The sequence below is a fragment of the Rhinolophus ferrumequinum genome, chromosome 14 (assembly GCF_004115265.2).
Source record: "Rhinolophus ferrumequinum isolate MPI-CBG mRhiFer1 chromosome 14, mRhiFer1_v1.p, whole genome shotgun sequence".
NCBI lineage: Eukaryota > Metazoa > Chordata > Mammalia > Chiroptera > Rhinolophidae > Rhinolophus > Rhinolophus ferrumequinum.
In genome coordinates, this window is record NC_046297.1 from 55,588,444 (window position 1) to 55,732,622 (window position 144,179).

Below are 144,179 nucleotides of genomic sequence, written 5' to 3' on the forward strand. Positions count from 1 at the left end.
AATTTGGCGATACAGGTAAAAAGCCTCAGAATTCTATATACTCTTTGACCAGTAAGTCCACTTCTAGGAATTTATTCTAGAAAAATAATTACATGCATGAACAAGTGCGTGGATTCTAGAATGATCAAGAACCTGAGCTTTTTAAAAGCAGAAACCTAACAACCCAATATCCTGAATGGATAGCCTGGAATGTCCACCTCATCGTAACACCCGAATGCCTGCTACTCACCAACCACTGCTGGGGGGTGCTTTAGCCCACCCCCCAAGGAACTTCCCTAACACTCACACCCACCTTACAGGGTCAACACACTCTACCCCTTTTCTCATCTCATCCGCTGGCGGAAAGTGGGGCTCAGGGAGGATAAACAACTAGCCTGAGGACACACCAACGGGAGAAGAGCCAGGTTTCAAACTAGCTGCCTGATCCCAGGGCCCCGGGGGTGTCTCCGAAACTTTGTCGTTGGGAAAAACGACTTCTCAACTCTCCTTACCCCTTGTCCATTTCTTCTGATTATCCTCCCGGAGCTAAGTCTTCAAGGTGAAAATCACCCTGTGAGTGTGGCAGGCACACCTCCACCAGCAGGTAGACCTCACTGGCTCTGAGGTTGCACAAACTGGATCTGGGATAATCTTTGGATAATCAAATACAAATGATTAAGATAGTTAACCGCCCCCCGCCCCGTGTACTATCCTCTTCCTAATTCTTTCCTCACCCAAAATACTTGCTGTTAGCAGAATTTTACTTCATGGTATGGAGAAGATAAACATGAAATCCTAAATGTAAAAATATACACAGAATGAATTTCATTTTCATACAAAATAGTTCTTTGGTGAGATGATTTTTTTTTGCTCTTAATTCCTGTGCCCAGTGCCCTATGAGGATGAGGACTGGTCAACCATGACCTCCGGAAGTGACAAGGCAGACCTCTGGGAAGTACTCCAGGCAATTCCAGACCTGGGCTGGGGTGCCTGGGCGTGGACACGAAAGCTGGGCTTCCAGGAGCGCTGAGCGAGGAAGTACCCGAATTCCCAGTGGATGCCAGGGCCTCTGGGTCAGAGGTCGAGACAGGCAGGCCTGAACAGTGTGGTTGAAATGTGGCACCTCAGAGGTAGCAACGGTGATGAGCTCTGAGGGTCTGAGCCTGCTGAAGTCTGTTTTAGCTTTTGGAAATTAAGAGACATGAGGAAAACAAAAATAAGAAGCTAGCTAAAACACATCTAAAACCAAATGAGCAAGCAGACAAGATTGTTTTCTATATATTTTATTATTGGCTAGAAAGACATTTCACTATGCAAATGTATTTCTTCCAAGAGTAGCCCCAAAGGGATCTCAAGAGTCCAAGTGAATTCCTTTTCCGGAAACTTCTTTTTCTTAGTTGTTGTATTCTTGAAGAGCCTGGGCCATGAAGAGTTTGCCTAAGTTTTGGGCAGTGAACTCCTTGATGTTCTGGCAGTAAGTATTAATCTGGCCTGTGCATTTGAGAAAGTGAGAGAGAGAGAGAGTCATAATGTTCTACAAATTATAAATGGCCTAGAACACTGGTCAAACAAGAAAATCAGCCTAATACAGAATTTTGTTTTGGTTTGAGTCAAGTAGTTTAAAGAATCAATACTATTTTTCCATAGGGATAATAGAGAATGTTAAGTTCTTAAGCTATCTTCCACTCTCCTGGTTAAATGGAGAAAGGAAAAAAAACGACAATTAAAAAGGTTATCATCAGTTAAGTATATATATTAGCTGTCAACCAAAATGAGCTGACTATGCAGAACAGACCAACACGGTACTGTGACAAATGAGAAAATGGCACTGGCTCTCCTTAACTAGGTCGAGAGAACTACAAACTAACCGACCCACCTGACCCACACATGAACAAGTACAGTAGTGCGACGTCTGTGCTCTGGAAATATTAAGGACTCTTCCTCCCTCCCTCGGGTCACGACAGAGCAGGAGCAGAAAGCTCGTGTGAAGAAAGGACTCTAGCACTGCTTTTAAGTCTTAAAATTAATGATCTAATCTGCTGCAATGGTACATATTTTTTTAAGGTATTAGAAATACAATTCTGCTTACACTGGACCTTAAATAAGGAAACATGTCTCAGTTTCCCAAATTGAATTTATACAAGATGGGAATCACAAAATACAGTGACTGTTTAAATAAAAAAAATTTTTATTACAGTCAAAGACACACTGACATTGATCCTTCTCAAACCGCGCCCCCTTGCTTCAAACGCACGTATCCCATCGTTCCTGCCACTTTCTGAAGCAGGTCTGGAAGTCCTCTTTCGTGAGTGTCTTTAGTTGATCTGTCATGGCTGCCTCGATGTCCTGAATCGATTCAAACCATTTAACTTTCATGGTCATTTTGACTTTGGGAAGAGCCAGAGGTCGCATGGTGCCAGATCTGATGAATGAGGTGGATGAGGACACACCATATTGCTTTTGACAGAAACTGCCTTATATCAGAAGTGATGTGTGACAGGGAGTGTTGCCATGATGGAAGATGAAGTAAAGACACTCACGAAAGAGGACTTCCAGAACTGCTTCAGAAAGTGGCGAGAACGACGGGATAAGTGTGCTTGAAGTGGGGGGGAGTATTTTGAGGGGGATTAATGGCAATGCTTCTTTTACTGTAATATATTTTTTTAATTTAAACATTCACCGTATTTTTTTTATCATACCTCATATGTGTACTAGAAAGTTTTATGGAATTTCGATTCCTCCCCCCTACCCCAAAAATATATCAATAGAATTGAGAAATTGTGGAAGATAAGCTTTTCTTTGAGTAGGATGTTCACTCTAGTAAATGTCTTACAATTGGCTGAATCAAACAGTATTTAACAACATGTATACAGAAATAAGGTATTTCTAGCTAAATAAGAGCATGCATGTCATATATTCAAATCAAGTCCTAATGTAGGACATAAAATCTCCACCACTTATAGGAGTTCTTAAATGTGAAGTATCCCCAGAGAAAGTCCATCCAAAATTATATTCACGTTGCTACAATTTAAGTCAAAATAAGGGAAATACTCTTCTTGAAGTCTGAGAACTCAATCTGGTTCAAACACCCACACACAGACTTGGGCTCAGTGTGAAGCAACACCGTGAAAAGTGAATTGCTTCAGCTAAATGATCTTTTGCATTATGAGACTGTAAATTTTTTTTAGTTTCCATGAAAAATAACTCAAATAAAACCTTTCCATTTCAGAAAAGTTATAATGCCACCTCAAAAATGTTTAGATAAACACAGAGTGAAGCCCTGAAAGGACCTTAAAAGTAGCAAAGACTAACAAATTCTTAAATTTCAGAAATTATAGGTGCTAGATTCAAATTCGTCATTCAACCACTTTAAATGCACTAGCTTTTATGATGTATTTTTTTTGTTTTTTTTCTTGTTGTTGTTTCTTTAATCTCTCATGGTCGTCCGCTTTCTGAAGAACAGAGAACAGCCATGCTTTGCCCTGGCTGACAGTACCTGCAATGAGCAGAGACTCCATCCTGGCTGGGGGCTGGTGTGGTTTGAAAAGTTTGGACAGATCCTCCTCGGGAAGTGGGGGTTCTCCTCGACTCTGGCGCTGCATGTTCTCCTGCTGGCGACGCTGTTGATACTAAAATGCAAAAAGAAAATGACCTGGTTGTATTTCTCCATCTGAGGAGAAAAATGACCTCCCTCACTTCTGCAACCAGTAAAACCCCATTGCTCTGAATTCCAATCTCAGTGTTATAAATGGCAAACCTTGGTAACTCTTGCTTCCAAAAGGCTAAATACGGCAACGGTAGAAGAGAATTCCTTTGTTGTAAACTCTAGTGTCACCCTGAGCTCTAAAAGTCTATTAACTAATGATTCAGAAAAACAAACTGGTTATGTGAGAAACAGGAGGCTTAACAGGCAAAGAAGCCTATGGTGAGGGGGTGAAAAGGAGTAACTTTACCATTTTGACAATGGGGTACATGACAGCATTACAAGTACGATTCATCTTAACTTTAATAACTAAGTAATGAAATACATATGGGGGAGTCTTTCAAATTTATCCCTGTTGACCAAAATAACAATAATACTGATGGCGTTATTATTATATTATTAGAGTATCATCATAACTATTATAATAGTAAACACTATTACTATTCTTAACATCTGTGCTTTAGTTCTATAGCTAAGAATGAATACTAGCTCAGGTAATGCTTCCAGGTAATGCTTCCAAAGATTCTTGTGGTTCTCTGAAGTGAAGGTGGGAATGTATACAAAGGTATAGATCACCTACAAACCTACAAGTCAAATTACAATCAAGAACTAATAGTTGGATGGTTTACAATAGTAGAGGAAATAATATCTGTCACACAGCCTTAAAAGGTCAGGTAATGAGAAACCAAAGTGGGCTAGTAAAAATTTTAAGTCCATGGAGTCCTATGAAAAAAGCAAGGGAAATGATGGTTCTTCCTGAAGTAAGGGAGTAACTTGCTTTGCAGATTCCTACATTTATTATGAGGTTTGAGAATAGAAGTGAGACGAATCTAAAAAGGGTTATGAATAGTAAGTAAGAATAAATGTCAAATGCAAAATTTTAAGACATATTAGAATTCTGAAAAAATATCTGTAAGACTGGTTTCCGGAATCAACTGTCTCATAGATGACGGATTTTCAATTCAATACCTCAGGGTTAGTCCTTTAACTAAAGGAAGAACCAGCAGGAGAACAAAATTAAGCTGGATTTTCTTTTTTTTCCCTCTAACAGAGATTTTCACCATCACCATTTTCACCACCATCTTTTCAGTTAAAAAAAATATATTTTATAGATTTATATGTGTTTTACAATTCTAAGTATGGTAGAAACAAAGTATTTTAAATTTCATTAAATATATGAACACTGATATTTAAAATAATTTTAATACAGTATTTTCAGAACCAAGTTGTGCTTCGAATTCTGTTAACACCACCTAGTTTAAAGTACATTTTAATGGACACAGAGAAAGTGCAATCCCTTTCACGGATAAACATTCTGGAATCCATTTATCTGTGAATCAAATGTTAACATTTCAGAGCAATATAACCCCAATACAATAGTCCAGGAACTGTGAATTGAAAATCATGTGGACTTCAGGCAACACCAATAAAGAAAAGGTTAAGTGGTCATAGCAATCTGTATGTGCATATGAGAATATTCAGGTAATTCTAGGGTTTTTATCCGCATTATACGATCTATTTCACAGCAGTTGGTCTATTACTTCCTATCAAAATTGCTTGCTCTTAATCACAATTGCTCAGTTTTTTAAATGAACTGAAGATTGCTAACTATGTTGCAATGAGCCACTACCAAACCAATTATAGTTAGTAAAGAAATGAGCTGTGACACGCTGGAATCTGTGCCTCTGATTTTCTCAATACATGTGACTCTTATTTGCGTAACCTTGGCATTACAACCTGAGCTTAATATACTGGCTCTCTTTAAGACAGGTATTTTTAAGTACAACTTGTAAATAATATATTAGGAACATACTACACAAAGAACGATTTTTTTTACGTATGATATCGAGTTACTAGCTAACAGTCAATGCTTTAACAGAGATAATTTAGATCATTCCGAAGATGACTCTTGAAGCCTCGTACTTAGAAATGAATTGTTTGTTGAATTTTTCTGTCATACCAACCTGGTGTTTCTGCTGCTGCTGTTTACTCATGTTCCTCATATATGTGTTGTATTTAACTATATCTTGGCTCATTTCATCCACTCTGTCCATCAGCAACTGTAGATTCTTTCCCAAATGATTGCTGAAACGTAAACATGAAACGTAAATATACTGACATACTATATTTTAAAGTTATAGCTCTGCCACTGCTCTGAAGAGTTCTGAAGGATTCAGCGACTCTGCCACTTGCTAAAAGTGTAAGAGCGCACACACACACACACACAAAAGCAAGGGTGGAGGAAAGAATCTGAGTCAGCTTGTTATTCAGCTTTCCTTCCTGAACCCACAACTGGGACAAGAATATCTGAAGTGGCTCCATTTCTTATTGTCTGAACACACGTCAGGGTAGGGCAAGAATATCTATAATGGATATTTTCTTTTCAACCAAGTTTAGCCTGAACCCTTTTCCTTAGCAACCCCTCCCCCAAACCGTACTCCAGAACATTGAAATCGGTAGCTAGAACCGATTTAAGAGGGAGAACCACGCAAACATAATTTCTCTATCTAGCAGGCTTTGGAAGAGCAACAATAGCATTTCTTCTATATAGCAACATCTTCGTATAATGTGGGCTAATGCACACCGCTTTCTGTACGTCACTAATGTACGTGCTAGTACACTGACCATCACGGTCACTGATTTCTGCCTGCAACTATCTGCTACCATGGGAAAGCCTGATACTACATACATTTACTTTAAAATTAACTAGCTGACAAGTAGTACTCATTCATTTATACCAAACAGGTATTTACTAAAGACCATTATGTTCCAGCTTCAGTGTCAGCAAATACGGAGACGACAGTGCATGAGACATTCCATCTTCATGGAGCTTACAATTCACTGGGGGTGGGAAGGAAGGAAGAGGGAGATGGAGAGACACGTTAAACAGTATGTGGTTGGAAAGAGATTTAAAGAGACGACATGCGGAAAGCAAAGGCTGAGAAGGAATCAACCATACAAGAAATAATCTAGGTGGAAAAAAGCACAAGTGGTGAAGGCCTGAGATGGGCGAAAACGCGACAGATAAAAAGAAGCCGCCTGGCCTGGCTGGAGCACAGTGACAGGATAAGGAGGTTAGACAAGCACATGCAGGAAGTCATCAGAGGAGTCACACAACGCCCAACACAGTGAATGAGACCCCTCAACGTCACCGCGAATGGTACCCTGGAGTTGTGAGCGTTTGTGACAAGTTCTGCCTTAAATTTTAAAATGACCACTCTGGTTGCTATGCAGAGAACACACTGGAGAGTTGAAATCAGGAATTCAGTGAAGAGTCTACTGTGGAGTGTTGGCAAGGTTGTAGAGAAACTGGAACACTCGTACATCGTGGTGGGAATTAAAAAATGGTGTAGCTGCTGTGGAAAACAGTTTGGTGGTTCCTCAGAAAGTTAAACATAAAGTGACTATATGACCCAGCAATTCCACTCCTAGGTATATACTCCAGAGAACTGAAAACAAGCTCACACAAAAACCTGTACACGTATGTTAATAGCTGCATAGCCAAAAAGCGGTAAAGCCCCAAATGTCTATCAAAGGGTGAATGGATAAATTATGGTATAGCCATACAAATACTACTGAGTCATACAAAGAATGAAGTACTGATACAAAAAGAATGAAGCGTGACACTTAAAAACATTACACTACGTGAAAGAAGCCAGATCCAAAAGGCCACCTACGGTATGGTTCCATTAACATGAAATGTCCAGAATAGGAAAGCCATACAGACAAAATAATGTGTGCCTACTAGGACATGGGGGAAAAGGGGTGACTACTTATTGGGCATGGGGCTTCTGGCGTGATGAAAATGTTCTGGAATTAGCGGTAATGGTTGCGTAACATTGTGAATACATTAAAAACCAATGAATTGTACACTTCTTAAGATGGTTACAGTGGTGGATTTTGTGTTACGTGAATTTTATCTCTACTTTTAAAACTACACATACACACACACACACAAAACTAACATGGTATTACAGAGAGACAGTGGTAGTTTGGACTAGGACAGTGGCTGTAAGCACGGAGAAAAGCACGCAGAACTGAGAGAGGAATCAAGGTGATTCCCAGTTTCCAGCCTTGAGCAGCTGAATGGCTGGTTTCAGCATTCACAGAGAAAGGGAAGGCTGAGGAAGAAAAAAATTGGCCATACTGGGAATGAATGAAAATAAATCCAGTTAAAATATGGATTCAATATGGATTCCATCTATAACTTGAAGAAAATTAGGTTTCGGCTCTTTCTGAAATAGCAGAAAGAGCACAGAACTGGTACGTGTGAGTGTGTGTGTGTAAATTTACCTTTAATCCCAGATCTAGCACTACTACCTAACCTTGGCAAAATGACTTAACGTATCTAGGAATCGAGGGCTTTTTTCAAATTAAATTTTATTTCTTATTTATCTTATTCCACTGTAATTTAGTGAATCACTCCTAACACTAAAATATTTCTTCCTCTTTGGAAACCAGATTAAGTATTAACTTCTATTTTCTTCTAATTTCTTAATAGTCTGACTTTAATTCACCCATAATTAAGTGTTTGGGCCCATGGTACAAGGTGAGGAATTAAAATTATTTTTTTCCCTGTAGCTAATCCAATGTCTAGATCCATTGATTACACAGTCACATCGCTTTCCAAATAACTTTAGGATTAAAACTGAACAGTACTGTGTCATCTCCCATGTACTCTTTCAACACACATTATCCAGTGCATCCTTCCTTGGCCAGCACTGTTAGATACAGAGGATTAACACTGCTGCACTCAACACATTCCAGTAAGGAGAGGAAGGCGAGCAGATAAATACAACACAGTGGTGGTAACTGCTATAATAGAACAGGATAGAAGAGAGTGTGGTAGATCAGATGCGACGTTCTGGGTTAGGTGACAGCTGAATCTTGAGGTTTGGAAGAGGAGCTGGAGATAGGAGTCAGAGACAAGGAAGGAGGGGGTTCACTGCTGACACTGGGTGCAAGCAGCATGCTCAGAGACGGGCATGAAACGCGTAAGGCAAGACAATCGTACACCGGAGCACAGGAGAAGGGCAAGACTGGGGGTGGAAAAGAGCCATGAAACAAAAGAATGAGACAACAGTCAGAGCACAGAGACTCTTGGAAGCTAAGACTGCGAGTCTGGATTCTATTCTAAGCACAATGGGTAACCAGCCAAAGATTTTAAGCAAAGGAGTAATATGATCATATAATTTGCATTTAGCAAGATCACTGCCATGAAAGAGGAAAAAGGTTAAAAGCAGGAAGTTAGGAGACTGTGAAAGTAATGAGGCGCAGAAATAATGAGGCCCTGGCCTAAGGCTGCAAAAGACAAGGAAGTCTGATGACGTCACTCCAGGAAGGCACACTTCCCGGGAACACTGATGAGCAGACGGGGGCTCGCTGGAGAATGAGAAGCCAGCCAGAGAGCTGTAGTTTCAGAAACTCCAAAGAAAATATTTCAGGACGAAAGGGTTATCAACATAGTCAATGTTTAGAGTCTACATCCAGTAATACAGCAATAAAGTCGCCTTCTGTGACTTTAGTGAGACTTCTAACAACACAGAATCGATGGAACTCTACGTGTTGAGGGTAAGTGGGAAATGAGGAAACACACAGTGACACATAGAAAGTTCTATTAAGAATTTTAACTACAAAAACGGAAGAAAAATGAAGCAAACGGTGAAAGATGGATAATACTGTCATGAGGTTAAAAGATGTTCTTTTTGTAACTTTGTTTTTTAAGATGATGGAGATTTAAACTAGTTTATATGTCCTTAATCTTAGGAAATACACGTTCAAGTAGTTAGGGGTTTAAGAGTCACGTCTGCAATTTACTTTCAAATGGTTCAAGGGAAAGAGTACACATTTTTTATGTCTACAGATAGAGAGCAGGTACTAATGTGGCAAGATACATAACTGGTGAAGCTAGGTAAAAGGTTTGTGGGTGTTCACTGTATTATTCTTTCAATTTTTCTGAAGAGTTGAACGCTTTCAAATTGCCTGAAAGTCGAAAAAACACGTCAATAAACATTAGTAGAAAAGAACAAGTACAGGGCGAAACTGAAAATATGCAGAAGGAGCGCATAGAAACAGAGTGAGATCCTGAGAAGGCAGGAGGGACAGGATGGGACTGGCCTAAGGGGAGACACTGACCCTTTCAATGGAAGAACTGAGGCCCAAAGAGCTATATTAAATACAAGAATTAACTACGGGAGTCATAATTAACTACACAATTGTTAAATATTTCATTTGTGCCCTTACATGCAACAGGAATTCAGAGAAGGGAAAGATCCCTATCAATCCTATGACCAGGCAATTGTGGGGGCTAGGGTGGGAGAGGAAGTGTGCAGTGACCGTGGAGGAAACCATGCAGATGAAGAAGGCAAGTTGCTGTTGTACACAGAAAAAGATCTGGTATTTGTTTCCACAGCTTAAATCTTGGAGGCCAACTACACTTATTTCAGCAATGAGAAAGGTACGACTAGAATAGATCCTCCCTCTCCACCTAAAAATGCCTTTAGTGTAAAGCATTAATATTACGTGTTGTAGGTATATGCAATTATGGTGAAAAAACACAAGCATAGACATGTGGACTTTAAACATTTTATAACATTTAGATAACTATAATGCTCTTCAGAAATATATCCAATAAGAAATACTTAAAAATTTGCACAACAGGCCTTGTAAGGCAAAAGGAACTAACAGTAACACAGAACTATTTCACAGAAACCAGGAAATCACGTGTCCATCACCAAAGGCAATTTTATGGGGATCTTTTCAGTACCAGTTCAACTAGAATACTGAAACAGGGAGCTATTGTTAGGAGTTTCAATAAAATCGCCTTTTCTTTTATTGTCAAGGAAACAAAGAACTAAAACCAGATAAACAGATGTCAGCCAAGACGTGCAGTGATAAGTCAGCTCTGTCTAAGATATCAATTATCCGTATTATCCTTATGTATGATACCCACCCTTGCTTCACCTTTTTAAAGAGAAAATAAAAACAATTTTTTTTTCATGTGTGAAAAGCTGAAGGCTTGTGTGTAACACATTTTTAAACAATTAATAAAGGCTGTAATGAAATAATCATTACTAAAACTTTCATCGAATAAAATTAAATATAGGAAGTTTTTTAAATGAAAGGGAATATAGTATGTTTTATTCACAGCATAAAACAAATTTATCAGGTAAATCAAAGAACTGGTCTCCACATATGGGTTGTGAAAAGCAAGACCAAGCAAAATGTTGAAGGAGGTGCTTAAGAATAATTTCTGATGCAGTTTCTTACAAAAAATTTTATGGCAACTGGCCTGATTACCATCATCATGCTATTAGAGTTATAAATTAAAATCTGAAATGAACAAAGCTTTTAAAATATTATTATCAATTTGGGTCAATGAGATAATAGTCCATTAGTATAAGCATTACTTCAAGGTTGTTTCATGTTTTTTCTCCCAACAGAACACCAATTTACCCCTTAAATAACTTAACATGGAAAGCAAAGGGCCTCTCTTCCTATTTTACATAAAACACAGAGGATAAAAACTGTAATAAAATATTTGTCTAGATCTTAGTAGCTATGGCGAACTGGGAATGTTTTCTTGCTTATTATAACAAATGCTTTGGACAAACAGACGTTGTAGGCTAGCTCACTGGTAATGCTAAAGCACAGAAGGGCTATATGTGTTTTGTATGCTCAATAAAGGAAGCTTGGGAAAAGCTGAAGACATAAATTATATAAGCAAAAGCTTTCGCATAGTAAATTTAAAATTAGTATATAACAACATACTTAATTCATCAAATTGTAACCTTGCATGCTGAAAAGGTTCTCAGCTCAAAGCTTTAAATACAGGTGTGCCGAGTGTGTTTGTAAAAGCAATAAAGAAAAATATGACCTTCTAAAAGAGACAAATTAAAGGACTATTATGAATATATGTTTTTAGTCAAACAGTACACTCTTTGATGCCAAATCAGCCTCGCAACCTAGCTGTCTCACTTAGCACTGTTTACTATCCAGTTTCCATCTTCTGCCCCTTTACAGACTTTCTAGTAGCCTCTGGTGGATTCCTGCAATGAAAGGTGGCACTTCAAACACAAGTTCTTCTCCATCCAAGAGCATGGAGAAGAACACGGGGCTCTCTGGTCCTTCTGAGTTTATCCCACTTGTCTTACAGCGAAGCATCTTATATTTTTCTGTGGTACAAGCTTCTATCTGGGATAACTGGAAATTTGACAAGTAACTGAGCTTCTGTTCCAAACTGGTGGCTGAAGAAAACACACTTTGTTTCTTTTAGCCATTCAACAAATGCCCATTGATTGACTACCTATTCTGTCCATTCTACAGGTCTGCTGTTAGCCTTTTCCCACCACAGAACAATCATGAATACCAAGCTTAAAGGGCACTGAAGAGGAGCTATATACACAACTCTGTTAATATTTCTGTGAAGAGAAATAAATGAGGAGAAAAGAAACATTAATTCTATAAAAGAAACAATCTGTTTTGGAACATTTTAGTCAGCATTTTACAAATATAATAAATAATATCTTAGCAACTAGATAGCCAAAGCAGTCACAGTGGAGGAAATTACGTCACCACTGTCTCAGATAGCAAAAGCCAGTGCCAGGTCCAGAAAATTCTAATTTTAGTTGAAAATTCAAACTGGAAGCTTTCTACTAATAAAGTCTGCATCTGAACAAGGGCAAATGTCTCCGGTAAAACAAAAAAAAGTACTTTTGGTTTTCTCCCGAGCATTATTAAATATCCAGACACAATACTACAAGCCTCCAAGGATAGTGCCCAATAAATAAAGAGCCAAATAAAAACCCCTCCCACATGGGCATTTACCTTATCAGAACAAAAATGATGCAGCAAAGGCAGCAGAGGGTTCTTAGATTAGGAGCTAATTAGGATTCAAACACTGTTTCACTTTATCAGGTTGGCGTTTTTCCTGGGACCTGAGCAAGGCGGGACAAGTACTACATGTTGTTACATATGTCTGGGTAACCTCAAAATGTGCTTAAGTAATTTTCTTCTTGTTTCATAGGTTAAAGTCTAAGTAAAGGAATCTTTTGCAGAAAGAGATAAAAAGGGACTTTTCATTAGGCAGGGCCACTTACCTGCTGGCAAGACTCAGCAACTCATGTTTATCTGCTACAGCTGACTTCTTCTCGAGCTCCCACATTAGGACATTGATCAGATGGGAATTTTTAATTACAATCGGCACTTCTTCAAACATGTGCTCAAAGGTGATACTTCCCTTTTTCAATCTGTGAAGCATGTTAAAAATACTTCAGTCTGGTGGTCAGAAGTAAATGTTAAATTGACTATTTCATACATTTTCCCTAATTACAGGCCCTCTCTCGGATATTTGTTTGTTTCATTAGCACTCTCTAAAAAAGGGAGAGAATGAGTTTTACAATCAAGCATAAGTCAAATGATTTGAATAACTTTGAAAATGATCCAAGTTTGAGCTAGAAGCCTAAAAAATAAGATTCTTGGCAAAAGAAACTATTCTTTCCTTGTGATCAGGTATCTTAAAAATTTCAGTGATACTAAAATGTAAGTATCACAGGAAGTTATGCTATATAATCTGTATCTAAAACCTTTAAAATAAATAGCTAGAAAAAGTAAATACTGAAGTTCTTGGAAAGTTCATTTAAAAAGCCCACTGAACTGAAGAGATTATCAACTAGTAGACTACCACTCACAGAATATTCCTTTGGTTCCAAACACAGCAAGAATGTAACTTCTCTGTAGTTTAGTTATACACCATACCCAGAAATTCATCAGTTAGCTTTTCTTTTTAAATTCCTTGCACCTTAATTGCTTTAGGAGCCAAAAAGGAAACTAGCAATGAACTGTATGTCTGTCCTACAATAAGTCAAAAACACCACCTTTAAATAAGAAATAAAAATTCCTACAATGAATAGAAAATGAAAGAATTCTGAATATTTCTTTAAAATTTTAAAGTAAGTATTCCAATGCCATTGTGTAGGATCACAAAACAGCTTTATTGATTAATTCTCTGCATACTTGTTACCCATAAAATTTCCAGTGAACCACATCCCCTATGGAATCCTTAAAATGCTTCTTTCCCAGCCCCCTCCCCACGAAATAGGAGCTCAGAAAGTCAGACACACAGCTCACAGAAGTACTGACACAGAGCTTACAATGTGAGAGCCCATGATCACTTGTTCCATGTTATTTAATCACGAATTTCTTCAAATCCAGTAGCTGACTAATTCCCACTCTCCCTGAATTCACCCTTGGTGAGAACAGATGAGACGTTCCATAACGAATAGCTTAAATGGAAAGGGAGGGATCCAGTGGTACTTGGCCACGCAGAAAACTCCTACCGTCCACATGGCAAAAGCATTACCACACCACCACCGAGTATTCAATAAACGTGGCAAGCTAAAATCTTAAAAGAAAAACACCCAGTCCTTTACCACATGCCTTACAGGCCCCCAAACACTTACGCTTCAGGAGAAAAATCCTTCTCTTTACAAACTTCCATCAGTTTAGGAGTCAGTCTGTATGCCTTCAGTGAGAGAGACCCTTGGGCAGTTTTTATGGGATCTCAAATAAGGAAAAGAGAAAGAAATTACTAAGAATTTTGTCACTGCCAGTGCTTAAATGGCACTGGTTCTAGGCACATGCTGTCACTTAGCATACAACCTTGGCAAAATGCAGATCAAAATAAATAACCGGAACACAGTTTGAAGCAGATTCAAGCCAGTACAGCAAACAGTAACTGAAAATGGAGGAACCTATCATCCTACGTATAATAGGTAGAATAACTTCCTCCCTAAAGTAAAAACAGAAGATTCAAAGTACAGTTATTTTCAAATCAATTCCTCAGCCAGAATCAGTAATCTTGATTAAAATGAAATATATCATATGTTCTATACATCTTACATACATCTGGTATAACTAGAAGGAAAATACTGACGAATATTATTAAATATGAAAACTCACTGCATGCACTTGTGTAGCTCTTCAGTCGGCTAATGTAAATGAACAGCCCTGCAAACAAAATTTATCTATCCTAATAATCACTGTTCAAATTTCTTAGTTAAAATAAATTTAAAAACAAAACCATTAAAGTCAAAGTGCTATCACAAAAGTGTCTTTTTAGTTTCAGAGAAACTCATTTTGTCAAAACTAACTACTTAAACACTCCCCGCTAAGGGAGCTTAGCACTTGCTGCATGATAACGGCTCCGGCATGCCAATATTCACCTAAAACCTGTGTTAACATTCATGTTGTCTGAAACTTAACACAGTGAAACTTTTCGCAATAGGTGATAAAATGAAAACCAAAATAGATTGAAACAAGTGGAAAATTCATCAAGGTCTGATGATGCAATGTTTCCAGCCAATATAAGTACACTTTAACAACTTGTTCTTTACTGTAATCCAATTGTTAACATACTGAAACAATTTTGGGGCAGCTCATAAGATTGATCGTATTCATTAGTATTTTTTCTGACAGATACTCAGGACGTTACATTTACTTCTCAGCTGGAAACTATATGCAAGTCTGCCAGATATGGCAAACTGTGAGTGTTTGGGGAGGGGGAAGGCTATAAAGCTGTTAAATTGCCTACAGTTCTGATACAGCACAGAACATCTGGTCTGGAGAGCTTGAGGAAACACCATTAAATAGGCCGAAAAGAAAAAAATCTTTGTGCTAAGAAACAGTCCAGGTTTTGTACGCTGCTGTCAGAGGTATAAAAAAAAAAAACTTGGCCCACTGTGTTATGATTGGTCAGTCACGTACAGAGCCAGACACTCGAGCAATCCGGGTTTGTTAGACATCTGGTCTAGTTCCACCAGCCCCTTCAAATGAGGGAGGGGAGCTGGAGGAATAAAAACGAAGCAGCTACTCCAGCATTCCAAAATGTACACATCAGGGCTCTGATAGCAAGAAAAATAAACAGAAAGAAGGAAACCCTGTCTAGACTTAGCTGCTGCTGAGGCTGCTGCAGAAACAGGGTTGGTATTTACATGAGAAGGCCTGCCAGGCTGCTCTTAAGAGGCAAAAAGACAGAAAGCAAAAATAGTAGGAATAATATTAAGGGAAGAAAAGAATAATAAAGGAAACTCCTACAAACCGTAAATGAGAACGACAGATTCTTCAATGGCATGCTGGTAACTGAACTGAGAATCGAGGAGCGCCCGGGTGACGAACGAGCCATAGTACGTGGACTGGTACCAGCCCACGTGGAGATGGTCGATGTTTACATGGCGAAGGCTTCGCATCATTTCCATCTGATACTGGACTAGATGATGCGGAGGAGGGGATACAACAGAAATTAATGATGCCACCAACAGTAAACAATCTTTCTGGAAACACACTTCTGCACAACTATTTATTAGCTAAAGGGAACAGGTTTCCGGATTTAAAATTCATTCCGCTCCCATACAAAGAAAATAACATTAAGTTTTCAAGTCATTTCAAATTGCTAGGGCTTTCCTTTGTTTCATTAGCGAAAAAATATTTTGTAAAGAAAGTATTAAAAACACAATAATAATACCTCGTTCTAAACCAGGAATTATTTATTAAATGTAGTTTCCACTCCCCTTCTTAAGACCCTAAAAATAGTAAATATTTAAGAAAAAAAGGTGTGTAATTACTAAACTGATAGTTAAGAAGTTTCATTTGAATTAATACGTGAGAACTGTTATCAGTGTCTTCTTCAACACTCTTTAGAGCTGAGAAGTTAAAACCATCAAAAAAACTAACGGGGAAACAATTAACTACCACATTATTTAAATATGAACAGAATACAAGCTGTAGCTGATTTAAAATATAAGAATTCATTTTTGCCTTCATCTGGTGCCCCCTGCTGCATATGCTAAATTTAAAAAAGAATTATTTTTTCTTGTCTCTGTGTTGCTTTGTGTTAAGTAATACGTAATATTTTTTTCATTAGAACAGAGTTTTATTTTAATCTCCATATATGGAATAAAAACGTTAAGTGACTTTTACTTTTGTCAAATTAATGACTATAATGTGCATTATTAACTTAAAGCAGCATCTCTAGAAAAATAGGTGCAAACTGACAATAAATAAAACATTTAAAAAAGCAATATAGCCCGATAATGAGTAGCAATTATGTGATACAGGAGAAAATTTTATAGTCAAAATAATATCCAAGCCATTTCTATTATAATGAATGCTAACTATGTTGAGTAAACATATTTTCTTAACTTGGAATCTAACCACTTCATTTTTAAAACTCAATCAGGTTTTAACAAAAGTAGTTACATGTCTGTCACTTCCTTGGTTATAGCACCACAGTTTTACAAAGCAAGACAAGATTCAGGAACATTAAGTAAAAAAGAACCTTCCTCAGATGGACAAGGTCTTATTTTACAACACTCTTACCAGGCAAAGAAATTACAAATCGGCTTATTCCAAGGAAGGTTCTATTTCTCACGATAAAAAATGGCAGCCAACTCATCAACTACTCAAAAATTATGTGTTTTTTTTTTTTAATTTTTCCTTTTATACACAATATGATGGCCCCAAGAAGCAGCAGCATAGAATTAACATGATAATCTTCTGTCAATTATCTTTTATCTTAAATTTGTGTCTCTTCAGCACATGAAATCCCAGCTAGCTGTAAGGTTCATAGACACTGCATAAATTTGGGACAAAACCAGTGACGCAGTTTCTTACTGCTTTAAAATTCCATAACCCTCTAAAATAAAATCACTGATTTGGCTAATGAAGTTTAATCAAATTTAACCTACAAATGAAAAGTTTCAATATTACAAGAGTCAGACTAAAATGCTCATTTATTTTAAAGGGATAAGGAAGAAGTGATGGGGAGAGATGACCGAGCAACTGACAGCACAAATACCGTTTTATAGAACAAGTTTTGAACACTCCATACTACCAAAACATCTGTTTAGCTATAACATAAGCAGGGGTGAGATTCTATCAACTTGCAGGAATAGGAAAGAAGAAAAGACTTGGAATCTAGAGGTCTAGGTTCTCATGCCAGCTCTGAGGTTTCTCCCGGGGGGAATCTTGCTGTCCAGTTAATGAGCCTGCCCTGACACTCAGCTTGCCCATCTCCTAAAAGATCTGAGAACTCATCCCAGACAAAATGCTCTGACTGCACATTGTTCATCAGATATGCTAATTATAAGTAATGATTTTTCTATAAACTAAAGCAGGGCCTCCAGCATGCATTAATACTGAACAAAACAATGTATTTGTCTGAAAATATTCTGTAAGCTTATTAAGTCTCCCTTTAAATAGCCTGAAAATAGCAAATTTTATGAGAGCATTTTCAGGATGCAGGCGGTAAAAACAACAACTCGATAATCGATAGCAAACCTCCAAATTCCTTCTTCATCCAGAGTCTCACCTACCTTACAGCCCCCTGGATAAGGACAAGAATTAAAATGAAGTGTTTCGATTAGGGAAGAGACTGAGGGATCTGAGGCCTGCTGTCCTGTGGAGTTAGCACTGCTCCAACTTACTGATCTCTGGGCATAAGGACACAGAAGTGTAGAGATGAGCTGCTACATTATTGGGGACTGAGGGGGCCACTTGCATTTTCCTCATCTACAACTTAGAAAATCGTGACACCCATCTTTTGCAAGACTGTAATAAAAACTTTGTTTTTAAGGTCATAAGAGTTTTCACAAGATCTAAATACTATAGATGAGTATAGTATAAAAATGTAACTGCTGAGGGGTGGCCGGTTAGCTCCATTGGTTAGAGCGTGGTACTACTCCTAGCACCAAGGTTACCGGTTCAATCCCCACATGGGCCACAGTGAGCTGCGCCCTCCTTAAAAAAAAAAAAAAAAGAAAAAAAAAAGAATTTTAACTGTTAAGATCAATGACAGGTAAGTTGATAAAATTGCTTTTTCAAATCTACAGCACACTGGAATTTCACTATTACACAAAAAATTATGTGCTGGGCCTATTTTATGTGAAATTTCCAGATATTCTCTATCCTGGTTTGGATTTACCACCTCAATTTAAAAAATTAAAAAACAAACAAAAAAACGCACAACTTAACAAAAAAAGAAAGTCCTCTTGGAGACATCACACACGGAAAGAAAGGATCTATAAGGACTGATCTGTGAGAAGATAAAGATGGGGTCCTCACCAGGACGACTCTCATATGAAGCTCCAATAAACACATGGCTTGAGAGGTCACTTTGATTTAATAAAATTTTCTTACAAGTGATATTTTTTCTATTATATACAAGCCGAGCTACAAGAAACAACTCACAAACAGCTAGTGAACTGCTTTATCTCTGCAGACTTTTAGGTCTGAGTCCTCTTCCTAATGTTGACACAGACGTGTGACCCTTGTCTCCCTGCACCCACGCCGGTTTTCCTCCTCCTCCAACACACGTTTTCAAAAAGCACAAAACCAAAACCCTGCAAAAGATATGTAGAGATAAGAAATGCAGAGCAAAACCTGCTCCCGGAAGCCACCAGCCACCGTTAATCAATAGATCTGAGCCGTCACACCAGCTGACACCTATTTACCCCTCTGGCTTACGAAAGAGACAGGGAAAAAATCATGAAATGGTGACATGCCAATAAATTTTACACAGGAAATAAGGAACCGTCATTCCAGATTCTAATCACCAGGGCAAATGCCACTGCTTTTGTGGCTATGCTAGTCTCCTTCAGGAGTTACATTGTGGGAGGTAGGGAAGGAAGGAGGGGAAGAGGCTCCCGCTGACAAGAGGCAGTGAGGATGCTGTGTCCGGCCCAGCCCAGAGGCTCTGCCCCATGGGGAGATACAGCTCTGCCTTCTCACGCCCAGGTCCTGCCCGCCTCACTTCCCTGGGTCGGATTTTTAACTGGAGGATATAAAGGATGGGGCTAGACGGAGATAGGGTTCACTCCTATCTAGGGAGTGCCTCACACTTCAGAACAAAGAGAATCACTTCAAAAGAAATAAAAGGAAACAAAAAAGGAAAAGAGAAAATGAGGCTCCTTGCTACAAAGTACCTTTTCGTATTGCTGAGTTAATGCTGATCAATGAAGAAATCCCACTTACAGGCAACTTTGTAGAGTTGGTCCAGGGTTAGATACACTTTGAATTTTGTTCTAAAGTTATACTTAACAGAAGCCCAAGCAGCAACTGAACCAGTCGTATTCAGTTAATGGCTAAATAATCCTGGGGAATTTCCCAAAGATGACTAGCAAAGGGAAAAAATATTTGGAGAGGGGACTATTTTAAAATGTATGATAATATCCACCAGAAGAGCTCAGAATTGTGCAGTGAAAAGTTTAGGGCCTTTTAAACATTCTTAGTTTAAAAAGCCAATACCCTATCAACTGAGAAAACAGTGAACAGCAAATGAGTTTCAAAGACAAATTAGAAGTTACAACTAAGCTGACTCAAATTTCTAATACAAAAGCTACACTTAGATGCAACTGAGATGGTGCTACAAAATTTGGAAGAATTATAAAAATAAGCTGAAGTTTTATAAATCTCTTTCACCTCTAGGATTGTCTTCATTGGCTAAGCCCCTCCCAAGCAAAGGAGAGCCTGGTTTACAACACTAAATAACTGCGGGAAGTCTGGCATCGGTATATTCATATTCACTTTTTCCAGATACCCTCTTTGCAAAACAGCCAACTGTAAATTGCCTAGAGCTAAAACTGTCTTAACTAAGGCAGGCTGTCCAGTGACAATTCCTTTCAAAACATCCGCCACATTTGTTGGGCTTTCTCTTGTTTTATCTTCAAATATGAAAACACTGAGAAGAATATGTTGTCTTATATCTAAATGTGACACCTGGAGTTGCACTGCCAAGCAGCCACACTGGCGTCGGAGATGGGAGCTCTGAAGACCACTGGGCAGGGCAATGGGGGAAGCAGCTCTTGTTCAGCAGTCATTAACCAGCATTCTTTTCATTTTCGCCTTCAATTCCTCACCCTCGTTTTAAAAATTATCTTTTCCATTTTATTATTTTAAGTGAGCCCTCATGAAATACAATTTCTCACTAAAAAACAGGAACAAAGAATCGCCACAGTTAGCTAGGCTGGGATGAGCAGAAAGTAGAAAGTTAAAGCCGTAGCACACTCTTAAGACTCAACCTCTGTTGGTCAGATTAAGAGGGAACACGTGGTTTATAAATGTCAAACTAGGGAACTCTTAAAGGACAAAGTAACCTAATTTAAAATTTAAAAATTAAAAACACATTTAATGGGCCTAGTGTCTTATTTAATGACTTAATATTGTATCAAATAAACCCAAATTATTTAAAAATATTTATAAAATTGTATTAAAATATACATAGCTAGTATAGCCTGCGGGGGAGGGTAGAGCTGAGCCCCAGGAAAGAAAGAGCACTTAGTAAGCACTTAGTATGTCAGATTTCCTGCTAAGTGGGCTTCATATGTTACCTGACTTAATTCCTCACGATAACTCTAACGAGCTAATCGCGATTACTGAAATCCTTTTAGAAAAGCTGTTCACCACAGCTTGTAAAGTGACAGGACTCAATTTGACTTCAGACTCTCTGACTCCAAAACCCACGCAACTACCCATTTATAGAATTTCGTCTCTTCAGATTGGTAAAATGTAAATTATTTCTGAATCAATAAAGCATAACACAGAGATACAACAGAAATATACAATTTCTAGGTTTTCAGAAACCACAGCCTGCGCATGTCTGATCACTAGATTAACCAATAATTTAACTCTACCAGTAGATTTCATGTGATAAAACTACCTTCAAAGATTTTAAAATGTCAAAGTCGATGATTATCACAAATATGTAATCAAACTCCTAAAACACTGCATTCTATCTTACTATTTGAAACTCATGCCAAGACTACTTTGTAACTAAGAACTGGCTCAGATCAAAGATGACTTGTGCAAACACATCAAATAAGCGAACAGAGACCAGATCTAGTACATGTTCTTTGCAGCAAAGAAACAAATTAGGCCCCATCTAGAGATGGCTTTAAAAGCAAACACACAAACAAAACGCCACAGCTCTGAAACAAATCAATGATTTCAACAAACAGGACAGGGAAGTGAAACACATCAGACTCTCCTGTCTGTTGCAGCACCAGGGCTAACCTAAGCAAGGCTGTTAAGAAAAGAATGACAAGTGTCTCCCAGCAGCGGTGGGATACCAGTAAGCTAGGGAAAGCAAGAGACTGTGAAGGCAACGCCCCGTTACTGAACAAGACAAACTACTCTGCTTTCCTGTTCGTATCAGATTTTCTGCCAAGCTACACATACGTTTCAGGCAATGTTCAAAGCTGGTAACAGATGTAGATTTAAGCAAACAGAATGTGCATTTGGGGGAAAAAAATTAAATAAGAGTCTTCTTTGGGCGGAGTGCACATTTCTTAAAACTTCCATATTCTCTTCGCCCAGTCTGTATTACATATGCATTCTTTTTTTCAATTAATACATCTGTTATTAAGGCCACCCTGGTGTCTGCCTGAGAATTGTGGTAGCAGTTCAATTTTTCACAATAAAGTGCCCAATATAAAATTCTACTCTAGAAATTAACCTGTTCCATTTAAGTAAGAGTAACAAAAATACTGCCTTTCTTAATAATCTTACAGAAATTTTTTTTTAAATAGTTCATTTGTCCTGAGTGGTTTAATTTCTTCTTTAAAATGTTTATGAATTCTGATAAATAATCTCTGCTGAATACCAACTGGGAATAAGGGATTTGGGGATGAGGGTGTCACTCCATCCTCTAAAACTAGTAAGACTTTTGAAAATTATTGGAAATCAGGTTTTTTGAAAAGTTTTAATGTATCTCAAGAAGTCTTCTATGAAATAAACTGGACTCTTCAGAAATTATTATATACAAACTGTAACAAATTCATATTGTTATCTTCTTACCCAAATCATGAAACACAGCCAAGAGACCCTGTTTCTTTGAGGTTATGAGAATTTGAAATATATATACATGTATGGCCTTGGTCATGAAAACACTTAAGAGCATGATAGAGAACAGCTACTAAGTTAACTGTACAATGCCATTTGAGATGTTTATACAAAGGAAATGAATTCACCTTAACAGGACCAAGGGTTTTAGGCCCCTTACCTTTCACCACAAAGAATTCTCACTTAAAAAATAACCTACTGACCACTGCTATCTCTTGCAACAATTAAGAGCATGGTATGTTAGAAGACCAAATGAGAATTTCTGGATTTGGAAACATATATATTTCATGCTGTGTAATAAACAGGCTCTTTCATAGGGCAGGTAACAGTCCTGTGATATTTACAGCTACATATCAGGTACTAGATTAATGCTGGCAGGTAGGTGCTTAAAATACTTTAAAAGAACTGAATGTTTCAAAAAACGTGGCAGTTGTTAAAGCTCTAGAGAAATGTTAAAATTATCAGGAAATTATATATCTCCATCTTACCATCCATCTTATCATATTCACAAAGGATGTGAAGTAACCTGCGTTAAAACATAAAATAGTAAAATTAGGACTAGAAAAAATATAAATTAGAATATAGGAAGTGAAACTGAAGGTGAGGCCGAAACCTGAACAAAGTGGAACAAGCCGTAGATATTTTGAGTAAAATATACACATTTAGCTCTGAAAAGCCTGGCAATCAAAGCAAAAAGAGAAACATGGTCATTTATATTATCCAAAGTAGACAAGATTTTTCTCCAGTTCTTAACCTTAAAATAAAATTTCCATGTGGGGTTTCAGGGGAAAACTACTGCATAACTTTTTGAGAAGCAGACTTTTCTATAATAGAAAAATCAATCATACTTGATTGATCTTTCCTGTAAATCTGGGTAAAACAAAAAGAGAATGGCCATATGAGTGCTTTTCATTACATGGAAAACAGTTCGGATAAGTTATCCTCACCCCCAAAAAGAATAAAGGGCTGCCAAAATGAATTGTTTTATCCTGTAAAAAACTACCTATTGATTCAAATTCCAGTTATTAAAAAACAAACAATCAAACAAAGAAACAAAAAAACACAGAATGGGATGCATCAGTGGTGAACACTAAATAGTCAAAATAGAGAAGAAATGATGACGTTTTAGAAACAGTATTTGCAGTAAGCAAACAAAACTATCTCAAAAATAAATGGTCTGCAACCATGTACTGAGCATCACCTGTACAGGGAACCGGATAAAATCACAGTGACCTCATCTTCTAAAAGGTGCGCCCTCTTCAATATGGCTGCCCAACGAGCGGCTGGTGGTGAACGAAAAAATGATGGTTTCAACTTCCAACCACATGACGATAATTTAGAAAAACTTCCCTCCAGTCCAGATGGCTCTTGGCTTAATGAACATTTTCAGGGGGCCAAACCCATAGGTGCTACACTCTGTAAAAGCACACACTGACTTTATCAATCACACCCTCCACGCCTACGACTTCTGTTTTCTCCCTTGGTGAGGAGCATTCTGAGTCATCAATCTGACTACCTCTCCCACACTCAGCTCAAACAGTCATCTCCCTTCTTCAGCAGCTCTCAAATTTGTTTTCTCCAAGGCAAAAATCATTTATAGTGTTGCTAAAAAAAATTAACTGGCATGGATTGAAAATGCTCATGTGATGCTAAGAGAAAAAGCAGAATATAAAACTATAAACCATATAATGTCAATAAGTAAACAACCTGGGTTGTGCCTTCTTCCTAAAGAGAAAGACTGCAAAGAAATGTGCTAAAATGGTAATGGCAATAGTTCTCCAGGGAGTGAGATCAGAGATGATTTTTGTTTTCTTACTGATGTGGCACATATAATAGGAGTACGGACGGACAGGATTCTCTATTGCTGGCCGACTTGCTACATTTAACATAGTCGCCAAATAATCTTTGTACCAGTGCATCTGAAGTGTTGAAACAGGGAACAGGATAGAGTACCAGACTACTTAGAATCTGAAGTAGCCAATCTGGTCTGAATACCATCTGCTATGCACTGAACGGTGACCCAGCCCAAATTCGTATGTTCAAGGCCTAGCCCCCAAGATTACAGTATTTAGAGATGGGGCCTTTGGAAATCATTAGGTTTAGCTGAGGTCATGAGGGTGGGGCCCTCACTAGGGGATTAGTGTCCTCGTAAGTAGAGGCAACACAGAGCATGCTTCCTCTCTCCATCTGCAGGCTGTACTGGGTCCTCATGTGAAAATACAGTAAGGAGGAGGCTACGACCCAAGGATACAGCCCTCACTAGACACCAAGCCTGCTGGCGCCTTGATCTTGGGCTTCCATTCTCCAGAACTGTGAGAAATAAATTCCTGTTGGTTAAATTACCCAGTCTATGGTATTTTGTTATTGCAGTCCAAGCTAACGAGATACCATCTTCATTACACATTAGTTGTGTAACCTACTACAAATTATCTCAGCCTAGGGCTCCTCTGTTGTAAAATGGGGAGGAAAACAGTACCTACTTCATAAGGCAGTTAAGAAGATTAAATGAAATCTTTCACAACTACAGCTTAGTGTACTGAATTACCTCAAGAAGAGCAATGGGTTTTCACCATCACCTATTATTTAAAAATGCTATTTACAATCCAGAGGTTATGACACTTATCTGGCTCAAAGGAAAAGGTTTTGGAGTTTGGGTTGACTAAATTGGTCCCCAAGTGTGTAAACTCCCCTTTTTTCCATCACCATATTGGGAGTAGGGGGAAGTCAGGAAAATGGATGAGGAGATTAGAGGTTGTGTGTGTGGCTACCAAAAGAGGTCTATGAATTTGTAACATCCACTTCATGAAACAGAATTCTTATGTACAAATATGAATATAATCAAAAAACAATCTATCATGAAAAGGGATTACAAAAAGAAAAAAATAATTCCTTAGATTTTTAAAACTAAGCTAATTATATTCAATACAATAAAGAACAGATTCAATAAAGAGACAGCTACAGAAATTAGATTTCAAGAAAAGGTAATCGTAGGTGTTCTACTATTACTGTGTATATAACAATACAATTGCTTGTACTATGTAAGTTTCTATCTCCTGATTCCATTTATAACTATTCCAAAGAAAGGAAATAAGCTCCTGCTCTCTCCCCAACGGGTGACTTTAAAAACAACACTGCGAATGGGGGTGAGGGTGGGGGTGGGAAGGAGGAGTGAGCAGCAGGGTCAGCGTACCTGAGGGGCTGAGTAAAGGTTAGTGGAAATACAGCTTGCCCAAGTGAAGTAGCTGAACTCAATTAGATACAGCAAACAGCTTTCCCCCGTGCCATCTATTGCTTAGTGGGATGATCCACTATGGCACTCTCAATTGTCCAAAGGTAGTTTCCATTACCTTCAAATACCAGGACAGGCTGGATAGAAAATCAGTATTAAAGATGCCATAAGAAGAAAGCCTGAAAGACACGATCTTTTAGGAGTATCCTTAACTGCAACCTAAAGAAAGAAAAGTTAGCAAGAATTAAAAGTGACAAGTTATAAAAAGAAAAGGTTAGGATGGACAAATAATTTCCTGTGGATTATTTAATCAGAGAAACAGAGGTATGTGCGTAACCACAATCTCAATCCACCCTGTCTAATCCCTACCTCTTTCCTTACACGCTCTGCCTTCATCTAAACTTCTTTTTATAGAATATGGAATACAGGTACCATGCTGAGAAAACGATCAAGCAGAAATCCTCACAGCAGCCACACTAAATCTGAGGTTGGAAAACCTGAGGCTTGTTTTTAATGAGGCCATGCTACCTTTCCTGTTGCAATCTCCTTTTCCCCAGACCAAATGCACAGGCACTTGTGTGGAGAGAGGGTCCAAAGCTTTCACCAAATTCTCAAAGGGCGTCCAGAGCCAAGAGAGTATCAAGCACTGAGCTGCAGTGAGGAACAGGCCAACGTGGTCCTGGTGGTCTGGAACGCCTCTGTGCGCCTGTGAGGGGAAGGCGGGAGAGAGGCGAGGTGCGAGGCACCATCGGTCAGTGCAGACAGCCCAGCTGCACACAGCGCTCAGATCACCGAAGATACCCCGTCAGGAAGAGCAAGAACGACAGGCCAAAGGTCCAGAGAAAACCCCGGTTCTCAACGGGAGACCCAAGAGAATGTCTGCACTCCTACCCCGTCCTACCAAGACCAGAAAGTCCGCCCTGGGGAAAGCTGGATGGCCGCTTCACCTAAACTACTCTGTGATCAAAACTAGTAATTCCCAAGGCACACAAGAGAAAATACATGCCCTTACCCACAAGGTGGTATGACTGGGGCTAGTAAGCCAAGACTGCTGCAAAGGAAGGGCATGGTAATCCTAACAGAGAGAGAGAACCCTTCTCTATTTGAAAAGAACACAGATTTTGTGGAAAAGTTGGTCTCTAGCAAAAATGTTGCATTACAAATATACGCTTAGCACAAATCATACTCTGCTATGTCACAAATTTACCTTGGAGGTATACAGCTCTAGTCACACTAAAAACCGACCTCAAGAAACTGAGTAATCCTGTTCTCCTTTGAGGTTTTTACACAGAGATCTCTAGAAGCCATGCCTGAGACCTGTCTACTCAGTTCTCATTACGCTGTGTAATCTGAAGCTCCTGAACGTACTTTTCTATGGAGACCTCTTGGATTAGCGAGGAAGATGAAATACCAGTACGGGGGGGGCGAGGGGTTTCAACCACTGAAAGGCAAGAAAAGTACTACAGAAAGATGTTGGAAAGCTACAAAACAGACCAAATAATTCCCTCCACAATTGGCAGGCAGGATCCTGCTGCCAGATGTTTGAAATAGAATTCACCTCTATGGATAACACTGATAAAAATAAACTGTTATTTATTCTACATGAATAAGTATCTAGGAAAGCCTAAATAACTATCTAGGGAAGGGCTATCTCTGTTTAACTTTCCTGCAACACCTCTTTCAGACTGTCGCCCCCACCCCACCAAAAAAAGTGTCCCTTACTGCAATGTCCACAGATGCTGAGTCAGCAGCGTACGCCGAGGCTTTTGAAAATGTGTCAAAGGCAGATTAAACAACACCTACTTACAAAGCTAAGTTTAATCAGGATATTCGCAATATTTCAAAGCATTTTCAAACCAGGTAACACCACCTTAACAACAACAAAACCCTCCTCGATCCTCAAAGGATATATAACTATTCCTCGCAGAAAAGATTATAATTGCGTTAGATAAAGGCATTACAAATGGCTTACAGATGCTTGTTCTTTATATTTTGGGGAAGAACACTCTTAAACAGCAAATTCATATGTTCACCCCTTCATAGAGTCACGTGAGAAATAGTTTTTACGAGCTACAGTGCGCCAGACCTTCTGGTGCTGTCCAGCACAGGGCAGTGGAGACAGGAAAGGTTCCTGCGGCTGCCATTCCCGTGGAGACAGGCACACAGGACACACAGGGTGATGGCCAGAATTCCCACCCAGATGCTTCGTGTTCCCCAAAGAACATACATACCTGGGCAATTCCATAGCATTGTCTGGGCCTTTAAAGTGAGCCAACTATCTCTGTTAGTAACAGCCAGGAAATTCAAGTTGGAAGTCAAAGGCCTTGTTCTTATCTTACAAAATAATAATACAGGGCAAAATAGCCGCAGGTTGAGAAAACAGGAGACCAATTTTGGCTTTGCAGAGGAAACCCTCCAAACTGCCCTGAAAAACACAGTTTTAAGATCACCTAATTTTTAATTGATCTCAAGTGAAAAAATGATTTGGTTTCATGCTTATCACATGGTAATGGTGCTAATAGTAAATGACAGTAAAATAGAAACGACTACCCTCGAGAGAAATCTGATAGTGTAAGAGTTAGAGCAGGGAACAGATTAAAAAAAAAAAAAAAAACTTCCAAGAATAAAATTTCATGTGTTTCTTGGCTAAGTTTTGACATTCGAATCAATTATCTCTATTGTGCCTTCAGGTACTAATATTCTACCTGGATAAATGAAAACGGTCAGTTTCACTAGAAATATGGTCCCGAAACCCTAACAAGAGTGGTGAGAAGAGGGGGAGCAGTAACAAGGATCACGCTCTAAGAAGTGACGAGAGTTCTAGACTAACAGGCTTCTGTGGGTTCCTCAAACATAAAACAGGCCTCAGGCTAATCCTGGAGAAGCAGGAGGAAGAAGACGAGGAGAAGGTTCAGAGGAGGTCAGTAGGTTTTCCTCCCAACACATAAATGTTACGTCAGACAAGCACTGGAACAGTGTCTCTCAAACTTTTATGATCTGTACACCATTTAATGGATATTTGGTACTCAGGAAAACCACCGATTGCAAGTTTTGAAAAGTTATCCTCTTTTAATTATATAAATAAACAGTTTAGTAAATTAAAAACAAGAACAAAATTGCTGTATATCTGTAACAGAGATCATTTACATCCACCTCTAGGTTTTTGCTACAGCCTGGAGGTGAACGACTTGGATCATATACTGTGTATCTAAGAGACTTCTTTTCTTATTCTATTTCTACTAAATTAGAAGCTTCTTACTTATAGATCACAAACAAAGGCGGATGATCCTACACATATACAGATGAAAGAGACTCCAAAATGATGGTGATACATCATTACATCTCTGTCCAAGGAACACATTCTATCTAAAAATTAGTATTTCATTCAGGGAAATTCTGGGGACGAGATTCTTACCTTTGACTTCATTAGTCTCTGAAGCCACTCACATCCTACTGCAGTATTTAGGTGTAATGGGAACACTTCGCTCTTCCCAGTATCATAGCCTGAATGTTAAAAACTGTGATATGTTGTTCACAGTACTGTGGAGCTCCTCAGGATACTACATGTTTAGCTAAAACATGCCACTGTAGCAAACCGTTTGAAGGAATGGAAATAGCGTGTATTGGCACCAACTGTCTCATACGTGAGGTAGATAAAAATGTCACCTCTTCTCTCATGTCAAAGACTCTTGCAGGCATCTTTCTCCTCGTAGGCAGCATGAAATAGCAGGGTCGGCCAATCTCCTGCCACTCACACAGTTTTCACTCAGCATATTCTAAAGAGATAGAATTTTTCATTTTATGATTTTCACTATTTCCTTCCATACCAAATTAAGATTTGAAAGCATAATAACATTATTTCATCAAGTCTAAAAGAAGAGGGCTGGCAATTTAAATGATAAGGTCATGAATTAAAAAATGTATCCCAACTTCATAGCTGTTCAGGGACACAGAGAAGGAAGGGCGTGGAGAATTCTGGGGCCAATGAAGCCCTTCCCCAGAAATAAAGCACTGTGGTAGCAATGCCCTTTTCTTGTTAAAAATACAACTGCACTCTACCCACACTGATCTTGACACTTTCTCCTGTGAACATCATGGCTCACAGAATTATTTTGTGAGCTGTGATATAGATAGATAGATAGATAGATAGATAGATAGATAGATAGATAGATAGATAGATAGATAGATAGAGATAGATAGATAGACAGACAGACAGATAGATACAGATAGATAGACATTCTCTTGAATCACAGATTTTCCATGATGAACAACAATAAAAATCACCCGGCACTTTTCCTTCTTCATACAAGAACATACATGGTACGAATGACTACTTCTGTGTGTATCAACTGGGACGCTGAATATAGAGGAAAGTGCAGTTCTTTTGCACACTCTATGTGACTGATACCAGGCAATATTATCCAGCAGTCATTTTGTAAAGGTAACAATATAGCGACTCTGCTTTCTCTCCAAACAGAGTTTGTGTCATTAATTTGGAAGCTGGTTTCACAAGGTTCTCTGCAACAGTGTAACTTCTGCTTGTTTGTGGTTAAAAAAAAAAAAGTTCTACTTTGAATGATGCTCTGGTAGTTGGGACTCTTGACCATCTTTAACAACAAGATTCATTATTTTTGGAAATAATTCTTTGGAAAGTATTATTCTAGATTTGTCCTGGGAAAACTTTATTGATTTTCCCCCCCCCCCCCCCAAAAAAATGCCATTGCAGTTTATTTTTAAATCACACAAATGTTTGGATGGCATTATGTCACCACTTGACGAAGTTTCATAAATAACTAAAAACTTTGTCAATAAAACCTGTTTTCAAGCAGGTATCATAGTGATTCTGATTCACACTATTTTCCCCCCAGTTGCTTGTGTAAATCATCCCATTCCTAGATTCTCATTCCCAGCATGTGATCCACAACCCGCTTAGGCCTGGGTTTCTCAGCCTGAGCAGCACTAACATTTTGGGCCCGACAAATCTTTGCTGTGGGCACTGTCCTGGGTACTCCACAATGTCTCCCAGCAGCCCTGGCCTCTACCCACCAGATGCCAGGAGCACACCCCCAAGTGGGGACAACCAAAAGTGTCTCCAAACACTGCCCAGAGCAAACCCCAACGTTCCTCGGAACACTGACTTAGGCACTAGAGTCCTGTTCAGTTGTCGAATTTATATTATTCTGAGACATGGTGATGGGTTACCACTTTTATGAATGAATTAACCACCGCCACCACCCCGTTTCTGAGACGGGATTACAACACGGTAAGAGTTTAAAAATCCAAATTCAACACACAAAAATATGCATTTGGTGTAAAAATGGCAACCAAAACAAACTATTAAACTATTACCAGAAACACAGTGACCAACTCATTATCCTTTACGGTATACATACAAACCTCTAAGAACCTAACAATCATTAAGAATCTAGGAAAGTTATAATCAATCTTACACCTCACTGCCTTTTTTCTGATAATATCAAAATTCAGGGTAGAAAGTGAAGATTAATGTTTTATAAATGTTCCTCTGCTATTTTATGTATTTAACTTATAAAATTCAGTAACATACGCTACGAACATGCAGGACTTTTACAAGGTTTAGAAAACCATGAACAGATACACGTGCAGCTGAGATCCTGAAGTTGGGGAGCAGGTATAGCAGTCATACCTGCTCATACACTTTCTCTCGGTACAATACAATCCAGTAATACTAATCAGGGAAAGAACCGGAGGGGGTAGACCACACACCTGAATTAATACAGCAGGACTAATACACGTGGCAGGCCAGAGAAAGGCTGGACATGCATTACTTATCTTCCAGGTCTTAGCTCAGAAGTCCCTTCTTTCTGGCAACTTTCCAGGTTCCCCACGTTCAGGTTCCGTGCCCCTACTGTGTGCACCACATTTCTGCTTTCGTAAGATTATCCCACTATGCTATAATTACCTTGTTAGGTCTACATTTTCCCAATAAAACCATTATGTCCCCAGCACCAGGTAGGTTGCCTGGCACAAGTGGGTGCTTTAGCAAGTCCTTGTTCAAAAAGATTCGGATGAATTCTATGATAGCTCTCCTTATGTATGCAAAGGGAATAACAACATACGCAAACTTATCCAGAATAATTAATATCAAGGAAAGAGGAAAAAAAATCTTAAAACCAATCTGGAATACTGCAAACATTCTGGGTTATTAGAAATCTCAATGAGCACTGTACAAGACTGTCTCTATATTTAGAAGGATAAATCGACATTCATAGATAATTTTTACTGATGTCTTTTTCAGAAAAACATACTATAGAAAAATAAAGATAATATTTACAATTATTTTTAAGTATTTTACTCCATTGGGCAAATAAGCAGCTGCTAATTCAACAGTGTTTGTAATCAAATGAATTTGAATGAAAATATGTGCTTTTCACCTGAAAACTGCGTAACTTAAAAAAAAAAAAGCCCACTGATAGTTAAGATGTGGTTTAATTGTAGGATGGCATATGTTCCAGTGTGGCTGGGTCCCAGTTTATACTTGTCCGGATGGCCCACATGATCTGGCACTGGTTTGGGACTACAGTGTCACAGTGTATTATAACGTACACAGTCACAGTTAAATGGTATGGCACTCTTGTGTACTACTAAGACAACCTTTAAGGAAAAATGCTGGGACTAAGAATAGTTTCCACTTACTGAGCACCTACTATCTGTCAATCAATATGTCAGATACTCCCCGTATTTCATATATAAGGCAGGTATTAGTTTTTCCAGTTGTCACATGAGCAATATGCCCATACAATAGGTAAGTAACCACCATAACTCAAAGCTAGACTTTCCCTGCTACCAAGCCAACAGTCTCTGCAATATAACAGAAAAATATTTGTGTCCTGTGACTCTGATTTGCCTGCTGGAAATCAGCAGGAAGGCTGTAATTCAAAATTGGGGGGGGAAAAGTTTTTTCAAGTGGTCATCAAAAGTTGTTTAAAATTAGAAACTACCTAAACATACCTGATGATAGGTGTTAAGTGATCATTCATACCTTCATGTTACAGAACCACTTTAACAATGACGAGATCCTTCAGTAACACAATATAATGTGAAAGATACAAAAAGAACACTCTAAAACTAAAATTTTTAAAGCATACTTTGAAAACTTAAAATTAAAAACACTGAATTATTCACTATCACTGCGGTAAAGATACAAGATAGATAATTGCTCCTCTTTTCCAAATTCTCTGAAATATTGTTCTATTAATTTTTTATAATTAAAGTAAAGCAGCAAGGGTTAAAAGTTCAAATACAGTACATGCTGTTCTCTAATTCCTTACAAAATTCCCAGGCTCACAAAAATGATAGTTAAAAGATACAGATAAGATAGGGAGGCAAAAAAGCAAAAGAGAGATGCAAGAAATTGAGTTCAGTAACAGAAGCATTTCAAGAGGTAAACCAGACGTTCCTATGGAACAGAAGCAGAGTCCAGGAGAGAGAAATTCATGTCAAGGCTATATTCAGATCAAAGAACATAAAAGTAGGGTCCATTTGCTGCAGAATTGTCCATTACACTGAAGGCATCAAGCCACACTGAGCTCTCAGCAAAATTCATAATTAAAATCAGTTAAAGGCTGTTGAGTCAGAAAGTACAGAAAAGATGAGAAGAAGGCTTCCTCAAGCATTTCACTAGGAAAAGGAAGCTTGGCAATCAGGTCAAAAGACAGAGGTCAAAAGCATAATTTAAGTGAGCAGTGTCTTATTTGAGGCCATAAAAAGTCAAGTGACTAACAGTAATTAGTAAATATCCATTTTATTTGATGTCGCTGCCACCATGTCTTTCTCTGAGCATCTCTCCTGTTTTACTTTTATACAAATTAGGCCATGTTATAGACACATCCTCCAAGCACTACGCAAAACCAGAAGAAAAATTCTCTAAAAATATTCCTGTCTCCAGAGGCAGCACGGTTCAAATGCCCTCACAAAACACTTTATAGGCCACATTTCAAGAAAGTAGGAGATGCCTGCTCTGGTTAAATTACTCATAATAGGTAAAAAGTAAAAATTACTCTAAGTGCTTGGTCTGTACCTAATAAATTTACCTTCCCTACAAAATTAAAATGCAATTTTGTTAAAGATATACAGAGTGGTACAAAGCCACTTGAGCAGGAAATGTTTGATTTGATGGGGGTGGGAGGCGAAAGTCTCACCTTCCAATTGCTTGTTACTTCTACTATACAACCACATAACCAAGAGGATACATAAAAATGGAATGTTGTGATATGTTGTTTGTTATGGTTGTGATGCATGAACTTTTCCACAGAGACCCCTGCTTAGAAGATAATCATCTGACACTGAATTATGACTAGCACATTAAGTGCCTGTCTAGAGAAAATCAACTAAACTTGCATAAATGTTTAAGGTCAAAACATCTCAAAGTACCTACCATCTAGTAGTAAATAATAACATTTTACAGATGGCATCATAAAACGAAAATTACAATAGACATCTGCGCTCCTATCAGGAATAAAAGCAGACAGAGCCATACCCCACATATTAAGCGGAAAGCTCTTTCACTGTTGCAGTGCCCATATAATGAATTTATCCGCTTCGTATGAGAGAGATCAACCTACTTCATACCTGAATATTTATTCCAATTTTGAGCTTCCCTTGTGTATTAGTCTGCTTGGGCTGCTGTAACAAAATACCGTAGACTAGGTGGCTTCAACACCAGAAATTTATTTTTTTCCCAGTTCTAGAGGCTGGGACATCCAAGATCAAAGTGCCAGCTCATCTGCTTCCTGGTGAGAGCTCTCCTGGCTCACCTGCCTTCGTCCTGTGTCCTCACAGGGCAAGAGAAAGAGGGAGCAAGCTCTCTGGTATCTCTTCTTTTAGGACACTAATCTTATCAGACCAGGGTCCCACCCTCATGATTTCATCAAAACCCAGTCACCTCCTAAAGGCCCGAAGTATCATCACATTGGGAGTTAGGGCTTCAACACATGAACTTTGGGGACGGGGGCACAAGGGAGAGGGGGAAGAACACAGACATTCAGTTCATAACAACTTCTATTTAACTTTCTGGCAATGGTGTGTGTACACAAAGATAGATGACAAAAGTTAAATTTTTTTTATATAAATTACAAAACTTTCTGAATACAAAAATGGTTGATATCAGTACTCATAGAAAGGACTATAAGAAAACAATACCAAATTTGGGCAAATGCAGAAAAATGTAATCTCTGGTTATCATGAAGGTGTTGTTTTTTAAATGCTAAGGTCATAACAGCACTGAGTGATTTATAAAACTGATGCAGGTTACACATGGTGAATTCTTCTTAATTTTAGCTATCTTCATTTTTTCTTTTAAGCCACAAGATGACTCATAATAGACTACATTTATTGTTAGCTTATACACTTCACTACATGTATTTATGATAATCGTCCCAATGTGGGTACTGTTATTATCTCCATTTTACAGACAGGGAAAGTGTAAGAATTGCCCGTACTAGTACAATTGTAAAACACAGAATTTAAAAGGAGAAAATAAACTCTGTCTCTAACAATTCCCTATCTGGAAAAAGGACTAATCACAAATCTGTAGCCTTTCATTTGATTACTAATAAAAAGAGCCTGTCTTTGTTCCGTGTTTTAATCTCAAGAGAACCTATTATGCTTCTCTTTGAGAGTTAAGATGAAACTAGACGGAAAGTATCAAGTTCTCACCAGATGGAAGTCCTGCAGACATGAGGGCTTTTTCCAAAATATTTAATTCGAAATAGGAAGAACACAGAGTGTATCTTCTGAAATACAGCCACTATAAAACTGTTCTTGCTGGACCCCCCCAAGGTGAAGATGCAGAACAAACATGAATAAAGCAGTTTCCAAAAGACATCGTGTAATTCTTCCCTTTCTTCAATTAAGATACATTTTTAAATTACCTTGTGGGGTTAATTCTGTTCCTATCATTCCAAAGGAACAAGATAATGCATTTCTGCTTAGGTACTACTGCAATTTTTTCAAAGTAACACTCAACATTACATAAAACTGCTAGACCATTATTGATGGGAAGGAAAAACACAGAGATTTGGAATATCGTGAAATCTTTTCCAGACTCAAAATTATGACTAGTGCTAAAAATCAAAGATTGAAGGAAACAGATAAGAAAATAATTCTTTTGAACTGTAGGCATACACTACGGGAACTATGCATAGCATGAAAACAACACAGCATTTTACAGTGTTTATAAATCAACATCCTGCAGATGTTATGATTAAGAATATCTACAATTTGTTCAATTATAAAATGTTTTAAATCATCAAATTAGCAAGAAACTCATAGCTGCTTCAAACGTTTTTTTGGAAGGAGCACGTAAATCATAAATATTTGTTGTACAATCAACAAAGAATATGCCTTTACTGTTTATTTCCTAAGAGGTACTTCTTGAAATATGTATATTTTCCAAGCTTTTCCACACAGAATGTAGACACAATATCAACTAGAAAAAGATTTATAAAACGTAGCTGCAGTACAACTTACTTGATATTATGCAAATCACCCACTCTTTCAGGTTATAAAAGACCGTGCCTTTTCTCTCTCTTGTTTATAAACAACCATACTATGCCTAAAATAAAACTTCAAATTCTGATTTCTTATAGTGTTTGATAGAAGAAACTAACCAGGAGTTTGCCCTAAAGAGAAATGGAACATCTGGTAAAATGTGTAACGTGCTGCAGGATCACAGCTGCTGCGAAGGTTCCTATTAGTATTCCACTGTGATAGCTGTAATCTCCGTGCTAAGTGGTAAAAAGCATAACGGAGAATAAAAAGGAACTAAAGAAGCATCTTCTTGAGCTATGGAGTGCTTTCTTTTTTCTCAGCAATGTGCTAACAACTGGGCCTCACAGCAGCGTACTTGGCGAAATATTTCTGTAGTTAAGTACACACTTCAGCTTAAAACACATACCTATTCAATAGACTCCTGCTAGCACGTGACCGCTGATTACGTCCCTCCCCAAGTATATTAACCTAGGCCGTAATCAGGACAGGATGTGTGCTATTTCTTGTCTGTGACTCATCAATCTACTCTGCTTTTATTTTTCAACCCCCCAAAAGACAATTTGGAGTAGAAGAAATAGGAAAGGAAAACTGAGCAAGTGCAGATGACCAGAAGAGAGGGCATTATTAACTCAAAATAGCCTGCTTTCACAGGCACACCACGCTCAGCAGTCTTTCTCCTCCATTTACTTCCAACTTTCAATTTTCTGCCATAAACAGCAACAAAATTCCATGCTTACTGCAGTATAAATTGCCTTACATTTGTGACACTTTTAAAAGCCCCTACTGTGCCATGAAAGGTTCCCAAACAAGGAAAGATGTGCACAGCGGGAGAGGAACCCACTTACACGTTCTCACAGCTGTGAGGGATCAGTCCCCTCGGGGAACAGAAATCAACTGCAAACTGAAAAGTGTTTAGAAATAAAATGTTTCCATCACCTCACACTATCAGCTACTTCCATTAGTACCCATGAGAGAGACCCTGGATTTTACCCAGCATTTTCATACAATAAACTTTACTGACAGTAGAAAAGAGAATACATTTACGGACTAATCCGACTATTAAACACAGGAAGTTATCAATGAAGAGAATGGATCTTTGACTTCCCATTTCTGACTCTTCACTACTGGACTAAACAACTAATCACTAAAGCCTTAGGAAATAGTTTACAAGTGTTATTTATGGAAGCTTATTTTGGGTTCCACATTCTGAATTAAAGCCGTATTACTTAAAATACAAAACATTCAGCATCACATCAGGAATTGATTTTACACCAAGTTCAAAGTCAATGATAAGCCCTATGGAGTGAGTTCTGTGTGCCTCTGGTGCTTCTGTGAATATCTTGACTACCTACTAATCAGAAAGGGTAATACAGTCTACATCTCCTGAAAAATAAAAGATGAGTGGCCAAATGGGCTCAAATCATCCGTGTTACATGGAGAATAGGAAGATGTGAAAAGATATTCAAAGTCATTACCAAGTGCACTGTAAGCCCAGTTCCAGATGATTTCTGCCAGTGTTTCCTAAGCACCTATCTCTATTTCTAGGCACTTCAGAAAGAGCTGACAGCCAGCCCTGAATCAACCAAGACTCAGTCTTTGCCTTCAAGCAGTTCACAGTAGGTAAGAAAGCCACATGTACAATACTGTTTGATGAATTCAGTAGATATAGAGGGTGCAGAATTAATGCAAAGGGGACAAAGGGGACAGGGCATTAGAAAAGGCTTTACAAAGGTTCAAAACCTGTGCTAGGTTTTGAAGGATGGGTAAGAACTTGCCAGGCAGAAAAAGTGAGAGTGGTATTCTGGCCTGAGGAAACCACTATGCAAAGGCATAGAAGGGAGAAAGGGTTTTTAGGGAACTCTATACTCTCATACTATATAACATGCACAGCAGCAAGAACAAGAAATAAGGCAGAAACACAGGCCTGAACCAGATCTCAAAGGGCCACAGGGACTTGACTGCACAGGCCAGGAGGTACCAGAGAAGGGTTTTCAGTAGGGGAGTGACGTGCTCAGACTTCTGATTTAAGGCAAAAACTCCGGAATGAAGAATGAACTGAAAAAGGAAAAGACTCGGGCAAAGAAACGTATTAAGAGGCTACCACAGTAATTCACGCAAGAGATGACAATGACAGCCTGAAGTTAAATAATGTGAACAGGTTGAGCAGTTAACATGAAACATGGAATACACTCAACAACTGTACATGTTACCTTTAAAAGGGATTCGTGCAAAAAGTGTGCCATCCAGAAAACCCCAAAGTTCCAAAAGGCATTTTAAGTTGTATATTGTATTAAAGGAATACTACAAAACAATTTCTATTAGTAAGAATCAGCAAAGTTTATACATTCAAGGAAAGGATTAGAAATCACATCCTGCCTGCCCCAACCTTGAAGCTCCAGCAAGAGGGGCACAAAAATCACAAAATGATCTCATAAAATTCACAAATCAACAGTGTAACCTACAAGTTTTAAAGTAAACAACTGCTACAATTTATAATTACATTATTTTGTTACTATGTCATCTAAAGACAAATAAATGTAGGAATTCAAGAGAAATTGATTCAGCCATTTGATAGGCTTTATAAAGTGTTTTGTACTTAGTTCTAATTTTTTTAAGTTAGAAAAAAATATTAAAGTTAGAGCCAAGAGACATTAGTTTAATCTGGGACATTTTTAGAGGGTTTTAAAACTGCGTTGTTTCCAAACTTTTTACCATGGCTACTTTCATTTCTGAAAATTTTTCAAATCTATTGAATACCGCCCAAATTGGGAAAAAAAAAAAAAATACCTAACGATGAGGGTTGTTATTTATGTACTTCATGATTCTTTTTGAAGATAGTTTTAATAGAAACTCAGTCACAAAAGCAATCATTCATTCAAATAAGAAACCTAAAATGCCCAAGACACTAATCTGGAATGGATCAGGTCTGACTACTGCCTGCATATACTTATAATACAAGCTAAGGTGGTTAAAAATAAGTACTTCAGAATTCCGAAGGTCAGGAGACACATTCTAACCACAGCTTAAATGAAACACAACAAAATGTTACTGTCAATGCAAAGCAATAAAATATAAAGATAAATACCATATTTAGTTGGCCCAATTTAACTCACAATTTCCCTTACTTTTATCTATAGGATATTCACATTACTGGGAAAAACTTAAAGAAACATTCGAATACCTAAGGAAAAGATCCAAAAACACTGCAACAAGCAGCTACTGTCAAACTCACCACAAACATATTGGGTAGTAGTGCAATCCCTTCTGAATATGCTCAAGTACTGGCTCTAAACACAGAATGGCATCTATCTCTCTGGTATTCAGACCTTAAATAAGGGTTGTAAATGGCCAACTTTAGCATACAAAATGTTTCGACATGTACAGTGCTTTTAAAAACCTAGAAATTTCACATAAAAACTGGAAACAATGCAAATGCCCACTGAGGATAGGATGAATAAATAAAATGTGATATATTCACACAATAGAATACAGCAATGAAAAATGAATGAACTACAGAGGATGAACCTTACAAATACAATGCTGAGTAGAGAGGAAGCAAGACATAAAGAAAGCATATACTGTCATTATATTTATAAAGTTCAAAAACAAACTAAATTTATACTGCATATAAACATAGCTGGTAAAACTATAAAAGATTAAGCTTCAAAAAAATCAGAACACTAGTTACTTCCAGGGGGAACACAAGGAGTTATGATCAGGCAGAACGCTGGGCGGGGGGTGGGAGGGGGGTGCTCCCATGTTCTATTTTTTGACCAAGTACTGGTTATGTAGCTGTTCACTTTAGAATTAGTCATCAAACTGCATTTGTTTTATGTACTTCTCCTGTAAATATATTTTGTAACAAAATGTTTTTAAATGGGACATGGAAAGTAGTATTTTCTAAAATGAGGCAAAAATCTTAAAATTAATATCTTGATTTAAAACAATAATAATGTATAAATAGCTCAGTCGCTTTGAAAAAGTCAGGCAGTTCCTCAAATGATTAGAGTTCCCATCTGACCCAGCGATTCCCTCCTAACTATATACCCAAGATAAATGAAAACGTAATGCCCACATGGAAACTTGTACACAAATGTTTATAGCAGCATTTCTTATAATAGCCAAATGCCTATCAATTGATAAATGGAAAAACAAAATGTGTAATATTACTCAGCCGTAACAAGGGATGAAGTTCTATCTAATAACATGTGCTAGAATATGGATGAATTCTGAAAACATGCTAAAGGAACTAAGGCAGACACAAACGGTTCTGCATATAGGAGGTACCTAGAAAAATCCTATCCATTGAGACAGAAAGTAGTTTAAAGATCACCAGGCGCTGAGGGGAGAAGCAATGAGTAGTTACTGTAATAGGTACAGAGTTTCTGTCTGTACAGAGTGGTAAGGAGACTTCAGAAATTAGTGGTAATGGTTGGACAACATGAGAGTAATTAATGCCACTTAATTGTACACTTAAAAATTGTTAAAATAACAAATTTTGTTTTATGTATTTTACCACAACAAACAAATAAGTATACCAAATAAAAAAAAAAGAATGAAGTACTGATACATGCTACAATATAGATGAAACTTGAAAACATTATGCTAAGTGAAAGAAGTCAATCACCAAAAGCTACACAATATATGATTTCACTCAGATGTAATGTACAGAACAGGAAAATCTATATAAACGGAAAGTAGATTGCTGGTTGCTTAAGGCTAGAGGTAGAGGCTGAGAGACAGGGAGGTGACAGCTAAAGGGTAGAGGGTTTTTTTATGAAGTGATGAAAATGTTCTAAAATTGACTGCATGTATCTGTGAACATACTAAAAACCACTGAACAGTACACTTTGAATTAGTAAATTACATGGCATAAGAATTATAATTCGGGGGCCGGCCCCGTGGCTCAGGTGGTTGGAGCGCCGTGCTCCTAATGCCAAGGTCGCCAGTTCGATTCCCACATGGGCTCTCTACATGTAAGCTGCGCCCTCTACAGCTAAGATTGTGAACAACGGTTCCAGGCTGCCATGGGATGCTCAGAGTGCTGCCAGGAGCAGCCGGGGGCCAGCGTGAGCGGCCAGCAGCTGGCGAGAGCTGTGAGCTGCTGTGAGTGGCCGACCAATGAATGGTGACCGGCTGCCTCAGCCAGGGGCAGCGCAAGTCTCCTAATACCAGCATGGGCCAGGGAGCTGTGTCCTACACAACTAGACTGAGAAACAACGGCTTGAACCCGGGGGGGGGGGGGGGGAGGCTGAAGAAGGAGAGAAAACTGTATTTCAATAAAGTTGTTAAAAAATAGTAACTGTAGAATTCATTAATACACGTGAGAACAATTTTTCTAGACTCATCTGTTTAGAAGTAATAATGTAGAAGGTGGAACAATACAAACTATATTTTTAAATGACTATACATTTCTGAATTAAGTAAATATGTCCATCAACAGAAGCAGGAACAGGTTTCATTCTTTCATCCAACAATTAATTACAATGAATATGTTTTTAGAACAAAGAACTGGGGCTCAGAAAAATAAGCATAATATAAAAGAGCTCAGTAATATACACTGTATGTGAGATCATCAATGACACACAGTCCAAAACCAAGTATTCCTATTACAAAAATCAAAAACTCTGAAAACTATATATTTGTTAAAAACTCAAATGTAGTCAGAGGCCCTATCACACTGAAAAGTCAGATTTTCTATATTTTAATTAAACTATTATGGGGAAAATTAAAGGCACCAATAAAAAAAAAGTATATATGACATGAACATATCCCAGAAAATCTAAGGGCTCTGACATCTGGTGATAATGCCGTATCTATCCATTCCTCCCACACATGACAATACATTCCTGTCTAGTATAATAATCACTATCATTTTAATATCTGTTTAAAATTGGGTCCGCTTTCGCAAGTATTATTAAGTCAGTCATACCTGTTCTTAGAAGATACTAACGCCCCAGACCCTTCTCCACACTGGCCCCCCACTTCTTATTTTGTTTCCTGCCATTTGGCCTTAAGCACAAGCAAAGAGCTGGCCTAGGACTGAGAGGTGACAAACCTCTGATGGACCACTAAAGTAACTACTAAAGTCACTTATTCTATTACTGAAAATACACAGCAATCACAAAATACACAAAAAACAACCAGATTGGGGACTAATAAATTAAAAAGAAAAACAGCTCTTCACATCCTTTATCCCACACCCCCACCAAAAGCACTTGGTGTAAATACATTACATCACACACAATAAGTTTGAAAAGAAGTTCTAACTGAAATGAGGCAACTTATTGAAAAGTTGCTACAGCAGACATTTTAAGCCCAGGACAGGGAGTTCTAGACTTATTAATCCTTCCAGACTGCTATAACGTTATTTTGATCCTAACTACCATTTCTAGGCTGCTTTATATTGGGATCTAATTATAACCTACTTTTCTTATAATTCTCAATGTGTAGAAGAAAAATGTCTGATATAATTAGATACAACAAATACTCAATATTAGTTCTGCTCTCTGCATTCATTCAAAATAAAATAGAAAAGTAAAAACACAGCTAGAAAATGCTTGACGTTTATTTGCTAAATTAAGCAAGTGAATAATAAATCCATTATTCTCAACATATTAAAAGGTTCTGACAAGCAAATAAAATATGAAAGCAGGAGAATATATACCATGGCTAAATCCATAGTGATTTTCACCAAAATTAGTGCTAGCGTTGTGTCTCTGAGAATACATTCGACTCCAATGCTTATTATTCAGGTAAACTTTATTGTTCAACTTTGTTTCCCAGTATTCTTAGCTCAAAGTATAACAGCCCTAGTATAAATGTAGTTTGCTACGTTAAGTTTGATGGCAACTCCTAATAAGAGCAAACATTGGTTAAACTATTAAGTTAGGAAATGTAAGAACAATTTTCAGTTTATAAATAACCTATTTGTACATTGCATCCATGATACACATAAATACTACACTTTGAATAAAATGCTGCTAATACTAGAGGACTCCAATTCAAGACCAAAATTCCACCCTGTGGTTTTGACTCACTCTCCCATCTTCTACAAACCTAGTTTTTGGTAGAGTGTGTTTAAAAAGCCCCAACGACACTCAAAATACATATACTCTAAAGTGTTCTTTCTTCAGACTGATTACTACAAATAAAATTGAAACAGCGATAAAAAAAAAACTCCCAACAAACAAAAGTCCTGAACTGGATGGCTTCACAGGTGAATTTTACCAAACATTCAAAGAAGAATTAATATATCCTTCTCAAACTACTCCAAAAAATTCAAGAGGAGGGAAAGCTCCCAAGCTCATTTTATGAGGCCACCACTACCCTGATTCCAAAACCAGACAGACCTTACAAAAATAGAAAACTTATAGGCTGACATCCTTGATGAAAACAAACACAAAAACCCTCAACAAAATACTAGCAAACTGAATTCAGCAATATTTAAAAAAGATTATATACCATGAACAAGTGGGATTTATTCCTGGGATGCAAGGTTGGTTTAATATCTGCAAATCAATGTGATATACCACATAAACAAAATGTGATATACCACATAAAAATCTTATGATCACATCAATAGATGCAAAAAAGTGTCTGACAAAATCCAGCATCCATTTATGATAAAAACTCTCAGCAACAGAGGGAACATACCTCAGCATAATAAAGGCCATATGTGACAGACTCACAAATAACATCATACTCAAAGGGGAAAATCTGAAAGCATTTTCCTTAAGATCAGAAACAAGACAAGGATGGCCACTTTCACCACTTTTATTCAACATACTATTGGAAGTCCTAGCCACAGCAATCAGACAAGAAAAAGAAAGGAAACACATACAAATTGGAAAGAAGTAAAACTCTCATTATTTGCAGATGACATGACACTATGTAGAGAGAGCCCTAAAGATTCCACCAAAAAAACTACTAGAACTGAAAAATGAATTCAGTAAAGTAGCAGGATACAAAATTAATATTCAGAAACTGGTTGCATTTTTATACATCGATAATGAACTATCATATCAGAAAGAGAAATTCAGAAAACAATCCCATTAACAATTGAATTAAAAAAAAAAATACCACGTAGGAATACATTTAACCAAGGAGGTAAAAGACCTGTACTTGGAAAACTATAAGACACTGAAGAAAGAAACTGAAGAAGACACAACTAAACAGAAGCATATACCATGCTCATGGATAGGAAGAAGTAGCATCGCTAAAATGTCCATACCACCCAAGGCAATCTATAGATTCAACGCAACATCTATCAAAATACCATGGCATTTTTCAAGACCTACAACAAATAATCTTAAAATTCATATGGAACCACGAAAGACCCCAAATAGCCATAGCAATCTTGAGAAAGAAGAACAAAATTGAAGATATCATGCTACCTGATATCAAACTATACTACACAGTGTATAGTAATCAAAACATCATGGCACCAGCATAAAAACAGACACATGGATCTGAGAGCCCAGAATTCAACCCATGCTTATATGGTAATTTAATCTATGACAAAGGGGACAAGAACATACAATGACGTAAAGACAGTCTATTCAATAAATGGTGTTAGGAAACTGGACAGGTAGATACATGCAAAAAAATGAAACTGGACCACCTTACACCATATACAAGAATAAACTCAAAGTGGATTAAAGACTTAAATGTAAGATCCAAAATCATATAACTCCTAGAAAAAATATTGCGCTTAGACCGTGTTTCCCCGAAAGTTAAGACCTCCCAAGACCAGCAGCTCTAATGTATCTTTTGGAGAAAAAATTAATATTAAGACCCGGTATTATATTATATCGTATCATATCATAATATCATATCATATCATATCGTATCATGTATTATATAAGACCCAGTATTATATTATATTATATTATATTATATTATATTATATTATATTATATTATATTACATTATACCTGGTGTTATGTTATGTTATGGTATGTTATGTTATGTTATGTTATACCTGGTCTTATATTAAAATAAGACCAGGTCTTATATCAACTTTTGCTCCAAAAAACACATTAGAGCTGATGATCCAGCTAGGTCTTATTTTTAGGGAAACACGCTAGTATTATTTTTTCTGATCTATCTCCTCGGGCAAGGGAAACAAAAGAAAAAAATAAACAAATAGGATTACATCAAACTAAAAACATTTCGCACAGCAAAGGAAACCAACAAAATGAAAAGACAGCCTACTGAATGGGAAAAGATATTTGCCCATGATACATCTGATAAGGGGTTAATATCCAAAATTTATAAAGAACTCATACAACTCAATACTAAAAACAAACAAAAAACAAAAAGAAAATCAATCCAATTAAAAAATGGACAGAGGACCTAAATAGACATTTCTCCAAAGAGGACATACAGATGGCAAAAAATGCTTCAATACAATAAGGACCAATTAAATCTTCTGATTCACACAGCAAGACTACCTACCTTATTACCTCTGGCTAAAAGTAAATACTGTTTAAAATCTAACCTAACTGAAACTTACACCAAATATTTAGAGAATGTTTTGGTGTGGTATTAAGAATTAAGACAGGTTTCACAGCAAATTAAAGACCACTCAAAAAGTGTCATTTGTCCTTCAAAATAGAACCCATCTTCCTGCCACTCCCATTGTATTTTCTTCTACTATTGTGACCCTGAGACTTTATTAGAAATACTGTTCATAATAATGTGCTTAACGAGTTTATTCTCCAAGGTAAAATATTAAAATACTACAGCAGTCCCCCACTTACCCACGGTTTTGCTTTCTGCAGTTTCAGTTATCCAAGGTGAACCACAGTACAAAAATATTAAATGGAAAATTACAGAACTAAACAATTCATAAGATTTAAATTGCATGTCCTGCATATTGTGATGAAATCTCAAACCGTCCTATTCCATTCCACCTGGGATGGAACGTGGATCATCCCTTTGTCCAGCCTACTCAGACTGTATATGCTAACCTGCCCACTGGTCACTTAGCAGCCCTCTCAGGAGTGTGCGTGCATGTGCGTGTGTGTATGTGAGAGAGAGAGACCACATTGACATCAATGTTACTACAGTGTATTGTTATAATTGTTCTATTAGTTATTGTTGTTCATCTCTTACCAACCATGCCTAATCATAAATTAAACTCTGTTATAGTTATGCATTTATAGGAAAAATACAGTGTACATGTATAGGGTTTGGTACTATGCATGGTTTCAAGCATCAACTAGGGACCTTGGAATGTATCTCCCGCAGATGAGGGGACTACTGCAGTTTAATATTAAATTAAGAGAACAGCAGGTCTTCCATGGTTTTCACAAACCCTTGTTATCTTCTTAATACAGCCCAAGTTCTTCTATTTGTATAAAGTTAATTGATTTTATCTTTATGTCAACACCATAATTTTAGCTTACCTTTTAATACTTGGTAATAAAGTTAAATTCATTTATATGCTAAAGTAACTGTAGAGAAGATTTCTCAAGGCCCAAATCTTTAAATACTCAAAGTTCATGTCCAGAAAAGCATGCAATTAAAACAAAAAATGTTATGTCTCCCGAACACCAGATAAGTTTTTGGACTTCAGTAACAATGATGCAAGAATATATTAGGAAGTCAAATAAAGAATTTGGTTATGTTACACAACCAAATAGAGCTGATGTATAATCCAAAATATAGTGAATGTTTAATTTGTGGGAAACTACATTTTTAATCTTATAAATACATTCGTATCATTTATATCAGCAATTTTAGTAACTGCTTGTTCATGACTGTAAGCAATAGGTTTATAAAAGCAGCCTAAGAGTGAGGGGTGGCTATTTTCAGGGCCATTTTACCAGAAATAAACAGTTCTGATCACTTTTCAAATGGCATCACCCACAGCATGATAATGAACAGAGAGAGAATGGCATTGGCGCACTGGTAAGTGAATGCTGAATACTGAATTGGGACGCCTGCTAGGCTAATTCACTAAATGATTACACATTTCAAACCAAAGTCAGAAGAAAGAACGACAAGTCTATGACTGTCGAGTCTACTGTAGTAAAGTTTAAATGAAAATTTATACTTTTTTACATAAGATCTGTTTTATCTGTGGAACCTCTCCTCCCAAGACACAGGCTCCAATTAAGGAGGTTCAGCCAACAACTGGAAAGTGGTTTATACTTACGATAGACACTAAGCAGTAACTTACCAAGGAAACAGCCTGCCAGCATTACCATCTGAGTAGGTCAACGTAAAATTATTTGCCTACATATATTACTTTTATAACTTCTCCCCTAAGCAACACATACCTATGTTTCAAAATTCAGTAAATGTAGAGTGAAAAGTAGGCCTGCCTCTCACTCCTATACCCCTCATACAGATGTCACCACTCTTTCTAGTTTATGTACGTATCCTTATAGAGGTAGCCTATGCATATACAAACCTATTACACATAAAAATCCATAAATTCAACGTATTTTCAACACAAATGGTAGGTAGCCAGCTCAAAAAAAAAATTATTGCCTTAAAAATATATCTGGGAGATTTTCCACACCTGTTCAGCACCTTTCGGATTTCTGTATAGATGTGGGCATCCCACTGAATGGATATACAATTTTTTACATTCTCCTACTGATAGGCATGAAGTTTTTTCAATCTTTTGGTAGTACAAGTTCCTGTAATAAACACCCTTGTATGTACAGCACTCCACATAGGTGTAAGGAGATGTGTAAATCAATTCCTTGAAGTAAAATTTCAAGGTAAAGAATTAATGGTGAGCAAATATTTCCATTTTTGACATTGCCCAATTTCTCTTCATTCAGTTTGTACCAATTTAAACTCCCATCAGCAATATGAGTGTGCCTATTTTCCTACGTCATGCGTTTGAAATTCAGTGTGCTCTCAAACTTTTTAATCTTTGCAAATCTAAAAGATGAAACTGGTATTTTGTTGTCATTTTAAATTGCTCTTCTTTCATTATGAACAATGTTGAGCATATTTAATTCTGCACATTTAACTGCTATTTCTGTAGCTTTTCCTGAGAATTGTCTGAACCACCTTTGGCCTGTTGCTTGGCTCATGGTCTATTTTTTCCCCCCACTTGAGTTGTAAAAATTATTTTTAAAACTTAGCCTTTTGTCAGTGCTGAATTGCATATATTTTCTTTCACTTTGCCATGCAGAAGTTTTTATTTTTATTTTTTGAGCTATCAACCATTTATTTTATGCCTTTCTGGGTTCTGTGTCACACACAGAAAGGTCTTACATAACCTGAGACTGCATATTAAGTAATTCACTCATGTTTTTCGTTCTTTCATGATTTTTGGTTTCTAGTTTTGTCTGTATATGAAATCTTTGACCTGTATATGTACTCGAGGAGTTCTGTAACTTCTCCCTAAAAGAGTTTTCCTAAAATTAAATTATGTTCAGATAAGAGATACTATGTGATGCAGCTAGTTAGCTCAATCTTTTAAAGAGGAAGCATGAGCTAACCAACTCAGGGAGGTGTATTGTGACATAGTAACAGGAAATGAGAAAATGAGCTTCTCTCCAAACTTCTTCTATTTACTCCATCATCATACAGCAGTAAGAAAATCCCACCTACACGCAAAGGTCTTAAAAAGTAGGGTCAGCCTCCAAACTGCTTGTGCCGAACTGTGCACAAGTACATTTTTTCTGAAGAAAAGGTCCACACCTTGGGGCAGAGGGGTGTGCAATGGGACAGAGCAGAGTGTCAGAGCCCACACATGTGAGGAGGATGTCTGCGCCTAAACAGGAGAAGAAAGGTGGCCTCACACGAGAGTGGCTGGCACCGGGAGTCAGAGACTCAGTAAAGTGAGGCAGTTGGGGGAGTGGGGAGCACAGCATTCGGGTCAGCATCCGAGCAGGGTGAGGAAGGCGGGCAACCCAGGGATGGGAGGTCTGGCATGAGTATCAGGGCCCAACTCGGGCGAGGAAGACGTCCTGGGCACAGGAACTGGGGACGTGGAGTCAGAGTCTAGGCAAGGTGAGGAGGGCGTCCGCACAGGAAGCAGTGTAACGGCAGAGACAGCTTAGTAGTTACATAAAGGAGAAATTAACCAAATAAGTAAATGTATTCATAATGTAGGCCGGTATTTTCACTATCAGAGAAGAGAGTTATAAATATGAGAAGGGGAGAAACCAGAATAAACTCTGTTGCAGTGCACTGGAGTTGGACATTTCAGTATGAACTCACAGTTTTCAACGTAGGTAAATACAGAGGTACAGATGCAGAAGTATTTGTGTGTGTGTTACTCGTGTGCTTAAATACATACATCACGTAGTTCCGTCAGCAGAAAAGGTCCAGAAGTACTGACACTCCAACTGCAATGAGCACACTCAGTGCCCACTTCTTGTCTTTTAAACACCATCCTTCTCTAGGAGGATGTAGGGTTCGTTGGAGAAATGACTGATTAAAGAACTGTGACGGGAAAAGCACAAAATGAGCTTGGAGCACCATGTTATGCCACCGAGCAAGGAAATGCTTGAAACACTGATGGCACATTGCAAAAGGCCACAGCTACCCTGAAAGGAATCCTACTGATCCAACTGGGGATAAAATGAACATCAAAAGAAATAATGATAATTATATATAACAATTCGATGAATAAAACAGGAAACCATGAGTATCTACAAGCAGATATGATTAAATTGATAATTTTCTAAACAGAATGCTTACAAAGTTTCACAATACCCCCCCCAAAGACGTAGAAGTGGTTCTTGCCTGACACCATTCAAAGTTTTCTAGCTCTAACATAATTAATAATTAGGAATAATGATTAAGAATTGATAGAAGATAAGCATATTCCATGACTACATCAAGGATCAGATTTCATAGCACTATACAAATTGTTTCTAAGACAATGTGTTATTTCTACCTAAAATACGGAATTCCATGACTAGGGCTCAGAATACTTACAGTACAGTTTCTTTGTTATTAGCATGATACTGAATTTCTATTACATACGCATATATTTCACCCTTGTATCATGCTTTGTCTTCTTGAGAAAAAGAAATCAAAATAATTTGTGAGGGTAAAATGGATGAAGAGTAAATATGACTACAAACTATATGAGGCAGAACAGCTTTGCTCCAAAAACAGTATGAAAAGCACAGAAACTAAAAAAATGTTTCAAAGAAACAAAACAAAAACAGTGCATGTAACCAAACACTCAAGACTCCAGACATGAAAGCGCACCAGACCTCCTCATATCCCAGCATGTTCATACAATAAGGGCACAGAAGTAGTAAGCTCACTGTGGCTTTTCTAAAGGGTTGCAGATCACCCCAAAGGTGTGATATACTGGGCCTGGATAAAAAAAAAATTTTATGAAAAAATAAAAGAAAAAGGATGGCTAAATGGATGGAAGGCAGGAAGGAAGGAAAGAAGGAAGGAAAGAAGGAGAGAGAAGGAAGAAATTTTTAGATTTTTAGAAAAGTGTATATATTTTTAATGCATGCCTATTTTCATACATAAGGGATACTGAAGACCTACTGTTGCCTTCACAGACCCAAATGCTGGCAGAGTTGCTGGCTTTCCACCTCTGTTCTATTACCAATAAATACCTTCCTACAGACTGGGAAGAAAGTGGAGTTCACTCCACCAGGGAGCTTATGAATTAAACTGCATTGCAGGATGACTCCAACTCAAGCCACTGTCCCCATTCCTTAAAGAGGTGAGGTTCCCATTGCACTGAGTTACAAACTTATTTTTTTTTTTTTTTACCCCCTTTACCAGAAACCTTTAGCTGATCCTGTCCTCCTCACACTGAATGAGTAATGGTTTATGTTTCTTCCCTCAGGGCCTAACCCATTATTTGTTCCTATTAAATATCACACCGTTCAAAATCTTCTAAATTTTGACTTGCCCTGATTACTTTGAATTATACAATGCAAATTAGTCTATTCAATAAGGCTTAATCTTGAAAGTCGATAAGCATCATCTCAATTGATTAAGTTAAATTATGCTGCAGTAGAAGATAGCCCCTATATATTTCATATGCCTCCAGGCATACAGTGAACCCCAAATTGTACCCAAAATTGTGCTTTTGTGAAAATTAACAACAATATCTACCACTCACTACGTGTTTACTATGAGTCAGGCACTGCCGTGTTTTGCGAGCATTTGCACTCAATCCCCAGAACAACCCTAAAGGGTAAATGGTATTACCAGGCAACATCAGATCAGATTCAAATCCGCCAAGTCTATTTAACTCCAGAGCCCATGCCTCCACCGCTACACCAGAGGGCCACTGGGTAGCTATGATTTCACATACAAAACAATTATAATAGTAGTCATTTTTACCAGGGTTTTAAACAAGCTGATCAATCTGATATAAAATAAATTTGTCGTGGATGATTATTCAAAGAAGTAAGCCAAATAAACCTCACTTAAAATGAGTTTAAGCTGAAATTTTCCAGATCATAACAAGGCTAGCCTACAATTCAAGTTAGCTGTCATTCACTAATACAAATTTACCCCTTTACTCAGAAGACATGAAATTTCTCCTAGCTACCCCTTCTCTTCATTCCCATTGCCAGTGCTCTGATTGGTCTTCCTGCAGGCTAACGATTTTTCTTAAAACAGATCTGAACATTCTCGTAACACAAAAAGCCTTCGTAGTTGCCCACTGTCAGTAATTTAAAGGCCAAACTCTTGAACAAAATGGTCAGAAAGTAATATACACAAAGTTGTAGATATCAACTGTCACCATCTTACAAATGAGGAAACCGAAGCTACAGGAGTAACGTGTAAGTTAAGGGCTCTGCATCTCTCAGCACCTTTGCAATAAGGTCCTGCCATAGCCTCCACTTCAAAACCTCTCCCTACCACCAACCTCTTTACCCACTGTAAGAAATCCTGATCTCTCACGTCCGCTCCAATGTCCTTCATGCTGCCAACCCCTAAATTTCATTGTTTTCATTGTTTTTCTACTGAGAGATGAAAGAAATTGTGAATAGCAGTAGTTCATCTCAGCAAGGAACGATTAAGAAGTGGGACTATTCAGAACTTATATATATAAATTTTACACACAAACATAAACATTATATACGTATATACTCACTTGGGTGTGTGTGCCTAAATCCACTGAGTTATAGGTCAACCATTCTTAAGTCACCCAACTGTATCATTTTACGAATTTAAAAAAAATAGCTATATTGATTTGATGATACTCATTCACATGTCCAACTATTTCATAGTTCAGTTTCCCAACAATTTTTGTCATCTGCAAAACACTCAACATTTGATTCCTCTAAGCTCAAAAAATTATTCCATAAATTTCACCAACAGTTTTAATTTAAATGAACACACAGGTACTCTGATTAGTCTCTCCTAAGGGTAAGGGCCCTTAAGATCAATGGCAAATGACAATGTAGACTTTTTTTAAATGGAAATAATGAAATAGAAGAAGGCAGAGTATTTTAACAGTGTGAAGAACTGCTTAACTGCCTAGGGAAAAGAGCAGATGAGAAAATTTATCCATAGTGGGCTGGTGGCAATAGCAGCTGAAACAAAAGATGAAATCCCAGTATCAATTTCCTCAAGTCTTCAAGTTCTTCTTAAAGAAAACTCCTCTTCATTTTTTAGCTACTACTTAGCAAAACAGTCAATGGTCAAATGCAAGCATAGCTTATTGTTCTTATTTCTAGTGGATCAACCGACATTCTTAAAAAAAAAAAAAAAAAAAAAGAAAAGAAATATATATATACAGTTTGAAGGGACACCAGAAAGGTATCCGTAAGTAAAATGGGTATCCAACATGGAGGTTAAATTTAGCATGCTTAGGGTTCAGAGAGTCCATTTTTAATGCAATAGTTAGGTTAAACATAACACTGGCACTTTTAAACACCTTTTTTGAGAAATGGGAAGGGATTTTTCTATCACTGCTAATTTACTTAGAAATTATATGCTTTCCCAAATTCAATCCACCCTTCTAAATATAGAGTATGCTCAAAACATTTAACCAGCTATCTTTAATCACAAAATAAGAATTCTGGTCTAAATTTATCTTGTTACTTTATTCTAATCAGTTCTCCTTCAAAGTTAAGAAAAAACACTTTTTCTAAATACCGTGTTAAAATTAGGAAAAAATATAGTCCCTAATCACAAACAAAACGAAAACAAAGGACACCACGACAGTAAAAATTTTTGTCACATCATTCTAGCTGTTAATACTCTTCCACTACCTATAGAATCAAAGAACTATTTTAGCTCCGGTAAGCAAGCCACAAACTCTCTTTTTCAGTTCTAGCCATTCAACAAATATTTCATTGAGCTTTTACCATACATATATCACTGTTCTACATACAAGAGAAACAATGAATCAGTCTTAGGCCCTGAGCTCAATGAGCATCCAATTTGGTAAAAGTGAGTAATAGTTGAAAAGGCAATTAACATATAGTCTGACAGTCCTCGTAGTATTTATTAATTACTGAGGTGTTTTTAACATATCTCCCGAAATTCTCTGATCTTCCTCCCATCAGACAATGGACCTTAGCGCCCCTCCTCCTATGCGCTGCACTTAGTGACTCACTTCTAGGGAAAATACTGACTATTCAGTGGAGAACCCTGAAAGTCACCCCCTAAACCAAATGACCAAGGTTAGTATCACCAGCACTAAGACATTTTGAGATGATGTGCCCCCTGATGCGATGTAATGAGAAGGGCAATTCACGTTTTCTTCCAAAAAATTCACAACCTCAATCTAATCATAAGAAATCACCAAACAAGCCCAAATTGTGAACAGAATAGCTAAGAGTACTTTTCAAAAGTGTCAAGGTCAGGAAAAACAAGGAAAAGACACTACTTGAAGGATACTATAGAGACATGACAACTAAATTCAACATGGTATCCTGAACTGGACCCTGGAACAGAAAAAAAAAAGAGCGGGAAAACTAGAGAAATCTTAAGAAAATCTGTAGTTTAGTTAATGGTTTTGTACCAATTTTTAGTGTTGACAAATGTACCGCGGTTATACAAGCTGTTATTATTAAGGGAAGCTGGGTGATGGGTATGCAAGAATTCTCTGCAACTTCTATAAGTCTAAAAATATTCCAAATTAAAAGATTTAAATACACAGAAGGTGCCAAAAAAATGTATACACATTTTAAGAAAGGAAAAAACTGTGTTAAAATTATAATAACATATACCGATAACAGAAGATGAACACAAGTCATCTATATACATATTTTTGGCACCCCCAGTATATATTCTGATAAGTACCATCAGGGAATAAGCATATGACCTATGAGTGCATACAGCCAGAGCCAGTCTCAGGGATAATAGGTGTGTGGGGTCTGGGGATAACTTCTAAACTGAGTCCTGAAACATGAGAAGGAGTTACTCAGCAAGAGTGCGGAAGAAGATAGAACAGGATAACTCACTCTCCAGGAACCAGACAGATTTTGGTTTGGGTGGGTACAGTACAGCTGACACTCCTCTTAACAGTGTCAAGAGATAAGCTCACACAGGAAAGCAGGAACCACCTATCTTTACGATGTAGCTCAAATCCCACTAGTTCAACCTAGTGATGAAGTGACTTGCTCTTCTGAAAGCATTTCCTATACCAGCCACTTGGCTATAACCACACCACCTGGAGCAGGACGGTACTTACTTCACCAAGTGGCCACAGGATTAAGTGAATGCATGCTAAGTGCTCAGCACATGACAAGTGCTCAAAACATGTTAGCAATTACCACTGTGGTTGTCACACTGCCTACCAGTAGTGATGATAAGGATTACAATGGTAATGATGACAGCATGCAAAGATTACTGCATCCCCATTGCTAACTTTCACGCATTTTACTACCTAAGATCTTCCCCACTTAAAAAGACAGGAGGAAAAGAAAAGTTGGTTACTGCTATGCTCTAATTAATAACCAGTAAAAACATCTATTTTACTGATACTGATAAAATCTTGATGTACAGTTGCTGTCTTAGCCCATATACAGCAGAGTAAGGTTAGTCAACAAACACGCAGAGATCCCTGGGTCAATAATCAAATGAAAGTTTAAGAACCGCATAAAAGGGAAATCAAAGGAATGTCCCTAAAACTACAATATATCCTTTTCCAACTTTCTTAACTTGAATAATTTAAGAGCTGAAAATATTTCAAACACCCAAAGGAGAACACAGCAGTTATTTAAGGATATTGTTAAGTAAATTATTTCAAACATTTTTTTTTATCTCTTAAATAATGTCATAGATTGTGTGCTAATATGTAGCTCTCACACTAGTAGTACAAAGTGTCATCAAAAAATACAGTGAATGTTTAAATTAAAAAAAAAATTATTACAGTAAAAGACACATTGCCGTTAATCCCCCTCAAAATACTCCCCCTCGTTTCAAACACACTTACCCATAGTTCTTGCCACTTTCTGAACCAGTTCTGGAAGTCCTCTTTCATGAGTGTCTCTAGTTGCACTGTCATGGCTGCCTCGATATCCTGAACTGATTCAAAACATTTACCTTTCATGGTCATTTTGACTTTGGGGAAGAGCCAGAAGTCACACAGTGCCAGATCCGGTGAATAACGTGGATGAGGACACAGAGTGATGTTTTTGTTTGACAGAAATTGCCGCACCAGAAGTGATATGTGACACGGAGCATTGTCATCATGGAGGATGAAGTAAAGACACTCACGAAAGAGGACTTCCAGAACTGCTTCAGAAAGTGGCAAGAATGATGGGATAAGTGCGTTCGAAATGAGGAGGGAGTATTTTCAGGGGGATTAATGGCAATGTCTTTTACTGTAAATTTTTTGAAATTTAAATATTCACTGTGTTGTTTGATCACACCTTGTACACTCTACAACAGTGGTCAAAGTTGTATTAATATTTACCCCAAATGTAAAAGTGGAAAGAGTTCCTCTGCACAAAAGGCACGCTGTAGTGGGAACAAACTCTGCCAATAACACTGTACTCGTACAGCACAGCACTTGGGAAATGTGAACTGCTGGACCACATATTCCTGACACTGGAGTGCCAATGAATGACAATGAATGTTTTCCAACTTCTAGTTCACATTCTGTCAGAGATGGATGCTAACCCACCTGTACAAACTTAAACACCCAACAGTATGTCCGAGATGGTACCATATAGAAGCAAAATTTTCATCTAATCTGTGTGGTCAGTTACATAGTGAGGCACATAATATATAACATATTCCAAATAAAAAAATTAATAAAAGACTCCAGACAAACTTGTTTATGAAGGTTGTCTAGTAGCCATGGATAAACTTCCTTAGAATAAACACAATCCCCAAGCTTAGTTTCATGAGTATTTCAAATGCAACACCAAAAAGTCATTGATTCAAGTATATTACTACCTGTAAGTTAAAGTAGCCTCTTTCTGCTTTAATGAATAAAACCCAAACTCCTATTCGGCTCTGGATGACATAGCCCCTTAATTTCTCATTGAGCAGGATTCACTCAGACAGACTAGCTTTCTGAGAGTTGCTAAACAATGCCAAGTTCATTCCCATCTCAGGGGTAGCCTGGGCACTTGGTTTTCTTCTACTCCTAGTTTTTCACACAGCTACCTTTTTTATCTTTCACTTCAACGGAATATACTTTATCCTTTAGCTCAGAATACTCCCGTTCCTGGGACTCTCTGAAAGGACCTGTAAGGTGGGGCACCGCCCGTTAAAGCATCTGGTCGTTTCTGCCACAGTACTTAGCACAATTTGTAAATATCTGATTTGTTTAACTGTCTATCGTCTCTCTCTCCTCCACTTGTTCATCATGTGATCCCTCAATATCTGGCAAAGTTCCTGAGATAGCTGGCAAATATCTGTTAAATGGATGAATGAATCCAACAAGTTGCAAAACTCATCCTTTAAGACAGGAACAACAGACTAAGGAATCTCATGCCGTGAATGGATGATTCTGTTAAAAGAGTAAAGGAGACTGACTCACTCATTTCTACTTGTAGTAGTTCTGTCCTTGGGAGCTTTACAACATAGACTAATCCTCTCTTAAGAGCCCTAAAAATACCAGTTCACATCTACATCCACACTGACTATTCCAAACAACCTATGTACTTTCAAAATGGCCCAAGCAGCTCCCTATATTGCAAAATCTTACACATTTGATATTTTAGTAAATCTGGTATTGTTCCAAGTGCAGGAATCCCTCTGGTGGTTAGCAACAGCTAACCCATCTGCTCTGCCATACATATCATTATCACAGAACAGGTGCTTTTCACAAAGGATTCAAGAGGAAAAGGGATGACAAACCAGAACTTAATTATTCTAGAACGCCAGATATTAAAGTTATTTGATACATGAAGTCAAACCCTCAAAATGTGTGTATACTCCTGGACTCAATCTTCTGTCATTTCTGCCATCTCTCTCTCTCTCTCTCTCTCTCTCTCTCTCTCTCTCTCTCTCTCTCTCTCTCTCTCTCTCTCGCATTCACCTTTCCATTCTTACTGCTACTGCCTATATTTCACTCAAAGGCTCATTAATTCGTCTGTTTTTCCTGCCTCTAGCCACAAAATATTGATTTCATACTATCTCACCTCTGCTAGGGAACCTAGGATAACTGCTTTAAGTCTAAGCTTTTTTTCCACAATCTGACCCTATTTAGTATCAATTCAGGCCATTCCTCCAAACTAAGTCTTTGCTCTCACTGACACATCTTCTCATTTTTCTATGCTTTTACCACATGCTTATTTCTAAATCTATGCCTCTGCCTTTTATATGAGTTTATTTTTCCTGAATCATTGAGGCACATATCTCTAAAACTTAAAGTACTACCCTATTTTCCAAAAATAAAAATGTTACAAACTCTTGGTAAGCGCTCTTTCCAATGTTCAAATCTTTTCCTATTTTTAATACTTTTCTCCTTTGTCCTATCAGGAAAAACAAAAAGGCTGTTGATTGTCATTTCCATATACTCCTTTCACTGCCACGGGCAAATTAGATATATTAAAAGAAGCCCATCTTAAGTTAGCCCTTAACCAGTCTAAAAAGTTACACTGGGACATGGAAACATCAAGCCAAATCACAACAGTTGTAAGACTACTCAAAAATCAAAACAGTGAAAATTAATGAGCATGTGAATAAATGTACAGAGCACTTTACATATAAATTTTCAAAATGGCATTTAATGATGATGATCGTCACTATTATGCTAAGGACAACAACATCTTAAAATTACCAAATCTCTCATCCTCCCTTTATTAGTCAAAATGACAATTTATTTGCCCAAGCCTGAATATTTATTTTCCCAAGCCAAAACATTTGCTTAAATGCATAACAAAGATACCATTAAATACCTATAAAACACTACTTCTATAGTAAAGAAAATTAGTGGAAGGAAAGTCTGTTGATTTTGATAACTGAAAATTTTATTCATCTATTTTAGACTAAGCGAAGTCTAAAATTTCAAGTTCAAAGACAAAGAGAGACAATGTATCAAACAAATTAAATTCTGTGATTAGTATAATTCATTCATTATGGGTGAAGTATTCAAAATCTTTCCGTAAATTCTCAAAGATGTTCATCAAAACCACTTAATACCAGCTGACGGGAAAGCGATAGCAGTGCAACATTCCCAAAACATGAAATATGCATGTTACGTGTATATATTTACATAAAACAATAAATAAATGAATTATACCAAATATCCATATAGTGCTCCACTACCACAATGATAAACAAAAGTATAGTTATGATCCAAGCAAACAACTAAAGAGAACAATCAAATGAACTTGATATTCAACTGCTGTACTTTCAAAGTTTTTAATTTTATGTTAAACATATTTTCTCATTCTATGGCTTGATTAGCTGTTAACTTGCACCTCTCTAGAATTTTTGGCTTGGCCAGAGCCTTTCTTTTTAAAAAATCTCTTTGCAGTGAAAGAAATTGTGGTCTAAATCACAAAGATGACAAGAAAACTTAGCAATTTAAAAAGACAAGCCTTGAAATAATATTGTGATCAAAGTATCAAGCAGCCTAATAAAACCCAGGTGGCTCGCGCTTATCATATATGGTACTCATTACCACAATTGCACTATTTAATCTACTTCCTGGTGTCAACAAAAACTTTCTGTTATTAATTCCCCTCAGTTATGGATCTGCTTAAGTTACTGAAGTTTTCTGATAAGACAACTCTTTGTCCCAAAAAATTTTAAAGAGAGAGCAGGTCTCATTTTAAATGTTTTCGAACTGGAGCCATGGTTGGTAAAACCACAGAAACCAGTGGCTTTGTATTGTTAGTCACCTATATAAGGTTATGTTAATTCCTACGGAGATACCGGATGACCTCAAAAAGGTAACCATATGCACACAAAAAGAGCTGTTTTATAAATTATAAACCTCAGATTCAAATAGATTTATCCAGTGACAAAGGTGTACAGGTCGGACTCTGCCAGTGAATTCCTCTAAGCCATACACAATTCCCCATCATTCACATGGTTCCCTGTGGATTACATGTACGACTGTGAAGCAATTTTCCCATCTATAGGTCTTAACTGACTTTTTTAAAAGGTACTTAAATGTCTCTCAGAAAACTTTTTTTGTCATTTAATTTGTGTCCAAAAAGGCTCCATTTAGTCAAAGTAAAAATGCTCAGATTATGAAATCTACCTCAAAATTGGTGGCAAACACTAAAGCAGCAAAACGATTGTATCAAAAAATAGAGGAAAATAAGAAAAGGAAGCATGAACCATAGTTACTGTCCTTGGATTTCCTTAGCTGGTCTCTACTATAGGTATCATGATACCCAAAAAAGGTGAACTGTGAGAGTTATTATGTCTTGCACACCTCTAGTTTTCAGACAGCCAGTTGTACTGGTTACAAAGGAAAATCACCAACTGCTCACTGTTTCATGAGCGGTACCCAACGTTCCCACAGATTCCTTACAACTAACTGGTCCACCTCCTTTCCAGGCTCTGTTCTCGTTCACTCCCCGTGTGCAGATGGCAATCACAGCAGACTGAAGCACCGAACAACACACCACTTAACCTACTGTGTAAAGAAGGAAATTCACATGACAGCTGTATCAGTCTTGTCTGTTTACCTCATCTGCAAAGCAATGGATTCCACAAAGTCTTCCTTCTGTCATCGGTCAGACACTGATTTCCTAAGTCAAATTAAACCATCTATTCAAACCTTTTTGCAATTGCATTTAGTGGCATTTAATAAGGACATATTTTTCCTCCCTGAACCCACCCAGATCAATCTATATTGTCAATTAGTTTCTCCATTCCATGTAGCAAAATACTAGAAGCTGTGCTAACCTGTAGTGCTTAAATGGGTTTAGAACATCTGAGCTGACTATACATATTCAACCACCACTCAAGTTCTGTTGACCTGATGACTAGAATTGCCCTTTATTTTTATTTAATATCTAGTATATACACACACAAACTTAGGAAACTTTCTGAAGTCCAGTGTTAAATTCAACAATCATCTTATTCCAGCTGTATGATAGTAAATGATAACACCAAGTAAACATGTCATGCCTACAAGTCACAATTGCAGGCATTTATATAACTCACTCAGTGATTCTGACAAAATACTGGGATTACTGACGAGCCTCCTGAATTGTGCTCAATTACTCTTAGATAGGCATGTTGGGGTTTCTAGTTCAGAATTTGCCACTAATTTTAGAGTTGGGTCTCTCTGGGGCTCCGTTTCCCACCTGCTAAAAGAATTACAAAAGTTCCTGTTGTGATCCACTCCACAAATGTGAAAACTGAGGCTGAGAGACCATGATTACAGTCACTGGTAAGCCAGAACTTTACCAGCACTTTAGCCAGAACTCAGTCTAACCTTCCTTTCTTTTATGCCTTTCAGAAAATTTGCAAGATGTGTGTGTGTATGTGTATGATTTTAGAAATTTTCTCAACTAAGAGCTATAATGGTACATGTCATATACACACATCATTTCCATATATGTAAAATTGGCTATTATAACTTTTTATCAGATTGCTCATAGTTTGAGGTGATAATATGGAAAGACATATGAGGTGTGATCAAACAATACGGTGAATGTTTAAATAAAAAAAAAATATTACAGTAAAAGAAACAATGCCATTAATCCCCGTCAAAATACTCCCCCTCACTTCGAACACACTTATCCCATCGTTCCTGCCACTTTCTGAAGCAGGTCTGGAAGTCCTCTTTCATGAGTCTTTCGTTGCGCTGTCATGGCTGCCTCGATGTCCTGAATCATTTTGACTTTGGGGAAGAGCCAGAAGTCACATGGTGCCAGATGCAGTGAATAAGGTGGATGAGGACACACCACAATGTTTTTGACAGAAACTGCCATATACCAGAAGCGATGTGTGACAGAGCGTAGTCATGACGGAGGATGACGTAAGGCACACTTTAAAACACACCTTCTCTCAACCATAGCTCATACCCAAGTGACTGCACAGAAGAAGCAGAACCTTGTCACGCACTGTTACCAAGGTTCAATGTGCCCCTTCCCACGCTGAAGACCCCTGCCTTGCCGTTAGATGAACTGGGCAGCAGCATTCGCTGTATTTTGGGATCACAACGAAAAGGCTCTGTGTCACACATCGCTTCTGGTACAGCAATTTCTGTCAAATAAAAACATTACAGTGTGTCTTCATCCACCTTATTCACTGGGATTTGGTACCATGTGATTTCTGGCTTTCCACCAAAGTCAAAATGACCAAAAAGGTAAACATTTTGAATCGATTCAGGACACTGAGGCAGCCACAACAGCATAACTCAAGACACTCACAAAACAGGACTTCCAGAACTGCTTCAGAAAGTGGCAAGAACGATGGGATAAGTGTGTTCGAAGCGAGGGGGAGTATTTTGAGGGGGATTAGTGGCAATGTGTCTTTTAGACACATTATAATTTTTTATACACAGTAATAATTTTTTTTTAATTTAAACGTTCACTGTATTTTCTGATCACACCTCGTACAAATCTGGATTGTGACAAAACATCAGAGTCTCGCTGTTAGCTGTCCAATATCTCCTCAACAGTGGAGAAGTAACGCACATATGGCTTACAGTGTTCTGTCTTTACCATCCCATTCCTCATTTTATCACCAGAGAAAATGGCTAGTGGCCATAGAGATATTACATCACCATGCTTCAGACAATTCTTCACTCTCTTCTAGCACTGAGTCCTTTTAATGTTTTTTTCTGTTTCCAGGGTGAGAGTGGTAGTGGGAATGGTAGGAGTAAGATGAGGAAGAAAACTATGAATTAAGCAGAAGTAATTCACATTATCAAAAGAATCTTGGTCATAAAACTGAGTACACTTTTAAAACTGAGTACATGTGCTCATAGATTCAATTATTGACAGAGAAACTTTAAACTTTTGGGAGTCACTACGCGGTGAGATAAAAAATTAAAAGTAAATTTTAGGAACAAAACTATTTTATGAAACAGTGGAATCACTTTGAACTGCAATGTTTGAGATGCATAGATTTGCAGGTATATATTTGTAAACCCAACTCATTCTCCAACTACACAAAAATATTTTCTGGACACATTCACCTGAATGGCAACGTAATCTTCACTTTACACAAATAATCTGATTTCACTAACATAATATGCTAAATCTTCCCATGCTTCTATTCAAAGATACTCCTTAGAACAGCTAAATTCTTTAAATAATAAACACTTCAGAAAATAGCCTTAGTGGAGACATAGGTACGATGGCCAGTGCAAATGCCTGGCACATAGATTCCACTAAAATAATGATTTGATGAATAAATAGCAAAGGAATAAGAAAGAAAAGCAGAGAAGGTAAAGTGGGAACAGATGGACCTGGAAGGTACAGTGGCTTGAGGACAACGGGTATTTGGGGAGTGAAGGACTGCTGTTGCCTCTGCTGCCTGCTGCGGTTATGCCAACGTGCCACCAGTCCAAAGAGCCCCAACTAGACTCTGCGGCCGGGCTCTTGCAGCCACTGTTACTGGCTGTGGGATTAGTAGTTTGTCACCAAAACATTTCTCTACCTGTCCAATGCTACAAAACGGAAACAAGACCACTGGAATAATTTTGTGATCCTTTCACCAACCAAGCAGGGAAGAAAAGATGGATGTATATTAAAGTGTCTGTAGGTTAAATGTTAAGAGAAAACAAAGGGTGAAAGTGAACAGGGATGAGGGATGAGGGTCGCGGGGAGATGCGCGACTGTGTCATAAACCTCCAACACGTTGTTAACTTAACTCAAAATAAACACTGCCTTTGTGTTCAAATATACCACAAAGCATCGAAAATGTACTCAGTAACAATTACTGATAAAAAGTAGCCAAACTCCTCACGATGAAAAAGAAATGAAGGTATGAAAACACCACTCTGAAACTGGTAAGAGCAATCTCAGATACAAGTTTCAAGAGCTATGAAAATTTCACCTACTGAGATAAATATAAAACAAACAGAACACTTCAGTGGCATGACTAAGATATCACTCTTTTAATATAAAGGGCAGTTCGGAAAGCAGTATTGGCACTAAAACATCAAGTCTGATTATAATAAATCTATCAAGCCATAAAACTTGCAAATCAGGTAATATATTTAATTGGGGAGGGGGGGTGGGTAGCACTTCTGGGCAAGATAGGAAGTAAGCTTGAATTGCGTTGGTCAGGACAATTTTGGAAAAACAGAAATAGTGAGGACCTTTGGTCACACACTGAAACGGTGGCTTTTTGATATTTTAATTAGTGCCAAAACAGTTCATTTTTAATGGTTATTGCCTTAAAGTTTAGCAATAAATTCAAATATCTATACCTAACGTTGTTGTTCAAAAGTAAGACAATTTTTATTTAATTAAAATTTAAACCACAGGGAATAGTAATTTAAGGATTACATTTTTAGACTTGGGAAACTTAGGAATTTTAAATACTATTTAAGTACTGTATCCACCTGTAATTTTCAAATCTTAAAGTATTACTTTAAGTCTGCACAAAATTTGAACAGGTTTTACTTGGCTTCTTTCCAAACCATAGCACTTACGCTTTAGGGACCAAGGGAGGGTACGGTGTAAAGCGCTTTAATTTCTTTAAGCAGAAAAATCTTTTACCTTGACCACATATTCAGTAGTATATATTTCCACGCACAGAATTTTCTCAACTCATTTAAAAGGAAGGGGAAAAAATCCTAAATTTTAAAACATGAAGTAAACGCAAAAATATTTTTCAAGCTTTTAAAATGAAGCTAGACTTTACTCCTACTCTTGTACTTAAAATCTGACACCTAAACTGAAAAGAACAAAAAAGGCATAAAAATATTGGGGTTGATGCCTCATATTTGGAATTTAATTCTCGTATTCTAATCATCTTAGTAAACCAAAAGCTAAACATAAAGTAAGTTTAAGGTTTTTAAGTTAGTTTCAAATCACGAACCATAGGCTTTCTGAGCAATCAAAATAATTTAAGTAAGCAATAATCTGAAGTTCGCTGCCCTGAATATTCAACGCTCAATCAATAAATGTGAATGGTTTAACATTTTCAAAACACTACAAAGAGATCAGCATCCAGGAGGATTATACCATAATTCAGTGTACAGATTCTAATTACCTGCCTACACAATGTTTCATTTAAAATGCAGTATTTTGTTAGATACTTAAAATGTATTAAAGACATTATTTAAATATTTATTAAATATTTTAAATAAAGATAAGTGAAGCGTGGGTTCCAAGTTTCTACAAACATGTCACTAAATTATCAGGAGTCTTTTCATAGATCTGAAGAGCCTCGACCTCAAAAATGACTTCTCTTCCTGAATACAAATTCAGCAAAACAAAATTTGAAAAATGCCGCCAAGGAACAAAATTATCTCTGAACAATAATGATGACAAGTTCAATTTATATTACATAGTTTGTTTTTTTTATTTCTAGAGATACTTGTGTTATTTATGAGGGCCCAGAAATGAGAATAATTAGAACAAACTTACAAGATGTAATTTCCTTAAAAATTATTTAAAATGCAACTGTCACTGACCTACAAAGTCAAACTTCATCTCCCCTGTGAAGTCATTCCCAAAATATTTCCGAGTGTTCCCATCATTTTTTTTTCACTCTAGACTAACATCAATTTTGTTTCACAAATCTTTATTTACACACTTGTCTCTCCCACTTAAAATCTTTCAAAGCAGTAACCAGGATTTCATATCTTTGTATCTTTTTCACCACCTACTCAATGTACTTTGCTGGATAAAAGCTGAAATGAATTACTGAGATTTTTTTTCCAAGATATTTGAAATATTTTATCATATAGCCACTTAATGAGTTGAGATCACAAAGCAAACATGCTTCTACTTCTCCAATAAGTTTCAAAACCCACTCCAAAACTGTCCTATATATCCAATGTTTCCACCAAGAAAATCTCTTTTAAAATGCAATAAAAGAAACACAATATTTTTAATGAATCTGTCGAACAGATCACCACGATCGCTGATTATTCATACAGATAGAAGACGATTTAAAATAATAAGTAAACATCATGTCTTTTCACAAAATGTCCCATCTATCTAAAAAAGTACAAAAAGCTTTCTTCACACTCCTGGCTCAACATTCTCCTGAACTCAAAAGCAATACAAAACCGAAACGGTAAGCATAGGCTAGGTTTTCAAGTTTTGCCCTGGGTGTGACGGCTAGACAAACTAAGAAGAAAGAGAAGGAAGGTGAGATTTCAAGAAGCAGGTAATTAAGCAGAGATTCTCTCCAATATAAAATACATTTATAAACCTACTCTCTTTGTACCCTAGGCTGTGAAAAATTATGTTAAATATATTTTATTTTAATTACATTTTTACCAATTCATATTTTAGTCCTTGAATGGCCTGTTTATGACTAATACTGCTTTTCTTTTGGAAGCTGAATGATAACAAAATAATTGTGTATAGCATTCAGTAAATAGTAGTAGTATTTCTTGCTCTAACACCAAACTCGAATAACAAAAAACAATTATCAAGTACCTGAAAATGAACAAAAAAGATAAAAGCTGTGTGTGTGTGTGTGTGTGTGTGTGTGTGTGTGTGAGACTTCAATGTGTGGAATTACTTCAGTAATGATAAATGTTACACACATTAATAGTCTCTGAATAAGGCATCATTTCATTCCCCTAAGTGCATTTCAGTAGTACAATTCGGTCTCCATGCTTCAATTTTGAAAGAAACTTATTTGAAAGCCAAGGATCATCCTTTGGACTGACTTAAAGAGACCAAAATAAAAAATCTGCCCTCTCCAAATATGAAAATTATGGATTTGGCTCTGAAGCAGAATAAAGTAAGCTTCTTATATCACCTGCAATATTAAATTGATTTAGTCTACTGAAAAATAAGACAGTGAGTTACTGGATCTGTGTTTAATTCAGTGCACTTTATAACATATTTAAGGAATTCAGTTGTATAAAACAGTATCTGAATCTTATCAGATGAAAATATTTTTCCCTTTTAGCAAGCCTCGGGTTGCATGTCTGAGAAAACAAATTAGTCTCCAGCTCTCCTAAGCTTGATAATAGTGCCCCCTAATGGGAATTTTAATATGAGTTTTTCTATTCAATTTTTAAAAAGTATATATTCTACAACATGAGCAAGTTATCCCACTTTTAACTATAAAGTAAATTATCTAATATAAAAGTGTACCAAGATTTGAACCACTCAAAGGAGAGTTATCATATGTGCAACAAAATGTGAATTCAGGGAGAGAAACAAACAAGAAAAATTTCATGCCACAACAGTTGTCTTAGTTTTCATCACCCTACTGTAACATAATCCAAGGTAGCACTACCCAAAAAGTTAATCTCATAAATAATCATTCAGCTGTTCCTAGCACTAAGTGAGCAATTAATATGTGCTAAATGAAAGATATTAAGATGTCAGAAGAAAATGGATTCAGAAGTGAAGTTATTCAGTGTCACATGGATCCTAAGTATAGAACTTGGATTCTGACCCCAGTTTTTGGCCTCACACCATTACCTTTCCACAATACCTGGTCACAAGTCTGCAACCATGAATTACATATCTTTCTACCCTATTACCTACAAACAGTTCCCCTAAACAGCAACAATTCAATATGTGGGGGGTTTCTTAAAGGAAAACTGCATTAAAATGAAAGCAAAAAGTACGTATTTTGATACTTTCCAGATGCACCAGCAAAACAAACACCCGATAATATCAGCATTTTCATTACATTGCCCACAATACATTATGGATTCAGAGTTAATGTTAAGGGGAACGTCTAGAAGAAATAAACAACAAACAAAAAGTCATCAATTTATAATGAAAAGTGGTAACTACCACCTTATTCTTTAACCTTATGAGAGAGAGAAAATAAGAAGAAAAATTATACATAAAAAGGGGGTAGTCAAACTTTCATAAGGGCCCAACATTAAAAAACTCAGGCTGGGTGCCCATATGGCTTCTGTCAAAACTACTCAACTAATGCCAGTGGACCAGGAAAGCAGCCACAGAAATTACATAAATGAATGGGCATGACAGTGTTCCAACAAAACCTTACATGCAAAAACAGGTCCACCGATCCTAGTTTGCCAGCCCCTAATTTAAACATTTTACTTTTGCACCACAGATTTAAAATCTCTACTTTACATGAGGTATCAAAACCAAAATAAAAATTAACGTTTTTCACGTTAAAAAAAAAAAAAAAACCTAAGCAACTCAAAATATGTAATCACTAAGATTAGAAAATATTTGGTGAGTATTTTACTTCCATAACGGGGAAGACAAGAAAAGATCCCTCTCCCTGATGTCAGAGAGACCTGCTAAGCCACTTGGAGTTTGCAAAGCCTTGAGAAGGTTGTCACCTCTCTGAGCCTCAGTTTCCTCACCTGTAAAATGGAGCTAATGCACGTGCTTCTCTCACAGGAAGGCAGAAAGAATCAATGAAAAAAATAAACATGCTTGCTCAACAACAACGAATCCTTCCCTGAATAAACACTAGTTTTAGCAGGTATGATATAACAGAAAAGCAGTAAGCAAAACAATGGGCCTTTCACATGACTTAAGTAATCGAAATGCAAAACTATTCGATTCTACCATATACCCATACAGTAGGAAAATTTAGCTTTTATCTAGGTTTGATACAAATACTAATGCCCATTCAGCTAAACAAATGGATTAGGTGAGAGAACTTAAAATTCAAGACTACTACATAAGGCAATGAAGAAATACAGAATGTTGTCTTAGATTTTTCACATGTATAAGGAAAATGGCAAATCCTACTAACTTCTACAGATAAGCCAAAGAAAACAATTTCGTTGTTTTACCCAAAAAGCAGATTTCAGATACAGAATAACGATGTTCTCCACTTAGCAGCCTTTAATCACTGGCTTCCCCTTCACTAAGTGTCTGAAAGTAACACCACAGAGTGGGAAAACCATGGCCTATGGAAACTGGCAGCCACAGATTTCAATCCCTCTTCTCCCAATTCCCACTTCAATGATTTTGGACAAGTCATCTGTCTTCCTGAGCATCAGTTTCCTAATCTGGAAAACGGACCGATACAACCTTCACCGGTGCCGAGCAGTAACCGATGACGGGCAGTGTACATATAGTACACAAAGTCCAGCATTTTCTTATGTAATGCTAAATTGAACAGCATTTCCCCTTCTCTCAGTGTTGCTAAAACATTTCTTCATGAGTTTCTTACAGTATGTTAATGACACAGTATGCGGGTCAATTACCTCAAGTCCGTAAGAGAAGTGAGCTTCCAATGTTCAAGGTCTAAAATTAGTAACACTTGTTTTGTTCATCTACCCTATTGCACTGAACCTATTTCTTGCTCATATTCTAAACTGAGAATTTTGTAAAACAAAATTAATTACCTGAGAAAACTGTGTGACAATAAAACCTGTCCTGGAATGGATTCTACTTCCCACTGTGCCTCTAACTGAGGAAGTCACTTCGAACGAACCTCTCAGATTCCTCACTTGTAAACCAAAAAAATTATGTTGACAACCCCTTTGTCTTCCAGCTCTAAAGCAGTTATTACTGAAATACAATTAAGCATCTCCAGATATGCTGGTGAATAGAGAAACAGAGATATCCTAATACTGCCAGAATGGACTGCAGAGAAATCCCAACCTTAATCCTGCAGTATTACAATAATTCAGGTGAAACATCGCAGTAGCTCAGATGACACAGGGAGAGCTTGGTCAGTTGAAAAGAAAAAAAGATATATACTACACAAAAGCTTTTCAAAATTCAAAATCCTTAAGTACCTTTAGTGAAAAAATGATTTTGGACCAAATTGCAGTATCAAGGTACTGACCTAGCAAGAGTACACTTTGTGTCTATTACATGTTCAAGGTACTATGAGGAAGTTGGGGTCGAATGAGTTAGTAACATTTTATCCAAATTAAAAGTGACCAATTAGAAGTTATACAAACAATGAATGACTACAATAAAATTTTAAAATCTCAATTATAATAGCATCAAAAGAAATATTTAAGAATGAATTTAAGGAGGCAAAACACTTGTACACTGACAACTACAAAACACTGCTGAAAGAAAGTAAAGACGACATAAATAAATAGAAAGATATCCCGTGTTCAAGGACTAGAAGATTTAATATTGTTAGAATGTCCATACTACCCAAAGTGATCTACAGATACAATCCCTATTAAAATACCAATAACATTTTCTGTTGAAATAGAAAAACAAAACAAAACAAACAAAAAATCCTAAAATTATATGGAAATCTCAAAAGACCCTAAATAGCCAAAAATAATCTTGAAAAAGAAAAACAAAGCAGGAAGCCTCACACTTGATTTCAAAACATATTACAAAGCAACAGTAATTAAAACAGTATGGTACTGGCATAAAATTCTTAGAAGAAAATATAAGGAAGAAGCTTCATGACATGGGTCTTGGCAATGATTTCTTGGATATTACACCAAAACCTAAAATAGACAAGCTGGATTACATCAAATTAAGAAGCTTTTGTGCAGCAAAGGAAACAACAAAGTGAAAAAGCAACCTAAAAAATGGTAGAAAATACTTGCAAACCATACATATGACAAAGGATTAATATCCACAATATATAAAGAACTCATTCAACTAAACAACAAAAATCCTAACAAATGAGCAAAGAGCTTAAACAGACATTTCTCCAAAGTCATACAAATAGCCAACAAGCATATGAAAAGATGCTCCACATCACTATCTATCAGGGAAATGCAAATGAAAACCACAATGAGATATCACCTTACACCTGTTAGAAGGGCCACTATCAAAACACCAGAAAATAACAAGAGTTGGTTAGAATGTGGAGAAAGTAGAACCCTTGTGTACTGTTGATGGGAATGTAAACTGGTGCAGCCACTACGGAAAACTGTATGGAGGTTCCTCCAAAAGTGAAATACGGAATTACCATATAATCTAGCAAATCCCACTTCTGGATATATATCCAAGAAAACTGAAAATACGTTCTTGAAGAGATATTTGCATCATTATTCACCATAGCAAAGAGGTGGAAACAATCTAAAATATCCATCAATGGATAAATGGATAAAGAAAATGTGGCATATATACACAACAGAATATTTAACCTTTAAAAAGATAGAAATCTTGTCATATACTACAACATGGATGAACCTTGAGGACAATTAACCTAAGTGAAATAAGTCAGTCTCAAAAAAGACAAATGCTGCACGATTCCACATACACGAAGTACCTAAAGCACTCCAACTCTCAGAAACAGAAAGTAGAATGGTGGTTGCCAGCAGCTGGGAGTGGAGGTAACGAGAGGAGTTGGTCAATGGACATACTTTCAGTTTTTACAAGATGAAAAATTCTAGAAATCTGTTGCACGACAACCTGAATACAGTTAAGACTACTCTATACTTAAAAATGCTTAAGGTAGTAAATTTTATGTTATATGTTTATACCACAATAAAATTGTATAAGCCCTGCGAGTTCAGACAAGTGAGAAATTATTTTCAACCAGATTTTGTTTTCATCTTTTAGGATACTGACCTTGGCCTTTGTTGAGTTTTTAACTATTACCTGTTGCTAACAAAGTCATTACACCTGTGGCACAAAAATAAAATGTTTCTGAAATGCTTAGAGTCTTCTTTCTGAAGTAGATAGCTCAATTCATCTCTTCATAAACACTAAGTGAAATACCATAGAAGGATGTTGGACACACAATTGATGATCCCTGTCCTTCATAATGTAATTTATTTGGCAAGCTGATTTCATAATGGAAAAGTTAACCGGTACAGCGCCCACCCAAATTACTAAAATCAGAAACACAAACTCTGAATAAAGGCCAAATGAATGAAGTTTCTGATATAAATGTTCCTTTCAGAGAACTGGTACAAGTTTTTCAAGACGCTCAGACATCACGTGAACGAGGCTAACGAGGTAGGTTCCCAGTAACAGATGATCTCACCGAGGGTACGGTGAGAACTGCATGGATAATCCAATGGGACAGTGAGGGTGGGTTAACCACCGTCTGTGTGCAGAGACACCTCTGAGAAGAGCAGCCTTACCTTCGTCAAAGTCGGCATCATCTTCCGTGTGCTGGGGGAAAGGGAAGCAGTTGGTGATTTCAAGCCGATCTTCCACAACGAGGCCCAGCAGCACCCCCTGAACCACCTCAGTTCCTTGTCCTTCTTCTTGATAATGTTTGATTATCTTTAATACCACCTAAAAAAGAAAAAAAATATCACATGTGAGCTTACACAGAAGCAAGCTTAAACATCATGCTTGTAATTTACATTTCCTTAATTTCGAGGAAAAAATAAATAAACCATCCACACGGGTTTGTAAAACCACAAAATTATATAGCAGAAGTAATCACATTTCTTACAAATCCTTTCCTTTACCCTTCCGCAGATAATACAGCTCACACAGTCTAAATGCACGTCTGAAACTCCTGGAGTCGGGAGACACGTACATACAACACTCCTGCCCTCAGGTCAAGGGGCTTTCTCGGTCAAATCAAATGTGTCACTTCAACCTGAGGTTATTATAGAGGCGGCGACCCTGTTAACCTCTGTTACAAGGAGATAATCTCCCGACACAGATGACAGAACCATCAACAAGACACAGAAATAAAGACCTCTATTATCTGAATGCCTGCAAGCAGAACTGTTCCCGTGACAAGTTCTCAACATCTCAGGATGGTTCCTGAACGGCGCATCTCGTTCCTCAGAGGAGACAACAATAGGAACATGTACCCGAGAAGGATCTGGTTGGTACTGGAACACAGCGAAGCAAGTCTCCAGCACTCCCTAACTTTCCTCAAGCAGAAGCATACACCAAAGAACCTCTAATGGAATCACCAATTCTTATGTTACTCTATCCTTTAGTATTTCCATAAAGATAAACAGGTAACACTGCAGGTTAAACAGGCAATTGATTTAAAAGTTCACAGTAACAGTTCTCATTAATAATCCCTACAACGAGAGTTTAACACAAGCAAAATGTTTTGAATAGTGCTGGGCACACAGCATTCATCAGTAGTTAGTAGTATTTAGTATAAGCTCACGGCCTGAAAACTCAAGGGCAACACAGTCCAAAATATAATGAAAAGTTTTCAGAGGGGAAAAATAAACCTAACAACAAAATAATTAGTATATTACCGATAACTGCTTTGTTCTAAACAAATACATTGTTGATAAAAATTAATTATCAATAAACAGTTAGTGACAACAGGTGATAATTATTGAACATTATGTGCCAGGCAATATTCTCATTATTTTACATGTGTTGCTGAATCATGTAATTCTCACCATTACTTTAGAAGAACAGCATTACTATACTCATTTTACAGGTAAGAAAATTGAAGTCGAGAGTAATTAAATAAATGGCTAACGGTCAAACATCCAAGTAAGTGGTAGAACGAAGATTTAAACCAAGTCAAACTCCAAAATTTGCGCACATACTTTAGCTTTAATAACAAGATGATTTTCGTATCAGTAACTCAATAATCAAAGCAAAGGGTTAGTAATAGATGTGAAGCAAAGACTGTGCATTGAATAGACCCAAAAATGTTTTACTCCGGTAAGATCCAGGTCTCCTAAGGGTAGCAAACAGCAGAAAAAAGAGCTTACTGTGGAAGAACACCAAGTGATAAGACTGAAATGAAGAAAGTGCACAAACCTTACACATCGCTGTATCAAAGACCTCTCCACTTCTTGAAAGGTACAAAATGAGGTTTAACAGTTCCGCGGGTATGGGTATGAGTTCCAGCATCTACGAGCATCTACTGGCTATGACCTTGGAAAAGCTACCGACGCTTCCTAAATCTCAGATATCTAATTTGCAAAATGGAGCTGTTTTATAGCATGACTGACAGTACTAAAAATGAGATAATGTATAGTAAATACTTCGCACAGGGTCTGCCACATAATAAATGATCAACATTATTGATTTTGTTAATAAAAATAAGGGAAAACTACTTAACTCTTACTCAATGTACCTCTCTAACAAGGACAATTCTTTTCACACTTAAAACAGAAAAGGGCGGCCTAGTGACTCAGGTGGTTGGAGCACTGTGCTCCTAACCCCAAGGTTGCCAGTTCGATTCCCACATGGGCCAGTGAGCTGTGCCCTCTACAGCTAAGACTGTGAACAGTGGCTCCACCTGGAGCTGGGCTGCGGTGAGCAGCCGGACCGGAGGACAGCGTGGGCTGCCGTGAGCAGCCAGGGACCCACTGCGTCAGCCGGGGGGAAGCGCAAGGCTCATAATACCAACACGGGCCAGGGAGCTGTGTCCTACACAACTAGAGTGAGACACAGCTTGAACTGGGGTGGTGGGGAGGGGAAAAGAAAGAAAGAAAAAAATAGAAGAAACATGAATGAGAAAGAAGGGATAAACAAAACTAATAAAGAATTACTAGAAACACACCTCTCTATCAACTAACTTGTCTAGGTTGTCTGCGTGCCTGGATATTTAGCCCTATTAATGAAATCACCGAACCACTGTTGAAATCAAAGTAAACAAGAGATGTCAGAAAACATATGAGTTTAATGCAGATCTGCAGACAAATTCTAGAACTGATTTCTAAACAGCGGATTCCTATGTGTGCAGAGAACTACTGGTGACGAGGTCACAGCCGAGCTTCACAGAGCAGCCAAGCCGAGATAACCTTGGTTCCTTTTATAAAGAAAATAGGAATGAGAAAAAAATTATTGTATTTAAATACTTATGTATTTGTATCACAGCTCAAAAATATCTTCTCTTGAAACACTGCCTTAACTCTAACAAAAATGAATTGCAAAGGGATTAGGGGAGGGGCCGATGAAACCTGAGAGCACAGCAGCGTGATCCGCCTGCCCGACAGCGTCCACAGAAGCAAGGCGCTCCAAGTAAGCAATCACCTCCCTCTGCAGCATCGCTGACTTGTTACATGCAGTTCTCCACGATGACCAAAGAGAAAATGTCCCGGTAACAGTACCCAACTGAGAGAGAGTAAAAGCACAGTGTTTCAACTACCTGCTAAAGTCAATCAACATGAATAAGCATCCACAGAAAGGGGTAATCATAAGAAAGGAAGCTTAGAACCCTGTGATAAAGACCAGTTCAATGAATTAAAATTTCTCTGGTAGGAACAATCACGAAAAGCACTTTCCAAATACTGAGGCACTAGAGGATGTGTCTTACTTTGAAAGGCAAACTAAGGACCACAGGTGATAGCTTCAGAAAAGAAGATTTCCATTTTAAGGATGAATTCTCTCTAGCATTTATGTCTGTTCAAAATAGAAACCCTTCAGGAAAGGCTTGGTGATCACTAAAATAATTTCCACCTCTAATATTTATGATCTTGCCATTTTAATATAACCTGATGAAATAAAGCGTTCAGGAAAAAACCATTTTTATCAAAACTAAGCTGACTCATTCATTCTTCATGTTGACATTTTACGGCCTTCCTATTTCCTACATACACACTAAAATCTCAATTCTTTTGTTCAAACAATAACGTAGTGGAATTGCATTACAAACTAGAGAGTAGATGTCAAAAGGAAAATCCTGAGCAGCAGTAACTAATTGGCATACAAGGCTTTTGTTATTCTATGGAAATAACCCGGAATTTACTGTATATATAAAAACATTCCATAGATTATTGGTATTTATATTTGACACAGAATTGACATTCTGCTCAGTCTCCCCTCTTAAATATTCTTATAAAAATAAAGGGACGTTTTACTCATCACATCTTCAACACCTAACAAGGACTAGTACATAAAATAAACGTACTCAAAATATATTTCCTGAAGTAACGAATGGTAAACATTTCCCGATCGCTTACGATACATCAAGCACTCCACTAAGTGTCTTACATGCAACGACTCTTTTAATCCTCAAAACCAGTCTATGACGTCAGCAATACGATTTTCCCATTTATTGACAGATGAGGAAACAGATAATTTGACACAGAACTATTAAATCAGGGAGGTGAGATCTGACTTCTGACTCCAACATACTTTTAATTACTTCAAAATAACTTTGAGTAACTGTAGGTGTTCCATAGGTGTTTGTAATTAACAAGGAGAAGGCAGTGCCAACAGCTCCGGTGGAAGGAAGTCCCTGTATCTAGGCTGCAGAAGCAGGGCTTCAGGGCATGGAGTAGAAGGGCAGTGTAGAGTGACAGGTCAAGGCAACAAAAGAATATAAGGGAATGGTGCTGGAGGCCAAACTTTTTGTGCCCCAATCACTAGAAGTAGCATCAACAGGTAACCGCCATGAGTTGCAAGAGTGCAATACAGCCTGGAATCCTTACCAGCACTATTCTCACAAGCCACAAGATGGAAATGTTCCACCACAGAAGTCCTGTTTCAGTCATGCTCCTTCATTTTTTTTCTCCCTCCAACCAACCTTATGCCTCTGTCTATAAAACAGTGCTGATATAGTTTTAATTAATCCTATTTATTGATGTCAGGCTCTCTGTTCTTAGTTTTAAAAACAGATACATGGAAAACTGAATAGCTCTCCAAAACAAAAACATGCTCCAATATTATATTTTGTTTACAAGTGTCACAAATGATACCACGTACTCAGGAGTTCTATATCATTTGTTCTTGGCTTATCAAAATGAGCTGGGGAGCTTGTTTTAAACAAATGAAGAAGAGGAGTCTTACCCTGGCTACATAGTAGAGCCACCAGAATTTTAAAAAAAGAAAAAAACTCTGATGTCTGAACCCAACCTCTGAAACTCAAGAGATAACTGATCTGGTCTGGGCTTCATATACAGGCATATGGGGGACGGGCAGGGTGTTTCCTCCCATTTTTTGTTTTCAGATTCTCTCGGGCCCTGCAATACACCATTTTGAAATACCTTACCTCCTTCTACTCTTGTGTACATGTGGAAATGTTGAATAAATCGCATTTCTAAAACGTTTAAAGAGCCAACCACGCTAGAAGAGGAAACTCACAACCCAAGCATTACCCTGTGAGTGAATGCAGAGATAGGCAAAGAACATGAGACCCAGATATAACTCCCAAGAGCTAGGAGCTGGGATGCAACCCAGTCTCTGTGCTGGGTCAGGGGATCTTGAAGCGTCTGAGTCAGTAAGTAGAAACTGACACCTTTCCAAAAACACTAGAGCTCTATGAAATTGTTGGTAAAAGGTAGAAAATAATAGCTGCAGTATCTTATAGTTAAATATAAACTTACTGCGAGACCCAAATTCCTATTCCTAGGAATTAACCCAAGAGAAATGAAAATGTATCCGCACAAAAATATATTCACTAATGTTCATAGTAGCATTATTCATAAGCCCAAAACTGAAAGCAACTCAAAGGTCCACCAAATGTAGATGGAGGAACAAATTATAGTATGTCCACTCTATGGACTACTACTCAGCAATAAACAGGAACAAAATGCCAATAGAACAATAAGGAGGAATCGCTGAAACATTATACTAAGTGAACAAAGTCAAACAAAATGCTATGTACTCATTCTAGAAAATGCTAGGTACTAATTCTGCTAAGCGGTCGCCTGGGACCAAGACGAGGGGGAGGACACTGACTGAAGAAGGGAACCTTCAGTCTTTAGGATGAGGCAACTATTTTATTTTACATCGTGATGTGGCAGCAATTATACAATTGTTTACAACTACTAAAGCTCATCATACTGTACAATGAAAATGGGTGGATTTTACTGTATATACATTAATACTTTAACTTTAAAAAAACTATACACGTTCTAAAGCCTGTCTGATAAAGAAACAATTCATATGTGCACCCACTCCCAATTTTACTCTCAACTTCAGAGTTCAAAGAGCCCTCGAAATGCTATGAGGAACTAGGTTAAGAATCACCACTATATCCCTGCATTATGTGTAATATATATTTTATATATCTATACACAAATTCAAGTTTATAATAACTCAAGTTTATAACAGGCCTAGGTAATCAAAAATAAATTAAACTGGATTGTTTTAGAAGTCAAAGAAGTGTAGCATTTAGAATTTTTCTGTTATGTTAAAGTATTTCAGAATTTAATGAGATTAATCACATAATTAATAGATAATTTCAGGTACCTAGAAAAATCTGCTATGTAAAATTAATTCACCAGAAAATGGATAAATGTTTAACCATCCCCTGCCAAAAAAGACAGTTAAAAAAAAAAAAAAACACATTTCCTCAAGTTCTACTTTAACAAGTGTACTTCTCAAAGTGTAGGAGTACTAACGGCGAACATTCAAACCTGAAGGCCACAGACAAACTTGAAGAGATCGAAGAACCTCCTAAAATCATATGCACTATTTTATGTCTACGTACTGAAAGACATTTTCCTGGGGGAGGGAGAAAAGGTCTGAGACATTCATCAGATTTCCAAAAAGGCCCAGGACAAAGGGGTTAGAAAGAGCTTTAAAAAGTGATAGTAATAAAAACCTATTATATACATGGTTAGTTACACTTTTATGTTTGTATGCACAAGAATGGTGTGGAAGGACATACATTTTCTTTTATGATTCTTTGTTACAAAGATTCTATTATGAAGATTCTCTTATGAATCTTTGGTACAGTAACCATCTACTTGTTTTTAATTCAAAAATATCTAATCAAGAAATTTTTAAGAGGAAAGAACTTAAAATACAGCAATCACTGCAATTTATTGCATGGAATTTCACAAAGAACAAACTAATGTAATTTCCTTTTTTTGACATTGCTACTGAGTTAACAGAGTAATGTGGATATATCTCAATTTTAGCCTGTTCTTTTGGATATGTTAAAAATATGTATGTAGTGGCTTTGAAAGGAGAAAAAGAAAAAAATCCACACACTATAAACTTGAGCACCTGCTGACGTTAAATTCTAATCTCTTGTTGATACAGTTACTCTTCTACTCCATTCACAGGTGTCACTGCACAGGCATATACAAACTGCCAGAAAACTTGCATATGTACACACCATCAAGGTAAAAGAGGTTAATTTCTGCATACATAGAGTGGTTTTCAACAAGCAGAGAGATCTGGTTAAGAGAAGCCTAACCTAAGCCAATTACAAATCAGCAAAATATCAATTCAAACTTTGTGCAAACTGATGGCAATAAATCTTCACCAGGAAAAGCAGCAAGTTTCCCACTGTCCCTGTAATACACATAAAAAGGATCCATTCAAAGCCCCGTTAAAACGATCAGGGACAAAGCAGTTTAAATTGCAGAACTATGCCATCTACCATTTTTCACCCTCCTTTAGAAAGCGGAGTTCATAGAGAATGCTCGCAGGTTGCAACCTGCAATTTTACTAGCTCACAGATAAAGAAACATTGAAATTACTAAACTGTTGTACCATTAAAGTTAAAATTAAAATTAAAAAGTAAATTTAGTGGTATTTAGTGACCACAGTACTATTTAGATATGGTTCTATTAAATATCATAAGACTCTGGTTATAGGAAGATGCTATTAGCTAAAACGGGTCTATGAAAATCTTTCACAACAGTGCTTCTCAAGCTATCAGTGGTGAAGAATTCATTTTCCTCCAGTCCATTGCAGACCGATATCTTAACAAAAAAATAAAAACTACTTACTAGAAAAGTGAAAAAATTTTAAAGGCACAGAAAATACAAGCCCAGAGATCCCACGCTTGGCTATCACAGCAATACCCAAGTCTCTAAACACTCTCCATCTCGTGCTTCTCTCGGGCAGACCAGTAAACAGTGCAGGAACCAGACCCCACGCTTTGGGTAGCACCGGTCTACAGAACCTGTAACACTAAGCAGATAGACAGTTCTCTCCAACTCCAGAAGTTGAACATTTCAGCTGTTATAACCAAACACTTCTTAACATATGTCACTGAGAGACAGTCTCTCAAAATACAACATTATCTCAATCGATGCGAGTACCAACCTGTGTGGCTCTCCAGCCCCATTTCCTCCGCCACCCCTAATGCTTCTACAGGACAGGAGAGGCGTACCCCTAGACTGGAGCAGACCACTACTGTGTGGTGATTCCATTCTGAACATTGTATTTTTAAAGGGGTAAAAACAAACTCGTTTCAGCAGCAGGATCCCACTTTGAATTGCGAGCTCTGTAAGAGGTAAAACAGTGAATAATTTACCCAGTGCATGAGCCTACCTCAAACCTTGATTTGCTATTTTCCATTTATTGTCTAGAACACAATCTAGAACTAGTCTTTCCTTCTTTGTGAAACAAATAATGTTCCAGTGAGAGAGGTAACTAGTAGAAACGTAAAATTAATTATTATGAGTACATACACAAATGTGAATCTCTGGTCTGTACCACCAGAAAAATCATACAGCAGTTGCTGAGAGGCGGGGCACTAGAATCCAAAAGAAAGTTTGAGTGCACTTCTGTGGCCGTAGGCAAGTTACCTTATCTATCCAGCCCCACCCACGGTATCTCCTGCGGAGATAAATCAGTCAGTACCTATGTCTTGGCATGGCTGCAAGAATTAAAAAGTCATCTACCCACAGTACCTAGCGCGCAGTGCAGTGCAGTGCCGATTAAATCCTCAGTGAACATTAGCTACTGTTACAAATACTATTACTACAACAAACGTTTCACCTAATCTCATTCACTCATCCATCCATCTGTCCAGTATTTCACGTGTGACTAGAATATGCCAGGTACCCTCACGTGTGACTAGAATATGCCAGGTACCCTCGTGGCACTGAGACTTGTCTCCCCAGAATGTTCAGCACCTATTCCTCAGAGGTGTTTTTCAGTCTAGTAAGATGTAAATATAACTTATTAAAAATCTACCTGACAGCAGCAAACTTACATTTTTGTTACAACTTATCAGTCATCTGGACCTAGAGCCATCTATAATATAAACAACCAATACAAAATCTTGTTTCAGGACAAGATTTTTAAAATCCGTATTAAAAAGTCAAAAGTGAGGTTAAACTGATTTATTCAAAATATTTGTGTATTTGTGTGTTTGTATGTATATATGTATGCAAGCTGCCTTAAAAACATGATTATCCTTGCTAAAAATAAAGACTAGATCCACTTCAAGAGTTTCTTCAAGTGTGAAATAAAAAGGCAAAGCCCAGACTATACCAGTTGCTGGCCAGTGGGGGAAGAGGCCAGGCAGGATTCATGATTCCTAGCAGGCTTTATTCCAGTTTTGTAGTTTCTGGGAGGTAAGGTCCACAGCCTGAATTTCTCACATCAATCACCGTCAAAGAACAGCTATTATTGTAGAAGAATTTTAGTCTCAAAGAAACTGTAATGCCACAGAATCTCCCCTTAGCATGTTCTGTAAAGTCAATATCTAGACTTTCATTTAATTCTGGCATCTTTCAATGACTGATCTGTGAACTTGGCAGTTTTCTTATTTGGTTAAGCCTAGATCATTTCTTCTAACACTGAACAAAGAAGGTAGTTATTGCCAAAATGTAAATTCAAATACCAGAAAGCAGCATTACTCTTAAATTTAACACATTTTATAGCTCAAGTGGGATAGGGGTTCCATTTCATAACTGGCTGAGTCAAATAATACATAGGATTTAAATCATTGCTGTTAAGTTTTGATGTCAAAGAAATTTAAGTAACTTCAATAGGGGGGAGAAAAAGGTATTTTGCTCCTGACACATATGGGATTAGTTACAATTCTCCAATACACTTAATCAATATCACTTTTACAATATTTCAGTTGAAAGAGTGTATTTCATTCTTATTCTCTTGGATCTAACGCTCACTGGCCACGATTTTAAAGTCAAATCAACTAATTGTTGGAAAAAGGGGAAGAAGGGCAATGTAGCCTCAAGAAATTCAACAGAATAGCACTGCTCTCATAAAAAATTAGTCATGAGAAAGTACAATGATGTAATAAAAAGTACAAACGTATAATTATAATTAAATGTTACCTGATAACAATTTTTAATTTATAACATTAAGTTTTTACTTTACCAACTCAACATATATAAACAACCTGCAAATGTTCCCATGTGTAGCTGGAAGGTAATTTTCCTAATGTAAAATGAGTGATAAAAAAGGCTTAGCTGGGACAAAATTCATTTCCTCTCTCATACAAAACAAAAGTATTTCAAAACTATTATGTCTACTTCCTACCACATTACGTTCATTAAATTCAGGAGCATGGACCACTATATAAGTAGAAAGCCTTTAGGTGATTTTAGGTGCTTCAATTAAGGTTTGTCTCTGCTTCCTGAACAGGAGGCAGCGCTTGCTAAAATAGATCCAGAAAGAAACAAAGAAGAGTCACCATGATAGCCTCTGGGAAGAGGGTGGTTGAAGACAGAGATGAAAGTGAGAGTTTCTTTTCACCACCTATTTCTTTTTTGCCTTTTGATTTGTGTACCATGTGTACCCAGTGTAATGGTTGAGTTTAAATAAATAGGTTTAATAAATTTAAAGGGCTTCAGTTGTCCCAGTATAAAAAGTACACTACACTAATTCCGAGAGAAGGTGTTTGATCACTCACCATCTCTCACCCGACGAGGCTGTGGGGCCTGAGACAGGCCACCCCAAAATATGCCACAATGGCATATGGATTACTTTGAATTAAGGTTACTTGACAAGCAGCCCATGCCAGGAGGGCATCCTGACCCTTCCTGTCACTTTGAGTGTAGAAAATAAACCTCCCCTGTGAAAGGTGCCCTCCCTACTCCAGGAGGGCTGAGAGAGACCCTTTATCACGAGTGCTAAGAGATTCAGAGCCAAAAAGCTTATATAACATTTTATTAATTTACTCCCCAAGCCCAAACCACATTTAGATTCTCCACTAATGAATATCCCAACCTTGCATAGATATCTTTCTAACTAGCACTTTTTTATCCTGTCAGTTCTTCACAATTATTGTTTCTCTGTCTAAATAACATTAAAAGGTTCCTGGTTCAATCGTTTAAGCCTCATCGTATGCTCTAAGCATCATATTGTGATTCTCTCGTGCACACATATTAAATTGTTTTTTCTCCTGTTGATCTAGTCTTGTGTCGATGTTATTGTTTTATTATTAGTCCAGCTGTACGAACTAAAGCAGGGTGGGGAGAAATTCTTCCCCTCCCCAGAAAGGTCCTTAGGAACAAAACTGAAGATTATGCATTTCTGCACAAAATATAAAACATGGGTTTTCTTCTGTCCAAAAGGAAAAATTTGTGCTTTTAACTGTTTTAAAGGCTACAAGCCCTCATTTGGAGGCTAAAACCAAAAAGTAAAGATCTTAAAAAAAAAAAAAGTAAAGATCTTAAAAGTCAGGCTATAAAGTTTGATTTTATTTTGTGTACCAGGGATTTCCCAAAGGGTGTTTGCATTCTGGGACTACAGCTGTCATTTACGATGATTTGTCAGCAACACCGTGTGTGATGGTCAAGTACAAAATGGAATCTGTAATACCAGTCAGTCGCATGAGGCTTGCCCAATAGTTCAGAAAACAGTTGTAAACTCAAAAACTAAGTAAGTGATCTTAAGCAAATCCAAGGGAAACCCAACAATCCAGGATGATTCCGAAAGCCTGGGTGACCTGGGCAGATGGTGTATCACTAGGGGAGAGGAAATGTTTACTGGATTGCTGTAACAAGCATACTAACACACACACTTAATTTTAAAAATAAAGACTAAGGTGTTTAAAAATCCTAACTTTAGTTGGCAATGGTGCCAAGAAATAGCACTCCAATACTCTGTCGGTGGCAAAGTAAACTGTACGCCACAACTATTCTAGAGAGCAATTCGGCAACATGCTTAAAAAGCTTAAGAACGTGCATAACCTTTAACTGAATCACTTCAACTGTAGGTATTTACTAACTAGAGGAAAAACAGTACCAAAGCAGAGCCCAAAATCTTAATGGTGCTACCCGCCCTCAGGTTATGAGTTTATAAACTGACTAATTTTCCTTGTGGGTTTTTTTGTGTGTGTGACTTCACCAAACTTTTCTTAAATGTATTTTGTTTTTAAAAAATTCATTTTATATATATTTTAGCATCGTACTACTGTCCTATACATAGACATTTGCTACTTACATTAAGTGAAACTAATTGGGGACAGCGACAGAAGGTAAAGGTGCTGAGGGGGAAAAATCTATTAAGTATCAAGATACAATGAATGTCTGTGACTATTTGGGGGAAAATGAAATCTTAAAGTTTTATGCCAAAATACAGCTGATATTCAGACTTGAAGGGTAAAGAAGTTTTATGTGTTGTCTAAGTTAATACTGAGTTACCACTATTTTGCTGAATCGGTTTTTTTCTTGTATGCTTGGGCGTGGTACCAATATCAACACAAATACAGAATACTACTCTGGCATACACCAGTCTCCATTTCAGCCCTTTCAGTTTTGATGAAACAATAGTTTCCCATCAAATAGATGGATATGTAAATTACACTGTACTTTGCTATTAAATCTAATCTTTACAGGATACAACCATTTTATAGAATGATCTTCTATAAATAGTGGCTTACAGGGAAAAATAAAGCTATTTTGAGTTTAAGTATACTTTGTCATACATTGCCAAATGAAACATCCAAGTACTATATTTTAAATGACATTTTACAAAAACAAAATTATAAACGAATTTCCAAACGAAAAGCAAATGCAACTAAGTTTTCTTGAGTGCCGAAATCAGAAGCTTTCATCTGAGAAACTGTCTAAGAGCTGATAAAACAAAAGTGAGACAATCTGACCACAAAAATAATAACTGGCAAAATCCCTCTCCAAAGCCTAACACTCTTCAGAGGCTTTTATCCCCAACGCCGGGGCTAGGACTGAGGTAAAAGTCCAGGAAAATGCTGCCAAGACTTAAAATACCTGTAGCCGCTCAGCCAAACTCATGAAACACTCGGTATTAAGCAGAAGATCAGAATTTATAATTTTATAGGAACTAGTAGAAAGCGAGTGACAAGACAGCAAAAGGTAACAAACAGGAAGTAGTGTAATCTACACTTACTGTGGAACCACTGGTTAATGTCAGAATAGGCACTTGAGGAGTAACGTATGGCGTTTCCTCCAGGCCAGATATACTGCGACAACTAAAGTTAAAATTTTTTACTATATTCCATTTACTTGGTCAAGCAGTTTGAAACTCCACTGTAACTAACATAAAATATCAAAATCCATACCAACTACTAAAACTGTTATCGACAATGTTTAAACATCATTAAGAAATTATACCGATTAAGCTTCTATTTATTACAATAATAAGGCCATGCATCATCCTCATATTAAAGCAGAAGAAACTAAAGCCCAGAAATGCTAATTGGTTTATTAAATCATCTCCTCCATGAGAAATACCATGTATGCTGGACTCCTTAAATTATACCAAGAAGCTACAAGAAACATTAATACAGCTTGTCATCACTGTATATGCTGTAAACACAGGAAGCACTGTCAGGAAAATTCTTTTAAACAGCAAATAAACCCTCTGACCTTAAGGGAAAGGAACAATGCCCAGAATATGTGCAGGGTTATCCAAATCGTGGATGCATCCTGAGATGGAAAGTCAGATGGACTTAGGTGTATGTAGTGAAGGCGGCAGGTGAAACTACTTTCCACAGGAATACCTACCAGCGCTTCTCCTAACTTTCCTTAATATACACCCTATTTTCTTCAGCGTTGCTTCCCCAATATCTTAACCTGTGTGACCCACAAGCTAAAGGTTGCCTTTTTCCAAACTTGAGAGTATTTACTAAATTGACCTCTTTTCATTATAAATTTTCTCCTAGAATATGACAAATTATTAAACACAAAGGTTCTGATACATTAGCTTTCTCATATATTTTAAAGTTATAAATCTGGAAGAGCCCTAAATTTGGGGAATCACACTTCCAGATGCTTGAGGAAGGAGCACTGGATTATTTTGTGAACATCTTTACTACTATTTCCCCCTAGCCTGACATTCATCAGGTCACATAATCTATATTTACCTGAGTTTCCTCATTTGTAAAGTGGGGATAATACTGGTTCCTACATCAAAGAGTTATCATATGGCTTCAGTGCTGTAATATATATAAAGTACTTCAAACAGCACCTGACAAATAATAAGAGCTAACATCTATTGAGCATTACAATGTATAAAGCAGCGTGTATGTATAAAGTTCTTATGTTTAGGGACAATGTATAAAGTCTTTACAATAATAGAAAGCAGAATGAATCGAGAATGGCAAGATACAATCTGAGCGCAAGCTCTAGCATATATTCGCTTTATGTCCTTGAAAAGCTGTTCAGTTTCTATGAGTGACTGAATCATGTTGTATAATCTAGCCAATGGTGGTTTTATCAGCTTCTGGAGCTCCTAAAATACAATAATGTATGTCAAATGTTTTTATCTACTTTAGAAAGCTATCATTTAAGCAATAACATCTTACTTGCCAAAGCAACAAAATATAACTAAATGGTTAAAATGTCAGACTGCATACTTAATTTAATCTTCATTCAGAGTCTACTTAGTCTCATGCTATAAATAATGCTAACAAGATTGCTTATATGGTTTCTCATTCATACTAAATGTAAAGCTGGAAATCAAGGGGGGAAAAGACAGATAAATTTGACAACAAAAATAAAAGGCAGTCAACTTGATACAAAGATAAATTACACTCAAAGCACCTAAAATTCAAAGACAGGGGACCTTTATTATACAAATAAACACATAAATACCAAGGGATTCTTGAGACTCTTGTCCAGCATGTGGCAATAAATTATGTTCTTAATAATACTAAGTCATCAAAACATGGTTAAATTGTGTTCAATATTCTCTGACTAAAGAGGCAGAAATTGATGTAATAAACACACTTCAGGAAGATTTATAATTAAAATGACTGAAATGTAAAAGTTTTGCATGCTTGAATTTAAAGTTATCTGGCTGAACTATTCACACATGTGAAGCAACTGATTCTCCAAAGAAGTCAGAAAAATGAAAGAAGCCAAGAGTCATACAATTTTTTTGTTAAAATATTAAAATAAAAGGCCAAACTATATTCCACTTGAAACTAGGATTTCAGACGAGAGCTTCCATTTCATAGAGTTTAACAAACTATTATCTAGTCTCTTTTAACTTCATATTGTGTCACAAAAAATATATATATAGTCATACATGTTATGGCCCAGTATAAGCACTTTACAAATTTGAATATTCTTTTCAGTTCACAAAGCACTTCCACCAACATTTTCTCATTACTACATCTAAATAATCATCAGGCAAGTAGGGCAGAGATAAATCTACCCTCAAAGCTGGTGTGAGGATCAGACATAATCTAACCAAACCGTCCTGCACAGGATCTTCTCAATAGTAGATGTTCAATTAACACTAGTGATTTTTCTACAGATAAGACACTGACACCTAAAAGGCTGAAGAAATGTGAATCTAACTGGTCTTCTAGCCTCACTCCTGTGCTCCTTTCTCACCAACAGACTATATAAATTTCTACAAAGCATTTTACTAACCATGTTTCCTCATGATTCATTTTCAAGAAAATTTCTGTACCACAGGACTGTATTATAATAATTCATTCACAGTATGAGTGCTTTCCATGTGTCAGTCACTGTTCTAGGCACTTGCAAATACTGAAGTGAACAAACCTGATATTGATTGGTCCTCTCGGATAGTAGATATTTAAGTGTGAGAACACAAACAAGCAACAACAAGAGAACTTCAGACAGTATCAAGGGCCCAACAAGATGATATAAGGGTCAGTGAACTGATGGGGCCCCTTTAGATTAGTCAGAAGGTACCTGTGAGGTGACATCTGAGCGGACACCTGAATAACAAAAAAGTGTATGTAACTCTGACCTTTTCATTTATTAATAGCACTCTCTACCTTACTTCGAATAAAGGAGAAATCAGGTAGCTAACAATTGTAAACGAGGAGGTAACTTTCTTACATAAAGGGAAAAGAAAATGTAAAAGTAGTAGATTTTGATGGCCATGGGTTTTAAGCAGTGGAACTTTGGAAGGCAGAAATGTTTTACACTTTAGCCTTCAGATCACCTCAGTGAGAAAAACTACATAAACAGTAAAGTGTTAATTAACAGTATATGATCACAGGCCAAGATGAACAATACAAAACGTCATCATAAAAAGTTCAGAGAAAGGAGAGATCAATGTGGAGCAGAGCTGTACTTCTCTAACATGATATGCTATAAATCATGTGATACAGCAGGTTGGAATTCTGAGACACTGTATTTCCACGGTTCTAACAAGATACCAAGGGAGGCCAATTCTGCTTGTCTTACTGGTCCATGGACCATACTTTGAGTATCAAAAGTATAATAAGAAACGTAAGAGTCAAACTGGTTTCAGGGAATAAAGCGGGCTTTACATGAAAAGTTCAACAGGAAGAATTAGCTTGATCTTGTCTAGGAACGATGAGACCATTTGACTACATACAATGAAGATCCACTCCTCCATTCTATAAGGATATACTGGGCACTGACTCTGCACAGGGTGCAGAAGACACACTGACAAGTCTAATAGAATGGACTAGTTACGATTGTGAGATACAATTTCACACAAGGAAAACAGCCATGTAATTGTCCATTAACAGTCAGATGAAGAAAATTACACATATTCATGCAATGAAATGCTATATTGTAATGAAAATAAATTACAACTACTCACTCTAAAATGGACCAATCTCAACCATGGTGTGATACAGTGGTACCTCGGTTTTCGAACGTAATCCATTCTGGAAGACCGTTCAAGTTCAGAAATGTTTGAAAACAGCCGACAGCTAGGCCTTGGGATCTTGCACTCAGCGGAAGCTGTGTAACATGTTCGACTTCCAAGAAAACCGAAGCATTTACTTCCAGATTTACAGCGTTCGTAAACCGAAAGGTTCATCAACGGAGACGTTCGAAAACCGAAGTACTACTGTATATGTATACATATTACTCAAGACACAGGAGAACATACTATGATTTAATTCATATTTATTAATATAAATAGGCAAACCTAGACAAGTTGTTTAGGAATACACTGGTAAAGCTATAAAGAAAACCAAGAAACCACTGAAACAAAGCTCAGAAGAGTAATAGGGTGGGGAGAAGGGATGGGAGGAAAGGATGAAACAGGGAAAGGGGCTTCAAAGATATTTGTAATGTTCTATTTCTCAAACTAAATGGCAGGTGACTGGCTATATTGTGATTATTGAAGTTATGTATTATAGACACTACTTTGCATGAATGATATATTTTTGACTTTTTTTTTTTACACTTTGCTAATGTTATGAATGATCTTTTCAAAAACTAAGTTAGGAAATAGGTGGTGGCAGATTCTAATAGCAGTGAATTAAAGAAACAATGGAAGACGACCAATATAGACGATTTGTAACCACTGACTTCAAGAGGAAAAAAAGTGGGGATTAAGAATGGAACAGAGAGTGCCAAGAAAAGAGACAGAGTTGAACATTTTAATATAGGAAAGTCCTGACAAAGGTAATACTAAAGATAGAGGAAATGATGACACAAGACCAAAGGTAGGAAAGGTTCAAGAATACAAGAAAAATTGGTCTTGGCCACTATCAAGGTGCCAGGAACAAATGAGGTTAAACATTAGGTCTACCAAATAGTTGTGTGTGGCTAGAATGCACAGTTCCTAGGAAGCCTGGAAAAACTAGGAAATAAACCTAAACACAAAAAGGAGGACAACATCTTGGTGGGCCTTGAACTCAATGCAAAATCACTGAAAACATTTCAGGAAGGAAGTTAGTAAGATGTGAACTTTCACATTAAGTCAATGTTTTAATAAAAGTATGAAGGATGGACTGAAGAGGGCTAAGACAACAATCCAAGGTACCATTAAAATAATTGATCAAAGAAAAGCATCAGGACATAAACTAATAGCAGTACAAAAATAAAATGTAATCTTTTATTCATTCATTTATCCTATCTATGTCAGTGAACAGGCTCAGTATTGGGAATTACAGGTAACAAAAGCATAGTCTCTGCCTGCCCTCAGTAGCTCTCATTCTGGTGGGGGAGACACACAGGACAATTACAGACAGTGGACAATGCAATGAAAGAAATACAGGGCGGTGTGATGGAGAGTGACGGGGGGAGGCTACTTCTAACAAGGTTGTCAGGCAAAGCCTTTCTTGAGATGGTGTTATTTGAGCTGAGACCTACAGCATCAAAGGAAGCCACCAAGAGGGAAGGAATATTTGAGAGACTATTTCAGACAGAGAAAACAAAGAACTGAAAGGTCATTGTGACTGGAGCCTAGAAAGTATGAGGTGAGTGTGGAGAAAGAGACAGGAGTAGCAGGACCTTGAAGACTGTGGCAAGAAGTCTGTATTTTATTTTTTAAGTGGATATGGTTGGTGGCACACAGATGAGAAGCAGACGACTCTGATGTATTTTGAAGGTGAAACCCCAAGGATTTGCTGAGACTGGATGTTGAGGGTAAAAAAAAAGAATAAATGCAGGTGAATGCCTAGGTTTTCTGACTTATTCAAATGGGTAGATGGTAGTTCTATTTATTAAGGTGGGAGAGACTGAGGTAGGACCAATGAACGGGAGAGACGAGTGAGGGGAAGAAGTCAATAATTCTATTTCGGACACGTTAAATTTGAGGAGCCTATAAGATATCCAAATAGTGATGTCAAGCAGGCAGTTGGGTATTCAAGAGTGGCATTCAACAACCAAATCTGGTAAGAAATATAAATTCAGAATATAAATACGGAAAGCCACCAGGAGGGTCCTTAAAGAGAGTCTACTACTATAACTACGACAAAAACCAGCAGCAGCTAAGCGGAAGTGGAAACCTACTATGTCCCAGACATCGTGCTAGTTATTGACACGTTCAGCCAATTTTAATCCTCAAAACAACTCGGATGAGGAAAATGAGGCATAAAGACATTAACTTGCCCAATGTCACTCAGCTAATTAGAGGTGGGATTCAAACCCAAGCAGTGTGGCTCCAGAGGTGTGCTTTTAACTACAGTCCTTGGTTACGGTATGTCCAGCAGAGACCAGATAGAAGGAGGCTTAAACCCAAATCCTGAGGCACTCCAACATTCACAGATGGGGAAAGAAGAAACCAACATAACAGATGTTTACTCCAATTATGCTGTTTCAGGTAAAGCTCTGAACGATAGGCTCAAACGTGACTACAAAGTCAATCTCCCCTTGGGAAGTTACAGATGTCATACTCCAGCAGGGAAGCATTCGTTTACCTTCCTCTGCCCTCCCCAAAGCCCTAGAGTCCTAGTTCCTTCTCGACAGTTCCGTCACCTACTCGTCTTCCAGAGACGTCTTTCTCCAAATCCCCTCTGCCAAGCATCACAAAAGAAGACCCCAAGAATCTGTCACACACACACCCCCTTCGCCTTGTTCCCTCTATTTCCCCGTCAGATGGCACAGAAGGCTGTGGCGTCTCCCGATCAAAAGTGAAGATGAAAAACGAGGGTTTCAGCGGACAACTTTGGCCCAGCCTCACCGAGCCTAGAGGAGAAGCTGCCGGGGAGCGCTTCAGGCGGGACTGGCGTGGGAACTATGCTCCCACGTGGGCCGGAGGAGACGGAACCCCACTCACCAAGCCATCTATCTGCACTTGCTTCACGGCCGAATCTCCGGACCCGCCTTTGCTTTTGCCCTTCCCTGCCGCGCCGGCAGTGGAGCTGGAAGAGGTGGTAGCAGAGCCGGTGCCTTCCTTGCGGGACGCCATCTTTCCAGCCGGACAGGAAGAGAGAGAAACGTGAGTAATCGGAAGCGGAAGTACAAGCGATTCGTGACGTCGTGCGCAGTCTGGCGTTCGAGGGGCGGAGCTGGGAGAAAGAGCTGGCGTAGGGCCCCGCCTCCCATCTTTGCCAGCCTCACCTCTTTCCCCACAACAGAGTCCTTTGCACACGCGCATTGTGCGCTTGCGGCTTCCCCTTAGAGTCCTGTAAGAAGAAAGTAGACTTTTAAAAATGTTTTCCACTTCATGTTGGCAACTGATCATAATAGCATTATAGATCACATTTATATAAGGTCTCATGCGTAAAAATGCTTTCACTTCTAATTTTTTGATTAATCCCCATTCCCAATCTTATAAACCATGAACTGTATTAACTCCCATTACACTTATTAGGAAAGTGAGACTCGATTTATCCAACATCATTCTGTTAATTAGCCCTAAGCGGTATTGCAGTTTGTCTTATGTAATTTTAGATAGCGGTCTCTACGTAGATTATATAAAAATTAATTAAAACAGAAACTTTGATCACAATTACCAGAACTAATAGCCCTTTGCTGCTATTAGTTTCATGTAGGATGTACATAAGTACCAAGAAGTTGTTTTATGTGAAGTGGTGATGTGGAACATATTTTCTAAAAATCATGCTGACTTATCTAACACAGTTTGAAATACACATCTCAAGTCTTTAAGAGAGTAATTTGACAGTTTTAGAAAACCATCTTAGATGAATTTAAAACATTCTCCACTTCCAAATACAGTGCCTAGTCCTTATTTTTGAAATGTTTACTCATTCAATAAATACCTAGGCAGAACCGATGAAGTGGTTATACCAATGAAGGCTATTTCTTGCCCTGAAGATTTTTTATTGTGAGGGTCTGGTGTTATATTACAATCTGAAAACAGGAACAGTTACACCTGACAAAAATTCCTAATGCTACAAAGCAAAAAGTTAATATCCATTCTTTTCAAGTGCTCATGAAATTTTTATCAAAACAGACCACAACCTGGGTCACAGGGACCATCTCAACAAATTTTGAAGTGTTGAAGGTTGATTATAGTAGAATCACACTAGAATCAGTAAAAGAAAGATAGTCAAAAAGAAGAAAAACGAAGAAAATCCATCATGGAAGAACCAGAACTGGAAATTAGTGCCTATCATTTGGCAGCCGGAGTGATGAGCACCAAAAAAGCAGGTTATTTACAAACAATAATTATTGTTTTATCCTACAGCGTATATAACAGTTTTGTTTCAAAATTAGAACGCCAATATTACCACTAACAATAAAACTGGTAAGTAAAGTTTAAAGTTTCTTTGCAATATTTTTGTCCTTGGAAATATCCCACTAAGATTTTCCAGTCATGTGTGCTAATCACACTATAGGTTCTTTTAACCTGACCCAAAAAAGTGCATGTGGGCCTTCTGCTTGAAATAGTCCAGAGCCAAGAGGTACAAATACAGATGGTCCCCACCTCACAATGGTTTGACTTATGTTTTTTGACTTTATAATAGTGCAAATGTGATACACATTCAGTAGAAAGCATACTTCAAATTTTGAATTTTGACCTTTTCCTGGGCTAATGATATGCAGTATGATGCTTTCTTATGAAGCTGTGCAGTGTGGCAAGATGCACCTCCCAGTCAAGTTTATGATCACGATGGTAAACAACCAATACTCTACGATGTACGGTGTTGCCAACATCTTTTGGATATTTGGCTATTGAGCACACTTAAGATAGGCTAGACTAAGCTATGTTAGGTAGGTGACGTGTATTAAATGCATGTTCGGTTTAAGATATTTTCAACTTACAATGGGTTTATTCGGAAGTAACCCCATCACAAGTCAGTCCAGGAACATCTGAACAGAGAGAGGGAGGGACAGAGGAAGGAAGAGAGAAGAAGACCCATGAAGTAGAATTTGAAATAGAAAATCAATATGATCACCCTAACTGGAAAGGGCTAGAAGCAATGTCACTTCCTTCACTTGGTTTCCTGGTTTCCTTCCTATCTCACTGGCTGTTCCTTTCTCAATCACCAACTGCTGATTTCTCTACTCTTTCCCAGCCTTTAAATATTGAACAGCACCAGATTTCAGTCCTTATACATCTTTGTTCCCTTATCTTTATTCCCCATCATGGTGATCTCATCCACTCTCAAGGCTCTAAACTTCATGCATATGCTGATGATTCCCAAATTTATATTTCCTCAGACCTCTCCACTGAACTCCGCACCAGCATCTCCATCTGCTTATTCAACATTCCCAGTTAAATGTCTAATAGGCACTTCCGACTTAACCTTTCCAAAATTGAGCTCCAAATACTGCCGACAAAAAGAAATGTTCTTCACCCAGTCTTCTCCCCTCTCTTTTAATGACAGCTTTATTCTTCTAGTTGATAAGACCAGGACTCTTGGGGTCATCTTTCACTCCTCTGTTTCTCTCAACCACCCACCCACCTACCCACCTCACCCCATCCATCAGAAACTCCAGTAGGCTCAATCTTAAAATGTATGCAAAATCTAGACTTTTTCTGTGGGAAGAAGAAAAGCTATTTTTTCCTACTCCTCCCAGTAAGTAGATACGTCTACATCCCTGGACATTGCATATAAAAGAAAAATAAGAAGACTCTGCAAGGTGGAGGGACGAAGGAAGACTGGCTGGGGATGTTGGGACCCAAAGAACAACACAGTGGTGATTTCCCAGGGTTCCTATTTGCCACATACATCCCATACTTGGAGCTGAAGTCCAGCAACATGGAAACATCAAGAGGCACAAACAAAAACAAAACCCCCAGCCAAAGTCTGTTCGCTGTGTGCACTGTCAGTGGAGACCACGTAAGGAGTTTGAACGTTCACCCTCACCAGACAGCAATGAAACAGCAACTTCATCCCCCCAATGGAATGATGTCAGAGAAGGCCTAGTGGAGAGTCAGGATTTTACCACAGCAGTAAGGAGGCCACCCACCCCATGAAGGAAGCGTGGAGAGCAGTAAGAAGGCACTCCTACCCCTTCCATCCAGAAGGTATTGGTGGAGGCCTACTGCGAGCTGGAACTCCTATCTCCCACCAGTAACGGGAAACTATTCTTGCACCTGAGGGAGTCAATGGAGGCTGAACAAGGAACTTCTATTTGCTCCCTCATAGGGCAGTAACAGGAAGAACTCCCTCCTTCCATTGCCAGAGCTGTGTCAGAGGAAGCCAGCTAAAATAGAAGGGCTCAAAATCCAAAGTTCCTGAACAGAATACACAAAAGTCTATCAGGAAGATTTCAAACTGAATGAAAAAAAACAATCAATAGATGCCAACACTGAAATGATAGAGATGTTAGAATTGTCTGAAAATATTTTAAAGCAGCCACCATACAATTACAAACATACTTGAAATGAAATTTCAGCAAGGAAATTGAAAGTCTCAGCCAAGATATAGGAAATATAAACAGGAACCAAATGGAAATTTAGAACTTAAAAAAATACAGTAACTAAAATGTTTTATTTTTATTTTATATTTATTTTATTTTTTTAACTCAGTGGATGGGCTTAACAGCAAAATGGAAAGGACAGAGTAAAAAAATCAGTGGATTGGAGATGGAACATAAAAATTACCCAGCCTGTACAAAGAGTAATAGAATAGAAAATGATATAGCCACTGTGGGAAAGAGTATGGCAGTTCCTCGAAATATTAAACTTAGAATTACCAAATGATCCAGCAACTCATGTCTAGGTATGTACCCAAAAGCATTGAAAGCAAGGACTCAAACAGGTATTTGTATACCAATGTTCATAGCAGCATTGCATATAATAGCCAAAAGGAGGAAACAACTCAATGTCCTTTAACAGATGAATGAATAAACCAAATACAATGTATACATACAATGGACTATTATTCAGCCTTAAAAAGAAACAAGAGTCTGATACATGCTACAACATGGATGAAACTTGAAAACATTTTGCTAAATGAAATAAGCCAAACACTAAACAACAAATATTGTGTGATTCAATTTATATGAGGTATCTACAATAGTCAAATTGGTAGAGAAAGAAAGTAGAATAATGGTTACTAGGACCTGGGAAGAGGGAGAAATAAGGAGTTATTGTTTAATGGGTGTAGAGTTTCAATTTCGGATGATGGGAAAGTGGGAATTGTTGCACAATAATGTGAATGCATGTAATGGTACTGAATTGTGCACTTAAAAAGGTTTTAAATGTTAAAATTTATGTTACTTTACCACAATAAAAAAAAAGGGGAGGATTGAAAAAAAAATCCACAGAGTCTTAGGGAACTGTGGAACTATAAGAAAAAACTGTAGCTGTCCTGGCATGGAAGTCTCACGAAGAGAAAAGAAAGAGAGCATGGGTTAAAGGTATTTGAAGAAATGATAACTGCAAATTTCTCAAATACTAGGGAGAAAGTCATAACCTACAGATTGAAGAAGCTTGAGTGAACTCCAAGCAGGATACATCACACCAAGACATATCAGAGTCAGGCTTCTGAAAACCAAAGAAAAACTTTTGAAAGCAACCAGAAAGAAACAACACCTTACTTATGGGAGAAAATCAACTAGAATGAAAGTGGATTTCTCATCAGAAACCACGAGACCAGAAGGAAGTTGCATAATATTTTTAAACTGCTAAAATAAAAAGAACTCTCAACCCAGAAACCTGTATTCAACGAAAATATTGTTAAAGAATAAAAAGGAAATGAAAACATTTTTGGATGAAGAAAAACTAAGAGAATTTGCACTAGCAGACCTGCCCTAAAAGAATGACTGAAAGAAGTTTTCTAAAAAGAAAAGAACCAATAAAAGAAGGAACCTTGGAACATCATTGAGGAAGAAAATTCACAATAAACAAAAATATGGATAATTACAATAGACTTTCCTCCTCCTTTTGAATTTCCTAAAGGAGGTTAGGGTTAAAGCAAAAATTATAAGTATCTAGTATAGTTCTAAATGTATGTAGAGGAAATATTTAAGACAATTACATTATTAAAAGAGGCTGGTTAAGGGACAGGAAGGTAAAATTTCTACATTTTAACTGGTAAAATGACTTAACTGTAATAAGTTATTCAAATCTAATATAATACCTAGGAAACCACTAAAAAGCTTTACAAAGGGATACACTCAAAAATATCCCAGATAAATCAATATGAAATTTAAAAAAAATTATTCAATAGCCACAAGAATGCAATAAAAAGAAAACAGGAATAAAAATAAATAGAAAAAAATAGCAGTCTTAAGCCTAAACATATTAATAATTAGGTCAATATAAATGTTCTAAATATGCCAACTAAAAGACAACTATTGATAGAATGGATAAATTCAGACTTAACCATAGGCTGTCTAAAAGAAACTCACTTCAAATACAATGATATTGAAAGTAAAATGATGGAAAATTATATGCAAACGTTAATCAAAAGAAAGCAGGAGTGGGCATTATTAGTATCAGATAAAGGAGAATTCAGAGCAATGAAAAATCACCACAAACAGAGAGAGACATTTTAAAATGATATGATGGTCAATCACCAAAAATACCTCGCAATTCTAAATGTGTATGCCCCAGCTAAAAAGCTAAACTTACGCGAAGACAAATTCATAGAACTCAAAGGACAAATAAACAAATCCACAGTCATCATAATTGGAGGCGTCAATTCCTCTCTCTCAACAACAACTAGATAGAACAACTAGAAAGAAAACCAGCAAGGATATAAAGGAACTAAGCAACAACATCAATCAGTAGGATCTAATCAACATTTATAAAACATTCCAACCAACACATTCTTTTTAAATCTCATAGAATGTATAGTTCATATCTTGAGCCATCAACAAATCTCATCAAATTTAAGAGAATGGAAGTCTTTCAGAATATGTTCTCCAACCACAATAGATTCAAACTAAAAGTCAAAATGTAAAGGTAACAAGAAAATTTCCAAATATTTGGAAACTAAACAACATACTTCTAATAAACCATGGTTCAAAGAGGAAGTCTTAAAGGCAATTTAAACACACACAAACATACGCACACACTGAACTGAGCTAATATAAAAATACAAAATGTCAAAATTTTTACATCAATGCCAAGAGGGAAGTTTATAGCTAAATGCATTCATTATAAAAGAGGAAATGTTTCAAATCAATAACCTATACTCCCACTTCAAGATCTTATAAAAATAAGAGGAAAATCAACCTAAAGCATGCAGAATAAATTAAATAAACTAAATGATCTAATATTCTAAAATAATAGATTGAAGTAGAATACTGAATATATTCAATCACGCAAAGAAGGTTGGTCATAACCGTTAAGTTGTATTTCTGCCTCCCGACAAAAGGCAGTTTGATATTGTGGGTGTTAGTTTCACTGTAGATATTCATTTAGTGGATAGAATAAATTTACCCTGTTTCCCAACAATATATTCTCCATTCTCTTTGTCATGGAAACTAAAGTTTTTAATGTACTTCTAACTTTGCTGGAAATATTTCAAATATATTCAGAAGCAAAAGAGAAAAAGGTGGTGAGTGCCTTCCAAAGCAAGCTGTGGCCCGCCCATGGGTGAGTACCACGTGGGAAGCAAAGGACAGCCTGTTATATACCTGAGTGAAAAACGAAAAAATAAAAATAAACAGGCTGACTAGTTCTGCTTTTGTGACATAGTAACTCTATATACTAGGAAAACACAGTCCAGTGAATGTCAGACTGTAACCATTCCATGCCTTACAAGCAGCCAGTATTGGAGCTGCTTTTCCTTGCTTGGCTAAGACTTACTTACATCTCTTCCGATGCAATAAAATGAAAGAATCAAGACAATAACGATGAGCCAAAGAATTTCTTAAAATGTCACTTCATTTCTACCAGTATTCAGAGGAGCCAAAGGATTTTTTTTGGAATGTCAATTTATTCCTATTCAGTTGTTTCCTGCTTCCAGACCTCTGTGGAGGGCAAGGTTCCTTTGCACATCTGATAGTCTCGGGCCTAAGCTGAGCAGTGCTCTCAGTGATGGTGGTGTAGATAGACCTGAAGCGCTACTGCTAAGGGCTCCCAGCTGACCTCTACAGGGCCAATTTAGCATCTATTCCAGCCTCGGTGTGAAGGAAGAGAGGAGTAAGTAATCTGACCTTTCTAGTCACTGTCCCAGTATTTGGGAAATAACTGCATTCAGGATATACAACTGAGGGCTGGTTCTTCCCTAATTCCCATTAGAAACAATGGAAGCAAGAAAGCACCATTTTCAATAAAAGTTTTAAGCAAGAGATTCTGGAAGGGGTGTACAAGGTTGGACAATTAAGTGCACGAACTCATCCTAGAGAAAGTGCTACATACCTCACTGCTGAAACCTTCAAAGCACTCCCCTTGGGAAGCTATGCACTGATGCCAGCGCCTAGACCACCCTTCAAAGCAATTTTGGAACTCTTTTTCTGGAATGGCCATCAGAGCTGTTGCCATATTACCCTTGAGGTCCCGAATGTCATCAAAATGTCTTCCTCTCAATATTTCCTTTATCTTCAGGTAAAAAAAGAAGTCATTGGGGGCCAGATCAGGTGGGTAGGGAGGGTGTTCCAATACAGTTATTTGTTTACTGGCTAAAAACAAGTTATTTGTTTACTGGCTAAAAACTCCCTCACAGACAGTGCCATGTGAGCTGGTACACTGTTGTGATGCAAGAGCTAGGAATTGTTGGCAAAAAGTTCAGGTGATCTAACTTTTTCACACAGCGTTTTCAGCACTTCCAGATAGCAAACTTAGTTAACTGTTTTGTCCAGTTGGTACAAATTCATAATGAATAATCCCTGTGATATCGAAAAAGGTTAGCAACAAGTTCACGAACTTAATTGTCAGATTTTGTATGTTCTCAGCTCTTATGTGTTGATTATTTTCTAGGAAAGGAGCACAGAGATCTTTTTTTCCCCTTGTTATGTGATGGTTTTGGGCTCTTCCAAAACATTAGTCCCTCCTTCTTTAGGGAGTTACAGTAATAAGGTATAGAGAGAAGCAGGAAGTCTACCCTTCAATACTACTCACTTGCAAGAAGGGAATCAGAAACTCCCTACTCTGTGGAAATGGGAGGAAAAGACAATAACTGTCTCATCTCCCTCTCCCCAAGAGAATACTCTACCATCGTAATTAATGAGCCAGATCTAAGACAAAAAAATTAGACATAAGCAAAGCCGGAAGAAACAACATATAAATAGGGCAAAACTAAAGTTCAGTTAGTACATGTTTTAGAAGTCTATAAATATTCCTTTGGCCAAAGACAATCATTTGGCTTAAAACACTAAACACTTGGCTTAATATTTAACTAGAGTGGAAAAGACCCCTTTGGGAGAGAGTTGAAAGCAGCTAATTGAAACAGTTGCTTCTGCATCCCAGCCTCTTCACTGTTATCTAGGACAAAACAACAGCCTATGCAGAACACTTTCAATTTCTTTAAAGCAAGGTATTTATTATATAGGTAATACTATCGTTTTTCCTTTTAAAATATATTTTGTTTGCCTAGATCTAACATACATTCTGTCAGTTAATATGCTTTGAGCTACAAGTAACCCAAAAAAGGAGAAAATAAACCCAATGTAAATTATTTTAAACGAGAGGAATGTACTTGATCGTCTAACTAAATGTCTAGGGAGGAGCATACTCCAAATGAAGCAGCATAAATACTCCAGTTCCATATTTTTATGATTCTCTTGACTGTTTTCTGCCATGTTTTGGTTTTGTCCACAGACTGACTACCGCTAGACTCTCAAAATATCTGCCAGTAGCACTGGACACAATGCACTTCTTTTCTTATGTTTATTGTAAGAAAAGGAAAACCTCTCCCCCAACCATGGAAAAGAAAGTCTTTCTTCTCTTTAGTCTGATCGAGATCAGTTTAAGTCATCTGCCTCCTTCTGTGTACTTATGTGGAACGAGACTATGTGAGTTAAGTGATTTGTTCAGTATTATGAAAGGAACAATAAGGAGGGTGAAGAAAGAGCCAATAAAAAGAAAATAATACTCATTTATACGTACGACTCAGCATGTGGATATTTTCTATATGTTTGCTTTAATAATAATAATTTTAAAAATGACATTTGACCTCCTCATCCCAGTATTTTGATTTATGACTTACAACTAATATTAAAACAAAGTGATCTTGCACTGAAAACATTTGCACAGATTCCACCAATGACTTTTATTTTGTATAATACCATGTAATTAATACCTCATATTGGTGTAATTCAATTATAAATATGAGACTTTGAAATAATATTCTACTGGATTATTGAAAGCCTGTTTAATTTCTTGTAACCAGGAGTTCAGTTTCTGCCCTGAAGCCCTCCTACTGCTTAAAAATATATATTAAGCCATGAGTGAAAGGGTTGTCTTCAACATTTTGTTCAATATAAATAAATAGTGTTTTTAGAAAATCCTTCTAATGCCATCATCTGACATAATTTTTGATCTTTAAACCCCTTTAAGTAACAGTAATAATATTTGCTTACCTACAGTAATTTTTTAACGATTCATTAATCTTCTAAAATGCTTTGATAGGTTAAAATGAAAAGCCCCCATACAGTAAGACCGTCTCCACCAGTTTCGGTTACTATTTAATTAAATTTCAAATGGCAGTCATGCATCAAAGTGCAACATTTTGCTTGTTGCTGCCACTTCTTAATTTTTTGCTCCTTTCTCCCAGTTTTCGTTCTTACCACTTTAATTGGTACTGTTAAACACTTTGTAGTAAAATCTCAATGGAGAACAATATTCAGATCTGTTATAGTGAAATACTGGATGCCTTTCTACTCACTTCACATGGCAGTATTTGTTCTCTGTACAATTTCATTCAAATAAACTATTTTAGCAAGAAAATTTGCTAGTCTAACTTTACAGCTATCTGACAACAGTCATCTAATAACCAGTGGTGGGCACTTCCTGATTACTGTCTGGTTTAGAAACGTACTTGACAAACAGAAATCCTTTGAAACTTTTTTCTGAGACAATTTCTCCTTTGTCATTTACCCAGCAGGAAGAGCTCGCTGGTACCAGCTGCACCAACAGACAGAAAATCTAGCTTGCTTTCTTTAATTGACAACTGGGCGACACTAACATTTCCTTGATGTTTTTTGCCCAAGCAGCTGGGGTTCTTCATATTTAACTAAATTTTCTCAACAGGAGATACATCCCACTGACATACCCAGTTCAAGTCAAAGTGTTTATACTTTCAAAAGAAACAAATGTCAAGATAGCTCCTAGAGTATATAAAAAGGATTTAGTTGATTTTACTTTGAAAATATATTCTACCTTTTACAGAAAACTTATAAACTAGGATTTTGGACCTGTTCAAAGAAAGGGCAATTGTATTGACAAACACTAACCAACATCAAAGGTTCATCAAAGACATCTGTCGATATAAAAATCTCTAATTCTGGCAAATAGTTTTAATTTACTCCATCAACTAGGGTTGGGTTTGGCTGCGTATGAAAGAAACTGAATGTGTCAATTTAGGTTTATCCTTGGTAAAAAAAAAAAAAAAAAAAGTACCATTCTGGTGAGTGATGTTGATAATGAGGGAGTCCATGTATGAATGGAGGCAGGGGGTATATGGAGAATCTCTCTGCCTGCCTCTCAATTTTGTTGTAAACCTAATATTGCTCTAAAAAAGTAATAAAGTCTCAAAAAATTAAAAGACACTTAAAAATAATAACACTTTTTAAACAAAAATAGAAGTTTATTTTTCTCCTCAAGTAAAACAAGTCCAGAGGTAGACAGCTTTGGAAAGATAGTTTCACAGTCACAAGTGACCCAGACTCCTCTTAAGTACTTTGCCAACTTACCACATGGTCTCCATCCTCAAGGCTACCTCATGGTCTAGTGTCCTGTTCATCCCATTCAAATTCCAGGGAGGAGGAAGGAAGGAGGTGGAAAGTAACAAAACAAAAGTGCCCATTACCAAGCTAAGTCGGCTTCCTTTAAGCACCCTTCCCGAAGTCCCATATAACACCTATATTAGAACTTCATCATATGACTATACTTAACCGCACAGAAGTCTGGGAAAGGATTCTCTTTTCTGGGCACATTATCTGCATTCCGGAGTCGTCAGATGTAGAGGGCCAACATTGTTCTACGCTATTTTATATAAGGGACTTGAGCGTCTGCGGATTTTGGTATCGGGGGTCCAGTTCCCTGTGGATATGGAGGGATGACTGTAGTTAAATTTGTGTAGAGTCAAAACTTACACATCGATTTTCAACTGTATGGGGGCTGGTACTCCTAACCCCGAGTTGTTCAAGGGTCAACTATATAAGTAAATGAATTTGGAAAAATTGCAGGATACTCAGTAGGTGGTCAATGTGTATTATCTGGGCAAAGGACGAGGGGATGGATATCTTTGTGTTGTTCCATTGCTCTACTTGTTATAGTGAGCATGTGTTATTTTTGTAATTTGAAGAAACATCAAAATGTTTTCAGATCCAACCTTCATAACACCTTCCACTATATATGAAAATCCACAGTAAGTCAGTCCAGAATGCAGTCTATCCTAAGGGATCTTACTAAAGAACTTAATAAGCCCTCAATGCAAACCAGTTTACCTAAGTTGTTTTAAATTATTTACTTATGGGTATTATTTATTGAAAGTACATTAAGAAGATAATGTTAGGAAAAACATTGTATTCTTTTTGAGCTAATGGATATTAACAAATGTTTATAAATATTTAAATATGAATGTTAGGCAGAATAATATCACAATAGGTATCATTGCTGAATTATCTGGTATTATCAGGAATTCATGAAATTAAAATAAACTTTATGAATTGTATTTAATGTTTGCCTATTTAATTCCATTTAGGCTATGAATCTTTCATGAAAAAGTCTTGTTTGGGAATTAGTCATATCTTGCAAGAATAAATCATTTTCATGTCAACTTGACTTCATCAAAGATTCATGAAGAAAAAAACTAAATCATGTACAACATCACATTACAAATTATATTTGATCCAGACATAATAAAGAATATGAAAAGTATGGAAAAAAATAAAGAAAAACAAATTAATTCCCTACCTACTTCAGCTAAATGTTTATTTGGCATGGAAAATGCCCCATTTGAGAAAAAAGCTAGCAGCTAACAATGCTGAAACATTATTGTTCCTGCACTATAAGGTCAAAAAGAATTTCCATGACTATTAAAATTTTTAATAATAACAATAATTTTCAAAGTGAAATTTCATATTTAAACTTATATCTAAATACTTCAACCAATAATGGCAATATTTGGCTTCTGCAATGGTTGTAATCATACTAGGTCATTTGGCATCAGGCCAAAAAGTGTTCAATGGACCACTTAATGAAAATGCCCCATTGGATAAACAATAATGCTTTATTGCAAATGGTCTTTCATAAACACTAATATAATAATAGTGACTTGCGGAAATCATAATAAATGTCTCTATCTCTCTAAATAGTATCCCTCTCCCTCAATATTCATTCTGAATCAGAAATGGGCATTTTAAACAAGCACACTATGAGCTTTTCCTGCCTTTCCTAGGATCATGTTTTGAAAAAACAGTGCTGTAATTGAGAAGTCTGTTTTAAACTTGATCTTCACCATTACAGACTGTCTTCATGTTTGCAAATAAGGGTCATGTTTGCAACTAGCACAGTTATATACATAAAGCTTGAAAAAATATGCTGCAGTTTAGTAAATGGAAAAAAAATAGAATATGACTGAAATTCCTTATCCTGGACCACATTTTTCTTAGTAGTGAAATGTGGCCAACGGGATGGAGCTGGTAGATAAATCTGTGAGCTTATTTTTGTAAATGTTTTAACTGTTTTTGCAAGGCTGGAGTGGTATAATTTCTCTTTCTGTAGTGGGTGTATAGTAGGAATGGGGAGCTGGCACGCAGGGATAGAGGATTCAAATTGGAAAGTAGTGAGTAATTATATTCAAGAACCAAGAACCCAATCCTACAATAACTCTTCATGGCTTCCAATTCCTAAATTTATTTTCAGTTAGATGAAAGCAGCCATCTAAGAGATGTTGTCCTGGGAATCAGGACATTATAGAATATCTTAGTTCCAATTCCATAAATCTGTATCTTCAAATAAAACCCCCAGTGCAAATAATACATCTCAATCACTTTGTAAATCATTTTTTCTGTGTTGGTTCTTTCTCTCCATCTTTAGCCAAAACTAGATCTGGGACAGATTCCAGGCCAGGATGAAAATGCAAAATTCCATACTCCCCATTCTTTGATTGTTTTGCCTTGAATTGAAGTGGATACATGGCAATTAGCCACTGGGGAACTCAAAACTTTCTGATTTACTCTCTTCATTAATCAAGTTGACCAAGTAATTTCTCAACTTTCAGTCAGCTTTGTACCTTCCTGTTACTGGCCAACTATGTAGTCTTACTGCTCGGAAACTATAGACACAAAAGGGTTTTTAAAAATAATCTGGTCCTACCAACCTATTTGAGGAAACTGAACCCAGCTTTCTTTGGGACTTGCTCAAGGATTGGTTTATGGGCAGAACTAGGACTCTAGTTTACGGATTCTGATTCTTAGAAAACGAAGCTCTTGAGTTCCTCCCAAAATACCCGGTGAGAGTGATTTGAGATGGTCTTAAGGGGAGGAGGTGCTGCAAAACGATGCGACCCTCTGTCCTGACATTTGGCTCCCAAGTAAGAGTAGTTCCTATTGGAGAGGTGGGGGTGGGGCTAGCAAGAACATTTGAACTTCAGACAGGCAAACTGGGTTCCAGGGATAGTTCTGACACTGAAGAGACACATGCCCTTGTACAGGTGCTTACGATTTAACTACTTATAGGGAAGCAAGCAGTACAAACCCGCCCAATCATAGTTGCCAATATACTTTGATCCCTTGCCTTCCCTCATTTGGGAATTATGAACATTAAAGGGAATAATATAGGGTAAATTACTTAGAATAGTGCCGGTAACATACTATCATTATACTGCCAATCTTTAAGAGGCTTGCCGGTATCGTGCTAAACGTAGCGTGTAGATTTTCTTTAATCTGACCCAGGACTGCGCATGTGCGCCCCCACGGGAACTCGCGCACCCAGTGGTTTCCCTGCCCAGGCGTAAGCCCCGCCCCCAAGGGCACGGCCCTTAAAGCGCGGGCGCCGTGCCTGAGGCGCGCTCTCGTCTGGGGAGTGACGTAAACCAGCGAGCAGCTGGGTAAGATGGGGGCGTTCGCTTCCGGGGCCAAGGGAGTTTCATTTCCGGTAAAAGCCAACATCGCGGGTAGTGGGCTGTGCGCGAAGCGTTTGCTGCTGCTGGGTGGCTCCGTGGCCTCGGTCCGGGCAAGCCAGGCATGAAGATCACGAGGCAGAAACACGCCAAGAAGCATCTCGGCTTCTTCCGCAACAATTTCGGGGTCCGCGAGCCGTACCAGATCCTGCTGGACGGTACCTTCTGTCAGGCGGCGCTGCGGGGCCGCATCCAGCTGCGGGAGCAGCTGCCCCGCTACCTCATGGCGGAGACACAGCTGTGCACCACCAGGTGGGCCGGGCCAGGGCCGTGGCGCGGGGGATCCGGCCGTTGTGGTAGAGACGAGGCCGCGGCGCACCGGCCGGCATGGGGAGCCCACGAGGTGCGAGGCGCCCCGCCCACGAGGGATGGACAGTTCCGTGGTGGTGGTGCTGTGGAGGTCGGGGCTGTAGCTACAATGTAGACAAAAAGTGCAGCGCCCTGAAAAGATGCGCGTGCCTGGGGACGGAAAAGATTACGTAAAAGATTACGGTAGCCTGGGGAACACGACCAGGAGCTTCGTAGGCCCCCAGGACTTTGAATCTTGGTCCCAGTCCTACCAGCTCTTATTGCGGACAAGTTATTTCGCCTCTGTGAGCCTTGGCTTTCTCGTCTGTAAAAAAACAAAAACAAAACAACCAAAAAACATCACTACTTAGAAGGTTGCTAAACGAAGAGGTATCGTGTACGCAGAGCATTTATTGATGTCTAAAACTCACCCCCTACACATGGTTGCTGTTATTTGCAGTTTTTCCTACTTTAAATTAAAAACGTTCAGGCTTCGCCACTGCCCTGCGAAGTAACATCTTCGATTCCCAGAAAGATAATTCAGGATTTGAGGTGACGAACTTTGCCCGAGGTTATTTGTTTATTCAACTGTCTTTATTACGATACCAACCATGTGCCAAGCACCGCGGTAGCCACTGAGCGTAACTCGGTGAACAGGACACACTCCCAGCCCTCAGGACCAAGAAGGCACATGTCATCCTCCAGTGCGTGTGTTTTGACTCCAGGTCTAGGGTCCCCGTCTCATCAGTGTGGAGTCATTAGGATAGAACCGCGTAAGGGTGGGAGGGAGAGAGGTTGGAATAATGAAGGTTTCACAGAAGAGAGAACTTTTGAGCCCAGTCACTGTTCTGAAGGGAAGGACTATTTTGAGGGACAGAAAAGCGACACGTGACCATTCCTTGCCGTGGGGATTTTTTGAACAAAGGAATGGATTTGGTGACCCGCGTGGGAAAGGGATTAGAGAGCACAGAGTATAGTTGGAAATGAAGCTGGGAAGAAGGTAAACTGAGGCTGGATCATGCGGAACTGTTATTAAGAAACTTAGGCTTTATTTTCATTTTACAATCTTTACTTTAAAAAAGTGAAAAAAGAAAGTTAAAATGACCCATAATACCAACACCAGTGAGTAACCACTGTTCCTATGGCAAGTTCTTTCTAGGTATAGACACAAAACACACAAGAATGCGCTCTTGCTGTGCATATGATGGTAAGGGCCTGCTTTTCTCATGTAACATTACTCTATGAACAGCTTTCCGTATTCTGGACTTCTCAGGCAGTGCCTCAGATGGGTTACAGATACCCCAAAATGTTTGATCCTCTTAGCCTTCAGGGCTGCCACACAAGTCCTTAGATAACCTGTACCCTTGAGCTTCTTCTGGCTACAAGCAACTTGTCCACTTATCCCTGGGTGCCACAGAAATACTAACATTTTTAATAGAGTGCTATGATATAAAAAAGGTTGAGAAGTACTGCAGGAAATGATATTCTACAGCATTTTTTTCCTAAAGATTTAACTTCTGGACTATTTCTTACATACACAAAAAGAGAATGGTATAATCAAATGTCTGTCACTCAGCTCTTGCAATTATGGGCATGGACAACCATGTTTCATTCATCCTTCCCCACTCCTTATTGGTGGTTTATGTTAAGGCATATTATTCTGCCAATTCTTGGTGTGTATCGTGAAGAGAAAAAGAAGCCGTTTTAAAGCCAGAATTCAAACAAGGTACATAAATTGCATTTGAGTTCTGTGTCTCTTAAGTCTTTTTTTTAACTAACAGTTCTCTCCCCCTCATTTAAAATTTGCTATTTATGTTTGTAAGAAATCAGATCCCTTGTTGTTCTGTAGAATGTATTTGCTGCCACTAGTAGTTAGATCTAGAGGGTTTACTCATATTCAGGTTTGAATAAATTTGGAGTTTCTGTAATTTGAGGAAGTAGAACAGAATGCTGTCAGACATGATAACTATCTTTTAGAAAAAATAACTGCAGCAATGTGAGGGGTGTGTTGGAGAATCACGAGAGTGAAGACAAGCAAACCCATTTGGTTGTCCAGTCAACAAATATTGGGAGCCTGAACCTGGGAGAGAAAAGGCAGAAACCTAAGGATTCTACAAAGAGCCATTACTGAGATAGATACCAACAGCTGAGTTAGGACCAGCAGCTGCCGGGATGGGGTAAGGGTGAGGAATAAAAGGTCAAATAAGATTTCTATCGGGTGTCTGGGAAAATAATAATAAGTTCAAAGAGATAAGCTCTGGAGATGCTGGGAGGCAGGAAAGTAGTTTGATTTTAGACATGCATTTTGAAAAGCCAGTGGTGGGACGGTTGGAGCTCCATGCTCCTGACTCCGAAGGCTGCCGGTTTGATTCCCACATGGGCCAGTGGGCTCTCAACCACAAGGTTGCCGGTTCGATTCCTCGAGTCTTACAAGGGATGGTGGGGAGCACCCCCTGCAACTAAGATTGAACACGGCACCTTGAGCTGAGCTACCTCCCAGATGGATCAGTTGGTTGGAGCGCATCCTCTCAACCACAAGGTTGCCAGTTCGACTCCCGCAAGGGATGGTGGGCTGTGCCCCCTGCAACTAGCAAAGGCAACTGGACCTGGAGCTGAGCTGCGCCCTCCACAACTAAGACTGAAAGGACAACAACTTGAAGCTGAACGGCACCCTCCACAACTAAAATTGAAAGGACAACAACTTGACTTGGAAAAAAGTCCTGGAAGTACACACTGTTCCCCAAAAAAGTCCTGTTCCCCTTCCCCAATAAAATCTTTAAAGAAAAAAAAAAGCCAATGGCGGGACATGCGTAGGAAATATTCACTAAATAGCTGACAGTTTGGGTCTGAAACTCAAAATAGAAGTAAAACTGATTACTGTAGAAAGCAAAGTCTCTTAAAAAAACAAAAAAGGTGTGAAAAAGTGAATCTGGTAAAGACTGGCTAGGTTTCAAAAAGTCTTTGACTCAATAGTTCTTTTTTTTTCTTAGTGTTATGGGAGCAGTGCCTGGGAAGCTTATGAAAATGTTAATATTTGACTCCTCCACACGAGGTGCAGATTTCAGGATGAGAAAGGAGCTAGAAATAATACAGTTTATTATCACTGTCATTCTGATAGAATCCTTTATGGATGACACTGGGGAAAACATTGGCTTATATTAACATGAAAATGCAGAGTGAAAGGAAGTTGTGATTGTTTTTCAACAGCTGGGTGACTTGAGAATTTTTACTTTTCTGAACTGAAAATATTTTGAAGGTGTACTAATTTGTACTTGAAGTAGAAGCCCATAGCACTATGGTTGGGGCAAGGCATCTATTGTCAGCTGCTTGGATTTGCGTTTTAGCCCTACCACTTATTAATTTGAAGTTGGGCATTTTACTTGAAATGTCAGAATGAGGTGCACTGAGATTAGGATAACTTTAAAGTAAGTTGCCTAATTTAGTAGGAATGTTGAGATTAAGCACAGATATTTAAAAGTCAGTTAGCATGCTGCCTGGCACATAATAAGTGCTCAGTAAATTTTAACTATTGTTATTGTTCTTTCTACTTGGTGTATAAGTTTTCCGGGTCTTTGAAGAGTGAAATGGCTACTATATGATTTGTGGCTACCGTATGACAACTTCAGATCGTATTGGTATAGTTTTGTTTTTTAAAAACATTGAGTATTATTTTATATACTTGCTATACTTGAACAACCGATGTTTCTGTTGTAGTTGTGAACTAATAACATTTTCTTTTTCAGGTGTGTGTTAAAAGAGTTAGAAACACTGGGAAAGGACTTATATGGGGCAAAACTGATTGCACAAAAATGCCAGGTTCGAAATTGCTCCCATTTCAAGAATGCAGTGAATGGATCAGACTGTCTGCTTTCTATGGTTGAAGATGGAAATCCTCATCATTATTTTGTGGCATCACAGGTGATACTACTTTTAAAACCAGAGTCGATTTTAATAATTTCTAGTTATACTTCATATGGAGCTATTTATAATAAGAAAATAATTAATGGAAGTGGTTTGTTAAAGTGTTTCAACTTTTTAAAATACCAGCTTTTAAGTTAATTTGCAATCAGTAAAAGCAGTTGTCGTTAGAGAATTTGAGAACCTTGAGCATATTGATTTTCTTCTTAATTACTGAAGTTTCCTTTTTTAAAATAAGAAATTACTGACAGAGATATGACTATACATCTTTGGTTCTCGAGGGAAAGACAAGTAGAGCAAAGATTTTACATTCTATGTTCGTAAATGTGTTTTCATGTTTCTGTATTTCTCAAAAAGTCATGTTTCATATTGGACTGTACCACCAATACGAAACTGTTTCAGGCTTTTAAAAAGACTGGGAGGCAAGGGAAGAGAGACTCTCAGGACTGACATTAGTTAAGAAGTTCACATTAATACAGTTTGCTTAAATATGTTTTTAGGACTATAAAATTACATAGTGGTAAGGCTGGATCTCTAGTTTGAGTCAACTAATTCCTACTTTGTTTCTATTCAACCTCTGTAAGCATTCTTGACCTTTTCTGGAGCAGGTCTTAGAGCAGAAGCAAGGGAAACCACCTAACATCTTTACCTTTGCATTAGTTTGTAATTCATGGTCTTAGAATATTGATAAATCATACTGTTGCCGTGACAATAAACAAGAACTTAACTTCTTGGGGGGGGAAATCCAGTTCACACTGTTGCCACTTAGCTATTTGTGCTCAGTTTTTGTTTCTTTCCTTTCTTTATTATAAAATATGCTGTACACCCACTAGTGAAACATACTGATTTGAAAAATACAACCTATGAGCTCTTATTTTTAATGTAACCCTCTTGAAGTTCTTATAATCTTTTCCCGAAAATAAGACCTAACTGGAAAATAAGCCCTAGCATGATTTTTCAGGATGACATCCCCTGAACATAAGCCCTAATGCATCTTTTGGAGCACAATCTAATATAAGACCCGGTCTTGTTTTCAAGGAAACACACTAGAAACCTACCGAAGGCATCTTATTTAATTGATGTACTTGAACTAAATAATTCTATTTTTCTTTTTAATAGGATCAGAATTTGTCTATGAAAGTAAAGAAAAAGCCCGGAGTTCCTCTTATGTTTATTATTCAGAACACTATAGTCTTGGACAAACCTTCTCCCAAAACAGTTGCCTTTGTTAAAGCAGTAGAGTCAGGTCAGCTTGTCTCAGTTCATGAGAAACAAAGTATCAAGCAACTCAAAGAGGAACAGGGTTTAGTGAAAAACCCTGAACAAAGAAGAAAGAAGCGCAAAAAAGTAAGTGGCCCCAATCCTCTTAGCTGTTTAAAGAAAAAGAAAAAAACACAAGACACAAAACCATCTGCCTCTGAAAAGAAAAGAAAAAGAAAAAGAATCCGGAACAGATCAACCTCAAAAGTCATTTCTGAAAAGCAGAATACAGAAGGATAAGAAATCCTTTGGATACTTTGAAAGACATTCAAATGTGAAAAGTAAATTTCTTTTTAAAACTGTGGAAATACTTCAGATAAAAAACTAAATTTATTTTTGTACTGAATATTGACCTATAAGATTTTGCCTAAAATTATTTGTAAATAAAAAGACACAAACAAAACAGTGAATGTGTTTAGGTGTGAAAGTGTTCACTTTTCTTACTCATTGATTTTGGAGGTTGTTCTTTGATGTGAACTTATTATCTCTTTCTGTCTCACTGCCAGCTCTTACCCCCAACATTATATGCAACTAGTTTCAAAAGTCAAATAATGTCAAAAAGCTTGTGATAAAAAAATAATCCCTCTTTCACATTCACAGACAAAACTTCCTCTTCCAACTCATGTAGTGGATATAGAATTTACCTTTATATTTCCAAATAATATGAATATGCTGCTACCTTTTGATCCATCCATTACCTACTGACTTTCTACTAGAAAGAATGGAAGTTTGCTTGCTTATGTTACTCCCCCATTTTCCAATATATTCATATTTCAATTTTTATACACCCTAAATTCAGTATTTTCATTATTGTGACTAAACTTTATAAACCACTGAAGCAAGTAGCATGCTATGATTTAGTTTCTTTCTTCTACTACTTTTTTTTGTTATTCTGGAGGCTAATAATGGTCTCATTTTCTTTTAGCATCTGACTTGATCTTGCCACATATCCCAATAACTCAATAAGGACCTCAAAATACAATTTTCCACATGATAATATCTGGTCATTTCTTACCCCTGGAGATATTTCTTCTGGAGCCTTCCATCCTCTAATGTTGAAAGGTTTTCTGCAGAGCATATTGCTCAGCTGTCACCCGGGCACTTCTTGCCCTTATCCAAAAGATCTACTTTTTCATTTCTGTTTCCTAGATTCTTTATTTTACTCCTTGGTTTTCTCTTTTGCTGTAGGGGAGCAAAGTATGTATGAAGTACATTTTTTTTGAGGCTCAACCAGTGTGTCTACCCTCATATTTGCTGCACTGACAATCTAGCAGGATAAAAAATTCTTGGTTGAAAATCATTTCTTTCAGTTTCCCTGGACAACTTATTGTTTATCAGGTCCTAGAGGGAGAAAAAAACAAACCTATTTGGCTTTTTGATATCTATTTCAATAAGGAGGAGGATTTTCTTTCAAATGTAGGTGTTAATTTCAATAGAAAAATTCCAAAATGAGTGAAGTTTGGCTATGAATATGTTACTTTAAAAGTGTCAAAATGTCAATTCAATTAGGAATTGAGTAGTCAAACTTGTCTTTTTCAGCTCGCACCTCAATTGTTTTAATCATCAGGCCAAAATTACCATGTTTTTGTGCTGAAAGATTGAAATATAAGGTTGATGGAAAATCGGAATCTGAGTAGTAGCTACCTTCAAGCAATAGTTCTTAGTCTATACCATTGAAATATGATCAGATATGAAGTACATCATGAATAAATCCTTACTAATGGCTGAAATGAATGACGTTTTTAAATTTTGAGGCAATTCAAATTTATCCCTACAGAAATGTCATTCTCAGTTGAATTCAGTAATGGTTTTATGGGGGAAAGTGGAATTCTAGCTTTAATTACACTGGAAATAACACACTAACAAGCTATATTATCTGGCAAGCCAAGTTAGTGTTTGCATTGTCATTTCATGATTCTGTTTTAAGTACTTAACAGTAGGAACATATTTTAAAAGGAAGGCAAAGATATTGGAACAAAAAAATATAGTTCGATAGTTTGTATGGGGAAAGATAACATTTGTCAATAATGACGAGAGTTAAGATTACCCAATCAACTAGACAAAGTGAGAAGGTGAAATGCACACTGATAATATTGATTTCAATATGCTGAAATGCATACCTTTTAGTTACTCCACTTTAACAAAGCTTAATGTGATACTGTGATTTATATTAAGACCTATATATTTAGTCTATGAAATAGACCACAGCCACAGTTCCTGGCTTACAGCTCCCAAAACTCTTGGGATTTCCTAAGTAATGAGAGTTGAAGGTATCTCTTACGTTAATGAGGTGACTTTTGAAAAGCACCAAGGATACGGGCTGATTGTCATTGGAGGCAACCATGTGGTTAGAGGGATGGAAAGTTCAGTCCCACCCCACAACTTCTGGGGATGGGAGAAGAGCAAGACTTAGTTACTGGCCAATGACTTAATTAAGCCTATGTAGTGACGCCTCCATAAAAACCCAAAAGGAAGGGTTCAGGGAGCCTCTGGGTTGCTGAACACTTGGGAGATTTGGGGAGAGTGGAGTGCGTGGAGAGCCCTCCCCCCATACTTTATCCTATGAATCTTTTACATCTGGTTTTTCCTAAGATAGCTTTTTATAATAAACAGTAGTAATTAAAATGTTTCTCTGAGTTCTGTGAGATGCTCTAGCAAATTAATCAAACTGAGGAGAGGATTGTGGGAACCTCTGATTTCTAGCCAATCTATCCAAAGCACAGGTAACAGTTTGGATATGTGACTGGCTTCTGAAGTGAGGTGAGGGGTCAGTCTTACAGGATTGAACCCTTAACCTATGGAATCTGCTGTTATGTCTGCGTAGTGTCAGAATTGAGTTGAATTGTGGGACGCCCAGCTGGTGTCAGAGCACTGCCTGTGTGGGCACCACCCCCTACCCCCCACAAACACACATTGAAATTGGGTCCAGGAACCCAAAATTCTTACTTATATTTATTCAGTGCTATCTGCCTATTAATAGTGTCTGAAGTGGAGAGCTGGAAAAGTCAACTCATTTTTATAAAATAGTAATTTTTAAGTTAAAATATTAAAAATTCAATATATTACAAAATACATTATTTAATATCTTAAAATTTTGATTAGTCATTCATATATTTCCCAGTAAATTACTTTAAAAGGTATTTTAGCAAAATGATACATCTTTGTACTACAATTCTTGTATGAATAGTACCTTTATAACACCACCCTGAAAATTCTTAACACTGCTTGTTTTATTTTCTCCATACAATTGAGGGAAGGGGCCAAAGGAACCAAGGGAGTCTGCACATGTGGTCATAATCCATTTTGTGGTTTGGAAATAAAAATGTTGAGAACCTCTGCTTTTGAGGGTAGCTACTGGGAATAAAAGTGGAATACATGTGTTTTGAACTCTGAAGTTTGCCAGACTGAAAAATCAAGTTTCTGAAAACCACTGTCTTTCATAAACACCTCAAAATAAAGTGTTTGCAGTTGAGTTTGGGCAGGATGCATTATTCCCTACATTTTCAAAGCCCTACAACCACTTCTCACTCCCACAAGTATGTAAATTAAAACTAGAAGTCATTTCAGAACAACTGAGTTTCAAAAGTAAAAAGATTTCCTGTCTTCTATTTATGCATAGAGTTAAGAGATTGTATTTTATGTCTTTGCATCCAGATAAGGCAAGATGGCCATGATTTGACAGGTTTAATTAATAAGTTTTCATGGGTAGATAGAATGAATAGTTTGTATTCTTTACAATGTTTTTAAAAATATTGTAATTGATAGTTTTTCTTAAGAATTCTTAGTTTAGGTGTAAATGAAAAAATATGAAAACTTGGTATAACTAAGTATATATGTGTATATATACATATACACACACATCTCTGTCTATCATCTAATCTATCTATCTATCTATCTATCTATCTATCTATCTATCTATCTATCTATCATTTATCTCGTTTGAGATCCAGAACTAACTGGGAATAAGGCAAAAGATTACGTGTCTGGACAAAACTTAGGAACTAATTTCTCATATGATCTTGGTTTGGTGGCCTCCAAAAATTTGATCGTATAGCCTTGCCAGTAAAAATCTTTCATGTACACCTATACTATGTATATTTATAAACTACATAGATTTACTACTGTATATTTTAAAATATATACAGAAAGAAATGTGAAAGATGGTAATGATAAATTATTTAAAAATCTTTGTCATTAGATGGCTTCATTAGCTACTATTTCAAGATACAAGGTTTACCAATAATATTGGATATGAATCTACTTGAAGCAGTTTTTATAATTACATTTTTTCATCAGATATGACTAGATCATTGGTTTTCCTTTATAATATTAAGTACAAAGAGTCTACTAGGAGTAGCATGTGTCAATACATATCTGTTGAATAAACGAAAATAAGGTCACAAAGGAGAGTCATAGCCTCTCATCCAGTTTCTAGATCTAAAGCAGTTCACAGATCCAGAACCCCTTAAGTTAAGGGGAGGCTGGGTTTTCTTGAGGAAGGACCCTGAAACACTGTTACAAGTTTTCCTCTATACCTTTCCTGAGGCCATTTTCTAGAGTGAATGTGCTTTGGGGATTAGAAATACCCAGACCTTCCGGGTATTACTACTGGGTATTACTAGTAGACACTGGCTCTGAACGGATACTAATTACTAGAGATCCAAACTGCTGCTGGTACAACATTCAAAGTGGGGGGAAGAGGGAGGTTTATGGTGGTCAGGTGCTAAATTGAGTTATAGGCCAAGTTTTAATCACAGTAGGCTGAGTAGGTCCATGAGCCCATCCTGTGTTTATCCCCAATTCTTGAATGCATAACTGTTAAAGACATGCTAAGCAACTATTAGCTCTTTCATTTATACACTACGGGTCATTAGGGTATGAAGAGTCAAGGGGAAGCCATTTGAATTTCTCCTCCCTACAAGGATAGTAAACCAAAAGAATAGGACATCGTTAGAATTGCAGATATAACTGCTTGAATGACGCAGAAGAGTTGAATCCTATTACATCTCCATTTAACTCATCTATTTGGTCTGCACAGAAGGCAGATGGATCTTGAAGCATGACTCTAGATTATTTTAACATTAATCAGAGGGTGACTCGTTCGCAGCAGCTCTTCTAGATGTAATCTTTGCTGGAACAGATGGACTCAGTTCCCGGCACCTGAGAGGGAAAATGCTTTCTTTTTTTTTCTCCCTAAAATTTTAACAATATGCTAGGACCACCAGAAGCAGTTTGCTTTTCCCCGTCAGGGTCGATAGTACACCTTCACAGTCTTGCTTCATGCTCAGGCAACTCATCTGCTCTCAGCCATATTGTCGTCTGCAAAGATCTTGATCATCTTGACCTTCCACACAATATCACACTGGCCCACTACATTGATGACATTATGCAATTTGAATCTGATGAGCAGGAAGTAGTCAGTACTACAAATGTGTTAGTCAAGCTTTATGAACCAGAGGTTGGGAGATAGACCCAATGAAAAGTCAGGGGTCTGCCACTTCAGTGAAGTTTCTGAGGATCTGTAGCATGTCAAAATAAACTCTTAAAGACATAGCTGCACTACCACCACCTATCACTCAAAACTAGGCGCAAAAGGTTGGTAGGACATTTTGAGTTTTGGAGACAACACATGCCACATTTTGGTATGTTACTTTGGCCCAATTACTATATAACCCATACAGCTGAGAGCTTTGAATGGGGATAAGAGCAAAAGAAGGCTCTCCAACAAATCTCAGCCACAGTGCTAGCTGTTTTTGTGCTTGGACACCCAGATTTAGTGATATTTGAAGTGTCTATAGGGTGGAGCCTCTGGCAAGTACAATAAAAGAGTCATGGCTCACACCTCTATGATCTTGGAAAAAAATTCATATCCTCTTCTGCAGATAACTATTATCCTTTGACAAACAGCGATTAGCTTACTACTGGGTCTGATAGAGACCTACCCATGAGACATTAAGTGACCAGGCAACCTAAATTTCCCGTAGTTAACTGGATATTATCTTCCTGTTAAGCCATGAGGTTGGGCATATGCATCAAGTGGAAACGGTGTACCAGAGATCAGGCTGAAGCAGGTCTGGCAAGTACAAATAGGGTGCATGAGTGAGTGGCTCAGATTCCACCGACATCCACCTGTGCTGCATCACCTCCTCTCCATCAGCTCACAACGACGACCTCAAGGGGTTTTCCTAAGATCAGTTGACTGAGGAGGAAAAGTTCTTGCGTCTTGTTTATAGATGTTTTCGTACTATGTTTCCAACAACCAAAAGTAAATACTGCAACATTTAAGTTCCACTCGCTGATGGCCCAGCAATGAAGGGGAAGTCTCCTATTGGCAGAACGTGAAACAATAAATCTTGTTGTCCACTTTGGATTCAGAAACGGCCAGAATCATAGATCTGCACTGATGTACAGGCATTTGCTAATGTCTTGGCTAAATAGTTAAAACTTGGAAAGAATCAGATTGGAAGATTGATGGGAAGGATGTCTGCTGAAGTGATATGGATGGATCTTTCAGAATAGGCATCTGTGTCCCATCTTTTTTTTTTTTTTAATTGGGGAATATTGGGGAACAGTGTGTTTTCCAGGGCCCATCATCTCCAAGTCTTTATTCTTCAATCTAGTGGTGGAGGGCGCAGCTCAGCTTCAAGTCCAGTCACCATTTTCAATCTTAGTTGCAGGGAGCACAGCCCACCATCCCATGTGGGAATTGAACCAGCAACCTTGTTGTCAAGAACTCAAGCTCTAACCAACTGAGCCATCCTGCCGCCCCTGTGTCCCATCTTAATGTTCTGTCAATAGGCATTCACTGTAGAGGAGGCTCTTAATAATCAGGTGGGGGGCGGGAAATGGCACTTTCTATACATATCAATCAGCTTCTTTCTCTGTCAACTGAGTATTTGTTCACTAGGCCAATGAACAAAGTGATTATGGCGGCAGGAATGGAGATTATGCATGGGCTTCAACAACATAGCTGACCTAGGTACCACGACTGCCGAGTGCCTAACATGCCAAACAGAGACCATACTGAGCTCCCAGTGTGGCACCATTCCCGAGGTGGAGGAGAGGGGCAAGGAACCAGTCAGCCACCTGGTGCCAGTTGATCATACTGGATCCCTTCCATCATGGAGGAAGTAGAAATTTATCCTTAATAGATCAGAGCCTATTCTGCATGTGAACTTCTGTTTGTTTGTTTCCCATAATGCTTCTGCCAGCATTACTTAACAAAGTGTCTTACTTGTCATCATGGTATTCTGCCAACATTACTTCTGATTAAAGAATTTGTGGTATGAAATGGTCTTGCACTATATACATCATTATTTGCAGTGCCAATTTGAAGACAACACACTGAAAGGATAGATATTCCTTCTTACAAGATGCAGTATGCGCTTTGAATCAGAGAACAATATATGCTGTGCCTCTCCCATAGCTGAGTCCAGGAATTGAGGGATTGAAGTGGGAGTAGCTCCTCTGACTATTATATCTTATAACCCACTCAGAGAATTTTTGCTTCTCCCCCCTAGACTTTGAGCTCTGCTGGTTGGGAGGTCTTGTTCCCGAAAGAGAAATGCTTCTACCAAGGACACAACAATAATTCCAGTGATTTGGGAGATGAGACTGCCACCAGGTCATTTGAGGGTTTCTTTCTTATGCTTCTGAATCGACAGGCAAAGAACGAAGTTAATCTACTCGCTGGGATGATTGATCCTGATTTCCAAGAGCATGTTGGATTGCTGCTATAGGATGAGCATAGGGAGGACTATTTCTGCAATCTAGGAGTCTCTACGATGCTACTTAGCACTTCTATGTCCAATAGGAAATGTTAATGGAAAATTACCACCAACAAAGGGTCTGTGTATTCAGACCCTTCAGTAATGAAGGTTTGTGTTACCTCACTGATTAAAAAAACAAATTAAGATTCTGGCTGAGGTAAAAAGGAAGCGGGAACGGTAGTTGCAGTAGTCAGCCTAGCCTCCAAGATGGTGCTCAAAGATCCTCACCTTCTGGTATTGATGAGCTAGTCCGTCCTCTCCCACACTGGATAGAACTGGCCCATGTAACCAATAGGATATTAATATTACGGAAATAATGGTGTGTAACTTCTGAAGGTAGGTCATAAAAAACATGGTGGCTTCCATGTTGCTCTCTCTTGGATCAATTACTCTGGGGGAAGCCACCTCCCATGTTGTGAGACTGCTAAGTGGCCCAGTGGAGAATTTCATGTGAAGAAGAAAGGATGACTCCTGCCAACAGCCAGTATCATTTTACCAACAATGTTAGTGAGCCGTCTTGAAATGGACCCTCTAACCCTCCTCAAGCCTTCTGATGAATGAAATCAGCCTGACTGTGATTTCATGGGAGGCTGAACCACTCAGTTAAGCCACTCCCGAATTCCTGACCCACAGAAACCATGTGAAATACATTGTTGTTGTTTTTATTATAAGCCACTAAGTTTAGGAGTGAGTTTATTATGCAACAATAAATAATACAATAGTGGAAGAAGGAAGTTTAAAATATTAACTATGGCCTTGTGACCAGTTCCATAAATGATGTCTCCATCAGCTATGATTACTTGCTTCCTTGCTTATGTGTGTATGTATCTATACATATATATGTATATGTAATATAAATATATTAAAAACATATTAATGTAACATGAATATAAATATATGTGCATGTACATTATAATTCATATACTATATATTATGTATAATAAAATCATACACTCACACATACTCGTATACCCAAGAGAAATCAAAGCATATGTCCATACAAAACTTGTACACAAAAATTTATAGCAGCATTATTCATAATATCAAAAAGTGGAGACAACCCAAATGTCCATTAACTGATTAAAGGATATACAAAATGTATATATCCATACGATGGAATATTATTTGGCAATAAACAGAAATGAAATACTGATACATGCTACAGCTTTGAAAACATTATGCTAACAGTAAAGTAAAAGTAACAAGTGATCATATGTTGTTTGCCATTTATATGAAATGTTCCAAACGGGCAAATCTATAGAGATAGAAAGTAGAATTGTGGATACCTACGACTGGAAGAGATGGCGGTGCATATAGGGGTAAAGGGTACAGAGTTTTCAGTGTAATAAAAAAGTTCTGAAGTTGATTGTGGTAATGGATGATGTACAACAATGTGAATAGATGAAACCACTGAATTTGTATCCTTTAAATGGATGGATTATGTTCCGTGAACTATATCTCAATAAAGTTGGTTTTAAAAAGCATTTATACACACAATAGGTATACAATACATACTTATTCATGAATTAATTATGTAACCAAGGGGATTGAATAAAATATACTTCTGCATTTTAGGTGTATTTTAGTGGCAGCTAAAAAAGAAAAGGTATGAAATTTATTCCAGTTTCTTTAAAGGAAAACAAAATTACTGACAAGCTATTTGGGTGCTAATGTTTCATTTCTTTTTCTCGTGAATTAATCCCAAGTGGATCTTTGCCAGCTTGCTAATGCTCACTGTCCACTCCCTGATGCAATCAGAAAGATGCCATCTGTTCCCTGTAGTTGTCAAAATGTTGCAAATTATCTCAACCTTTCCACAGGTAGTAACGGCTGAAAAGGCAAATCTTCCAAATGCTCATCATCACTTTGCCCAACTATTTACAGTGATGTTTTGTGCAACTCGATGTGAAAATGATACGCCCTATGTCATGAAATATTTTGATCTCCAAAACTGAATTAACAAACGTAAATCTTTTACATGGTGATCAACATCAGAATGGCGCTGTTTAGCTATGTGACGAAATAAAGTTCATCCTGGCATTTATAGAACTTTCCACATTCAGAAAGAGCAGGACTCGAAGGAAACTGTCAAGGAATGGCCTAGAATCTTAGAAGATCCTTGTGTGGCATTGACCATTCTTATTTGTGGTTCCTTAGGATGGTGGTGAGACCAGACAGCTGGTAAGGGAGCCCTCATCCTGATAGCTTTTGGGTTTTTATGCCTCATCATCATTTCCTGAAACAACACATGTAGACACTTAGAGCCGTCACTGGGTTTTTCTTTGGTTGAAGTTCAAAGACCTTATGTTATTTCATCTTTGTTTTCTAGTAGTGCTTGATATAATTTCTGGCACTTAGGTGCTTATTAAATGTTTGAGTGAGGGAGTGAATGAATCAATGATTTGAATTGAATTGAATGAAATGAAATCTATTATCATCACCTTTATCACAGGGTCTCCAGCCTTCCTAACTCATGACTGGCAGCATCACACTGTATCTTTTATGTGTGACATAACAGGGGCCATCTAACTTTGCTTACCAATACAGCACACACATTGCTCAAAACTTTATTCCTTGAGCACGTTGACATTTGAAAATAACCAGCAGTGAGAAAAAAGAATCTTACATTTTGGCGAAAAGGAAGGAATATTTAGAAATATGTTGGTTGGCAAAATGTCATGTATCATGACTGAAATATTGTTAACTTCACCTGCCTCTAAAAATTATTTACTGTGTCTCTCATCCTTCTGTTTTATGATTTATTCTGATGGGGCATCATCTGAACATGCGTGAATAATGGGGGGGGCATTGAGAGAGAGAGTGTGTATATGTGTGTTTGCATGTGTATACACTGTTGCCCATAAAACAATTATTATTATTTTTTTAGAACAAATGCGGTTATAGTGCCAGGCTACCTAGTGGTCCCCCAATCAATTCCGAAGCTGTTTCCCAGGAGCTATGCTAATTCCCAGAGGAAGAGATACATTGTGCCTTTCCTTTCGATCTCCAGAAAAAAGTGATTATACGAGAGCCATTATCTGATCCTATTCAAAGGGGCTGTCTGATTCAGTGTCCTTCTGTGTCACTGTCCTTTGCTCTGGGCATCGCCCTGCTCTGACATCCTGAGAAGACAACTCCTTCCCCTCCCCCATGACTTCTCCCTGAGGTAAGAAATTGCTTTAGCCTTTCCAGAGGTAACAGGTCCTGTCCTCATGCGTCTGGTCCCTAACATGTTCTAGCTAAGCACTCTCTGGAACATCGGAGCTTTTGTGGTGACTTTGGTAAAATAAAAAGGGAGAGAAGAAAGTGACTCTGCTAAAGCTGAAAAGGAAAAAGGAAGTCAGAAACAGGTATATATACAATTGGCACGAGAAGCGGAATGCTGTGGGATGCTGTTTCTTAGCCTCGACTGTGACAGAATCATGGGGAATAACCCTACCTGAGAGACTTAGATTCCTTTACCCTGGCGTGGGGTCCAAGCATGTGTGTAATGTAAATGTTCCTGGATGTTTCTAATGTGTGTCCGCACTGAGAACCTCTGGTGCAGAAAAGCACTTGGGTCAGTTCCATCGTTATCCCTACAAATATGAATGGGATATAGCGTCAGGATGTTGTTTTTGAGGATAAGATGATCTATGTGTGGGGACAGAGCCAGCAGTGCAGTTTCCAGGCTCTCTGCCTCACGTGGAAAAGTGCTCACTCGGGTAGTAAATGGCCATCAACTGTGATTGGATGGCCATCAGCTGTGGCTAGTTGGCCGTCAGCTGTAACCAGTGAGCCATTGGCCACTAATATAACTGCTGTGGCTACGCTAACAGAAAATGGGGGCTAGCAAGAAGATGGTGACTGAGCTAGCAAGCGTGGATGGCAGTTAGCACAGCGGATGGAGCTGGCAAGTGAGGTTGGTTGGCAGAGAGAAGTGGACGGCAGGTTGTGGATTATGTGGCTCTTGCTTCCTGTGTCTCCAACCCAGCCTCCAGTGAGACTATAGTGGTATGACTCCCCCATCTATGGCTCCGTGGGTGTTCCTTTTTGGCCTCATCATCTCCTGTGTTCTTATGTGGGGAGCGGGACCAGAGACCCCGCATGACACCTTGCATGACACTATGTAAAAATGTTTTTCAGTGTCTAGCACATAATACGTCCTTAGTGAACTGTATGAATCATTTTTATTAAAGCAGTACATTGTGGCACTCAGTATAATTATTTTAGGATATATAACCTGTATGTCAAAAAAATGGTTAAACAACTAAAGCGATACACACATTACATGAAGCAAACAGCCTCCTTTTGGAGAACTGCAAAATGGGGTGAAGGCAGAAAGCTTTCATAGGATACAGAATAAAGAACAAAGAAGATCAAAATAGAAAATATCTGATTGGATGGGATCACAGAGTCAACCTTGTTTGCGGTGAGAAGGAACAAGGAAATGAGTATCTGAGCCCAGAGCTGGCTTAGTGTTCGGGGACTGGCTGACTGGATAGATTACATTTCTGGTCAAGCAGAGCATTTACAGGGACAGGAAGATTATCTATGTTTCAGTTTGCTGGCAAGGCAACCTGGGCACAGGCGACTCCATCTTGGGCCTAGAAATTCATGTCAATACTGGATTTTATGTTGAGGTCTATGATCCATCTCAGTTAATTTTTGTGTATGAAATGAGTTGGGGTCAAATTTCTTTCTTCTTTCTTCTATATAGACATAGCCAGTGGTTACAGCAGCTTAAAAGAAAAAAAAAAAAAGACTGTCTTACCTCTTTAAATTAACTTGGCTCCTATTTTCCCATTTTGATTGCATACTCCTGGAGAGCTGGGACTTTATCTCAGACTCCTTTGTCTCTGAATTACTTAGGATTTGGTTCGGCTCTGAAAAATAGGGAGGCAAAATGTCAGTAGCTTGGACAAATGTATCAATTAGTATTCCTGAATAACCAACCATCCCCAAACTTACTGGCTTAAATCAATAATCCTTTACAGTTGTTGGCTGTGATTTGGTGGATTTAAGCTGAGCTCGAGTGGATATTTCTCAGGTTGTGGCAGCTGAGGCAACTCTGCTTCTCACTCGGGTCTGGTTTGGTTTGGATGACCTCCTTTCACCTTGATAGGGGTTGGAGCCAAGCCAACCAGGGCTTTTCTTCTGGTAAAAGAAGAGACATAAAACAGAAAGCAGAAATGCTGGTGTCATGCCGGGTGTCACGTGGGGTCTCTAGTCCCGTTCCCTGCATAAAAACACAGGATATGGTGAGGCCAAAAAGGAACACCCACGGAGCCATAGATAGGGGAGTCACACTACTATATTCTTGCTGGCGGCTGGGTTGGAGGAGCCGCACGATCCACAACCCGCCGTCCACTTGTCTCTGCCAACCAACCTCAATTGCTAGCTGCAATCCGCCTCTCTGCAATCCGCAATCCACACTCCACCACGCCACACCTTGCTGGCTTAGCCACGGCAGTTATATTAGTGGCTAATGGCTAACCGGTAACAGCCGATGGCCAACTAGTCACAGTTGATGGCCATCTACTACCTGAGCCCGCACCTTTCTATGTGAGGCTGAGAGCCTGGAAATTGCTCTCTGGGGCTCTGTCCCCACAGCTGGAGTCCTCGTAAGGCCCAGGCTCAAAACCAGCACACTGTTTTTGCTTTGCTACTACCCATGTAGAAGTCACATATCCGAGCCCAAAGTCGGAGGGTGGGGGATTCACTTTGCCCGTGATGCGGTCATGGAAAGGGTGTAACTATAGGAACAGTGAAAACTTAGGGGGAAATTGTTCCATCTACCACAACTTAGGAATTTATTTGTCTCATGTAAAAGACCAGAGGTAGGCCGTCCAGGCTGGTGTGGTCCACAAAATTCTCAGGAACTCAGGCTGCTCCTATCTTATTGCTCTTCTGTTCATGACCTCATTGTCAAGGTTAGCTCCTGGACTAAGTCGGCGTCTTGAGCTCTAGCTGTGAGGTATGAGAAAGGGAAAAAGTAGAAAGGAAATAAAGGGCACATGCCATCTTTCATTTAAAGGAGATGCCTAGAAGTTGCTACATGACAGACACTTCGACAACATGTGGCCACAGTTGGTTGCCAGGGAGATTGAAAATGTCATCTTTATTCCAGTTAGCCACATGCCCAGGTAAATCAGGAGATCTATTACCAAGGAAGAAAAGAAAAATGGATACTGGGGACAAGACAAGTAATGATGTGTACATCTAGCCTTGTACAAAGAATGGGTTCAAGAAATATTCGTCGATAAAACTCAGGAGGAAACAGTGGTTCTGAATTAAACTGGGGTTTGAAACTTGTTTTAGATTAAGAAAATAGTGAAGCCAGTTGTTTCTAAGATCAAAGATTCATTTACAGCGTGGCATTCAATCTAGCTTCAAAGAATTAATTACTTTTACATTTTTTCATTTTAGTCCAATATCAACAGTTGCTCAATGTGAAACAGATAAACCTATTTAGGAAAATGCTTTCTCTCTCAGCGTTGTTTGCTGATGGTGACTCAGGCTATAGTCCACTGGGTACTGAAAGGGCCAAAAGGAACTGTTTTTGTAATGCAAAATGACGTATCCTGGAGCCATGAAAATGGCATGAGAAAATTCTGTAAGTGTTCTGCTCTGGTAAAAGAAAAGATTAATAACAGCTCTCTCACAGATTTAAGATACAGTCCTTTGCTTTCATTACCATCTAGGCTTACTATATACTGAACCAAAGATTTTCCTAAAGGAGGGCAGAGGAGGCCATGGAGTAAAGAAACAGATCCATCTGAGCGGGGATAAGAGGTGAAAGGGTGGGCTAAAGGGATGGAGAGAGTATGGGAAGAAAGTTAGTCTCAGGGAGGAAGTTATCCTCAAAAGGTTAGGTCTAGTACTAGAGAAAGACACACACTGACAAATAAGGCAGTAAAGTGTGACAAGTGAACAGACACGTTAATTTCCACCTCAGGGTGCCTTGAAAGTCACATGGCTTATGAAGAAGAGGTAATTCTAAAACAGGAGATGAAGAGAGGTGAGAGTGCTCTGTGCAGATGGAATAGTTGAGCACAACACTGAAGTATGGAAGCCTGTACAGTGGACAGTTGTGTGAGGTGGGGGTTTGGAGAACAAACAGGTGTGGTTATGGATGAGTCTGCTACATTTGGGAGGTACGCAGGAGTCAGCTCTGTGAGTCCCCGTAGATAGTCAACTCTTGAGCTGTAGGCAGTGGACAGCCATTGTGGAAAGTAGCATGATAATATTTGAATTTTGAGTACATCACATTGGTAACTCCAAGGGATGAGAGCGGACAGGTAAGGTAAGAGGTAGGGAGTGTACCATGGAGATGGGTAGCCCATTTAGAAACTGTTGCAATAGTCCAGGTGAGAGATGATGGTGGCCTGAAATGAGAGGTAGTAGCCATGGAGATGGAGAGAGACCATTTTGAGAGACAGGTAGTACCTTCCTCAGGATAAGGTTCTGAGGAAGATGTAGAACCTTGAAAAGGTTAAACATAGTTTAAAAGCTGTATTATCAGTTGCTTCCAGCTTACTTCTATAACTTCATCCATCACCACTGTCGCTTTGTTTCATGCCCTTGCATCCTGCCTCACATCTTTTTATTGGCTTCATTCTCAGGCAGAGTCTCTAGATAAGGCCAGAAAAATGGCCCAACATTTTTAGGCTTATGGGGACAAGACTGAGAGCTGGGGATACTGTCAGTCTAAGTCTTTATCAGGTGCCTCTTCTGGGACTGGCATCACATGGAGATTGTGTGAATGTATTTCTCATAGAGAGGAGAGGTATTGTTATGATGAGAAGGGAGTAAGAGATGAGACAGGAAAACACAACTAAATTACATAAAAGCTATCTATTATATGTTACACATTTCCACAATAGGTGGGATTTTGGATTGGCATATAATGATATAAAATATAGCGTCATGTTATTACAAAGTTAAAGAAATGACTAGGCTAGCTGGCTTGGAATCCCAGGGTGTGGTTTCATCTGGTGCCACCTGACGGCACATGTCTGTTGTCTTAATACCTCTCAGGGCGGTTATTTAATTTATCATCTAAACTGGTACAGTTTTGTCTGGGATAAACTAGACCAATACTAAGTAAACCAGGATGGCCCCCAGCAAACTGGAGCCCATGGTCACCCTAATTCTGGGTCCTGTGTCTGGCTGAGACTTCCAGGAATCTCCCAGTTAGTTGATACTGGCTTCCTTTGATCTGATTCTGAAACAGGGAGCCAGGATCGTGAGGATCCGTCCTCTGCGTCCTCCTTATCACCAGAGACAGGATGGTTCCATTTTTTTATTTTTTTATTTCCAGCTTTACTTTCCCCTCCATTCATCCATCATAACCCAAAAGAGGAACATGAGCAGAAAACAGGATCAATGACCCTTGTGGGATATATCTAAATTGTTATCATCAGGCTTCTATTTAATATATTTTATTGATAATCAACAAAAATAGCAACAAAAATTGCAGATGGTGGCAAAAATAAGTCATCGTGTTTTTTGTTTGTATGTCTCTGTGTCTCGAAGCATCCTTTTTATACCCCCTTCAGTTCCTACCACGTAATACTATCTGTGTCATTCTCTTCCATTAGCCTGTGAGCACCTGGAGGACAGGGTCATATCTTATTTACCTTGGTGTCATTGTTCCTTATCACAGTGCTTGGGCCTTGCCAAGCATTTCTCAATTAAACTGAAGTCTAACACCAAGTTAATGATTGTGCTATTAAATTCAGCATTTGAGTTAAAGAGTGATTTCCACGGAGAATCTGTCCACATTTAATTGTAGTCTCGATATTGATTGAGTAGTAGACCCTAATGCATTGTCTGATTGTGAAAATGGTTAATCCACTGTTCTTCTTGGTAAGGATCATAACAGATAAACACTATTACATCAACCCTCACAAGAGCATGGAATTTACTTTTCTGTGGCATTTAGCTTCTGAGAAGCGAAACAAGCCACAGGAGCTAAGATCTGATTTATCAGTTGGCATCACAGCTAAAACTCAGTTATTTTTGTAACATTTTTTAACAATATTAGGCAGTAGTGGTGTGCTGGTAAATGTTTAGCAGTCAGGTCTCCTAGAGGGTTGGGGGGGGAAGCCCTGTTGTAGGGCTTGCCAATTTCTGTGGTGTAAATACTCCTGCCATGGCTGATTCTAAACGACCAATGTGGTGTCACCAAACAAAGACCTGGAAAGAGATGTGAACTTGTGTGAGCAGGCTCCAGCATACCGCTGGTGAGGTCAGCACAGAGCTGACCTGGGCCTGGAGCTGATGAGTCCTTTGGTGTTCATTCATCCAACAGATACTTATCGACACCTACTGTACTGGTGCTATTGGCTACATTAGAGGACAAACAAGACAAAGATCCCTACACTGTGGGACTTACATTCTTTAGGGGAGGCAGAGACAGAAGATGAACAATAAACATATTTAAGAAATAAGTTATGTAATGTACTAGAAGGTGGTGAGTGATGAGTGCTACAAAAATAAATACACGTACACAAAGTCAAGGGTGAGTGACTGAGAATGTAGGAGAGATCGTAATTTTAAATGGGATGGTCAAGTGGGCTGCTCTGAGAAGTGACATTTGAGCAGAGATTTGAAAGAGGTGGGGGAAGAACATTTCTGGATATCTAGGGCAGGAATGTTCTAGGCAGAGGGAATAGCTACAGCAAACATTCTGAGGTGGGAGGTTGCATGGCTTGTTCAACGAATTTCAGGGAAGTAGTGTGGCTAAACAATAAAGAGGAAGAGAGGGAATGAAAAGTTAGGAGAGGGAGGGAGTGAGGTGGGGAGGAGGAGAGGGAAGAGGGAGTGGGAGAGAGAGACATTGCCTGACTCTAGGTACCGTGTTTCCCCGAAAGTAAGACCTAGCCAGACCATCAGCTCTAATGTGTCTTTTGGAGCAATAATTAATATAAGACCCGGTATTATATTATATTATATTATATTATATTATATTATATTATATTATATTATACCTGGTCTTATATTAAATTAAGACCGGTCCTTATATTAACTTTTGCTCCAAAAGATGCATTGAGCTGATGATCCGGCTAGGTCTTATTTTCAGGGAAACACAGTAGGAGAGGTCACAGGGGAGAGTGTTGGCTTAAGAAGGGAGAATAGACTTCAGAATATTGTGAGGACTCTGGATTTTACTCAAAGAAAATGGAGAGCCATGGCAGGCAGAGCAGAAAGTGACATCATTTAATTTAGGTGTTAAAAGTATTGCCTTGGCTTCCATGTTGAGAACAAACTCTAGCTGGGAGACCAGTTGGGCATGGTGAGAAGCAATCTTACTCTGAATGTATGCTGAAGGCAGAGCCAAGAAGATTTGCTCACCAACTGGAAGTAGGGTTGCATTCGTTTGCTAGAGTTGCCATGAAAAAGTACTGCAAACTGGATGGTTGTTTATTGTCTCACCGGTCTGGAGACTAGAAGTCTGAAATCAAGGTGTTGGCAGGGCTATGTTCCCTTGGAAACATGTTGGGGAGAATTTGTCTTTGCCTCTTCCTAGCTTCTGGTGGTTTGCCAGCCATCTTTGGCATTCCTTGGCTTACAGCTGCAGCCCTCCATCATCACACGGTACTCTCTCTCCCCTCATGTGTTTGTGTCTCTTTTCCTCCACTCATAAGGACACCAGTCATATTGGATTAAGGGCCCACCCTACTCCAGTATGATCTCATCTCAATTTAATTACATCTGCAAAACAACCCTATTTCCAAATGTCATATTCTGAGGTAGTACGGATTAAGACTTCAACAAATCTTTTGGGAGGGCATGATTCAACCCAGAGCACAGTGGAGTTCAAGATGACTAACATTTTTGGCCTGAGTAATTGTAAGGATACAGTTGCCATCAGGCAAAATGGGGAAGGCTGTAGATGGAGCAGGTTTTTGGGAAAAGATCAGGATTTGCAAAATATTCCAAGTCATACCCGTATAATTAATCAACTTATTGCTCTACAACTTAAAAGATAGAGAAGAACTCAATTCTTGTAAATGTATTATTATATATATATGGATGACGGCAAAAGAACCCCGAGAGTAACTGCTGTCATAAGAAAATCACATTACAGAGTCTGAAAACATTAATTCAGCCTTCTGAATAAAAACTTTTCAATTATTTAAGTTAATGGAAAGTTGTAAATATTGCAGTTCACATTTGTCAGAAACTTTTTTGCAAATTCACCTTTAGTACACAGATAATTCAGGCACTGGGGAGGAAGAGCTCTTTGAAAATCTATAAAAGCCTTCCAAACTCTTTAGAGAGGTAGAGATGACTCTTAAGGGATGAATCTAAGTAAACATTTACCTCATTATGCAAATTAGGTGTAGGCACCAGAGCCGTTATAATATTTCAGTTGAAAATTAAATGTTCCTAGCCTTGAATCCGTTTCAAACATTTTCATCTTTCTTTGTACACCTTGGCACATTGTTATTGTTTCAGGGATTATTTGATTGTACAGATTGAAACCAGTTCAAACTGGCATAAACAAAGGGCAAATTCACTAGAAGGACACAAGAATATGTTCCAAAATCCTAGGGAAGGGAGAGAAACTCAGCTTCATGAAGATCAGGAATTGGAAATGCGGATTCAAGGTCGCCACTCCATCTAGCTCCATGTCTTTCTCTCTGGGGTTCCAAGCTCTTGCGTCTCTGTGTACTTGCTTCACTTCTCCTATCCCAAATGGCCAGTTGCCTCTTGTTCAGATGTCCTCCTTGCCCATGCCATTCCCCTCTTTTTTCAATGGTGCCCTTAGCCTCTGAGTTTGTATCACATTGCAAAGCCAAGGCTGACCACTAATAAATCGATACCCTCTAGAACCTGAATGTAAATTTTTGCAAGAGGGAATCTGAAGTTGTCCACCCTTGGTCTAATCAGCTGTGTAAGAGGGAAAAGGTCATATTTACTCATTAAACAAATGCAACAAATGCTTAGTGAGAACCCACCGTATGCCACTTGCTCTTATATGTTGTATGGGAACTGCAGGGAGCAAAGTCCTCACACTCATTGGAGCTTAAAATCCATCGTGGTGGAAGAGTGCCTGCAATCCACCCTGTGTACATGTGTATGGAATGGTCGGTGTTAAAGAAAGGTGGACAGGTATCCTAAAAGGAATACCCCATTTGGGGATTTGTCAACATGGATGTCACATCTCTCTGAATTAGGTCATCTCTCTGAACTTGGATTCTTCTACTTGTAACTGCAGTAAAGAAATTCACTATTGCTCTTTTTCCTACCAAAAGCCAAACAGCACACTGCTTTCCGTTCTTTGTCAGAAGGTGAGGCTCTTTAGTCATTCACCCGGGCTTGTCGGAAGGCTGATATAATGCTCTTTATGATGGGAGTGGGTACAGGCCGGTGTGCGTCTGCCTGCAGTCAAACCTCTGTTCAGCCAATCAGGTATTTGTTTCATCACATAATCACATAACAGTAATAGCTAACCTTTCCTGAGGGTTTACAATGTGGCTGTGCAGTGGTCTAAGTCCTTTATGTGCATTAGCTCATTTAATCATTACAACTCCCAGGAGAAGGGTCTTATTTTACAGATGAGGACACTTTAGAGAGGTTAAGTGACTTGCTCAAAGCCTCTTAGGTAGCAAGTGGTGAGCAGGGATTTGAACCTAGAGTCTGTGGAACAATTACTAAATTACATGCTCTCTAAGGGACTCCTGGTGACGGTTGGGGCTTTGAAATACTTTTAGTGCCTTTCCTAGGACAGAAATGACAGGTCCATGGAGATTCCCAGTCATAACTTCCCTACTTCCTTCCTTCCTTCTTTCCTTCCTTCCTCTTCCTATCTTTCTAACTATTGGAAACTTTTTCAATTACTAGTTCCCCTATTTCTGGTACCAAAACTGTCCAAAATGTCCAGAGCTCTTTCACATCATCAAAGAAGAAAACTGATGTCTTTGTGATACCATTCTATGACCCTATACTGAATCCAAATCCAGTTATTGTTGGGTACTCTTATTCACATTGCAAATTTTCTCTCTCCCTCTCTTTAGCATCCATAATAACCATCAGTGACAAGTACATACATCTTATCATGTTCTCTCTATGATTTACTCAGAGATCAAATTGAATTTCAATTCAGGATAGTCTGCCATTTGGTTTGCTCATAGAATGTCTAGTTAGCAGAAGTGAAGTTTATTGAACTAATCATAAGTTTACCAATGGAATTTACTTTAAAAGATAGTAATCTTATTAGAAATGAAGCTATGAATGTAGGAGGATACCATTATCTTAATCATAATTTCAGGTTAGGTAGAAAACAGAATAGGCTAGGTTTCGGGTGAGAAGTACCTGGCATGGGAGCAGTCCACAGACTTAGCACTAGAGAAGAATGGAAATTGCATTGGTTGCAAGTGACAGAAAACTGCCTTTAGAAAGGCAGAATTTATTGGGTCACATAACTGAAAAGCTCAGGGATAGATTTAGCTTCAGTCACAGCTTGATCCAAATACTCAATTTCATTCAGGCCACTCCTCCATCTCTCATACTGAGAGTTGACAGTAAGTTATACCAAACTTTTATGCAAATGCTAATGAGAATAAAAAATAATCCAAGTGAAAATTGACATGACCAGTTAATCGTACTGAGAGTTCACAGTAAGTTATGCCATATTTTTATGCAGACGCTAATGAGAATACAAAGAAATCCGAGTGAAAATATAATTCAAGTCTAAAGAACAGATATCAGTAGTGACCATTTGTTTTATACACACACACATGCCCGTGTGTATGTGTGTATACTGGAGGTGCCAAAAACGGTATACACATGACTTGTATTGATCTTTTGTTATTGGTATATATTGAGTATTACAATTGTAATATAATTTTTTCCTTTCCTAAATGTGTATACATTTTTTTTGGCACTGTGTGTGTGTGTGTGTGTCTCACATCTCCTTTATCCGTTCATCTGTTGACAGACATTAGGTTGTTTTCATATCTTGCCTATTGTGAGTAATGCTGCAATAAACATGGGAAGGCATATGTTTCTTTGATATCCTGTTTCCATTTCGTTTGGATATATACCCAAGAGTAGAATTGCTGAATCATATGGTAGTTCTATTTTTAATTTTTGAGTAATATCCAAACTGTTTTTTGTAGTGGCTGAACCAACTGGCATTTCCATCAACAGTGTACAAGGGTTTCCTTTTCTCCATATCCTCTCCAACACGTGTTATCTCTTCTTGATGATTGCCATTGTAACAGGTGTAAGGTGATATTTCACTGTGGTTTTTATTTGTATTTCCCTGATGATTAATGATGCCAAGCACCTTTTGGCTACTTCGATGTCATCTTTGGAAAACTGTCTATTTCCTTTGTTTATTTTTTAATCATATTGGATTTTTGTTGTTGAGTTGTATAAATTCTTTATATTTTTTGGATATTAACCCAGTCTGATATGGTTTGCAAATATTTATCTCCCTTTCAGTCAATTGCCTGTTCATTGTGTTGGTTTCTTTTGCTGTGCAGAAGCTTTTTAGTTTGATACAGTCTCACTTGTTGATTTTTGCTTCTGTTGCTTGTACTTCTAGTGTCATACCTAAAAAATAACTGCCAAGACCAATACCAAGGTGCATCTTTCCTAGGTTTTCTTCTAGGAGTTTTACAGCATCAGGTCTTATGTTTATGCCTTTAATCCATTTTGAGTTAATTTTTGTGAGTGATGTAAGATAGGGATTGATTTTCATTTTCCTGAGTGCGTGGTATTCAGTTTTCCCAACATAATTTCTCGAAGACATTATCCTTTCCCTACTGAATATTCTTGTCTTCCTTTTCAAATATTAGTTAACTGTAAATGTGGGTGTTTATTTCTGGTCTCTTGATTCTGTTGCATTGGTCTATGAATATTTTTTAGCCAGACCATACATTTTTGATTACTATAGCTTTGTAATATAGTTTGAAATCATGACGTGTGATGCCTCCACCTTTACTTTTCTTTCTCATGATTACTTTGGCTACTTGGGGTCTTTTATGGTTCCGTACAAATCTTTGAATTGTGTTTTCTATTTCTGTGAAAAATGCTATTGGAATTTTGGTAAAGATTGCCTTAAATCTGTAGATGGCTTTGGGTAGTACAGACATTTTAACGATATTCATTTTTCCAATCCATGAACATGGGATCTTTCCATTTGTTTGTGACTTTTTCAAATTCTTTCATCAAAATCTTATAGTTTTCATTGAACAGATCTTTTACTTTCTTGGTTAAATTTATTCCTAAATATGTTATTGTTTTTGATGATGCTATTGTGAATGCAATAGTTTTCTTTCTTTCTCTTTCAGATATTTTGTTGTTAGTGTATAGAAATGGAACTGATTTTTGTATGTTGATTTTGTATCCTGCAGATTTACTGAATTTGTTTATTAGTTCCAACAGGTTTTTGTTGTTGTTGCTGTCGTTGAGACTTTATGGATTTTTATATATACGATTATATCATTTGCAAATACCGACTATATTACTTCTTCTTTTTGATTTGCATGCCTTTATTTCTTTGTGTGTCTAATTGCTCTAGCTACAATTTTCCAGTACTATGTTGAAAAAGAGTGATGAGATTGGGTGCTCTTCTCTTCTTCCTGATCTTACAGGAAAAATTTACAACCTTTCACTGTTGAGTATGATGTTAGCTGTGGGTTTGTTATGTATGAATTTTATTATGTTGCAGTATGTTCCTTCTATGCCCAATTTATTGTTTTTTATTATGAAAGAATGTTGTATTTTGTCAATAGCTTTTTCTGTATATTTGAGATGATCATATAATTTTTATATTGCATTTTGTTAATGTGGTACATGACATTTACTGATTTGCATATGTTTAGCTAACCTTGCATCCTAGGGATAAATCCCACTTGGTCATGGTATATAATCCTTTTAATGTGTTGTTGGATTTAGTTTGCTAATATTTTGTGTAGAATTTTTGTACCTATATTCATCAGGGATATTAGTCTATAGTTTTCTTGTGGTGTCCTTATCTGGCTTGGTATCAGGGTAATGCTGGCTTCATAAAATGAGTTGATATGGTTCCTTCGCTTCTATTTTTTGGAAGAGTTTGAGACTGATGGGCATCAATTTTTCCTTAAATGTTTGATAGAATTTGCCAGTGACTATCTCGTCCTGAAGCTTTTAGATTACTGGTTTAATCTCCTTACTGGTTATTGGTCTGCTCAGGTTTTCTATTTCTTTATGATCCAGTCTTAATAAGTTGTGTGTTTCGAGAAATTTATCTATTCTGCTAGGATATCCAATTTGTTGACATTTAATTGTTCATAGTAGTCTCTTATGATCCTTTATATTTCTGCACTATCAGTTTAATGTCTCTTCTTTTATTTCTGATTGTATCTTCATCTTCTTAGAGTAGGTAAAAGTTTGTCAATTTTCTTTATCATTTTGTAGAAAAACAGCTTTTAGTTTTGATTTTATTTTCTGTGTTTTTTCTGGTCTCTATTTCATTCATTTCTGCTCTAATCTTATTTCCTTCCTTTTGCTTACTTTGGACTGAGCCTGGTTTTTTTGTTTCCTGCAGTATAAAATTGGGTTGTTTATTTGAGATCTTTCTGTTTTCTTAATATATGCATTTATTGCTATAAACTTCCCTCTCAGAATTGCTTTTGCAGCATCCCATAGATTTTAGTATGTTATGTTTTCATTTTTGTTTGTTTTGAGATATTTTTCTATTTCCCTTTGATATCTTCTTTGACCCATTGGTTGTTCAACAGTGTATTATTTAATTTTCACATATTTGTGTTTTCCAGCTTTTCCCTTGTTGATTTCTAGTTTCACAACATGTGGTCCGAAAAGATACTTGATATATTTTCAACCTTCTTACATTTGCTAAGACCTCTTTTGTGATCCATCACATGATCTATCCTGGAGAATATTTCATGTGTGCTAAAGAAGCATGTGTGTTCTGTTTCTGTTGAATAGAGTATTTTATAAATGTCTGTTAAGTCAATTTGGTCTAATGCACGGTTCAAGCCCAATGTTTCTTTGTTGATTTTCTATCAAGATGACCTATCCATTGTCGAAAGTAGGTTATTAAAGTCCCCTGGTATTATGTATAATTGTCTGTTTTCCCCTTCAGATCTGTTAGTATTTGCTTAATGTATTTTGGTACTACTCTAAAATTGGGTGTGTATATATTTGTAATTATTATAGCTTCACGGTGAATGGATCCATTTATATATTGACTTTCTCTGTCTCTCTCTTTTTTTGTTTTGTTTTTACCATTTTGGGTTTACTGATTTTGTCTGATCTAAGTGTAGCTACCTCCATTTCCTTCTCATTTAATTTTGCATGGAATCCGTTTCTTCATTCCTCCACTCTGAGCCATTGTGAGCTGGAGTCTCTTGTAGGAAGCATAGAGTTAGGTGTTTTGTTTGTTTGTTTGTCTTAATCCTTTCAGCCAGCCACTTTTTGCCTTTTGATTGATAAATTCAATGCATTTGCATTGAGAGTGATTGATATGTCAGGACATACTAATGTTATCTTGTTAATTGTTTTCTGGTTATTTTTTTATTTCCATTTTTGCCCCCTCCTGCCCCATTTCTGTGTACCATTGTAAACTGGTGAATTTCCATGGTGCTGGGCTCTGTTTCTCCTTTATCTTTTGTGCGTTTAAAGGATTGCCTTTAGTGGTTACTGTGACGCCTACATAAGACATCTCACAGGTAAAACAGTTCATTTTAAACTGACAGCAGCTAAACCTTGTCTACAAAAGCTTCACCCTTTTACTCCCCCCATTTATTTTTTGATGTCATTATTTACCTCTTTTTATATTGTGTATTAGTTACAATTATAGTAACTATAATTATTTGTAATCTTTTCCATTGACCTTTATACTATAGTTGAGTGATTAACACACTATCCTGTTACAGAGTTAGAGTTTTCTAGTGTAACTGTATATTTATCTTTTCTAGTGTATTATATATTTTCATATGTTTTTATGTCATTGATTAGTGTCTTTTCATTTCAGCTTGAAGAACTTTCAGAATTTCTTGCATGGCAGTGGCAGGTCTAGTGGTGATGAACTAGATCTGAACTAGACCTCAGCTTTTGCTTGTCTAGGAAAGTTTTATTTCTTCTTCATATCTGAAAGATAACTTGCCAGATAGAGTATTTTTGGCTGGCGTTCTTTTTTTTATTATTATTTTTTTATTCAACACTTTGGATATGTCATTTTACTCTGTCTTGGATGTCTGATTTTCTCTTCTGGTTTGGGAAGTTCTCAGCTATTATTTCTTTAAATCAACTAGCTGTCCCCTTCATTTATTTTTCTCCTTCTGGACACTGATTATTTTAATATTTATTCTTTAATGGTGTCCCATAGATTATGGAGGCTTTCTTTACTCTTTTTCATTCTTTTTTTCTTTGTTTTCCTTTAACTGGGTTATTTCAAAATTCCTCTTCTCTGACTCACTTATTCTGTCTTCCATTTATTCTACTCTACTAAAGATGCTTTCTAATACATTTTTCATTTTATTCATCGAGGTCTTCAGCTCTAGAATTTCTGCTTATTTCCTTTTTATGATCTCTACCTCTTTGGTAAATATCTCTTTCTGAATCTGTATTTCATGATTTCGTTGAATTGCCTTTCTGAGTTTTCTTGTAGCTTGTAGAAAAGCTATTTGAATTCTGTATCAGCTAGAATGTCAAATGCCATGCATTTGATTTCAGTTATTGAAGAATTGTTATCTGTTGGTGATGACATGTTTCCTTGATTCTTCATGACCCTTGTAGTTTTTTGTTGCTACTTTCACATTGGATGTAGCAGACACTTCTTTAAATATTTGCTGGTTGCGTTTAGATAGACTACTCTTCACTGGTGCTGTTATTATCAGTTTTCTCTGCCTTTGTTTTGGTATGCCCACTACACTCTTCTTGCTCCCTCTTGTGGCAGAATTCTTAAGATTTTATGTCTTCTCTGGTTCTTACTACTTATGAGACTGGCTACGGGAAACCTCTCTTTTGTTTTCTAGAAGTGATGCTATATCTTAAGTTTTCATTTCTCTCTTGCCCACAGACCCTGGCCGGTTTTCTGAGAGCCCTCACCATCTATTGCCACACTTGGGAGTTGGCACCAGGAGCCAGCCCCAGAGTGGAGGATGTGTGAGGTGTGGGCTTGGCATTTGGGATGCTGGGGTTGTCTGTGGACCTGGCAGGGAGATCCCTGGACTGTTGGGTGGACTTCCTGTTGAGCTAGTCAGCAGGAACTGAGTCCCTTTAATGCCCTTGGGTATTTCTTTCTGTCCCTTTCCCAATCTCCCTCCTCCCAGTCGTGGAGGTTCCATCTCAGCCCTCTGGGTGCTGCTGGAAAGAAACAGGTTTCTTTAGCTGTGTTCTGCACTACTGGGGTAGCCGGGCACTTATCATTCTTCTGTTCCCCTGTGGGAGACGTCCCCATCACCTGATAGTTCAGCCCCTTGCAGTGTTGCCTTGGGGAGGCACGCATGCTCGTGTACATGTTTCAGTGGCACCGGTAAAATCCTTATCATCTCTGCTACACCAAACTCGTTTTTTGTGGTTTTTTGTTTTTGTTTTTGTTTTTGTTTGTTTTTGCTCTAACGAGCTGCTGGAATCTCTCTTCTAGTAGGCTGGGCTTCAGAAATTTCTCTCTTGACTGTGGGTATCTGCGTAGGTTGGCATTCTCCAGGCTTTTTCCGCAGCCACAGTGAAAGGAGTTGGGGCAGGTTCGCTACTCCAGGGTCCGTCCTGTCCTAGGTCTGTCTGCCTATGACTGGATGCGCAGATGGACAAGACCCCTCCCAGATCCCTGGGCATACGTTACTATGTTCCACAGCTCCTACCAAGGTGCTTTGGTTTATGTGTAGATGTTTAATTCTCTGTTGAAAAGGGGACAAAAAGGAGAAATGTCTTATGCTGCTGTGATACTGAAGTCACCCTTTCTACAACATGATGTTTTTATGTCCTATACATTGTGAAATAATTACCACAATCAAGCTAATTAACATATCCACTATCTTACCCTGTTAACATTTTTAATGGCAATACAGATTTACTCTCTGCAAATTTCTAGTATACAATATGGTATTATTAACTATAGTCACCATGCTGTACATTAGATCTCCAGAGTTTATTCATCCTGTATAACCACAACTTTTTATCCTTTGACTAATATTTCCCCTACCCCCTACATGCCCTGCCCCTAGCAACTACCATTCTACTCTCTGCTTCTATGAGTTTGACTATTTTTAGATACCTCATATAAGTGATATCATATAGTTTTTGTCTTTATGTGTCTGGCTATTTCACTTAGCATAACATCCTCCAGGTTCATCCATGTTGTCACAAATGACAAGATTTCCTTCATTTTTAAGCCTGAATGATAATTCCAGTGTGTGTGTGTGTGTGTGTGTGTGTGTGTGTGTGTGTGTGTAACACTGTATCATTCTTCTCTCAGTGAGCACTTAGAATGTTTCCATATCTTAGCTATTGTGAATAATACTGCAGTGAACATGAAACAGTGTATCTCTTGAAGTACTGTTTTTATTTCCCCTGGATCTATACCTAGAAGAGGAATTGCTGGATCATATGGTAGTTCTATTTTCAATTTTTTGAGGAACCTCCATATTACTTTCCAAAATGGCCGTACCAGTTTACATTCCCACAAACAGTGTACAAGGGTTCCTTTCTCTGCATATCCCCACGTTTTAAACTTAAATATCTAACTACCCTGTACCTGACACAGTCCTGGTATATAATAGATTCTTAATATTTGCTGAATGACTGTGTAATGAAAGAAGTGTTGTTAAATCCATCACTCTGTGAAGTTCTGGTGATGTTACATTTTATGATATTAATTTTTTTTTTTTTTTGTAAAAAAGAAATTTGCCTACAGAGACATTGCTGCATTTTTGAGGATACTTTTTTTTGGACCATAAAGGGAAGTCCAGCCTCCTCTAGAGGTCTCCTCATCAGCATTCTCCTGAGTTTTCTTATTCCGTATCTAAAGAAAATCGAGAAGAATCTGTTAAGGGCGAAACATTTACTGGACATGTTTCTAGGAGTGTGGACTGCTCTCTCGATCTTACAGTTATAGAAAGACTAGTTCAGGGCTATTGATCTTTGCAGCTGCCTCTCTTAGGCAGGCATCGAGTTGTTGGATTCAGTCATCCGTTGAACATATATTATTTGAATGCTTGTGAGGTGCTAGGTGCAGTTGTCAGGGCTTAGAATATAGCAATAAACAAATGACAGATCATTCTTTCATGAACAGCACACTCTGGTGTGTTTTACCTGTTCTGCCTTAGTCCTCAGAAAGAAACTAAATAAATACACGTTCAACCTCAGCAAGCCTGCCATTTCCATAGGCTCCTAGTAATCTCAGGGTGTCTGGACCTCTCCCACCCTGATAAGGGCGGTTTCTTTAATATAAATTGCCATTGTGTTAACATGAGACCCATGTATCCCTGTCCCCCACCCCCACTTCCAATTTTCCCTGAACCAAGCTGAATGGCCAGGTGTGGGAATCGGATTGAACAAGCCCATCTGTAGGTCAGATGATAGGGTTGCTTGGTCTGATAATCTTGTCCAATAAGACCAATCATTGACTTGCACCCATCAGATTCTCTTTCTTTGGACGTTGACTGTGAGATGCAAAGATAATTGGTCAGCTAGAGGTGGCATGTTATTAGCCCAATGGGAGTCGGTGCCACGAGGGAACAAGAACTTTGAGTAGGCAGGAATGTAGAAAGGATGATGCCATCAACAGCACCCACATCATACAGGAGTTAAAGGATTAGCAGAGAGAATACAAAATATTCAGTGCAGTGCTAAAATACATGGCTCTTACTTTTCCCATTTCACAGACGAGGAACCAAGCACACTAATCAGAGTTCTCCAGAGAACCAGAACCTATAGGAGATATATATATAAAGAGATTTATTAAAAGTAATTGGCTCACATGATTATGGAGGTTAAGAAGTTCCCTCATCTGCCATCCGCAAGCTGGAAACCCAGGAGAGCCAGTGGGTACTTCCAGTCTGAGTTAAAAAGCAACAGAACCAAGAGAGTCCGTGGTGTGAGGTCCAGTCTGAGTGCAGAAGACCCATATTTCATCTAGAAAAGAGTCAAGTAGAAAGAGGAAATTCTCCTTTATTCCACATTAAAAAGAGCAATTCACATTACCTAGTCTACCAATGTTCATCTCATCGAGAAACACTCTCATAGAGAAATGCTCTCGTAGACATATCCAGATTAGTGTTTAACCAAATATCTGGGTACCATATGGCCCAGCCAACTTGACACATAAAATTAACCATCACACTAAAACTCGGAGAGCTCAAGTTACTTGCCCATGTATGAACAGATAACAGGTGGCAGACCTGGGATTTGAAGTCAAGTCTGTAAATCAAAGTAGCTCTCCGGACATGGGTGGGATGAGGGGCACAGGTGGAGAAACTGAGGCAAGATAGGCTTAAAATGTTTAGAGGCCATCTACAACAAGATTTACTCCTTCATTTGTGGAGATCCTTAATCCTTTGACTTCTTGATATGGCCTAAAGTAATTTCTAATCAATTTTGGAGAAAAGAAGTTTTGGGAGGAAAAAATGAAAAGGCAAATGAAAATAATATTTCTTGTTCTATTGTGTGCTTTTGAAATTTGTTCTGAAGATCGTTTCAAATTTGGGAAGGATTCGATGCAGTATCAGTATTATTAGAAAAATGTACTCCTTCCTAAGGTACTACTTTGAAAGACAACATTCATTTGGTGGTGCTCATTTATGTGTATCTGTATTTATTTTCTGAACACCTAATGTTCTGGGATTTAATGATGAATAAGATACTTTCCCACGATGAAGTTTGTGATCCATCTGGGGAAAAAGATATGTAAATAGTGAATTTTATTACATTGAGATTAGTGTTATAATGAAACTCTTTCCACTCATAAAATTCTGTGGTATAATATGGAACGTCAATTTGAATTTCTTTTTGGCACAAGGCAAAGTATAACTATAATTGAGTAAGTACATTATTTATAAATTTTTAAAAATTTATTCTGCCTGGGTGATTTCAGAAAAGCTTGACAGGGGAAGTGACATTTGAAATAAGACTCAAAGTAGCCTAATAAAGATATGTGCCAGAGACAAGAGGGTATTCAACAAATGTTTCTTAAATGAGCCAATGACATACAGAAGCACCGGTCTTCCTTGATGCTCGTTATATAGTATTGCACCCTTTTAAAATCTTACCATCCTATTTCAATTATGTTGACTTTGGTAGAAAAAGCCCCTTTGAGCTTCGTCACGGTCAGCGAACTGAATGAATAAATGTAGCATGCACTACAAAATGTAGGCCCAATAAATTTATGTTGCTCGTACTAAAGCTTTGACAGGTATCATCTGGGCCCAGTCGCCTTGGTTTCATGCTTCTGGCCATTTCATGACGTCATGTCTAAGTACTACCTAGGATTAGGCCACAAATGTGAGGCAATTAACACTTTTCTAGATGACACATTCAGTATTTGCGTAAGATGAACTGCCCTGTCATGTAACTTGGCTGAGTATTTTCAGGCCCTTCCTTGTGAAGTCACAAGGACAGGGCGAACACAAGAGCTGGACCACTCTTTTCCTCGTTCTCACCTCGTTAAGTGTGGGCATGACCATAGCAGCAGGACTGCTCCTGTTCTGACTTCACTCCTGTGGGGACGACAGTGTTTCTCCAGTGTGGTCCCTGGACCAGCTGGATCAGGGTCACCTGGACCTGCTCCCTCCTGGCCTCTCTCAGACCTACGAGATAAAAGCCTTTGTGAGTGAGTCCTAGCGTGTAGAGTTTTCCCAAGCATCCTAAGTGGTTATGATTCTTAGGTACGTTAAATCCAAGATCCATTAAGACAGATAAAGGAGATTTTTACGCTTTCCTTCTGTAGTTTCTGAGTTTCCTGGGTGATGACCAACTATCTGACAGCCCCTCACCCAAAGGCTGCCCTTCACCTCAGCCCTCTCCTTCCGTAACAACCCTATGATGTGAGTCTTATTCACATACCTTGTTTTATAAATGATAAGACCAGCTACAATGGTCGGAGTTCTTAAAACTCCACTGTAGCTCAAGGCCTTTAGAATGGGACGGTCTAATTTGAGGGATGGAAAATGATGGTTCTAAATGACTTGCCTGCAGAGGAAGGGCATGACAAATTCCTGGCAAGCCAGGGGCATCTCCAATGCTTGAGGAAGCAAGCCAGCTCTTGAGAGATGGTATTTTTGTTTTTAAAATTTCCTTTTCTTTTTGTTTTTACATAAAAAGCGTAACACATTTATAGGAAAAATAAAACATCATAGAAATGTACTTTGGGAAATGAAAATCAACAGTTAAATGTGCTCAATAGGAAAATGTTTACATAAAACGTGGCACATCTCTCTTCTATTGAATTCTATGTGGCCATTGAGAAGACTGAAGTAAATGTGTGCAACACGTTGATTTGATACATTCATACGTTGCAAGATGATCGCCATCTTCATGTCAGCTAACACTTCCATCATGTCACATAATGTCCATTACTTTTTCTGTGGTGAGAACATTTTAAGATCTGCTCTATTAACAAATTTCAAGTATATAAGTATATAGTACATTATTCTTTACTATAATATAATCACCATGCTGTACATTATATCCCCAGAACTTATTCTTCCTCTAACTGGAAATTTACCTTTGACCAACATCTCTCCATTTCCCCAATTCCCCAGCCCCTGGAAACCACCATTCATTCTACTCTGTTTCTATGAGTTTGACTGTTTTTTATATTCCCCATATAAGTGATATCATGCAGTATTTGTCTTTCCACTTACATTTAGCAGAATGTCCTCAAGTTCCATATGTCAGAATTTCCTTCTTGTGGCTGAATAATATCTATATCTGTATATCACATCTCTTTTATTCATTCATCTATTGATAGACACTTAGGTGTTTCCATGTCTTGGCTATTGTGAATAATGATGCAATGAACATGACAGTGCAGATATCTCTTTGATGCCCTATTTTCAGTTTTTTTGGATATATACCCAGAAGTGGGATTACTGGATCATATACGTGGTAGTACTATTTTTAGTTTTTTGAGGATCCTCCATACACTTTTCCATAATGCCTGTATCAATTTACATTCCCACCAATAGACACAAGGGTTCCCTTTTCTCCACATCCTGGCCAACACTTTTTATCTCTTATCTTTTTAATCATAGTCATTCTGACAGCTGTGAGGTGCTGTATCATTATGGTTTTGCTTTGCCTTTCCCTGATTACTGATGTTGAGTACATTTTTAGGTGCCTGTTGACTATTTGGATGTCTTCTTTGGGAAAATGTCTATTTAGTTCTTTTGCCCATGTTTTAATTGGACTTTTTTATTGTTGTTATTGA

At 37.9% G+C, this 144,179-nt stretch overlaps 2 protein-coding genes across 2 annotated transcripts; one reads left to right on the forward strand and one right to left on the reverse strand.

Moving 5' to 3' along the window:
* Positions 1-1,246: 1,246 nt before the first annotated feature.
* Positions 1,247-91,362, reverse strand: EIF3H (eukaryotic translation initiation factor 3 subunit H). The gene is made up of 8 exons (XM_033126946.1): positions 91,196-91,362; positions 71,785-71,941; positions 15,780-15,947; positions 14,143-14,242; positions 12,781-12,930; positions 5,647-5,767; positions 3,476-3,608; positions 1,247-1,470 (listed from the first exon to the last, which is right to left on the reverse strand). Exons 1-8 carry the CDS (start codon positions 91,325-91,327, stop codon positions 1,373-1,375), a joined length of 1,059 nt encoding a protein of 352 aa, XP_032982837.1. The 5' UTR covers positions 91,328-91,362; the 3' UTR covers positions 1,247-1,372.
* A 14,163-nt stretch (positions 91,363-105,525) lies between these two features.
* On the forward strand, positions 105,526-111,444 carry UTP23 (UTP23 small subunit processome component). The gene is made up of 3 exons (XM_033125727.1): positions 105,526-105,824; positions 109,604-109,778; positions 110,898-111,444. Exons 1-3 carry the CDS (start codon positions 105,637-105,639, stop codon positions 111,276-111,278), a joined length of 744 nt encoding a protein of 247 aa, XP_032981618.1. The 5' UTR covers positions 105,526-105,636; the 3' UTR covers positions 111,279-111,444.
* Positions 111,445-144,179: the final 32,735 nt, after the last annotated feature.

What these genes read in the sequence shown, in the direction of transcription:
- UTP23 (XM_033125727.1), top strand. Translation starts at nt 105,637, where the DNA reads ATGAAGATCACGAGGCAGAAACACGCCAAGAAGCATCTCGGCTTCTTC. An exon ending in ACACAGCTGTGCACCACCAG is followed by an intron (nt 105,825 to 109,603) that starts GTGGGCCGGGCC and finishes TTTCTTTTTCAG; the next exon opens with GTGTGTGTTAAAAGAGTTAG. An exon ending in ATTATTTTGTGGCATCACAG is followed by an intron (nt 109,779 to 110,897) that starts GTGATACTACTT and finishes TCTTTTTAATAG; the next exon opens with GATCAGAATTTGTCTATGAA.
- EIF3H (XM_033126946.1), bottom strand. Translation starts at nt 91,327, where the DNA reads ATGGCGTCCCGCAAGGAAGGCACCGGCTCTGCTACCACCTCTTCCAGC. An exon ending in TGATGCCGACTTTGACGAAG is followed by an intron (nt 15,948 to 71,784) that starts GTAAGGCTGCTC and finishes CGCATCATCTAG; the next exon opens with TCCAGTATCAGATGGAAATG. An exon ending in TTGCTGAGTCTTGCCAGCAG is followed by an intron (nt 5,768 to 12,780) that starts GTAAGTGGCCCT and finishes TTTACGTTTCAG; the next exon opens with CAATCATTTGGGAAAGAATC.